Source organism: Lissotriton helveticus, chromosome 4_1 (genome assembly GCF_964261635.1).
Source record: "Lissotriton helveticus chromosome 4_1, aLisHel1.1, whole genome shotgun sequence".
Taxonomy (NCBI): domain Eukaryota; kingdom Metazoa; phylum Chordata; class Amphibia; order Caudata; family Salamandridae; genus Lissotriton; species Lissotriton helveticus.
Genome location: NC_136063.1, coordinates 1,042,188,649 through 1,042,332,827, shown reverse-complemented (window position 1 = coordinate 1,042,332,827; position 144,179 = coordinate 1,042,188,649).

Genomic DNA, 144,179 nt, shown 5'->3' with positions numbered 1-144,179 from the left:
CTATCACAAAATGTACTGCATTTCACCGTATAATTTTGGGGGGGTTCCTGCATAATTTAGTGAACCCTGTCACTTAATTTGACCGTCCTCTGCTGCATAATTACAGTGGCCGTGTGTATAGCCTTTGCACTAAGAAGAAGTGTGTTGCCGTCTTGGCTGTACTCATTTTATGAATTGTTTGTTTCGGGACAAATAATAATTTACCTGTGCCTTATTCACTGGTTTAACATTGTGACAGTACTTTGAAATAACCTTACAGGGCATATGCTCAGGAAAGGTCCTGAGTATAAGTTTCATTAATTTATTCAAGGTTGTTTGCATCCCAGTAGATGAAGGCCTTACTGAAGCTGCTTTGTGCAGCACCCCTCATGTGCTGCAACAAATTCCTGTCTGCCATAACTTTCATCTCTTTCACAGCTCACCAAGGGCTGAAAGAGAGTTGCTTGTCTTTTGAAAGGATTAAAAGTGTGGGGCAGTGGGTGTTCTGCAGTACCTTTATGTGGGCAGCGCTGGACTGGATCCAAATAACAGGCCATAATTAGCGTAGGAGAGGCCCTTGTTTCCCTGAACACTGCACGTTTGTTTTAGAAATGCGTGGCCCAGGGGATGAGGTGCCCCTTCCCTGTACCTCGCGGTCATGGCACAGTGTGGCGAGGTCCAGGGAAGTGAGCCCCCTCACCTATTATTTCCAGAGCTACACACGGGCTTCGCAGTGCCACATCACAGTTGTGAAACCAAAGACAGGGGGCCTTAGAGGTGTGGGCCCCATGTTGATTAGCTGGGAATGGGGCCCTGGCCATCTGCCCCCGCTGCCCATGCCCAGCGCCAGCCCTGCATACTACTACAAAGTGTAAAAGGCCATTTATTAGGACAGGGTTGCATAACAGTTATCATCCAGTAACAAGATAAGCATAACACCAAACATTTTTGATACATTATTCCCTTCCCAACAACTCTCACTTTTCTCACCAAGCTTTCACCTTCGGCACCCCATACTTTTCTTCATTCTTTTGCCTTTCACTCACTGACCTCCTTCCATTCCCCAGTCTCTCTCTCACTACCTCTACCGAACATCTTCCAATGAAGCTTCCTAATCTTGTTCCAAGAATCCCACACACCGTCTTCCTTCACCCGTGCTCCCTTCACGCCACTCTGGGGGTTACACTTGCTTCTGACTCGCCATCCCCCAACTACCGCCATCCACGAAAACTCCGTTGGGCATTTTACTGCCCCCCCTTTACTGCAACACATCAAGAACTAAAGTGCACATCCTTCTGCACCAGATCCTCTCATGCCACAGCTTGCTAAGCACATCCCTCATCTTCGTCTTATAATACGCATTGCTAAATTGTGAAAGGTGTACACCGTCTGCTTTATAGAGATCCTGCTCTTCCTCCTTGATACCTCAGTGAACTGTAACGTTAATGTCACTTGCCGTGCAAAACACCCTTATTGCTCTGTTGAGCTTCCTCCTGACCTTGTCAATGGCCGTAGATTTTATCACACCTCTCCACTGTCCCAGAGGCCCAAATTCAGTCCATAGTAAACAAGAATGCACTAGGTTCTGTTTGTTCAACAGAAAATCCAGCTGCATGTGTTGCAGTAAAGTCAACCCTGACAACTGTACCATATCATTCTCCCATAGGTGCATAAGAAGCAACACCAGGCAACCCCTCTGTGAAAACAGCTGTTAGAAATGGGATTTCTGGTTGGCTAAGGCTTGCGCCAAAGCCAGGCAGAAACCACCACTCTAGTCAGGGCAAGGGAGTTACACGCCAAAGATAACCCCTGCTCACCCCCTTGGTAGCTTGGCACGAGCAGTCAGGCTTAACCCGGAGGCAATGTGTAAAGCATTTGCACACGCACACAGCAACAACATCCTAGGCACACTACAAAAGGAACTCCACACAAGGTTATATACAAATAGCCTTTGTATTCTCATAACACATTAGAATAGTAAACACATAACATACACTGTGCCAACTGGCACGGGCAATATTCACAAGGGATTATTTATACATGACAGGGCCACTTGGGCCACTGTCAGGATCAGCACTTAGCAGAAAATGGTACAAGTAACATAGATCATAAACATACAACCAGTAACCTCTGGTAATCACTGTACTCCACCTCAACCTGTAACATAAACTACATTATGCACAGTCACCTCAGGCGTGAATTACATTCTGCACCAACCTCACCAGCATAAACACATTATGCAATCTCCTCACTAGTCTAAACACATTAGACCCTACCTCCTAAGCATAACTCACATTAGGGGTGTAACTCACACAGTGAAACGAAACCTTACTAGCAAAACCACATGGAATGCAAAATAACCCCATACCCATAAACCACAGTTTAGAGGTATCAAATACAGGGTGCGCAAAACATACTAAATGCATTACATTTCCTAGCACTACATTACTTTAGTGCATAATCACATTAGGGCCTTGCGCCCTATCCATCTACCAGTGCCCCAGTCCAACTGGCCATCTCCAAAGTGGCTCAAATGCCCTGTGTCCAGAATGTCAGGGTGCGATGCCAAGGCAGTGCCAGTCAGGGGTGCGCCATCTGCGCAAACCTAAACATTGCAGCTGCCCACTACTTGCTGGGCAGCTGTGAACAACAACAGGGCCTAAACGCTGTAGCTGGCACTAAGTACTGCGCAGCTGTGGAAGGCCTGGCACCTCTGTGCCACTTCTGTCTCTCCCAGGGACTCTCACCGGAACTGTGCCTAAACGGTGCAGCTGCCCACTACTTGCTGGGCAGCTGTAAATGATAAGAAATGCGGCATGGGCTCTCAGTAGCCCTTTAAACAACTTGCGCCAAACATGGGAGCCCTCTAGGCTCTGGAAAGAAGCATGAGGAGTGTTGGAGCCATCTGGCTCTGAAATCAACTGTGCTCCAGGAGCACCCTGGCTCCTTAAATAATCAAATATGGCCCCAAACGCTGGAGCCTGCAGGCTCAGAAAATCACCGTGTCCCGGGAGCGATCTGGCCCTTAGAAATTACTATGCCTCCTTGTTGCAGTGGCCCGCAACTGTGGCGCCGCTGGAAAGACCAGCCCCACACTGGTGGTACCAACCAAAATGCTCAGGGCCCTATGGCCCCTTTTAATCAACCATGGCCACGTTGGAGCGGCCCACTGACCAGGAAGTCAGGCACATTTGCGAGGGACAGCGGGGCAGCTCATAAGCGAACATCACCCTGTGCCCTGATCAGGCACCATCAACATTCCCCACGGAGCCACTGTAGCCCTTCCTCACTCACCGGGCCGCTCGCTGGGGACTCCTCTTCATGGGGATGGCGGCACCTCTCTTGCGGTCTCCTCTCTGGCCGCAGCACTTGGGACCTGCACTGGAGTGCCCCCGCTCCTCGGTGGTGTAGCGGGCGGGGCTCTCTCTCACGCTGGGGAGCCTCGCTTGCGGCTGCGGCTTGGCTCCCTGGCATCGCCAAGGCTCAGGCTTTCTCCAGTGGCCATTACCGCGGGGCTCCCCCTTCCTCATGGGAGCCTCGTGTCCTCACCGGCGCCGGCATCCTCTCTCTCGCGGGGCTTCCCTACTGTCCTGGAAGCCCCACCCATGTCCCTCGCAAATGTGCCTGACTTCCTGGTCGCGCTGTAGCAGCCAGGAGCAGGCTTCTTCCTCGAGGAAAACCGTGGGGGGCACCCGCCCTAAGAGCAGCAGGAGAGCGGGGTGGGCACCTGTGCCTCCACCAAAAATGCAGACGCAGGGTGGTCACCTGCTGTATTAAATCCCAAAATGGCCATAATGCAGGGTGGGCACCTGCACTCGAAATACATGAGGCAAATCAGTGGGGTGGGCACCCGCTCAATCACGGCCGTGGAGCGGAGCGGACATGCTCCTCTTTTTGGCCCAATTCAAAATAACGTTCTCCCAGGGCACTAGGCCTGCAACAAGCCTTGGCAAAAGTAACAACAAAGGGAACCAGGTCCAGGAAGTCCATCAGGCATCCGGATGCAGGGCAGGGCCCAGGGAGTCAAGCCTTCCCCTGGGCCCCAGCAGCAGCACGCCCCTGGTAGATTCAAGTAGGAAACAAGAACAAAATCATGGGATCACAGCCCCTCTTTTATACACCAAATCCTTTGTCTCCAAAGGTGCAGGCAAGAGGCAAACCAGATGCAACTGGTTCTGGAGCACTTTGTTTTGCTCAGCCCCTCTCCCTATTCACAGGGACAGGCCAGGGACATCAGACGCACCCCAGGGGGTGGAGCCAGCACTGTGGAGGGAAGGCCCAGCCGTATTCAGGTCCCAGGTGCAACTCCTCCCTGCCATCAACATGCAGATCTCCCCATTCACCACCGGGCAGACCCATCCTTACTCCTGGAGCCAGGCACACCAGCCAGCTTCAGCCAATCACAAGCCAGACAGTCAATTCACATTCACTGCACAGACATGCCAACTTCTAAAAGACTAGACACATTAAATCTGCACACATCATCGCGCAGCATTTAATCTCACGTGTTCGCACATACCAAACTCGTTCCTGTACTCCCCATACATCAGGAACTACCATAGACACACATATCCCCATGTATTCCTATGGGAGGGCAGGCCACTCTCACCACACATACACAGAGAGTGTGCGCACTTAACACTGGACCACAGTGAAAAAACAGGTTACAGAAACAGGGTAGGAAAATACAAAAAGTTTCGGGGTGAACCTGCCAAAAGGGCCAAGTCCAGCAACAGCTTTGCTAAAAATGGCAACAAATTGCACCAGCGCATCGCACTCCTACCCCACCATATCACCTCATGTCTACTGATGGCCAATCCCAGGCTGCATCCATAAACCTGCTGGTCCTCATAATTTTCCACCCAATGCATAAATGAGTGCCCAAGTATCCAGGTCGCTAGCTTATTCTTTTCAGGACGGCTCACGCATCCTACAGTGAAAAAGAAGGCATTATATTGAGGGCTCTTACCCATCCCAACCTCAGAACCCCCCCAGCTCACAGCACCTACATCTCCACCTGCTTCCCCTCCTAATCTGGTTCCAATTCCATTCCAGTCAGAACCCTGCAATCGCTGCCTCAATCCTACAGCAGTGCATACCAAAGTTGGCTGGATTCCGCCCTAGTATACTTTAGGCCATATGCAACACTGCCAGTAGTTGAAAAGCAGTAACCCTCACACCCCCTTCATGGCAAAAAATCACCACCTCCCTGCACGCAGGCCATGCCTGAAACCTATGTCACTCATTCACTGGGCATGCCTCAACTCTGCCCCCTTTCTGCAACTATATCCACCTACATCTTCCTGCCTGGTGCGTCTTGTATCTTCACAGCCGTATCCCCTTTTGGCCCTGCTCTAAACTGATTTTGCCATGTACACCCCTGAAACCAGCACAGACCCCAACAACTCAGACACCCTGAATGCAACAAAGAACATCCATATCATGCACAACTTGGAAAATGTCACCTCAAACTCATCATAACAACAATCGGGGACAACAGTGAGAAAACCATGAAGCAAATCAGATGTGATAGCCTCACACACGATAGACCCCTGCACCCTGCACCCTGCCCTCCACCCCACCCTTTCAAAATACTCCCCAAAATCTCATCCCTAGTCGGGTAAAAGCCTCAATACAACTTACCTTATAATGAAACACCAGCTAACATGCCCACGATGGACACGAATAATAACATTTCGTCAATTAACAACAGCACAAAACATATAACTCTCCCTTCCAAGCTTCTGCAGTCATGTCTGATCGTCCTCTGTGGGCATAGCTCAAAATTTCTAACTCATCCATGCCAAACAGTAACGTTTTCTGGTAGAATCCGCCAAAGACCTCATCACCATCCTAATCACTCTCAGACCCCCCAAGCCCAATTGACTGTAGGCAATGGCTTCTTGCGGTCTTCTGTTCCTCATGCAAATCTTCGTAATCGGTGACAATGTGAACTAGAAATTGAATTTGTTATGTCATTGTTCACACCTGGCACATGTTTTGCCTTTAAGATAATTTTAACCGCCAACATCTAAGCATAAATCGTATCAACAATCTTAGAACTCTAAGATCCAGTGACCTCTGTCTGTTTACCAAGTCAACAACTGTTAAGTTTTCCACTTCACAGTCCTGTTTGCCAACTCACTACCCCGCACTGTTAATGCCACCAACAACAGAAAAAAACCTAGAAAGGCTATGCCCCATCCTGGCTGTAACCAGTGTGGCAGCCACTTCTCTGCACACCACCTTTCTTCCCAAAGCAAACAAAAACCATGTGCTCCTGCGCATCTAAGAAGATCTGCTCCTGCCAAAACATGTTTTCTTCCAGAATCATAAATAAAACTCCATTGAATTCCCCCAAAATGGCTTTCCAGATTCACAAGTCAGCTCTCACTGCCAAAGAAATCTTGACTCTGTGGTGGGGTAACATTCTCCCTACGTTACCATGCCCAGTTCCTTCAAAAAATCTGTCTACCCTTCACTATTCTGCATGTGAATTCCAGAAACTCAACAGCTACTGCACTCTCCTCATCTCCAGCCTCTGCTCCCCCTCCACCCCCGATCACTTGTCCAAAAATAGTTGATTATCATGCGCCTTCCCTTTACGGCAACCTCGCTTCCAACCACTCCGTGTCCAGTTCAATACCCAAAAAATCAACACCTAAGTGGGTTTTTTAGTCTTCTCCAGATCTAGCGGAACACCCTGTTTCACAGCTAACATCTTGAAATGTCCCAGATCCCAGTGACAATCATTTGACTCCCTCCTACCAAAAGACAGAAAATCATCCAAGTAATTAGATAACAGTGCCCATTGCTCTTAGTAAACACTCACTACAAAAAGGTACTATGAGCTTCAAACAAAGCGTATACAATGGTAACACTCTGTCCACGTAAATGGCACCATCAAACTGTATGCCTGTTAGAAACGGGGTAGCATGGTGCAGAGCGGGTAGGCCACACTCGGAGGCATTGTGTAAAGCATCTGCGCAGCACACTCACAGGCGACACACTAGGCACACTACAAAAAGTGACCACACCAAGTTAGGGGAAAAAAACAGCATATGTATTATGCAGAACCCGTCATAAGGCAATCACAGTTGCAACACTGTGCCAACTGGCACCAGGTAGCCATATACTGGAGGGGACTATTTACAGGGCAGGGCCAACCGGGCCGCAACCAGAACCATCGCTAAGCACAAAGAATAAATGTAAGTACATTAGCAATAAGGGTGTAACGGTCAGTAGCTACCGGCACAATCATGCACTGAGCAACATCGCATTTGCATAAATCCCTTTAGCGTGGGGCATAAACACATTAGGTCATGAATCAAAGCACATTCGGCATAACCACATGAGATCAGGCGTGAATCTAGAATATCTGAGCACCTCATTAGGCATAAAACATATTATGTGTCCTCATTAGACCTAAACATATGCATGTGGCATCTCAATAGGCATAACAATAGGCATAAACCTCATTAGCAGCCTGGGGCATGGCACATTATGTGGAACACCAACCTGGTAACCGTTAGGGGAAAAGAAACCATTAGCATTATAAACACATGCATTAGGCATAACACACGAGGCATATCAATAGGCGCATGAGCATGAAGAATAAACCATCTTATGCATAATCTCAGCATCATATTGACCGGGAAACACATTATGCATGACAGTGGGCATAAGAACCTCATTAGCATAAGTGCAGTGTCATTAGGTATAAATCATGAGGAATCGTAACATGACATTAAGCTTAGGCCCAAAAGCGGAAACAGGCATGAGTCATGAGCATGGAGCATAATCATTAGGCAGAACACCAAAAGCGTGGCAACACTAGAATGGGGCGTAAAACATCTGAGCATGAAGGCATCACCACATTAACGTTAGGCATAACATCAGTGATGCAGAAATTAAGGGAAAAGCTGCACATATTATCACTGCCATCAACATTGTAGGTCAGTCTTTTGGCGCCAAAGCACCTGGGGCGCCCGATCTGGGACTCTCAGGACAAAACAATGCCCCATGTTGCAACCGCCCACTGTCCAGCGGGGCAGTTGCCTGAGGTACAGTGAATCAGTCCCGGTCCATGGGGAAGCTGGGGTTCTCCCTCCCGGAGCTCTGAAGGAAAGTTATTCCCAAAACAAAAATCGTCCCAGTTGCCCGCAACTGCGGCACCGCTGTGTAGCCCCCGGGGTACTGTGGCCCGGTCCGTGCGGGAGCCGAATGTGGACTCCAAAACCAATGCGGCCGCTCGCTACTGCTGCCCACTGCCAAGCGGGGCACCTGGGAAGACCAGCACCACCACTCTGGCCCTCTTAGAAGGACTACCGGGGGGGGGCAGGCACTGACAATGTGCCCCTTCGCCCTCTCCACCCCAGCTCTTCAATGGGCCCCACTCACTGGCATCTCGGTGGAGCTGCTCCAGTCTCTGCTCCATTCTCTGGCAGCTCTGCTTGCTGGCGGGAGGCGATTGCCGGAATGGAGGTACGCCGCTCTGGCTTCTCAGTGGCTGCGGGGCTCTCTCCAGGTCACGGGAGCCCAGCTCAGGCAGCACCTCATCTGGCTTTACCCAGGCCCCCTCCTGAGACCAGGGGCTTCACCAGGGAGCACGCAAGGCTCCGTTCAACGGCCGCTAGGCCCCACCCACCTCCAGGCTTAAGCTTCTGGGTCACTGCAGGCAGAGCAGCGGCCCTCTCCTTGTTTCCGGCAGTTGTGAAGTGCAGGGTGAGCTCCCGCTGAATGGGTATAAAGACCGCGGGGTGGGCACCCATGGGTGAGCGCGAACACACAGGGTGAGCACCCACTTTTCTTCTTAATAAAACCACAATGCAGAGAACGCAGGGTAGGCTCCTGCTAGGAAGGCCTCAACGTGGGGTAGGATCCCGCGAAATCAGCATAAGAACCGCGGGGTGGGCACCCGCTGGTTCAAATAACCACAAGCGCACATCACTGCGGGGTGGGCTCCCACTATTTTTAAATTAGCAGTTATCCCAGGCTTCACAGCGCAGCAGGCATCACTTGCTCCTTACCTCCTTCTGGCGCAATGAAATATAGCGCTCTCGAGGCGCTAGGGTCCTCACAGGATCATGTAGTACTCTGGCAGCACAGCGCTGCAGGCGTCAGCCCCTCCTCCCCTTCCTCGTCTTCTTGGGGGGTAAGCAGGGCCGGACTGGGAACCAAAGCCGGCCCTGGCAAAGTGCTCGGCCGCCATCCCCCCGGGGTTGGGGGTGCCGCCGAGCTCTTTGGCAGGGCCGGTTTTCGGCCGATTTTGTTACAGTGCCGATTTTACAGCTATGCTGCAAAAACGGCCCTGTAACAAAAACGGGCCCAACCCTAGTGGCCAACCGGGGGATTGCCCGGTGCCTACAACGGCCAGTCCTGCCCTTGGGGTAAGATACAGCACTCACCATGCGCTAGAAAGCCTCAACGGCTGCAGGGAGAACAGATAGCACTCCTCCCTCCTGGCACCACAAATATAGCGCTGACGAGTTGCTAGGGTGCAGGCAGGCGAGTATAGTCACTTGAAATATAGCGCTCACGTGGCGCTAGGGGCCAGGAGACAGATAATGCAGGGCAAGTTCAGCAGGCAGTAGGGCAGCTCACCAGACGTGAAGCAGCAGTTCCTAGGAACAGTCATCCTCCATTACGATGGCAATCCTGCTAGCGCAGCAGTCTCCACTCCAGCAGAGCCTCTCACTAGCCCTGTGAACAGTAGAAGGATACAGATGGGCACAAGGGCCAGTGCACAGGCCCTTGCGGCGGTACCTCCTGGCAGGGTGTCCCTTCTTATGCAAACTCCACGCACAGACTGAGCCCATGGAGGCACAGCCCCCCTATATATACCCCCCTCACCCCACCTACCAGTAAGGGCTATAATATTCTAGAAGGCTTCTGGCAGTTCCAGTCCCAACTGTCACTGTGAGGGAGGTGTAGGGAACCCTGTCACTGCGAACACTAGACCGCCAACCCACAGCAGGCAGGTGGCACAAAGCACACAGTAATGGCGTCCATTTTAAAAGTGAAGTTTCTGCAGTGGTTAAAATAAAGGTACATGCACCATTGCAGCACATTTATTATTTTCCTCTCACACCACACATGGCATATACATTTCCTCCCGTGGGGAGATGTCCCCTAAAGGGGGGGTTCCTAACATAAGCCTATGTAAGGCAAAAAGCCCACACACTTGGCACTGCTAAACAGATCTTAAGTTTCCAACGTCCTATAACCACTCATTCCACAACAGCAAAAAGGCTAGGGGGAAGGCAAAAAAGTTCGGGATGACCCTGCAAGCAGGGCCAGGTCCAACACGACCCCCTCCCAGCCAAAAGCCAGGGTAGACCAATCAATGCGTTGATGGGCTTCCCTGCTTGGGGCGAGAAAACATGGACAAGGGCCAGCAACTGCAGGGCACCCGCAGGTTCTCTGCTATTCTGGAACCCGGAGGTTCTCTCTGTCAACACTCCCCTGTACCAACGAAACAACCCCATTGGCACTTTCTAGTCGGTTGTGGCCAGGACCGGCTCCTAGGCCATCCAGATGTCTCTGGCCCTTGCTGTCTCACAGAGTGACGGCAGTTGCCCTAGGCCCGTAGTACCCGTTGGCCATTCTACTTCTTCTCCGTGAAGTTCCAAACTGCCACTGGTACTCCCACCTGGGGTCCACACCCTCAGGCTGACCAGCAGTCACCAGTGAGGCTCTCCTCCCTCTACCTCTCCTTCTGGGGTTCCGCACTCTCCTCCTATACGGGGCACCCTCAGAACACCACTCTCACTCGTCCAGGGCCATGACCCTGTACCTGATCCACCAACCCAGGGTCTAAACCCTTAGGTTGAACCGGTGCCAGAGGCGAGTCCTTCCTCCCTCGGCACCCCCTCCCAGAGTTCCGCCCCCTCCCAACAGGAGTAGTGCCCCTGGAAAACAACTCCGGGGAGACAGTGCTTACAGATGTCCCTCCCACAAGGTCAGACAGTACCTGTCCCTGGCATCCCAGCCCAGGATCTAAATCCTGCAACTGAGCAGATCCCAAAACCCCTGGAGCTCTGATTACAGATGCCCGAGTTCTCCTGACACAAGGGACTCCCCTTCCATAGACGGCCCATCAGGATAGCCTAGACTCCCAACCTGGGGTTCCCTTATGGTTCACTCCAGGCCCTGAGACTGTGGTTGGGGCACCTCGGCACACCTCCCCATCTCACTCCTTCTTGTAGATAGTACGTGAGCCCCTACAATCCTCTCACTACCCTGGGACCTAGCTGGGCTATTCAGCACCTCTCTCACCTTGCTGGGTTGGAAGACCCATGAGCCACTCTCTTCAGGATCACTCCCCAATGCCCTCTCAGACTCTCTGGCACTCACCCAAATGTCTGCCTCCAGTGCAAGCTCCCTGGGATCGGAGAGCTCATAGTCAAACAGGTGGCGGCACAACCTTGGGAAACAATTTCCGAGCATGTGCTCCCTGATGATCACACGGAACAGCCCTTCCCAATAATTCACCCCGCTAACCACCATCCAATCCTCCAGTGCAGTCCAACACACCTCCATAAACTCCTCCCAGGACTGATGAGCCAGTTTTCCACTGCCCTTGACCTCCAACCTGTCCCCCTCTTCCTGGGAATCAGGCACCATCTTCCGGGCTTTGGGAGTGGGTCTCCCTACACTGGATTCACTCTCGCTGCCACCACTGGATCCCACCCTCACTGGTGAATCCAGACTCCTGAAACCACTCTCAGGGGACAACTTACCCTCCTGAGCTAGTCTATCCCTGGTGAAGGCCCTTTCAGCCTCAGCCATCCTTTCCTGTGCAAGGACCTTTTCGGTTTCCAGCTTTTTCTCCTGCACCCTCAGCTGTGCTATCTCCTTGTCGTGCTCCAATCTGAGCTGCTCCAAAGCCAGCTGATGTTCCCTTTCTTCCCTCCTATCTACCCACTCTTTGGGGGACAGGGAAAAGGATGGGGCAGTGCCCCTGACACTGGACCCAGGACGGGACTTCCTGTTTATGGGGTCCTCACTACTTACTGGCGTCCCTGCCCTGTCATTTTCTCCCTCCTGTTCAGGCTCCTTAGGGTCACCCTCTCGGCATTTAGCCAGGGCCCTCTATGTCTCATAGTGCTCATGGTCCCATTCATCCTATTGCTATTGAATCAGGAATCCCTGAAGGACTGGCTTGGTGTCTGACCCATTTACTACCATGTCTCGTTCCTCACAGAACCCCCTCAACTCCAGCACACTGCACTTAAACAGATTGTCAAAATCAAAGGGAGATTCCATTTTGGCAAGACACCAGTGCAAGACAAAGGACCTAGGTGCAAGAGCTGCCTACAAGAGTGCACAATTCAAAATGACACTTTCAGGGTGCAACAAAATCAGGAACAATAATCCCCCAAACCTGTGATTACTCTACGTGTAAAATTTGTAGTGCCACCAGTTGTCGCCGTGGTGCTGTGCAAACACAAGCCCTATCCCACCGCTGAGCACCAATGTTAGAAACGGGGTAGCGTGGTGCGGAGCGGGTAGGCCAAATTTGGTGGCATTGTGTAAAGCATCTGCGCAGCACATTCACAGGCGACACATTAGGCACACTACAAAAAGTGACCACACCAGGTTAGGTGAAAAAAACAGCATATGTATTATGCAGAACACTTCATAAGGCAATCACAGTTGTAACACTGTGCCAACTGGCACCAGGTAGCCATATACAGGGAGGACTATTTACAGGGCAGAGCCAATCGGCCCGCTGCCAGAACCATCGGTAAGCACAAAGAATAAATGTAAGTACATTAGCAAGAAGGGTGTGACGGTCAGTAGCTACCGGCACAATCATGCACTGAGCAACATCGCATTTGCTTAAATCCCTTTAGCATGGGGCATAAACACATTAGGTCATGAATCACAGCACATTCAGCATAACACATGAGATCAGGCGTGAATCTCCAATACCTGAGCACCTCATTAGGCATAAAACAAATTATGTGTCCTCATTAGACCTAAACAAATGTATGTGGCATCTCAATAGGCATAAAAGCACCTCAGGCACAACAATAGGCATAAACCTCATCAGCAGCCTGGGGCATGGCACATTATGCGGAACACCAACCTGGTAAGCGTTAGGGGAAGAGAAACCATTAGCATTATAAACACATGGCATAACACACAAGGCATGTCAATAGGCGCATAAGCTTGAAGAACAAACCATCTTATGCATAATCTCAGCATCATATTGAACGGGAAACACATTATGCATGACAGTGGGCATAAAAACCTCATTAGCATAAGTGCAGTGTCATTAGGTATAAATCATGAGGCATCAAAACCTGACATTAAGCTTAGGCTCAAAAAACGGAAACAGGCATGAATCATGAGCATGGAGCATAATCATTAGGCAGAACACCAACAGCATGACCACACTAGAATGGGGCATAAAACATCTGAGCATGAAGGCATCATCACATTAACGTTAGGCATAACATCAGCGATGCAGACATTAAGGGAAAATCTGCACATATTATCACTGCCATCAACATTGTAGGTTAGCTTTTTGGCGCCACCGCGCCTGGCGTGCCCCCTCTGGGACTCTCAGGACAAAACAATGCCCCACTTTGCAACTGCCCACTGTCCGGCGGGGAAATTGCGTATGGTACAGTGAATCAGTCCCGGTCCATGGGGAAGCTGGGGTCCTCCCTCCCGGGGGCTCTGAAGGAAAGTTATTCCCAAAAGAAAAATCGTTGTAGCGGCCCGCAACTGCTGCACCGCTGTGTAGCCCCCGGGCACTGTGGCTCGGTCCTTGCGGAAGCCCCACGTGAACTCCAAAACCAAAGCGGCAGCACGCAACACCTGCCCACTGCCAAGCTGGGCAGCTGAGAAGACCAGCAACACCACTCTGGCCCTCTTAGAAGGACTACCGGGGGGGGCAGTTACTGACAATGTGCCCCGTTGCCCTTTCAACCCCAGCTCTTCAATAGGCCCCACTCACTGGCATCTCGGTGGAGCGGGAGAGGGCGAACACGTGGGGTGGGCACCCGCTTTTCTTTTTAATAAACCCACAATGCAGAGAACGCTGGGTAGGCTCCTGCTAGGAAGGCCTCAACGCGGGGTAGGCGTCGCGAGATTAGCAGAAGGACTACGGGGTGGGCTCCCGCTGGTTCACATAACCACAAGCACACATCACTGCGGGGTGGGTTCCCGCAATTTTTAGAAGCATAAATGCGGGGTGGGCTCCCGCTCTTTTTAAATAAGAGGTTCTCCCAGGCTTCACAGCGCAGCAGGCGTCACTTGTTCCTCACCTCCTTCTGGCACAATGAAATATAGCACTCTCGAGGCGCTAGGATCCTCACAGGATCATGTAGCGCTCTGGCAGCACAGTGCTGCAAGCGTCAGCCCCTCCTCCCCTTCCTCGTCTTCTTGGGGGGTAAGATACAGCGTTCACCATGCACTAGAAAGCCTCAACAGCTACAGGGACAACAGATAGCACTCCTCTCTCCTGGCACCTCAAATATAGCACTCACGAGGTGCTAGGGTGCAGGCAGGCGAGTAAAGTCACTTGAAATATAGTGCTCACGTGATGCTAGGGGCCAGGAGACAGTTAATGCCGGGCAAGATCAGCAGGCAGTAGGGCAGCTCACCAGACATGAAGCAGCAGTTCCTAGGAACAGTCATCCTCCACTACAATGGCAATCCTGCTAGCGCAGCAGTCTCCACTCCAGCAGAGCTTCTCACTAGCCCTGTGGACAGTAGAGGGGTACAGGTGGGCACAGGGGCCAGCACACAGGCCCTTGCGGCCGTACCTCCTGGCAGGGTGTCCCCTCTCATGCAAATTCCAAGCACAGACTGAGCACATGGAGGCAAACCCCCCCATATATATACCCCCCTCACCCCACCTACCAGTAAGGGCTAGAACCGTCTAGAAGGCTTCTGGCAGTTCCAGTCCCAACTGTCACTGTGAGGGATGTGTAGAGAACCCTGTCACTTTGAACACTAGACTAACAACCCACAGCAGGCAGGCGGCACAAAGCACACAGCAATGGCGTCCATTTTAAAAGTGAAGTTTCTGCAATGGTTAAAATAAGGGTGCGTACACCATTGTACAACATTTATTATTTTCCTCTCACATCACACATGGCATATACATTTCCTCCCATGGGGAAATGTCCCCTGAAGGGGGGGTTCCTAATATAAGCCTATGTAAGGCGGAAAGCCCATACCCTTGGCACTGCTAACCAGCGCTAAAGTGTCCAACGTCTTACAACCACTCATTCCACAACAGCAAAAAGGCTAGGGGAAAGGCGAAAAAGTTTGGGATGACCCTGCAAGCAGGGCCAGGTCCAACACGACCCCCTCCCAGCCAAAAGCGAGGGTAGACCAATCAATGCGTTGATGGGCTTTCCTGCTTGGGGTGAAAAAACATGGACAAGGGCCCGCAACTGCAGGGGCACCCGCAGGTTCTCCAACATTCTGGAACCCGGTGGCTCCCTCTGTCAACACTCCCTGGACCAACTAAACAACCCCACTGGCACTTTCTAGTCGGTTGCGGCTAGGACCGGATCCTAGGCCATCCAGATGTCTCTGGCCCTTGCTGTCTCACAGAGTGAGGGCAGTTGCCCTAGGCCAGTAGTACCCGCTGGCCACTCTACTTCTCCTCCGTGCAGTTCCGAACTGCCACTGGTACACCCACCCGGGGTCCACACCCTCAGGCTGACCAGCAGTCACAGGTGAGGCTCTCCTCCCTCTACCTCTCCTTCTGGGGTTCTGCACTCTCCTCCTATACGGGGCACCCTCAGAACACCACTCTCACTCGTCCAGGGCCATGACCCTGCACCTGATCCACCAACCCAGGGTCTAAACCTTTAGGTTGTCCCGGTACCATAGGCGAGTCCTCCCTCCCTCTGCACCCCCTCCCAAAGTTACGTGCCCTCCCAACGTTAGTAGTGCCCCTGGAAAACAACTCCGGGGAGATACTGCTTACAGATGTCCCTTCCACAAGGTCAGACAGTACCTCTCCCTGGCATCCCAGCCCAGGATCTAAACCCTGCAACTGAGCAGACCCCAGAACCCCTGGAGCTCTCATTACAGATGCCCGGGTTCTCCTGACACTAGGGGCTCCCCTTCCATGGACAGCCCATCAGGACAGCCTAGACTCCCAACCTGGGGCTCCCTTATGGAACACTCCAGGCCCTGAGACTACGGTTGGGGCACCTCGGTACACCTCCCCATCTCACTCCTTCTTGTAGATAGGACGTGAGGCCCTACAACCCTCTCACTTCCCTGGGACCTAGCTGGGCTATTCAGCACCTCTCTCACCTCGCTGGGTTGGAGGGTCTGGCACTTACCCAAAGGTCTGCCTCCAGTGCAAGCTCCCTGGGATCGGAGAGCTCACAGTCAAGCAGGTGGTGGTGCAACCTTGGGAAACAATTTCCGAGCATGTGCTCCCTGATAATCACACGGACCGCTCTTCCCAATCATTCACCCCGCTAACCACCATCCAATCCTCCAGTGCAGTCCCACACACCTCCACAAACTCCTCCCAGGACTGATGAGCCAGTTTTCCACTGCCCTTGACCTCCAACCTGTCCCCCTCTTCCTGGGAATCAGGCACCGTCTTCCGGGCTTTGGGAGTGGGCCTCCCTACACTGGATTCACTCTCGCTGCCACCACTGGATCCCACCCTCACTGGTGAATCCAGACTCCTGAAACCACTCTCAGGGGACAACCTACCCTCCTGAGCTAGTTTTTCCCTGGCGAAGGCCCTTTCAGCCTCCGACATCCTTTCCTGTGCAAGGACCTTTTCGGTTTCCAGCTTTTTCTCTTGCACCCTCAGCTGTGCTATCTCCTTGGCGTGCTCCAACCTGAGCTTCTCCAAAGCCAGCTGATGTTCCCTTTCTTCCCTCCTATCTACCCACTCTTCGGGGGACAGGGAAAATGCTGGGGCAGTGCCCCTGACACTGGACCCAGCACGGGACTTCCTGTTTACGGGGTCCTCACTCCTTACTGGTGTCCTCTTGCCATTGAATCAGGAATCCCTGAAGGACTGGCTTGGTGTCTGACCCACTTACTACCATGTCTCTTTCCTCACGCTGTCACTTTGAACACTAGAACACCAAACCACCTCAGGCAGGCGGCACAAAGCACACAGCAATGCCGTCCATTTTAAAAGTGAAGTTTCTGAAACGGTGAAGATAAAGGTGTGTACACCATTGCACCACATTTATTATTTTCCTCTCACACCACACATGGCATATACATTTCCTACCATGGGGGAGATGTCCCCTAAAGGGGGGGTTCCTAATATAAGCCTATGTAAGGCAGAAAGCCCACACACTTGGCACTGCTAGCCAGCACTAAAGTGTCCAAAGTCCTACAACCACTCATTCCACAAAAGCAAAAAGGCTAGGGGGAATGCGAAAAAGTTTGGGATGACCATGCAAGCAGGGCCAGGTCCAACATGGCCAAACAACAAAATGTTCTCTGGGTGTATAGGCAACAGTCAAAAAGCTGATTTTATATCGCCCTTTGTCAGCTCCACCCCTTGTCTACATTGTCTCGCCAACCAAATGACATCATGAAGGGACACGTACACCACTTTCCCTCTGGCCATGACAAGTGGTTTATCATCCTGACATCCCCATTTACTTTCTTTGGCACCACCCCAGTGGGGAAATCGTCAAATCTGCTAGGGGTCAGTCATAGAATGCACCTATAATTCTCCCTTCCTCAACTTCGTTCTGTAATTTTGCTGACCGTACCTCTGGAACTGCCTTGGCTGACCTCATGTTGTCAGCCCACCTATGCCCAGTAGGGCCCTGGTAACCAGCTCGAAAGCCTTTTCTGAAAACCCAATTCCAATTTCACGGCTACCTCCCTGCCCGGCTAGGCAGTGAGCCAAGGAAGCAAACTTTCCACCTTAACTGGCTAAGCCCTGTGTCCCAGCAGCACGCTGATGTCCCCTCCCTCTGGATGCCCTCCACTGCTCCGCCCACATTTTGAAAACTCATGCTTGAACTTGCATTGGTGTCTGGGGCAGAAACCTTTGCTGAAATTTCAGCAGACCCATACAGTGGTACCAGTTAGCTTTGGCACATACCCTGCCCCCTGTTGGGCAGGACAGGGGTGAAGTGACAGCTATATGATTGGAAGGTCACTCGCAGAATATGTAGAGGCCATTGACTAAGTTGAGGACATCAATTGCATCCACAATTCGGAGTCTACATCACCAAAGGGCTTGTCTGGGTTAATACTCACTCATGCCCTGGACTCCTCATCATAACAGAGCCACGCATAGCCCCCCAAAGCACATTTGCACTTTCTGAATAATATTCATATACTTGAATAGCACAATGGCCTGTCCACATGTTCCTTGCAATAGATGCTGGCATAAATTAATAAAAAAGGCCGATATGGAGCTTTCCTTATTAATGGGTCGCCTTGCAGGTTCCCAGTCCTCCTCTTTAGACCCTTCCTTAGCTTGAATGTCTCTGAATTGTAACTTAAAAACATCCACATACTCATGCTTCCATATTTGGTTCTTTGTCTTATCGGATATGTGAAACCCCAGGGTCATTGCCAAACCCACGTAAGGAAGCCTCTTCTTATGTGCCTCTCTATCCTTGCTCTCATTTCCCCCGGTGACATCTGTCACACTTGCATACTCTGTCTGAACCCCCATTCCTTCATTGACCTTCTCATCCACTGCCTCCTTAGGCATCACTGGCACCTTCAGTGCTGTTTTTGGTTTTACTCTCACTCCCTCAATGACCCCATACCCAGCACCCACCGACTTTCACTGTTTCACTCACTACCCCTTTCATATCGCATCCCACAATGACCACCATTCTTTATTACCTGAATGAAATCCGCCAACATCCTGTCCGTCCCTGTGACTTCTGCCACTTTCACTGGCCTGTTTTCAAGCGGTGCCTTCCCTGTCTGCTCTTGACCACTGAAAGACACTAACTGAACTGTCTGTTGCTTTTCCTCGCCTTGCTTTCCACGTCTCCGGCACCACCACATCATCTTTATCATGCAGTTCATCTTCCTCCCACTTATCGCTGCTGTCATTATAGTCCAACTCCACGTCATCCTCACCTGCTTCCACCTCACACACATGTTGCAACACTATGGGCCATATGTAGGAACATGTTTTGCGATCGCAAACACTGCAAATTGCAGAATTCAGGGTGTATACGATCGCAAAACAGACCGCTCCAATGTAGGAAATCTTTCCGCAATGCAAAAATGGTAATTGCTAATTTAGCGATTACCATTTATGTGTGACACGAAATCTGCAAATAATATTGCGATTTCGCAATTTGCGGCTCAGTATTTGCGATAATCGCAAATACCGTTCCCGCTAAATGCGAATTTGCTAATTCAGATGTAGCAAAAAATCGCGAATTGCGATTTTATGAAAATCGCAAATTTGCACTTCTCAATTACCACCAACTATGAGCGGTGGTAACCAGGTGCAACCTATTTAAACAGGCCCACAATGCCACTGGAACTTCCCACCATGGCTGGCATGTATGTGATAGCCAGGAGGCTGCATATCAGAGATGCTGCACACAGAAGGAGACGCCAGGAAAGGATCTACAGAGCTCGCATCACACTCTTCCAGTGGACCCAGGAGGACATCCATGTGCACTACAGGCTGCACCCAGACAGCATCCTGGAGTTGAGAGGAGCTGACACCCATACTTGAACACCCCACACACAGGGCACACACCATTCACATCCATATACAGGTCTTGTGCTCACTGCACCTCATGGCATCAGGGAGTTTTCAGGGGTGATAGCCTCAGCAGGAGGGGTCTCTCAGAGTGCACTTTTGTGCTTTTTCCACGCTTTCCTTGCTGCAATGGTTCAGAGGCTGCATCACCACATCCAATTTCCCAGCACACAGCAGGCACTAGATCAGACCAAGCAAGAATTCTACCAAATAGCTCAATTTGCCCACATTATTGGTTGCTTAGATGGGACCCATGTCGCCGTGTCACAGACTGAGTATGTTTTCAGAAACAGAAGGTCATATCATTCCCTGAACATCCAGGTAGTGTGCAAAGCTAAACATATAATCAAAGATATTGTGGCAAAATACCCAGGAAGCACACACGACTCATTCATTTTTTGCCACTGTGGATTAAATCGCAGACTCAAAAGTGGCGAGTTTGGAGAGGGCTACCTCCTAGGTAATTGCATGGCTCACAAACACACAACTAGTGAAGGTTTGAACTGGCTGGACAGTATGTAAACATTAATCTACTTTTGCCGTGCAGGTGACAGTGCTTATGCTGTACGTGACTACATCCTCACACCGTACCTGAATCCAGCAACAGAAGCTGAGCGGAGGCACAACAGTGCCCACAGAGCCACACACTGCGCCATTGAGAGGACCTTTGGAATCCTTAAAAGCCATTTCCGCTGCCTCCATAAGAGTGAAGGTGCACCACAGTACAGCCCTGAGACATGTTGCAAAATCGTGGTTGCCTGTTCAATGCTACACAACATCGCTACCAAGAAGAGCACCCCAGTGAATCTGACAGATTCAGACACATTGGATGAGGAGGAACCAGCTCCACAACGCAGACCGGCAGGTGGTGCCGGGGCGGCTGCCGGGCGCCTGAGACGTGATGAGATCTCACAAAGCTACTTCTAGGTGAGAAATGACGACACAATGCCACATAATGGTGCTTAACTATGATGTTTATTTCCTTAACTGCAGGTACACATCTGTCACACAGTGTGACTTAAATGTTAATGCTTGCACATGCACAGTGCTAGATTTGCCATGAGTCAATGAGTCCATATGGAATGTGTTGCTTCACACATAGCCATGAGTTTGTGCTGCCTCTTCACCTCCTCCGTGCACGCCCTGTTGCCCCTTGCTCAGGCTGCACACTGACCTCACTGGAGTCATCACCTACTCTCCCCTGGCACATACTCTAGCATCTTTGTGCTGGAAGTGGTGGAGTTATGCTGCTCCTGCTAGACTGTGCGTCCGTATCCAATGTGCCAAGTGTCCCTATGCTACCTGTGGGAGCTGCGCGCATCCGGTCCATGGCATGTGTCACCTGCACCAAGCCCCTACCCACATCCTGGCAGCAGTGGGCCATTTCATGCTGCATACTAGCACATCTTCGGGCCAGCAGGGATGTGGCAGTTGACAGCCCTTGTGTACAGGTCCAGCCGGGTGTGTAGACGATTTTTCTCCCTGTATCTGGCTCCCCTGTCTCTCCTTATCTCCTTGCACAGTCCTTCCAATGCACCTGTCATGGCCATTATTCCAAATGCAACTCTGCCATGTTGTGATTGTGTGCTGCTAGTTGGTGCTGGATTGACTTTATGCCTTTCACTTGCAGGGGCTGTGCTTGCAACATGTTGCCCTCAAGGGCAGAAAACACTGTGTCTTCATCGGAAGGAGAATTGCCAGTGGAGGGTCGTGCCCTGCGTCTTGGCCCACTCCCATCTGTAGGTTGTACAGTGGACTGTGGTGTCTGCTGTCTTGTATGTGGCCGCAGGACTGGCTGTGCCTCTTCAGCTGTATCTGTGGACTCTGCTTCCAGCAGTGGTTATGGTGACACTATGTTGCGCCGTCTGCCTGGCACAGGATCTGCCTGTCTTGCTGTGCCCTGCTTCTCCTGCCCTGCCTCGTCCACATTTGTTGGTGTGTCCGCCCCTTCTGCCACGGTTTCCTGTGTTGTCGGTGGTGCTGTGAATTTAAATGCGCACATTACTTGTTTGTCATGTCTAGCTTTTCTTATGCATTAAAGTTTGCAATTTTCAATTCACATTACTACTATCTGTCTGTTTTATACATTTCCTGAATGAGTCATCCCTATTCTCCCTTGCTATGTTTCACTGGTCCAGGTATCAGTGCATGTGACTACATCTCCCATAATGCAATTCTGGGTGTGCTTGTGGACATGTACTGGAGTTGCACTCAGGTTAGGTGTTTGGGGCTGTGAGTGGAATGGTTATGTTTTGGGGGTTTTGGCATGCATCTTACCTTGTCTGGTGTCTGTATGTTCGCAGCTGTCCAGGTCAGCCACGCTTTCAGGCATAAGGGTGCCCTCCACAAGGTCCTCCAGGGGTGTTGGCTCTGGTGCTGTTGACGTCCCACCTCCGGTCTGTTTAGCCTCAGCCAATCTTGTGGCCACCCTCTCCTTTGACCTTTGCCACATATCGTACCACCTTTTTCTAAGATCTTCCACTGTGCAGTGTGTGACACCAATTGCATTTACTTTTTCCTGGATGTCACCCCAAATTTTCCTTTTTCTTGCCTCTGGCACACAAAGTGAATTTTTGCCAAAAAGGAGGTCATGTTGCATTACTATTTCCTCAGTGAGGACCTCCAGCTCCCTCTCACTGATTTTTTGTTTTCTCTTTCTTGGATTATCTTCTTGCTGCTTTTCACTCCCCTGGGACTCCATTTCCCCTGCTTGGAGTTGCGGAGCTAAAAACTCCAACCCTTCTCACAGGCTCTCACTCTGCTTGTGGCTCTGACACAGGTGCTGGCAATCAGGTGCAGCATGGGCAGTCACACTTCCTGGTTGTGATGTCATCCTCCTGCACCTGAATTGCTGGATTTGCGATTCCTTAATAGCGATTACGCAATTAAGGAATCACAATTTGTGTAATCGCTATGAAATTCTGCGAATTTTTGGTACTCGCAATATTTTTGTGATATATTACCTACATTGGGATTTGCGATTCTGAAAATGCGATTCACAGAAAATCGCATTTTCTGAATCGCAAATCCTTTTTTACCTACATATGGTCCTTAATCGCCACTCCCCATCCCAAGCATGTCTCTTTCAAACATAGGGTGTCACTTTGGGTAGGTGCTGCCAAACCATGCCCTTGGTATAGAAAGGACAACCGCAGACCCCCACACTTCTTCAGGTCAATGTCCAGGGGTCTTTGTGCACCCAGGCGGCATCACCAACTGTCTGCCAGAGTTACCTGCTGGCATCTCTGGTCCTGCACCCGTCAGGTTGCATGAACTGGATAAACCCACCGGACCACCTGCCCTTCATCTGGTACCCATAATCATTGCTCTCCCACAACCTGCCCCTCAAACCCAGGCATGTTCTTCACCTTCTTAACTAGGTATACCTGGCCCATCACCACCTTGCTGTCCCTGCAGAAGTGATCTAAGGGCTGGCCCCAGCCCCGCCAGCCTCTGTTTAGCTTCCCCATCTGCACTCAACACCTGCACTGTCCCAGGGCCGCCTACCCTGCTTCACCTGGCAGACCGGCTTGGGGTTCCCCTCTTCTTTCGTTTGGGCTGAGGCCTGCCCCTCGCTCATTTAACATCCCCAGCCCCATTGGGTCTTGCCCCACTGAGGGGATACGGGGTAAATCACCCAAAGATGCCCAGAAACAACAGAGACACATGGTGGCTCCTCACACACCGATGCCGGCCCCTCCTGGTAGGCCCTGCCCCCTCAGAGTGCCTCAGGCCCTGCAAAGCCCTGTTTCTTTGCCCTGGGCCAATGTTGCAGGGAGGTTGCACCACCTCCCGGAGCTTTAATTTTGGCTGGCACAGGTGGCATGCTGTTGCTACGCCCCCTTTCGTTGTCATAGCTTTCCTATGTGGGGAAGAGCAGGCCACAATTGCACCTGCTATGCCACCTGAAGTGGCACATGGCAGATGGCTCAATCTGACCTAGGCCTGGTCCAAGACACCAGGCCTGAGCAAGTGAGCTTACCCTGCTGCACCGAGGGTGCACAGGGTGTCCCTCACTGCATGGTTCTGGTCTGTGCTCCCCCTCATCATGCAGACCAGCCACAGCTCTCTATTCCCCCTTTCCCAGTGGTGTGAAGGAGTCAGGGAGTGGTTGTCCCCACCTCTCTTGATTCCTTATATACTTTCCCTAACACCTGCCCATCCCATCTCATCATTCAGGGGTGATGTCAGAGTGACACCTTTCCACTTCCACAGGAACTCTCTTTGATGGAACAGGTGGTCCAGATGTAGATGTTCAAGCACCCCCCCTCTGCTTCTTTGCACTCTTTAACTGAATAGAATGATATGTCTTGTGACGGTACAAAACACAATATCCTGCTGCACTGCACAGGGGTCAAGTCATGCCTGGGCTGCTAATACCCTTCCTCGAAGGAATTGAGGTCCCCTGTGTTGGCTTGGGGCTTAGCGTGGGACCTTCCTGGTGGCATCTAGTCGCTGCAGTCTACACACTGCTGGCTCGGGGGTCGTATCAGGCCCAGGCTTCTGCTTTAATCACTGAAGCAGGCACCTGTGTGAGCGGTGCTCCTAGTGGGGAATCGCTCATCCTTCTGCCCACCAGACATTCACTGCTGTGCAGTTCCTACAGGGGTCGCAAGATACCTAGACTTGTGTCTCTCTTTGCAGATTTAAAATCCTGTGTCCTCCCCCCAATGCCTCTCTGACCTCCCTCTGGAAAATGCCTCACAATGTGTTCAGCGGAGTCGATGCGGTATAAAGGACCCCTACATTCAGGAGTGAAGTGATTCCCAAGCCTATAAAGCCAGCATATCCCACTGCCCAGCACACAGCAACTGGCCGTGGGTCGTCTTCGCTCGGCTACCGCCCAGGATGGTCCTCTCCAGGGTGCGGAAAGGGGACCATCAAGAGGCACAGAGAATCCCCTCGAGCCTAATCAGATGGACCTCTCAACAAAAGTAGCCGATGGCTGCAGTGGAGAGAATTGGCACGGCGTTGGACCTGACTTGGACCTCTCTCAAGGGCAGAATAGACAATGTCACCTCCGACTTCATGCTCTTGCACACAGACCACCAAAAGCAGTCTGAAAGAGTACAGCGAACAGAAGTTGCACTGGCTGACCTCCAACCTAAAACACACACTCACACTGCAACGCTTCAGGACCTGCTCAACCGGGTCTGCACCCTTGAAGAGAAGCTCGATGATGCGGAAGGATGCTTGCGTCGGTACAATGTGCGGGTAATTGGCCTGCCGGAAGGTGTAGAGAGATGAGATGCAGTCGCAGATGCCGAGAACTAGCTGAAGGTATTTCGCCCTCCTTGGGCACTTTCCCCACAGTATGTTGTTGAACGAGCGCACAGCATCCCTACCTGAAGGCCTCCTCCTGGTGTGTGCCCATGTCAGTTTCTCCTCCGCCTGTTAAACTTCCGAGACCGGGATGCGATTCTAAGAGAAGTTTGGAGACATCTAGGCCCTCAGGTGCAAAACGTCTTGGTCTCCTTCTTCCCAGACTATACAGCGCAGGTGCAGAGGAGGCGGGCCAATTTCAGGGCAGTGAAACACCAGTTGAGAGCCAAGGACATTCGCTACTCTTTGCTATTCTCAGTCCGCCTCCGGGTGGTCCATGGTGGCGCTGTGCAGTTCTTTGACTCCCCCACTGATGCCAGGGACTGGATTGAGGCGAATGGGCTAGCAATGGCACCTAGATCACAGGAAGATGACACGGCCCAAAAAAGGAACAGAAGTAGACATCAGAGAGGCAGGGGTGCGCGTCAGACCTTGCCTGTCATCGCCCCGGACCCAGAGCAGATTCAATCAGAATGCCAGGATGCTCTGCACTTCTCATCTACCCTGAAATCCACGAGAACGGCACCTTATTCAGTGTCACCACCGTCCAGCTCCACAGGAGACACAGATTCCCTGCAGGCCTGTTCTGTGGATCCGGACTCTCCTCGCCCCCCAGACATCAGGCCACAAACTTCGGACAATATTGTTTAATGTTACAGGCCATCTCAAGTGCTGACATAACCTGGATCATCGACTAGTAGGAGTTACGTAATTATTATCCAACTCAGTACTTTGACATCTTACACCTTACGCATGCACCTAATAACGCATCACGTCATATGCCTTAGGGTGCCAATTCTTAGTGATAAGTAGACAGGGAATGATTCATGGAAGCTATTCCTCCCTCTCACACACCCCCTTACTGTCAACATCTGACCACGTGCTAATTGCCATGGTTAGGCATTATCATTTGGGTCAATCCCCGGTTGGGGTTCGCACTTATAAAGTTCTCCAACTTAAGTTGAATTTAATTGTTTTACCCTCCACTTATGTTGCCCTAAATAGTGACCTCAAGCCCACATTGCCCCCACCACACCCATCAACTGCTGCCCAGCCTAGGTACTGCAGATCTACGTCAAGTATATGTGGACATTAACATTATTTCCTGGAACGTTAGGGGTAGCACCACTGCAGCACGCAGTTATGCCATATACACCTACTTAAAGCGTTGCTCCATGGGGATTGCATTCTTACAGGAGACTCACCTGACAAGCCTAGAAGGAGGCAGACTTCATTGTAGCTGGCGCGACCATGTATACTGCACTAACTATTCGTCCCAGCCTAGAGGCAACCTGGTTTGGGTACAGGCAGAGATCCCATGGGAGGAGGATGAGGTTATAGCAGACCCGGTGGGGCGCTGTGTCTGTGTCAAGGGCAAACTCAATGGTCAAACTCTCCTGTTAGGCTCACTATATGCTCCCAACACTGACCAGAGCGCTTTCCTTGACAACCTCTCAGCCACACTTTCCAGGTGGGGAGGTATCCATTGGTTATTGGGTGGTGATTTTAATTAAATTCTCAATATCTCTCTCGACCGCTCCTTCCCGCCCCTCACCTGCACCACTCCCTCATCTAATGCACAAGCCCTGTGTACCTGGCTAGAGCATTGGTTCCTCACAGACGTATGGCATGCGTGTCACCCGGAGTTGAGGGAGTACTCCTTCTACTCATCAGTCCATCATCTCTATGTGTGGTTGGACCGCAAACTAGCGTTGGCAGCCATACTCCCCTTGATTAGTGACATCAGCTACCTAGGTCATACCCACTCAGATCATAACCCGCAGATTTTGACACTCAGCTGGGAGATGAGACCTCCTCCGATCTCTACCTGGTGATTGCAGACGGCAGCGTTAGAGGATCAGTCCTTTCGCAGCTCCTTGGAAACAGCGGTGGCCGGATACCTCGAGTTTAATACTGGCTCCACCAGTTTTCCCCTGTTAGAGTGGGAGGCCTGTAAGGCAACTACAAGGGAACACTGTCTAGGTCTAATCAGGAACATCCGCAAACAGCTAGATACCTCCCTCGCCTCCATTGAACGGAGACTCCTCAACTGGGAAACTCTGTCAATTACACACCCCGAAACACGGGCTCAGCTTGAGTCACTGCAGATGGACCGTCTGGTACTGCTTGAAAAATTACGCTGTCACAATTACTTGGCCCACTCTGCCCACACCCACACATCATCAGACAGGGCAGGCAGATTACTTGCTTTACTCATTAGGCAGGAACACCCCCATCACCCCATACAAGCAATTAGAGATGAGTGCGGACAGATGAAATACACGCAGCTTGGCATACACAAGGCCATGACTAAACATTACACCACACTTTATACATCTAATACGCATGGCGACTCACACCAAATAGAATAATTCCTAGACTCTGTGCAACGGCCCTCCTTATCCGTTGACCAATTCCAAGAGTTGGACTCCCCCGAAGGAAGATGAGATCAGGGAAGCACTGGCTTCCCTGGCAGCGGGGAAGACACCTGTCCCGTATGGGTTCCCTAAAGAGTTCTACAAGACTCATGCTGAGACCCTGGTACCCCGTTTGCATGCGCTCTATACAGCAGCGCTAGACAGTGCAACTCTCCCTCCCTCTCTTTGCACAGCTAACGTTGTCTCTCTGTTGAAACCAGGCAAGGATCACACAGCCCTAGGATCCTACAGACCTCTGGTAATCCTAAATACCGACTATAAGATCATGGCGAAAGTACTAGCCAACAGACTTGTCCCCCACGTACCCTTCTTGGTGCACACTGACCAGAATTGCTTCCTCCATGCCCAGAACACAGCACTCCATCTTCGCCGCTACTTCAGGGTAGCCGAATACCCCCCTGAACTGGCCCTACTCGGGATGCCTTGTGATTGATCTTGAGAGAGCGTTCGACTCCCTGGAGTGGAGCTGCCTTTTTGGAGTGCTGCCAAGGATTGGCATAGGTCCCTATTTCCTCAGCTTGGTTCGGCTATTATATAAGTGCCCAACGATTCACGTGAAAATGGGGTCCTTCATATTGGAATTCCTCCATCCGGGTGGGCCGTGGGACCCGCCAGGGATCTCCACTCTCCCCACTCCTCTTCTCCTTGGCGTTGGAACCCTTAGTGGCATTTATTCGTGCCCGAGTGGACATGGGCATCCTGTTGGGTGATGGCATACATACAATCTAACTGTATGCAGACGACCTCATGCTATATGCAATGAGTCTTCGCGCTATACCCCATGCACTGGACTCAGCACTGTCACAATTCGCCATAATATCAGGGCCTAAGGTTAACGCGGCAAAGTCCACCCTCTTCCCATTCTTTTTTTTTTTTTACTTTTATTGAGCAACAAAATCATGTGTACAGAGATGGGCCTACAACCACACGGGCTGGCCGCTAAGATCGGAGCATAACACGGTATAAGACAGTGGTCGCCACTCTGGCGGTCAGGCACAATCCGGATACAAAATGTCGCCCACAATATGGAACAGGATAAGACATTTTTCTTATTTTAAAACACATCAAAAACAACAAACAACAAAAACAAGGCGAAGGAGTAATACACAGAGAGTCAGCCCTGGAGGGGGGGAAACGTCACTAAGCAGGAATACAAAGTCACAATCAGTAGGCTAAGTCAAGGCGGGGGGACAGCGGGGAGGTCAATCAAACCAAAGGACAGTATACGAAAGTTCAGGAACGCCAATCTAGGGTGACAAGGGAATATCAGGGGCCTCCACCAGGGGAAGAGTACAAATACATCAAACCAAAGGACAGTATACAAAAGTTCAGGGACTCCAACCTAGGGTGACAAGGGAACATCAGGGGCCTCCACCAGGGGAGGAGCACAAATATCCCCGCGATAGGCATTCCACTGACACCAGATCTTCGTCCATGCCCTAGGTCTGCCCCTGGCTGTGTAGACAGTCTTTTCACGGAACATAGACCAGTCCATGTTTTCTTCCCACACGGAGACAGTGGGGGGCCTGTGCGAGCCCCAAAGTTGCGCTATGTCCCGCTTCGCCACCATATACCCCAGGGTCGCCCACCTGGTTTGGGCCACCAAACAATCGGTAGGTTCCCAAACATTCAACAAACATCTCCTTGCCTCCGGCACCAGGGCAATTCCAGTCACAGCAGCCATCACCGCAAGTACCCCCGTCCAATAGGCAGCCACTCTCGGACACTCCCAAAGAATGTGAAGAAACGTGGCACTCATCCCACACCCACGCTTGCAGAGGCCATCCGGGGAAAAACCCATCACAACCAAACGAGGACCAGTAACATACACCCGGTGGAGGATCTTGAGCTGAACAAGACGGAGACGGGCCGGAATGGCGACCTCTTTCGGAGAAGATAGCGCCAATTGCCAATCCTCGTCATCCAATTCCAGCCCGTCGCCGACCCATGCTTCCCGAAGTCGAACGAGCAAGTCCGTGCGGTTGTGAATAAGCTTCTTATAAATCAAGGAGATAGTGCTATCAGGGATATGACCGTCCAGGATACGATCTTCGAGGGGGGAGGACTCGGGGACAGCGGTACCGGAAGGCAGAACAGAAGTGAGGGCATGACGGACCTGTAAATATCTAAAAAATTCCCTATCACTCAGGTCATAATCATTCCGAAGGGCCTCGAAGGACTTCACCGTTCCATTCACACACACCTCACCCACTCTACAGATCCCAATCATGTCCCAGCGATCAAACCCCTTCGTTGTCCACAGACATCCCAAAAGCTCAGACGCGAAAAGCGGAGTCGCCAGCGTCACTTGTTCATCCCACCCTAAGCTCACATTCGCAGCGCGCCACACACGAACCGCGATCCTAGTCGGTCCCGTAAGGTGGAGCCCAGACGACCTAGAGTAAAGCGCTCTATTGACGTCACCACCCGGTAGCTGGAGTCTGTCCATTTCAAAGGCCGGATCCGGACCCGGGGAATACATCGAATGGTTAATGGCAGACAGTTGCGTAGCCCAATAATATCTCCTGATATCAGGAAGTGCTATGCCCCCGTCATACCAAGGGATGGTGAGCTTCGCAAGTGCAATACGCGGGCGCCCGTCCCAAATCAGTTGCCTTTGTAGACTCTCGACCTCTCGGAAATAAGTAGCGGGGATATCGTCATAGCAATTCTGGAGCGCGTAAAGGAATCGGGGCAAGGGCATCATCTTGAAAAGGGCGGCCCTGCCCAGCGGCGACAAGGGTAATTTACGCCAGCGAGCCACGTCCAGCCTCAATCTATGAAGCGGGGGAAGGAGATTACGTTCAAATCTGAGCGACAAATCCAATGTAATAAAAACCCCCAAGTATTTGAAACCGGACTGAACAACCTGGATGGGAAATCTATTCGGCAACGGAGGCAGATCACCTGAAATAGCATAGACGCAGGATTTAGCCCAGTTTATAATCAAACCAGAATTCTTACCAAACGAGGCGAGAACGTCAAACAGGACATTCAAAGATTTACGCGGGGAAGTAAGATAAAGAAGAATGTCGTCCGCATAAAGCGATACACGGTCCTCAAAATCTGGGGACCAACGTATACCCTTGAGAGAAGGTTCCCATCGAATCCACGCAGCTAGCGGCTCTAATGCGAGAGCAAAAAGTAGTGGAGACAAGGGGCACCCCTGTCTGGTCCCCCTACCAAGGGGAAAGGGAGCCGACACTCGACCGTTAACCACGACCTGTGCCAGGGGGTCGGTATACAGCAGCTTCACCCACCCGATGAACCCCGGGCCAAAACCAAACTTCTCAAGAGCCGCCCAAAGGTAGGGCCACTCTATCGTGTCGAAGGCCATCGAGGCATCCAACGAAGCCAAAATGGCCGGCTCCATCAGAAGCCCCGCCCTCGCGATGGCTCCATGAAGGCGACGCAGATTAAGAGCTGTGTTACGGTGCGGGATAAATCCGGATTGGTCCGGATGAATCAAGTCACTAATGACCGTTATGAGGCGAGTAGCCAGGACCTTGGCAAGAACCTTAGGCTCGACATTCAACAGGGAGATGGGTCTATAGGACGAACAAAGATCCCGGGGCTTACCATCTTTAGGAATTACCACAATCGTGGCCAGATGCTGGTCATAAGGGAGAGCACCCCGCTCACGTGACTCCGAAAACATTGTTCGAAGATAGGGCGCAATCCGATCAGGGCGCAGTTTGTATAACGCGATTGGCAAACCGTTCGGGCCCAAAGCCTTGCCCGAACGAAGAGAGCGAATAGCAGTCGCGATTTCGTCCGTAGAGAACGGGGCCTCCATGGAGGACCGCTCCAAGTCGGAGAGGCAGGGCAAAGCTATGTCGCGCAGCAAGAGGCGAGAGTCGTCTTCATCCCTTACCGACACTGGGGAGTAAACCGCACGAAAGTAGTCCGCAAAACATTCCACTATTCCAACCGGGTCCGTCACCCGCACACCATTCAAAGTCTGAATCACAGGCACCACTCGATTCACCCTCTCTTTCTTGTCCAACCAGGCAAGTAATTTACCCGCTTTGTCCCCAACATCATACAGACGACCCTGTTGCTCCCTAAACATCATTTTGGCCGCATCAGTAACCAGAGACTTATAGGCAAATTGCTTCAGACCCAGGGCATGGAGTTTGGCACGAGTGACACCCGATTCCAGGTCAGCCTCCATCTCAAGTATGTCCATCTCAAGATCCACCACCTCCCGATTCCTTGCCTTTTTGGTTTCAGCAATAAGGGACAGGGCCTGCCCACGAATTACTGTCTTAAAAGCCTCCCATAGGGACACAGCAGAAGAGACAGACCCCTCGTTATCCAAAAAGTAATTGTCCAGGGACGTAATCAACTGACCACGGGTCTCAGGGGAGGCCAGGTACCAAGGGTTGATAGGAGCCACCCGGCCCGCCGCCTCCACCCCCGCATCAAAACAGAGCCAGAGCGGAGAATGGTCCGAGATGCCCCGGGGAAGGTGCCTAATCTCCCGGACAGCCGACGACTGTTCAGCTGGCATGAGGAAGTAATCTAATCTAGACAAACTCCCATGGGCCCCAGAGTGGAAAGTATAATGAAGTTGAGTGGGGTGCATAAGTCTCCAGCAGTCCACCAAACCAAAGGTATCCAAAAAACCACCCAGCCATAAATGGGTCGAGGGAATATCCCTAGGGGGGTAACAATCACTCAGACCAGAGAGAACAGAATTAAAGTCACCAGCCATGAAAAGAGCACCATCAGGGAGTCCCAACAAAACTCGGCCCAAATCAGAGAAAGTAGAGGTCTGCAGGCCAGGGGGCACATAGACGGTGAACAGGGAAAGGGTCTTGCCCTCATATCGTCCCACGAGGACGGCATAGCGCCCCGATCATCGAGGATCACATCATCTATCGCAAGGGGAAGAGAAGCCCGGACAAGGATGCCCACCCCCCTAGAACCCGTTGTAAACCCCGAGTGCGCAACAAGACGATAGCCCCACCTATTCATCGCGCGACAAGTATTGCCCACTAGGTGTGTCTCCTGCAGAAAGACAATATCGGGAGACAAACGTCGCAGGCATCGCAACACCACCCCTTGCTTTATACGATCCCCTAGACCATTGACATTCCATGAAATAAACCTCAACCCGCTACCCCCATCCCACGAAGTAATGCAGAAACCACCCCCCAACGAGCATGACACTGAAAGTACAAGTAGCAAAATAGAATCGCCTTGAAAAAACAAAACACAAACTACAAACGCCCCAACAACCCCCCCCCCAACACCCAAGGAAACACCCCCCACCCTGCACCCCTGCAGTAGACAAAAAAGCCGCCCCAACATGCAGTGTGCCTGTCGCCCAGAAACCCCCATTCTACAAAAAGACCCCGGAGGAGGAAAAGGCCCTGTCCCACCCGCCACCCCGACAGAAATAAGGGGAGAAGAGAATACACAGAAAACAAATCACTCAAGTACGGAACCCAGGAAGAAATTACATGATACAGAAACCGGGGCCCAGATAACAAGTTCAACTCTCCACGCCACCCTTGGCACCACCCGGGTGCTCGGTGGGATCAGCGAAATTAGGCCGGTCCGGCAGAGAGTCCAGCCAGTCATTTACCGAATCAGGTCGATCAAAGAAAAGGGTCCGGTCATTGTACTCCACTCGCAGCCTGGTAGGAAAAAGCATGGCGTATCGCAGACCCAGGTCCCGAAGACGCTTCTTGACTTCACGGAAGCCCATTCGCTGCCTCTGCACCAGCTGTGAGAAGTCCGGATAAAAGTTCACCATGGCATTTTCGAAGGCCACCGGGCCCTTATCTCTCGAGGCCTGCAGGATAGCGTCTCGGTCCCTATAGTAAAAAAGTTTTGCAACAATGGGCCTCGGCGGGGCGCCCGGCTTGCCCTGGCCACCGGGAACACGATGGGCACGTTCCACCGCAAAGAATTTGCTCAATCCGGATGGAGAAAGGTAGTTTTGTATCAAGTCCTCAACCAGGAGATCAACAGAATGCGGATCAGGATTTTCCGGGACACCAATAACACGTACATTACAACGCCGTGCCCTGTTTTCGAAATCCTCCAAGCGCTGAGTCATGAAATCGTTCGCCTTTCTGAGGTTGCCGATCTCCGTCTGTATCTCCGAGACGTCGGCCGTGAGGCTAGATGACTTGAGCTCCAATGACTTCACCTTCTCATTGGTTTTAGATAAGTCGGCCCGAATCAGGTTCACATCAATAGCCACAGTATCAATTTTGTGGGCCAGAGCTTCATACTGTTGGCCGATGGTTTCTCTCATACCCGAGATGGCGCCCATGATGTCCTGCAGGGACGGCTCCGCCGAAGCCTCCGAAGGGTGCCCCACTGCACTCTGGCCAGACAAGGCGGCACCGGGGGACACCTTCGACTGTGTGTACCGGTCCATGATATTAGACTGGACCGGGCCCCCGCGAATGGGCGTCTTGGTCTTCCGCCGCTCTTGGTCCCCCCTGCCAGTCATATCGGGGACCGCGTCCCCACGGGACCCACGCGACCTAGTGAAAATGGCCACAGGAAGACAGGGCGCCGGAGCCAGAAGTCAGCAGCGAGGGCAAGACGAGGTGCGAACCGGCCTGGAGGGAAACGAAGCAGACAAACGGCTCAACTGCAATCTCGCGCCGCTGGACTCAGTACCAACCAGACACCTCCGTTGGAAGAGATAGCCAGAGTCAGAATCGAAACCGAAAGTTAAGAGGGGGACCCATGAGTCGAGTCCCCCTGCCGCTGTTGTTCAACTCCGACACGGCAACAGAGCCCCACCAAGACCCGGGCGCGCCACCAATGCGGGCCCAGAAAGTTTGAGTCGATGTAGCTTCGGTGCCCCTTGTCCAATTCAAAATCCGAAAACAATATTAAGATCAGCCCAGGTTCCTCTCCATTAATCCTTGTAAGAAATCAGGATATGTTCAGGATATCATGCCGGGAGCGGCGGGGGTCCGGAGAGCGCTGTGCTCACGCGGCCATCACGGATGCCCGCCAAGCTCCTCCCCTCTTCCCATTCTTAATGTACATTCCAGACTCGGGGCATACACTGGAAGGTACCGGTAACCTGGTTTACGGGTAAATTTTGGTATTTGGGTATCCATATATACCGTATCAAAACTGATCTCTTCAATGGAAACGTTATTAGAGCCACTTCCTCTATTTATTCACAGATGACATTCTGGAAGACGCTCCCGCTGTCCATTTTGGGTAGAGTGGCCCTTGGAAAGATGGTGTTTCTCCACGCCTGCTTTACTATTTCGCTACCCTACCTCTCTACATTTTGCACTCATTCTTTACTAAGCTAGAGGCAAAGGTTAAGGATTTCCTTTGGGGCACGTCTCGGCATAGAGTCTCCATCAGGAAGTTATACCTTCCGGAAGGACATGGTGGGTTGGCAATGCCTAATTTTGAGCACTATTTCTTAGCAGCTCAGCTGCAATGGATAGCCAGATGGCTAGCATCGCAACACCTACCAGATACCGCCTCTCTGCATCATCCCATGGCCCTCCATGACTTGGTTCAAATGTTTCACCCGTGAACTAAGCCCAGGAAAGTGGACTCCTTGTTGCTTTCCATAGCATTCAGATGGTATTGCAGAAGGTTATACATCACTCACACTACTACACCTTATACCCCTGCTATCCCTTTACTAGGATTTCCAAAGGGTGGGTCATCCGTCACGGCGGCAGAGTTACGTGGTTGGGAGGCTGTGGGCATTTATGACACAGGAGACCTTTTTAGAGATGGTGCCCTAATTCCCTAATCCAATACCAGGTAGAAAAAGAGGGTCCAAGGATATTTACAGACCTGCGCGGATAAATCCCCTATCCACATATACTAATAACAAAGAATCTGCGGGTCTAAACCAAAGAAGTGTTTTAAAGTTAAGACCAACCAACAAAAATGCACAAAACAGGAGATAATCTCAAATGGAAAGAATATCATTTAAGAGAATTGTTTCCCATCAGTCACCGAGGTGATATGCTTCATCATTTGGGGATCTTTTCTCGGCTGCATGTTGGTGCAATCAAGGAGCTAGACCTCCTTGCTGTCGTCAAGGAGGAGCTCACAGATGTAAAAATAGATCTGTAATCAATGAAGCATCCCGTTGTATAGTGACTGTGTAGTGCAGTGCAGTGATAAGTGAATTAAAATTGATTACCAAAGAAAAATTATGTTTAATCAGTATCCTGTGGTACCAAGGAATAAAAATGTGCAAAAGGCGCCCTCAATAAATGTGTGAGTGCACTAACAATGTGGTCGACATGTTTCAGTCATTTACAATTACGGCTCTCTTCAGGACCTAGATCTAACTACTGCACATTAATAAAGTGAAAAAGAATAAATACATTTTACAATGGACGATATAGCCATATACCTGTACTCAACATGTGATGGCACCAAGGCATAGGTGTCGCACTCCTGTTAGAAAGAGATGTTGAGAAAATTATAAGGGCAGATTTGAACGTAGATCTAAACAATAAATATACACAAACACTACACGAGATTTAAATGTGTATTAAACAGAGCCCTCACATGGGCGATGGGCTTTACATAAAGAAATCACAAAGATCCTTTCCCGTTTCAAATCGGGAGGGTACTCACCGCTCCTGGCAACCGCTCAGGGCGTGAGGAAACGCTCTGCAGAAAAAAGGGTTTATTAAGATTCTGATACTAATATTAATGGGCAACATGTACTCCATCATAAAGATCAGGTATAAAGGAAAATAGAATCAATAGGAACTTAAAACGTAGGTTGCATATAGGTTGGAAATGCAAAATAGCAACATAATCTAAAGTCAGCCCGTTATTACAGAGCCTACACCAGGTACTGTTAAAATGTACAAAAATAATCCTTTAACACAGTGAGTGACCAAGCAGGCATTGGTGCTGCAAAAGCCACATGCAAATCAAAACAAGTGCGAATTGAAGCACTGTGGGCACTTGCGTCTAGATTGAATTGCATAGTAAGATCCACAGGGTACAGCCTACTCAGCGAGAAACCGCAATGTAATGGTAACCCAGTGGGCAAAACAAAAGACCACAAGAGCATGGTCGTGTCGAGAACCACGTACCAAGTCAAACAATATGGGTCCTCCCTAGCAGGCTATTCCCATTAAAGAAAACAAACCAAGGGAGCAAACCGGAATCGAGTCATTCCCTTACCTGATCCATCGCTACCCCGGGCCAGAACCTAAGAGTCACCGACGGTGACATCCTGTCCGGGGTGGCGGGTTAAATATCCTCGTACGGGTAAGAATTCGGTTGAGAACTTCCCCTCCCATTGTCCCCATTTTATCTGCCAACTATCTGAACCAACTCCTTGCCCTCCTTTAGGCACTACAGTCCACCGTGACTGACTAAATCAAGGGAACATCAGCACTGCTACGGCTGTAGCGTGTTTGAACAGGAGCAACCAGCCCAACAATATTCTTAGCGCACTCCTTGCCTCACATTGAGGTAAGTGGTATTCTTACCTTACTTTAATAGTTGCAGCATATTCCTTGGTACATTAAAGTGACTCTCTCCTTCTTTTTACCCTTACGTGACAGAACCCGGCAGGGTGCTCATGAGAGTCACTTTTAATTATTTCACTTTCCACGGTGGCACACGTTCACCAAGGCTGCGTGATTACCAAGACAGGTATTCCCCCTTCTGATACCTTTTCCAGTCCACTCCAGCATTAGCGCCGGTACATGGGCCTTATGCTATCTCTTTTTCCATTTTAGATGTCCCAGCAATCATAGTCCTGAAGAGACCCCCCCCACCCACATAGGGGTCGAAACGCTGTCAACAAGTATAAGAGAACGAGCCACTACTCAGCGTGTATCATTGTATACTCATGCTGTCAAACATGGATACATAAATGGTCATTCTTTGAACTTCTGGAAACCTTGTATATAGTATGCCACGTTAATATTCACATTTAGGTTCCATTTCACATGGGGACATAATTCACCATAGTTATTTCTTTATTAAATGTTTACAATTTATATAAAACTAAAAATCTTGTTATAATCAACCTTCCTGTGTGAGTGGTTCCTTGTCCTCTGACATTACTGTACCTTACGTATCGCCATTGAGCATTTTAATTGCTATAATCACTTGTACTTGCCACAGGAACCGTTGTTTCTTTCATAAACCTAGTACCCTGGTTCCTTAGTGAGTAGGGTTCCCCCTGTCCTTGTCCTAGATATGAAATGGGAGGCCAAGGTCTTCAGGTGGCATCCTCCACTGGCACCAAAGGATCCGGTGATCAAGGACGCCCGGAGGTCGCCATTTTGCCTCACGGGTACGAGAGCCTTCTTAGGTCGCGCCAGGGACGATCCCGCGTCTAATGGAGCAGGTAGGTGCTCTCCAGCGGTGCTCTACACCTTCCGATGCCGAAAGGTGTTGGATTCAGCCCCCGGGACTCTGTGGGACCGCCAAATTAGGCTCCCACACAGCGCAGGAACCGGGAGCAGAGACGGATTATGACCGCTCGTCTCTCAGCTTTTTACCAGGATGATGGACAGCTTACTAATATGCCCTCCCCAGCACGTTTCCTGCTGATTTTGGAAATGCATTTCTCATGCCTAGGAATACGATTGCATCTCTACCAAACAAAGTATCACTTACTTTTGCAAAGAAGAAATCATCCAACTGTGTTTTTTCTGCAGTTTTTCTTTGTAATGTTATGTGAAGAAGGCGCTCGAGGAACAATGGCATTGGCAAAGTTACAGACACACAAGATATCTGAAAACATTTTCAATACGTCCTTTATGCAGTTGTTGTGTTGGAGATGCACTATACATTTAACCAACCAGGTAGCACTTACTAATTAGTCACTAGAAAGTACTCCAGATTGGTATAGGTGTTGCACAAAACACTGGCCTCTTCTTGCATATATTACGCAAGGCCTGATTCATTGTGGCACAATGCTTATTTCACAGAAAGTAAACTTCAACTGGAAGCCTTCGGAGATATAAACAAAGCAGGTGCCCAAGTTGAAGCTCCACTTTGGTAAACTACTAATCATGCTAACTTTGTGGGCAACACCAAGGCAAAGCAAGTGTGTTTTTTGTGCATTTCCACCAAAAGTTAAATGTAATCCGTGATGGAGGTGTTTGCATCCCTGTTTTTCTCAAGCACAATATCTCAAGTCGTGTCTGTGATGACACAGTTCTTTGTTGTCATTTGCTGGTGACACCACAGATCATGATGTAACCTTTTAAAAACTAGCAGTATACAAACTTTCCTAAAAGCTCTGCTCACTTGTTCACGCTCCAAATGCATTAGCAGTATGCAACGTCTTTGCACCCTTTTCCCAGGGTGATGCTCAGCTTAGTAAAAAGTCCCTGAGTTGCATTTACTGGCGATTTCAGAGATAGAGTCTTGATACCTAAGAATACAATCACATCTCCACCATAGAAAAAATCACTTACTGCTGTCTAATATAAATTGACAAATGTGTTTCCTCTGCAGTTCCACCTTGTACAGTTATGTGTTGAAGACACTCGAACAGCAATCACATTGTCAAAGTTACAGACATACATGGTTACTGGACCCATTTCCTTGAAATCTTCTACACAGCTGTCGTGTAGGACATGCACTATACATTTTCCCAAAGGGGAGGCGCATACTAAATACCCATTAGAAAGTACTGCAGTTCTGTACATGTGTTACAGAAAACAATGGCTTAACCCCTTCAGTGCTGGCCATATTCAGCGGACGTCGCATGCACTACCTCTGTAGTGCTGCGCACGTCCGCTGAACGTTCCGGCCCCGCCTGCGCAATAGAACGTTCCGCACCAGCGCGGAACGTTCGGTGCAGGGGAGGGGTTAAATACGCGGTCATATGGCATGATGTTCATTTCACACAAAAAAAACTCAACAGGCTACAATTACGAAATCAAAATTTTAAAAAGTTGAAATTCACTGAAAAAAGCAAAGGTCACAGGAACATTAAAGTTAAGAAATAGAATTTTAAAAAACCTAGAAATTCACTGGAAGAAAACAAGGATTAGAGGGACATCATAGTTAGGAAATAGAATTAAAAAAACTCTTAGCAATTCATTAACAAAACAAAGGTTACAGGAATATAATAGTTAGGAAATAGAATTAAAAAGGCTCTAGAAATTCACGTATAAAACCAAAGGTTAGAGGGACGTTATAGTTAAGAAATAAAATTTTAAAAAACCTTAGAAATTCATTGAAAAAAAACCACAGGTTACGGAGACATTACAGTAAGGCTCACATTTCACTCGTACAAAACCAGAGAAAGTCAGCAGTTATAGTTACCTGAGCTAACTATGACTTTGGCCCCTGCAACACTCTACTTATGACCTCACATATTACATCACTCATTAGGCGGTCAGTGACATCACTGATGAAATCTCAAAGGACGTCACTGATGACATCCTCCACAGAACCACCGACACACCCACTTATACCCCTATACAAACATTCATGTAGCTACTCACTGATCCATGAAGCCACTCACACAGCAACTCACCCATACAGCCACTAATGCTACCACTAATTTGCTTATACAGGTACTCATGCACCTATTCACTGACCAATAAGCCCACTCACACATCCAGGTACACAGACATACAGATACTTAGATATCCAGTCATACACCCATAGAGACTCTTACACAGTAAATCAGTCACCCATACAGCTACTCACACACCTACCCACTCACCCATACATTTACTCACATAGCCATTCACTTACTCATGCATATACTAACACATGTACTCACTCACCTATGCAGTCACTGAGACAAGCACACACTCTCCCATACAACCTCTGTCGCAGTCACTAATTCACCAATACAGCACTCACACACCTATTCAGTCACCCACAGTGCCACTCACACACCCACTCACTCACCCATATACTCACTTTCACACCTGTTTATGTACCTGTACATCTACTTGTGCACCCTGTCACTCCCCCATACAGACACCTATGTATCTCCTCAGTCTCCCATTGTGACAGTCAAGCAGTCTCTCAATCACCATTTACAACAACAGACACCCCTGCACACTCACCCATAGAGTCACTAATTCACACTCTCATTCACTATTATAGCCGCTTACAAACCCACTCTCACACCCAGACTGATACTCACACAGTCACTCACTTACTCATACATCCACTGACATACCCACTCGCTCACCTGTACAAAAGTCACACACCAGGGGCCAAAAACACAGGTGACTCCCTTGCAAAATCAGGTAGTTTTGTGATCAATAATTTTGAAGTCTCTACAGTACTTTTTTGGGGTGTTTCCTGTCACAGGCACTAGGCCTACCCACAATCAAGTGAGGTACCATTTTTATTGGATAGATTTGGTGTAATGCTGGGTGGGTGGAAGTTTGTAGCTTCCCGCAGATTCCAAAACTTTCCATCACAGAAAACTGAGGAAAATGTGTTTTTTTTCTTCAAAGTTTGAGGTTTGCAAGGGTTTCTAGGTATCAGAACCTAGTGAGAGCCACACAATTCACCTTATCCTGAATTTTCCTGGGTGTCTAGCTTTCAAAAATGTAATGGTTTTCTAGGTTTCTCTAGGTGCCGGCTGAACGAGGGTCCAAAATCCACAGCTAGACACATTGGGAAAAAAGGGTAAATTGTCACTGGAAAAATGTCACCATTACATTTTGGGCCGTTTCCTGTCACGGGCACTAGGCATACCCACACAAGTGAGGTAGCATTTTTATTGGGACACTTGGGAAAATGCTTGGTGTGTGGAGGTTTATGGCTCCCCGCAGATTCCAGAACTTTTCATTACAGAAATGTGAGGGAAATGTGTTTTGTTTTACAAAGTTAGAGGTTTGCAAGCGATTCTGGGTAACAGAACCTGGTGAGAGCCACTCAAGTCACCCCATACTGGATTGCCCTGGATGTATAGTTTTTAAAAGGTACAGTTTTTCTAGGTTTCCCTAGGTGCCGGCTGAACGAGGGTCCAAAATCCACAGCTAGACACATTGGGAAAAAAGGATTCGTTTTCACTGGAAAAATGTAATGTGCCACCATTGCATTTTTGGCCGTTTCCTGTTATGGGCACTAGGTCTACATTTTTTATTGGGACACTTAGGAAAATGCTTGGTGGGTGGAAGTGTTTGGCTCCCCGCAGATTCCAGAACTTTTCATCACAGAAATGTGAGAGAAATGTGTGTTGTTTTACAAAGTTTGAGGTTTGCAAGGGATTCTGGGTAACAGAACCTGGCGAGAGCCACTCAAGTCACCCCATACTGGATTGCCCTGGATGTCTAGTTTTTAAAAGGTACAGTTTTGCTAGGTTTCAGTATGTGCAGGCTGTGCTAGGGTCCAAAATCCACAGCTAGGCACATTGCGAAAAAAGGTCCGTTTTCACTGAATAAATCTGATGACCCCCACATTGCGTTTTAGGCCGTTTCCTGTTGTGGACACTAGGCCTACCCAGTCAAGTGAGGTACCATTTTTATTAGAAGATTTGGAGGAGTGCTGGGTGGGTTGAAGTTTGTGACTCCCAGCAGATTTGAGAGCGTTCCTTTCCAGAAATGTGAGGAAAATGTGTTTATTTGGACAAAGGTTATGGTTTGCAAGGGATGCTGGGTATCAGAAGCTGGTGAGAGAATCACAAATCAACCCATCCGTGATACAGGTTGACTAGGTTTCCCCATGTGCTAGCTGAGCTAGGCTCCAAAATCCACAGCTAGACATATTGCAAAACAAGCATTGGCATAGCCAATAGGTCTCGCTTTTGGGACATTATAAGTGTTAAGCCATGCAACAGTTGTTGTTGCACCAAGGATATTGTGCTGTAGAATTAAATACTTATAAGGTCCCAAAGGCGAGACCTATTGACTATGCAGAGTCTTGGCAATCTTGTTGATGAAGATCTGTTAATGAAACCCCAGATTGCAACAATCACTTCTTCCTGTTTCTTTCAGCTCAGTAAAATAAAAACAAATCGGAATTTTCCTCAACTGAAGTCTTCATCCAGATTGTAGTTGCACTAGTGATGTCCTGCATTGAGTATGTTAATGCCCTTTACCTGGGCCTCCCAAAGGGTCTGAGCCAAAGACTGCAGCTGGTCCATAATCATGCAGCTAGATTGATGTAGAGACAGCCAAGATGCTGCCACACTACGCCCTTAGTAAAGAAACTACACTGGCTTCCAATTGCACAAAGAACATTGTTCAAATCAGACTGCACGATTTTCAAACTCCAGCAGAGTAAAAGCCCCATCTTTGTTTCCTGTAGAATAAAGAACTATGGCCCAGATGTAGGTAATAGCAAGTTACCGAATGGTAAATACCGAATTTCACCGATTCGGTATTTACTAATCGGTAATTGCTATGTAGGTAAAAAATTCGGTAAAAATACTGAATCGGTAAGATTCGGTAATTACCGATTCGGTAATTACCGAATCAGTATTTGCCATTGATTCCCTTGGGCCTTGAAGCCCATAGGATTCAATAGCAAATACCGATTCGGTAATTACCGAATCGGTAAAATTACCGATTTTACAAGGGGGACAGGGTGTCACTTTGACACCCTGTTGCACCCCTGTTTCTGGCTTGTGTGCCATGTGGCACACATACATGCCCTAAGGGCATGTCTGTGTGTCACATGGCACAGGTGTACATGCACAGATGTGCATGTACAAAGGAATTCGTTATTTACCATGGAATAGTATTCCATGGTAAATAACGATTTGGTAAGGGCCTGTGGCACTGATTACAGTGCCACCTACATATTGATTTACAGAATTGGTAAATTTACCGATTCGGTATTTTACCGATTCTGTAAATTTGCCGAATCGGTAAATTTACCGATTCTGTAAATCAAAGGCCCCCTACATTACAAATCCCAAATACCGGTCGGTAACGGCCGAAATCGGCCGTTACCGACCGGTAATTGGCAACCTACATCGGGCCCTATACTTCTAGGTGCAACCTCAGAACAGCCCATCTCTATCTCCAAGAGATTCCCAAATTCTATAGAAAGTGGCAATCGAATTGACCTCAGTATATCAACTTGGAAATGATGGAAAGGTTACTTGGCTTTGCCAGAATTTTAGGTCCTTTTTAACGCAAGTATGTTATTGGCCCTAGCGCAAGGAAACAAATGGCCCTCCTAACTGTTACTGCGAAATACACAAATAATGTGGTGCATTGGGCCCTTCAGTCCTCTGGGCCCCAGTGCCCACTGCATTTGCTCTGCCCTTGCCTTTCAATGACGGCGAACTTTTAACACAGTAAGCTATCTTGCTTACATTGTGTTGAAAGAGTCGGATTGGCGTACAGTTTTGTTTATATCATGGGCTAACCACATCATAATATCACATGGTGGTTAAATAATAAATGTAATCACCCGCTTTAATCGTATTGATTTTAAAGCCTGTGGTAGGACAAAAGGCTGACTCGGCCCCGGCGAGGTCGAATCCGGCCATTTGCTGTCAGTGCATTAACCCACTTGACTATCTCAGCGGCTAGCCTGGGGGGCACAGGCTGGGAACTTGAGGGGGTGAACGGGTGCTCCTGACACTTCTTGCGAAGCCCCATTGTTGGTCCCACTTCAGCAGCAAGAGAAGAAAGACACACCAGCATGGGCGTCCGCAGGGGGGGGGCAAGGAGGGGCGCTTGCCCCCCCCTGGAGCACCCCTCCTTGCCCTCCTGCCAGGGCTGGCGCTAGGGCGTGCGATGCTGGCTTCCTGGGGGCGCCGTGTTTACAAATTAATTATGATTTTAAAATCACCTACTGAGCGTTCCTTTCCTCCTACAATTGCGGGGCCTCACAAAAATGTCAAGATAACTCCTGTGATTAATGTTCTTCCTGGCCAGAGATCAGAGTTTTGTGTAGTTGAGGTTTAATTTCGACTCATGTGAAGGTAGCACAGAGGGTTAATATGCCTACTGCAAAGAACGTGTACCAAGTAGATTAGAGTGCATTTAATGTAAATAGATCAGCAGGTTACTGCTTTTAAAAGAGCCATCCCTTTGTTACTTGCAATTTATAACGAAAAGTCCTAATACAGAATAGTGAGGTATTAACTTTCATCATAGAAGTGCATGCACTCTGCTAAGTACAGAACATTGATTAATGTTGCAAATTTTTTTAATTTGGGTAGAAATTGATTCTTATTATTAATGAAAACTCCCAACTATGCTGCTTCTTTTTCGACTCTGAGTTTGTGCTTCTCCACACCAAGCACTCCTAAACTATACTGCCTACCAGTATGGATGACATATGACTCCTACACATTAACCCCCACATGCATCAAGCATTTTTGTAGTCGCAAACGGTGCGATTCCTTAAAATCGGCCGTTTGCGAATGCAAAAGTGCTTTTTGGGATGCATGAAGCAATTTTAGAAATCGTAACATGTTTGCGAGTTCTAAAATTGCGGGTGCTTTTAAGAAGTCGCAGATGTGCGATTTCTTAAAAGCAATGCATCATTAAATTTAAAACTGTAAATTCGCAATTAGGGTGCCAAATTTACCGAGTGGTTGAACCACTCGGTACATTTGGAAAAAGTGTTTAAAAAGCTGAAAATGTTTTTTTTTCAACATTCATGTTTCACACACACATGTCCTTAGGACATGTGTGTGTGAAACATGATGCGAAAAATACATTTCAGGGGTGCATGGGGGGGTCCTTTGGACCCCCCCCTGCACCCATGAAATTTTCTAAGTGTCACTCGCAATTTGCATTGACTCCTATGGGCCTTTTGGCCCATAGGAATCAATGGGAATTGCGAAAATTAACTTAAGAATTCGGTATTTATTTGGGATTCGGTAAAAATTGCGATTTTTACCGAATCACAAATGAATACCGAAAATAATGATGCATAGCATTTTGCACTTCTTAATTTGCGATTCCTTATTTTTCGCAAATTAAGAAGTGCAAAATGTCACAATGATGCATGTATGTGTAAGTCCTGTGGCTTATGTAACATTTCCTATACACTAATTTACACAAGTATGATTGATTGTCTGTGTAGTGTGTGTGTGATGCAAAGTGCTCTGACATACTTTAATGGTATGAGTAGCGCTATATAACGAATTCAATGCATCTGAGAGTGGTTATGTAGACTTGGTCACTGTTAAAGGGTGCTAGTGAGAGAATCCGTGGTGGAGGTGGTCATTGGAGGCCAACTAACATTGTCACACTGGGTGCCACCAGCGTTAAAGCCGGCCCTGCAGACGCCCATGCCACTATGCATTACACATGGTGCTCCAGCCACTGTTCCTCTCCAGCTCGCACTCTCTGTACTAGTCTGAAGCTCCTCTGCGACTCAGGGCTCAGTAGGACAAGACGCGGGCTTCATTTTCCTGCACCGTCCCTTTGGCACTCTTTTCTAGGTGAACTCCTGTGCATCTCATCGCACGTCACATCTAGACAACACCTGGAGACTCTGCTCTTTACTAGATCCTTCTGAGTATCCTGTGCCCCCCCTCCATCTTATAATTTAGTCAAATGCACCAGGAGACCTCGGACTTTATAGCGCGCTCTGACACAATAACAAGATTGAGGCAAAGTCTTTTCAAATAATTATTGGATTATAGTGATGGACTGCCTAGAACAGTTGCTGTTAAGTAAATTACTAAGCAGAAAGAAAAGTCACATTTGAATAAAAGAGTATATTTTAAGGGAGACACCGCTCTGACATAAAATGGTGGACATCAATGGATGATTTTTGATTTAATAAGTTGCATTTATCAAGAAAGATAACATAAACAGAAAACGAGTGTAAATGAAGTCTTAGACATAAGTCAGTACAGAGGGGGATATCCAGATGGGCTAGGAAGCGTGGATGCTAAGAGTAGAGGGGCTGAGTCCATGTGTCGTCACCACTGTAGTCCAGAGCAGGGAGGAGGCACAACGAGCAGGCATATGCAAGATTTATCCATGAGTAGAAATGATCATACAGCCCTTCCGAGTCTTTCTCATTGAGGGTAAGAGCAACTTCAGAGAAGTGAGACCTGTGTCCTAACTACGCCAGTGAAGACAGCGGGTCCAAAGGAGAAAGAACCAGGCCAGACAGAGTAGGTCCAGGTAGTGTGCACGGAGGCAGGCTCGGTGGGTCCGGAAGAGGGACTGGGCAGGCAGAACAGCTCCAGAGAAGGGCGAGCAGAACCGGACCAGGGCGAGCCGATCCGGACCAGCAGACCCACCCTGAACAGGGAGGCGGCACGATACACAATCAGAATGTAGTGTTCAGCTTTGGGGTTCCAGGGGGTAACTTTAGGGATCAGGGTGGGTGTGGGTTTTAAGGTGCCAGGGAGTAATTTTAAGGTTCACGGTGGGTTAGGGATTGGGGTGCCAGGTGGATAATTTTAGGGTTCAGGGTGGGTATGGGTTTTAGAGTACCAGGGGGTAATTTTAGGGTTCAGTGTGGGTACGGGTTTTGGGGTGCAAGGGGGAAATTTTAGGGTTCAGGGCAGGTATTGGATTTGGGGTGCCAGGGGGGTAATTTTAGGGTTCAGGGTGGGTATGGGTTTTGGGGTGCCAGGGGGACAATTTTAGGGGTCAGGTTGGGTTATGGGTGCCAGGGGGGTAATTTAGGGTTCAGGGGAGGTATGAGTTTTGGGGGCAGGGGTAATTTTAGGGTTCAGGGTGGGTATGGGTTTTGGGGTGCTAGAGGGTAATTTTAGGGTTCAGGTTTGGTATGGGTTTTGGGGTGCCAGGGGCGTAATTTTAGGGTCCAGGGAGGGTATGAGTTTGGGGGGGTGGGGTAATTTTAGGGTTCAGGATGGATATGGGTTTTGGGGTGCTAGTGGGTAATTTTAGGGACCAGGGTAGGTATGGATTTTGGGGTGCCACAAAAGAAAGAGATGGCTGTGGCACAGCAACCCTATGGTGTATGAGATCATATGCGGCCTGCTTCCTGCCCCCCCATGGCTCCTCCTGCGCCCCAGTGTTTCTTGTGCCCCACATGGCACACATCATGTCGGAGGATGGTGATGACATTAACATTTTGCCCCCCCCCTGGAAAAATTTCTGCGGACGCCCATGCACACCAGTCACAACAACAAGACACCCAAGGGGCAGAAACCCGAACAATGTCATGTTGAAAGGAACTGGTGTTCAGCCGCTTCCAACGTAGCGTTATCCTGACAGGCCCGTGCTCCGGAATGAGGACCGGGCCGCGCGGCGCATGTGCGCAGGCGGTGTGACCGTCTTCAAAGCATTAACCCTCTCGGGGGGCCTACGACTGTAAGCAGCGGACCGGGCCCAGTCTGAAGAGAATAGGAGTGCATCACAACGTCAAAAACAAGTACCAATCGTTGTTAGCAGCTGGGGAAGATAGCATGGTTCTTGAACCACTAAAATGCATATAAAAACATAATGAGAATTTTGGCTGTTGGGGAAATTATACATAAGGCAATGCACATTACCTTCACCCATGCTCAGGCATGGGAATCATCACAGGTTGCACTACATTACTTGGACTTTAGGTAGTGGCACACTAAAACCTGCCCCCTTGCCATTATTCCACAAAGATTTCTGGCGGCGGACATAATTTTAGAATAACCCTGCCCAATACTGGAAGGAAAAAAGGGGGATATTTGATATGACAGTCATAGTCACTGAGGGAAAAACATAATTCTTAGTGCTCACATAAAGCGTCTTCGGTCACAAACTACAAAACTGTAAAAAAAATAAAAAGAACACACATGCCGTAATGTGTTTCCGTAGCAGGGCTCATGAATTATGTAAAGCCCACAGTCGCAGCTTCCTTCATGGCGGCTGTAAGTATTTTACTCCTGGCCCCTCCAGTGCAGGCACACGCAGTCAATTCCCTGGCGCAGCTTTCTCTCATGGTGAAGGGGGGTTTGGGGGGTTTGGGGGGCAGCCGAGCACCGTGAGGTCTGCCCCCCAGGCAGATTTGGGAGGGGGAGGGGGGAAAGCAGGGAGCAGCCATTTTGCTGCTTTGGGCTGCCTGGGAAATAGTCCAAAGGCAGCCCAATTCGAAAAATAGCCCAAGGGTTATGTATAGGGGTGTTGCGCTTGCCCAGCCACCATTTTAGGATCTGGTGACCTGGTGGCTGGGAGCGCTGTAGACAGGGTTTTTGTTGTCAGGCCTTTGGCAAGTTTTGTGGTGGACTTTGCGTAGCTGTTTGCGGTAGTCTGTTGTGATGGCCAATGAGGATTTCAGGGTTCTGGAAGCCATCCGCCTGCTTAGCGAAGCAGGGCGGATGGACTTGCTTGTGGGCCCCCAGTGCGGAGCGCGCCCTGTGAGGCGTGCATCCGCTGGGGTGGCGGTGGCCGTTTTGGCATGTTCACCGCCTCGGAAGGGGGCGCGAGTTCAGGTAAGGGCGCAGTGCCACGCTGATGCTGGGGACGCGGGCCTGCGAGTGGAGTCGGGGGTTGGGGAGGTGGGGGAGCCGGCGGCAGGAAAGAGCGACAGGAAAGCGCTGCTGGCGGCTCCCCATCGTCGTCATCGCGTGTGGTGAAGGCGGGAGGGGCCAGGAGCCGCGTTGCGGGTGACACGGGGGAGCGGCAGGGGAGCGCTGCTGGCGGCTCCCCACTGCCCGCGAGACTGACAGGCGACTGCCCTGGTACTTCGGGAGCGGTTGAGCGTGGAGGCGGGGCACGATGCGGAGCTCAGAAGAGTTCAGCTCGGGCCTCCGAGCGATCGGCTGGAGGCTCGGGCATGGGATCACAGCGTGCGGCGGGGAGGAGGGTGTCCCCCTGCAGCGGGAGAAGGTTGTTTCTGTCTGCCCCGCTAGCACGGGGGTGGCAGGGTTGGCGCAGGTAGGGCCTCGGGGGGCTGGGGATGTTGGCAAGTCATGAGGGGGGAGGGAGAAAGGGGGTGAGGCTGGACGAAGGTGCGAAGGCAGGGGGGTGTGGGGGGCGCAGGGAGAGCCCATCCCCCCAGGAAGGGTAAGGGGCAGAATGGGGCCAGAGGGTGACAGGGGGCCAGGGAGGATCTCCCAGGGGGCGCAGGGAATGACTACAGTGGGGCACAGGTGGGTGGGGGGCTGAGCTGTCCATGGGCGACTTGGAGGGGGAGCAGGGGAGGAGTCTGGGGGGAAGGGGTCCGGGGTCTGTGGGGGGGACAGGAGGCGAGTGGGGGGATGTCTCCTTTGTTGTTGGAGTCCGAGGATAGTGAGAGGGAATGGGAGGGGCTAGATGTGTTCATCACCTGGTAGGAGGGGGTGCATGAGGCACGGGGGGCATTGGGGGGAGCAGGGCACCGCAGCAGGGAGGTGGTGGGCCCATTGTGGTGGGCGGATAGTTCGGGGGTTGTGGGGTGGGAGAGGTTTCCTCAGATGATGGGGGTGGGGGTAGGGGGGTTGGTTTGGAGTGATGAGGAGGAGGGCGGGGGTGAAGCGGGGGTCAGGTAGAGGTTGGTGGTTCGGGCAGTAGGTAGGTGGGGGGTGGGGGGGCGTTGTGGAGGTGGCGGTGAGGCTCAGTTTGAGGGACCCAGCACACCGGACCTTGAGGAGGACGCAGGAGGACGCTCGCCATGGGGTTCCTGACTTGGCAGGGCTGAGGACGGCCCCTCGACGCCAAGGTGAAGGGAGGGCTGAGCCTCCCGTGGCATGCCCGGCACCGGCGGGAATCCCGTCGCAGCCGGCACAAGAAGGCCCATAATGGGCTCGCTGACCCCTCCACCCACAGGGCCTCTACGGCTTGGGGGGCACCAACAGAAGAGGAGCACCGCTTTGAATGTTTTTATTGGCATGGAGTTGGCAAGGGATGTGTTTGGTGTTTCTAGCAGGGTACAGTCGGCGCCGCCGGCCAGGTAGGGTTATGTACATGGCGGGGTGCAAGTAATTGACGATGATGACAGTTTAGAGGAAGGAGAGTTGAGGGATGGTGAGGGCAGTGGGGGGTCCACTAATGGTGTTGGTGTTTTGCAGGTGTCACGGGGCCCACGGGAAAGGACAGCCCGGACATCTTATTAGGAGAGGATGGCGTCCCTGGACCGGTGGGTCGATGAGCGGCGCGCGGTGTCGTTGGCAGCAGGTAACCGAGCGGCTCACATGGTGTCTGTTGGGGTGGGGGGAGGTGGGGGAGGGGTGGATCACCTAAGGAGGGGGAAATATGTGGTGGACAAAGGAGTGGGCCCGGATGACGGGGTGGTGGGGCCCAGTGGAAGGTTGAAGAAGGACGTCGGCAAGAAGGCGGGGGTGCCTGAGAGCGCTGGCGGTGCGGTTGCTGCTGGGGCAGCGAGCGGGGATTGCATGGTGGGTGCGGGGGCAGCTGCGGGTAGGGCGCAGAAGCCTGAGAGTAAGGAGCTGAAGGTTAAGCGGCTGCCGTACATGGGGTCACAAAACCGCCGGGCGCGCATCTGATGATCTCGACTAAGGAGCGCATATGGAAGGGGGAGTATGTTGAGTTACTGAAGCTTTTACATCGGGAAGTGCGGGCAAAGGAAGGGTCTAAAGAGGAGGAATACGAACTACAGAGGAGGCCTAAAGTGCCTCTCAGGATCGAAAACTGGACGGCTGCCTTTTTAATTTTTGCCAGCGTGTATTGTGGGAAATTCCCGGAGCGGGCGGTGTCCCTGTTTAAGTACATGGACGTCATAAGGAAGGCCCAGATCACGGGAGCGGGTATGCGTGGGCTCAGTATGACGAGGAGTTCAGAGCCCGGATGGCGAGGGACCCCGAGGTGAGTTGGATTCCGATTTATGGCAGCACACGATGGGGCTGGCTGGGTCGGGGGAAAACTATCTTTACGGCAAGCGGGCTGCCCATTATTTACCAGCCCTTTCAGGGCCGCCCCACACGTGGAGGGTTGGGGGAGGGATCTAAAACTCAGTCGGGGTAAGTGGGGTCCTGTTGGGACTACAATAAAGGGGCGTGCACTAGGGAGGAACATTGCTGGTTTAAGCATGAGTGTTCCGGTTGCAGTAAGTTCGGCCACCCTGTGGTGCGATGTTGGGGAGCAGCGGGGCGGCAACACGGGACGCAACAAGGGCAGGCTGGGGGAGTGCGATCGGGGAGCGCTCCTCAATCTGGAGGTGGTAGAGGAGGTAAGGGGTCTGGGCCAAAGGGCTCGTACTCCAGTTAGGGTGGATCGGGTTTTTGGAAGGCTTTCGGTTAGGCTATGAGGGGCCACGGCTGAGGAGATGGGCTGATAATTTGAGGTCAGCCAGGGAGCACCCGGAGGTGGTGCAAGAGAAATTGGACAAAGAAGGCTGGCCGTTGGAGGAGTTGATTGTGTCCCCCATTGGGGTGATGCCCAAGAAGGAGGTGGGGCAGTTTCGCCTCATTCAACACTTGTCGTGGCCTGAAGCTGGTTCGGTCAACGACTACATTGATGAGCGGGAGGCTACGGTGTCGTACTCGTCAGTTGACGCTGCCACTGCCCTTTTGGTGGCTGCGGGCGCAACTGCGAAAATGGCAAAGGGCGACATCAAATCGGCTTTCCAGCTGCTTCCGGTTCACCCAGATGATTGGGGCCTACAGGGGATCCAGTTTAACGGCCGCTGGTATGTGGACAAGGCCTTGCCGATGGGCTGCTCGATGTCATGCGCACTTTTCGAGTGCTTCAGTACGTTCCTGCAGTGTTTTTTTAAGGAACCTGGATGACTTTTTCTTGGTTGGGGCCCCAGACTCCACGGAATGCCAGGTGGCGCTGGACAGGTTTAAGGAGCTCATGGGGTACCTGGCCGTGCCATTGGCACCGGAGAAGACAGTGGGGCCAGGCACGGCGCTGTCATTCTTGGGCATTGAGCTGGACTCGGGGGCCTTGGAGGCCCGTTTACCAGTGGAAAAGAAGCAGCAGATGTTGGGACTGCTGGAGGTCATGTTGGGAAGGCCAAAAGTCACGGTTTTGGAGATTCAGGGCACCTTAATTTTACTTGCAGAGTGGTGCGGGTAGGGCGGACGTTCTGTAGGAGGTTGGGCAGGGCCTTGGTGGGGAGGAGGCCTCCGCATCACCATGTGAGGCTGTCCGCAGGCATTCGCAAAGATTTGCGGATGTGGCAGTTTTTTTCTGAAACATGTTAACGGAGTCGCTATGCAGAGGGGGGAGGAACTGGTCTGGGATGTCCAGATATTTTCAGACGCGGCAGGGAGCGAAGGTTTTGGCTGTACTGGCAAGGGCGGTGGTGTGTGGAGAAGTGGCCCCCGGAGTGGGCTGGGGGTGGGAGGAGCATTGAGCTCTTGGATCTCTTCCCTCTGGTAGTGGCGGTCTCGCTGTGGGGGGAGGTGTTGGCCCACAGGCGTGTGACTTTTAATGTGGACAACATGGCAGTGGTGCAGGTGGTGAATCACCAGTCCGCCAGGGATGAGCAGGTTCTGAAGTTGTTGAGGGTGTTTGTGTTGAGTTGCCTGCGCCATGACATTGCTTTTCGCACGGGGCACGTTCCTGGGATCAATAATGACATAGCGGATCCTTTGTCTCGTTCGCAGTGGGGGAGATTCTGTGGGTTAGCCAAGGACGCGGATCGGGACACAGGATGTTGCAGCTGGTTTTAGGGTCCTTGGCGGTGTCGACGAGGACGATGTATGTATCTGCATGGGGGGAATTTGTGGCATCCGGGGCGTGTTGGCGGGCTCCGAGGAGGGAGAGTCAGGAAGATGTGGTACAGTTTATACTGTCGCTGATCACCAAGGGCCTCACACGGGTCACTATAGCGGGCAAGTTATCCGTGATTGCCTTTATGGGCAAACTCTTGTGGGGTTACGCACCGTCAGCAGGCAAACTCGGGTCACGGATGTTGGAGAGTTGGGCCTGGGAGTGTGGGAAGTCAGGTCGGGTTTGGCTCCCTTTATCGTGAGTCTTGTTGGGGAGAGTTGTGGGAGCCTTGTCGTTGGTATGCAGAGATGGGGGGAAGTTTGCTTGTTCGCTACCCTGTTGGCATGGATGTTTGCTGGAGCGTTTCGGGTGTCTGAGCTGCTGGGGTCGAGGGCAGGTACTGGGGTACGGTGGTCGGAGGTGATTTTTGGGGAGAGGAGGTACGCCTGTGGCTGCGTAAGTCCAAAACAGACCAGAGGAGTGTTGGTAGATGGGTGCCGTTGGGGAAGGAAGCCGTGGGGGTCGTGTGCCAGGTATGATGGGGGTTGAAATGGCAGGCGGCTGGATCGGCAGAGGAGTTGGTATTTCGCCACACGGACGGGAGAGGGACGACGGAATCGCAGCTGTTGGCAGTGTTACAGAGGATGTTGGATCTGCTGGGGATGGACGGAGTAAATTTGGCACGCACTCTTTTTGCATTGGCACGGCATCGGAGGCGCATAGGCAGGGGTGGGGGCGAGGGGACATTATGCACCTGGGGAGGTGGTCCTCCGACTGTTACAAGCATTACGTGCACAGCAATGATGCTCAATGATAGCGCGGTTGTTTTTGTGGCCTGTGTTTGACTCTTGTTTCTTGTTTCAGGTTCTGTGGCTGGTCCCCTCGCCCGTGACAAGACAGTTTGGATAGTGGGCCACTCATTTGTAAAGCGGGCTCATGTGCAAGCACAGGACAGTTACTTTGGGGAAAATTTTGGATTTAATCCTACTGTTTTTAAGGTTCAGTTGTTTGGGAGAGGGGGTAAGCACTGGAAGGAGTTGGTTGGTACACTTAACAGGCTGTTGGTAGCGCGTAGGTGCCCTGATGTGTTGGTTCTCCATTTGGGGGACAATGATATGGTTCAAGAAATGGGGCTGGTTTTGATGAGGGCCATGAAGAGGGATTTGGAGGAAATCAGGAGGAAGTGGTCAGGGTGTACCGTCGTCTGGACCGAGTTTGTCCCACGGAGGGTTTGGAGAGGGGCATTGAAGCCCCTGGCGGTGGATCAAGCCTGGCGGAAGATTAATGTAGAGATGGTTCGCTTCTGCAGGCACTTGGGGTTTTCGCGGGTCTGGCACCGGGACATTCGGTACGACGTGCCGGAATTGGTCAGGGGTGACGGGGCTCACCTCTCACGCCTGGGCATGGACCTTTATCTTCTAGAATTACGGGAGGTGTTTTCCAGGCTGTTGGGTGTGCGTCGGCAGTGAAGGGCCGAGGGGAGAAGGCATCAGGGCGCCTGTTCTTGGGGGGCGGGAGAGAGAGGGGGCAGGAAAAGGTGGAGGCGGTGTAAGCACCTACTCGTCTGCCTTTTCCTGGGTGGCGGAGTTGTTTTTGAAGTTGGCCATGTTTGGCTGGAGTTTGGTAGTTTATCGTTAAGTTTGGGGAGTTGGTGAACAGGAGCGGGGAAAGGTTAAGTGGTTTAGAAGTTTACATTAGAGGGTCGTTAGTTACAGTTGCAGGAAGGCAAATAGGATTGTAGGTCTTGGGAGGGTAGGAGTTCTAATGTTAGGTGATAAGAATGTGTATTATTTAATGTATTGCAAGTTATGCATTGTATGTTGCAGGATCGTTTTTTTTATCATGTGGGGATCGTAGGGGTGGGGGGAGGAAATGTCAAGGGGTTAGGTAATTGGATGTTTAGAGAGATTTTAGTTTTGTAAGGCAAATTGCCAGTTTTAATAAAGTGTGATGTGCACCTGTTTCAATAAAGCGGCCATTTACACACACAAATGGTTGTCGTTGATGCTTGCCCCCATTCCCTCCCTCCCAAGGGGTTTTGGGGGGCAGCCGAGCACCGCGAGGTCTGCCCCCTGGGCAGATTTGGGAGGGGAGGGGGGCAAGCAGGGAGCAGCCATTTTGCTGCTTTGGGCTGCCTGGGAAATAGCCTAAAAGCAGCCCAATTAGAAAAATAGTCCAAGGGTTATGTATAGGGGTGTTACGCTTGCCCAGCCACGATTTTAGGTTCTGGTGACCTGGTGGCTGGGAGCACTGTAGACAGGGTTTTTGTTGTCCGCACCCACCGTCCCTGGGCTCCGGTTTTTGGGGGAGGTTTTGTTTTTAGTAGGTTTTGGATAGGGGCTCTTGTTAGAACAGGTGCATAGGGGGGTAAGTTTATGTACTGGTGTCGCTTGGAACAGGTGCTGGCGGAGTTGTTTTTGAAGTTGGCCAAGTTTGGCTGGAGTTTGGTAGTTTATCGTTAAGTTTGGGGAGTTGGTGAACAGGAGCGGGGAAAGGTTAAGCGGTTTGGGAGTTTACATTAGAGGGTCGTTAGTTACAGTTGCAGGAAGGCAAATAGGATTGTAGGTCTTGGGAGGGTAGGAGTTCTAATGTTTGATGATAAGATTGTGTATTATTTAATGTATTGCAAGTTATGTATTGTATGTTGCAGGGTGGGGGGTTTCATCATGTGGGGATCGTAGGGGTGGGGGGAGGAAATGCCAAAGGGTTAGGTAATTCGATGTTTAGAGAGGTTTTAGTTTTGAAAGGCAGATTGCCACTTTTAATAAAGTGTGACGTGCACCTGTTTCAATAAAGCGGCCGTTTACACACACAAATGGTTGTCGGTGATGCTTGCCCCCCCTTCCCTCCCTCCCAAAGAGATGAGGCAAGGGGCTAATTACACACGCTTACCATGAAATGTGCGCCATCGTCCCTGCCCCAGCAGAGACATATTGAGCTGAAGTCTGGTAAGTGCAAAGCTCAGGGAGAGGGTGTGCTGGTTTCATGAGAAACGGTTCCTGCTGCGTAACCAATAAACAACTAGGCGAAGTAGCCGACACAATGGAGAGATCATGGCTTGGGCTGTAATACGGCGTTGCTTGTCTGCCCCAGCGTGCAGCTAAGTGTAGTCGACTGCGAAACCTCGGGTATGTTTATGCATCACTCTTCTCACCTTGCCATGGGCTCACGAAACTTAATAGAGAGAAAGAATGAAAATGCGCCTGTATCTGTCTGCTCGGAAGTGCTGCTGTGCCTCGCATGCTTCCTGCTTCCAGTACCCCTACGACTGAGCTTTCAAGAGTGCCCTTACAGTGACCGAAACAACACAAATTGAAGCAAAAATAGCAAGCCTCCCTGGCACAACTTAGTTGAATATGAGAAAAACGGAAACCCAAATTGACGTTCGCTGAACAAAACTGTGTAGCGCCTCCCTCAGTTCCCACCAAGATAATAACAAGCGCGCTGCAGAAGGGGAGGGGGCCTGCGCAATTCCCTTGCGGGAGCGTGCGACAATATGGCGCCACCATATGGCACCTCACGCTCCCGCAAGGAAATCACCAGACGTGCATGCGTTGCTGTGCTTGCAATGGCAACGTGTGCACGTTTTTGCCACCAAAGCTGTGCTGATGACATTAGGTCTCTCTCCTATGCAGCAAGAAAAATGTGATATGTCCATGATGCGTTCAGGGCCGTTTCCTGTCGCACTAGGCCTACCCTCTAATGGCTCTACTTGTTCACTCTATTAGCACATTTTGGTCTCAGCCCCAAATTCATCCATCTGATTGGACTAATTTATAAGAGTCGTGCTGCTCTTTTAAGCATCACCAGTGTTGTGACACTCCCTTTCATGGTGACTAGGAGAACCCGCCAGGGTTGCCCGCTGTTGCGATACTATTTGCCATTGCTATGGAGCCGCTGGTGGCGAGACTGAGACAGCACCACACCTATAGGGAACTGGGATTCATGCAGTACAAGATTATTGTATCAATGTATTAAGAGGATGTGACTTTATATGTCAGGCAGCGGCAGGACAATTTAAACCAACTAATTCACAAGTTTAATAGATTTGGGGGCTGATGACCATCAATATAAATTGGTCTAACTTATTTTTATTTCCCTTAATGGATGGGTCTGCAAAATTTGCTTCAGAGTACCCTCTCACATGGGCCACTGAGTCTGTTAGATATCTGGGGATATGGCTCAGTAGGAACTTAAATGACCTCTCGAAGGATAATTACGGTTGACTCATTACTTGGCTGAAAGAGCGAGTGGACAGCTGATGTAAACTGTCACTAACACTCACAGGTAGGCTTGCAATCATGAAGATAATAATGCTGCCCACATTTCTCCACTTGTTCATAAATGTGCCTCTCCCACTAGCATCAGCCTTATGTAGACTATTTGCTATATCCCACACTTTAAAGCATCCACAGCACTGGAAGGAGACCATGTAGCACCCTGTCTTCTCTACACAACACTCTATCTGATGCCTAGACACCCCAGAGTGTTTGTGAATATGGTTGATTGCACAAAATGGGCCTGGAATGATCTCAGATGCCAAGTTCGACGCAGTAACCTCTCTGCTTCCTCAGTGTCCATCATTGGACACCCCTCCATACAGCTGGCACATGATGCAGGCACCAGGTTTCGGCTGCGGAACCTGCAGTTTATGACCATGGGCTCGCTCTATCCGGAAGGCACTTTAGTTGCTTGCAACAAGCACTTCAAGGACCCAATGTTAGTTCATTAGACACACTCATGTACTTCCAGCTGCACGCTGAGCTTAGAGCACTGCATGACAATGCTTTCATCCCCCAACTCGCACGGATTGGTGACTGCAATCTGTACTGAGATGCAGGTGACTTCTCTGATATGCGTCCCTGTGCTAGACAGGAATAGGCAAAAGTTATGACTCTTACCTTTGCTGATGATCAGTGGAGATACTGCTGTACTCAGTATTGGGTTCTCTCCCAATTACAGACTGTGCCTTGTGCATTTTAAATGCATACATTGCATACACCACACTCCGTGTGAATATTTAAAATGGGCCAACTTGAAGATGCGCACTGCTTGCGATGCTCAGTGTCCACGGTGGACTTCCACCACCTTGCATGGGGACTGCCCAGGCATAAGAAGTTTCTGGTCGGATGTTTTTGTCATGATTGAGAAAATCGTTGAATGTGTGATTGTGCACGCCGCATGTGTTACGATGCTGGCCTGGGTCTGAGAGGTGCATAGAATAACGGTGATGCTACTGCTGCTAGCGAAGAGTCAGATTGCAATGTGCTGGGGTAGACGACCCACCCCCAAATGGGATGATTGGCTGCATGATGCAGATTATTGCCAGAAACAACTGTCAACATATTGGGAATTGATGCCGGTGCAAGCCTGACCCAAGGACATCTGCCCCCCCTTGGAGGTTTACTTAAATGTACAGGCTCACATTGAGAGCGATGGACCTGAAGTGTCAGCTGGCTCTATTTAGAACGGTCAGCTTATCAACCTGACCGATAACGGCTGGCATGGCTTGCGGGCGGAGGGTAGGTGTGGGGGTGGGGGGCGGTTGTGGGTGGATAGGGTGGGAGGGAGGTTCACGTGGGGAGAGGGGGGTCATAATTAGAATATTTAAAAAAACTCCCTTTCCCCCGGGTACCGCGTCTTCTCTCCTCCTGCTCTTCTGCTCTCCTGTCTCAGACAGGAACAGGAAGCAGGCAGCCAGGCTCCCTCCTCCAAGCCAATCACAATTCTGTAATGCAGCATGGTAATTGGTCGGGGCGGCGCCCAGCCAGGGACTAGTGGGGTGGGCATATTCTACATGCAGGCTGCATTGCAGTCTGCATGGAGAAGGGCAGAGTCGGCATTACTGGTTTGGATGGCCCAAACAGTCTTTGTGCACTCAGTAGTGGGCAAACCCCTCCCCTTCTGACCTGGTTGGAGAGAAGAGCAGCCCGAACCCTAAAGCAAACATAAAATGGTAATAACCTGAAATTATTACCATGTTATGTTTTGGCTTCTCGCACTGCGAGAAAGCAGTGGGGCAATGCTCCTCTGCCATAGCGGAGGAGCCATCCCTGGTTGTGTAATAGCACAGACGTGCGCTGCGTATTGTCTCTACACAGTTTCCCCATTTTATTTTATTTGTCCTCTGTTGGACTTTGGCCCTTAGGGCAGGTTCACCCCTAGACTTTTTGCTTGAAATGGTGACCTGGAGATGGTGATTTTTGGATTCTGCGCACTTTCACTGTGTCCCAGTGGAAAGTGCGTGCGCACTCTGAGTGCATGTGCTGAGCTAGGCCTGCCCGCCCATAGGAATGCATGGGGAATGTATGTGTCCCTGGTAGTTCCTGATGCGTGGGGTGTACAGGCTTGAGTCTGGTATGTGTGAACTCGTGAGAGTGAATGCTGCGAGATGGTGTATGCAGCATCTATGTGTCTAGTAGCGAAGCGCCATTTCTAGACATGGCTGTACGTGTGCTGTGAGGGTGCTGGCGTGTGATTGGCTGGAGCTGGCTGGCATGCCAGGCTCCAGGAAGTCTGGGTGGGTCTGCCCGGTGGTGAGTGGGAGATTAGCATGAGTGATGTGTGGGAGGAGTGTACCTGTGTCCTGGATGGGCTGGGTTTTCCCCACACAATGCTGGCTCCGCCCCCCTGTGGTGTGTCTAATGACCCAAGCCCTGCCAGTGAATAGAGAGGGTGGTTGAGGTAAACAGAGTACTCAAGAACCAGCTGCGACTGGTTCCGCCCCCACTCTGCACCCTTGAACAAAGGAATGCACTGTATAAAAATGGGGCTGTGTCCCCACTGAAGTTGTTCTCTTCCAGGATCCTGAGGGGGCTGTTGCTGCTGCTGGGCCAGAGGAGCGCCACTTGGGGTGTCTCCCTGCCTGGAGACCCAGTGTGCTGGCTCTGGGCCCAGCCTTGCCCCCCCTGCCTTGCTGAAGGACTCTGCTGGACCTCTATTTTATTTATAGCGCCTGAGAGCGCTCTAGTTTGGTCCTCTAGCGCTTGGGAGCGCTTGACTTCCCCTGTAGAGCTGGGGGAGCGCTTTGTTGGGCATCTAGCGCAGGAAGCGCCGTATTGGTACCTCCCTAGCGCTTGGAAGCGCTTTATGGTGTGCTAGCGCTTGAGAGCGCGATCTATTTCCTGCGAGCGCCTCGGGGCGCTTTATTGTTCAGCGCCGGTGCCCACCCGGCATTTGCCCCGATCGCTACCTCATTTGCGAGTGCCCACCTCGACTTCGTACCTGGGAGCGTCACCGCCGCAGCCCGGAGTGTTTTCAAAACGTTGCCGGGCCGCTGCCAAGTGCGACCCGGAAGTGGTTGGACGGCCAACCAATCGCTGCGCGGCCCGAGGGAGGGTGACCCGGAAGTCCCGCCCTCGCAGCCGAGCAGCAAGAAGTGACGCAGCCGGCCGGGTCCCCGAGGCTCCCCGAGTGGAGAGAGGAGCCCCGGGAGAAGTGCCAGAGCCTGCCCCGTCTGGTCGCGGCCCCGGAGGAAGGGAGCCCCGCCCGCGGCACCGGAGGAGCAGCCGGAGCACCAGGGACGATCCCCGCCAGAACCTGGTGAGTGCAGGTGCTTGGAAAGAGGAGAGGGGGGCGTCGGGACACATTGCCGGTGTCCGCCCTGCCCCCTCTCATTAGCGTGACCTCCGAGAGCATTTGGTCATGTTCAGCCCACGAAGGGCTCAGGGGGCAAAAGTGGTAACGAGCCCTGAGAGGCTCGTGAGGGCATTTTGTCTCTTGCCCTGAGAGGCTCTTGGTTGCAGCGGTTGTTTTCAGAGCCCGAGGGGCTCGTGTGGGCACTACTTGAGTCTTGAGTCCAGGACGGACTCCCACACGCCCGCATTGGTGCCTCCTGCCCAGAGTGGCTCGAGGCACCCCCAGTGTTTCTAGGTCCCCCGTGAGGGACCCCAACAGCCCAGTGAGGCTGCATCTTTTGTTTTGCGAGCCAGAGAGGCAGGGGCCATTTGTTTCGCGAGCCCAGAGAGGCTCAGGAGACAGTCAGTTGAGCAGAGCCTAGAGAGGCTCCCACGTTGGCCCCATCCTCATCTCCAGCTGCCCAGCACTTCGTGGGCAGCTGCCACGTTTAGGCCCTGACATTGGGACACATGGACAGTCACAGGTGGTGACTTGTGAGATTGGCGCAATTGATATTGTTTTTACACCTCTGAATGAATGTCATGCATTGCATCATGTGTTTTCCTCTTACACCCCTACAGGTATTGTAATACATAGGTGGTTGTTTTCTCCCTAGTACAGGTGGTGCTAGTGAGATCCTGGTTACCAGTGATTACTGGTTGTGTGCTATTTTGTGCTAAAGTAATTTTACATTCTAAGTGCTATTTCTGAAAGTGCTACTTCTGATTCCTGACAGTGGTCCAGGTGGCCCTGTCTTGTATATATCCCCTGTAAATTCTGCCCGTGCCTCTGGCACATTGTAAAGTGTGTGTTTTATCTAATGTGTTTTGGTGTAATACAAAGGCTATTTTTATATAACCTTGTGTGGAGTGTCCTTTGTGGTGGGCCTTTGGTTGTTGTTGCTGGGGTGCGTGCGCAAATACTTAACTTACATCGCCTCCAAGTTTAGCCTTGCTGCTCGCGCCACGTTACCTAGAGGGTGAGTAGGGGTTATCTTGGCGTGTAACTCCCTTGCCCTGACTTGGGTGTGGTGGTCTCTGACTGACTTTGGCGAAAGCCCTGGCCATCCGGGGATCCCATTTCCAACATCCTCTCTCTGCTGAGAGGCCCTCCTACTTCCTTTTCCTTTCTTCTTCCCTAATTCCTAATGGTATATCCCCCTCCAGTTTGACAGGAGTAATATGGACCTCCATGACATATCCTCTGTGCATTCTACAAAATGTGACACATATGTAAATATACGTTCTTCTCATGCATATATTTGTACCAAGATTTCTTTAAGCGGTGCAGTGTTTTCGCGCTCTTTAGTAAAAAAACAAGATGGGGCTGATGAGGGAGAATGCTCAGGGTCCCGTACAAGATGTCACAATGATCTGAAACACGGGCAGATTGTAGCGTCTTCCTCGCTTTGGCTCTTGATAAGCAACCAATGTAAAGCGCTGCAGTGTCCTCAATCATATTTCTCACAATTTAGACAAAAAATAGGATCGGGCGGCTGGGGGAATAAAAACAGGATGGGACAAGTGGGGGGGAGAAGTAAACAAGGGTGAGCTTTTGTCGTATTTAAAGAAAATATGATGAAGTCTCTTTAAAATTTTAAAAAGTGTATTTCTTTAACAAGGAATCTTTGACACTAATAGACACATTATAGCACTGGATTGAGAAGTCGTTATTTAAAGTGCTTTTTGTACAACTGGCCGTCTTAACTTATATATGTGAGTGAACAGATGCATGATGTAAGGATGAAATAATAGATGTGTAAAAGTATATATGCATATATGGTATTACTATCAATTCTGCTGTAACTGTTTGGGAGCACGTCATCCTCCAACAGTGGCAGTAACCTCAGTGACGCGTCTTGCCATCGTGAGCTGTGTTTGGTGGCGATCAGTCATGTGCAAGCTCAGTGACGCAACTTGCTGTAGTGTCTCGCTGCCTTTAGAAACAAGGGCTTTGGTGGCAAAGCGAGCACTAGTTTCTGAAGAAATCAGATGCTTGGTGTATGCGGCCACGTCAATTCAAGCAGAAGCCCTGTTTCATCTAGTTTCTACTGTTTTCCATCCTGTTATGAGAAAACCTAATGCTCGGTGACGGGCACACCCGAGGGATATATCTTCTTGGCATACTGGTTCTCAGTGATGGGCACACCCTTGCCTTGGGAGGTTACTACATTTCCCAATGATGCTTTCTTGACATGGCCTCCTGATGCGGGTCCATGTTCAAAATTGAAACGTGCATCTGTAAAGTGGTGCAGCTAGGGTGACCAACTGGCATTGGTGCAAATTCAGGACAGTGAGTGTAAAAATTCAGGACAAAGGGTCAAAATTCAGGACACAAATTCAGGACAGGAGGTCAAAATTCAGGACAAAACTTCAGGACAATAGGTAAGTTTTACAGACATGGCTAAATAGAACAATCATTTACAATTCAACGGTTTTGCCTTTGCAAAAGTTAGAGCTATTGGCATTGTAAATGACAAAATTGTCATTTATGTGTTAGTTTTGAAAACGGATAAATAAATGGCATTGTCATTTACAATGCCAATAGCTTAATCTCTCGCAAATGCCACACACAGACCGACACCTACACACACACAGACCGACACCTACACACACACAGAGCCCCCCCACACACACACACACAGAGCCCGCCCCCACACACACAGAGCCACACACAGAGCCACACTTATGTCAAATAAAAATGTGATACCAGATCTTACGTAATCTTGTAAAGAAGCAGATAATATTTACAAGCGCTTTCTGCGAGATGAAAAGCCCAGGACGCGGAGCAAGTCAGCAGCATTTTTACAATGACATCATTTTGTTCTATTTCAGGGAAACCTGTCAAAACTTCAGGTCTAGAGCATGGATGCCTTCTGCCGTGAATAGAGCCCTCAATCAGTCTCGACAACAGATGTTGCATTCGGTAGCTTCGATTTAAATGTGTACGTGCGGCCTAAACAATTCCCACTATGCAACGTGCTATTGGCTTCCCAGCCCTGACTGAGGATGTCATATACGACATGGGGGCCACTTGGCAGCCGCGGAGACCGCCAGGCGACCAGGAAGACCCCCTCCCCAAGGCGGGGCCCTTCTGGTCTCGTAATGTACGCTGAACACATTGCAAGGTCTCCAGCGTTACTGTTCGCTGCACGGCACCACTGCAGCCATGTCACTTCACCCAGGGTATGTAGAATATCAGGCGTCACAAATGTCACTCAAAAAGCGTGAGTCGGCGATCGTGGTACCCTGTCTCGCTCCTTTCCCTAAAGGGTGGCGCACCCCCATCTCCAACCACCACCACCTCCATTACTTTTTGAAGCCCATCATCAAAGGGGTGGCACGCCGGTTCTCTTTCCACCCACACACGTCCGCTCCAATGCCACATAGATGGGTCTGAGTGCCTCGCCTGTGCGAACTCTTATATCGCGCCTGTGTGTGAGCTCTTAGTCTGTACACTTCTCTAGCTGCTGTAAGTATGCAGGCTAGGTCTGCAGCTCTCTCGTCTCTCCCACGCCAGGGAACCACCAGTTCCACTCTGTGGCTGCCTTAAAGTTGCCACGGGATGTGGAATTCATGCCCCGTCCTGCCTGCATCTCTATCACCAGAATGTTGCCGGCTTTGCTGACATCTTTTCTGGTTTGGAGATGAATTGTGACATTATTCGCCGGGCTGCCCCTTTAAATCCTATTTTCCCATAGCGCTTTCAGACCTAATCGTAGCGATCCACGTTACTACCACCCAAGTCAAGGGAAAACGTTTTACCGACACCGGAGGTAAAACTGAGCTGACAGAGCGTTTCTGCAGGTGATGAATTACGTTTCTTCCTCGGCTATATCACCAGCTGCAGGACATGTAAGTATTAAGAAAGATGACACCTTCACGCGAGTACATGTCCAAAGGGAGAAAAACGGGAGGGGGGGCAGTCTGCCGGCCGCCTTTATCTCAATCTGATAACATGGTTTTCTGAACAAGCGCCTCGAAAGACCCCACGGGCTTCCACGCTAGCCTGTTACCCAACTTGTCTGCAGGATACCATGTATTGCATTATTATACCTCTACTTGTACTTTGTACGCTTTTGTAATCCACACATTTGTCACTTTTTCCTCCTGTAATGCACCGTTTGCTACCTCTTGTATTTTGTTTGCTCACGATTGTCACTCTTGCCTCATGTAATGTAATGTTTGCTTTTGTAATTTGTTCACTTGTTATGTTCTCAGGTATCAGTTCTGTTCCTATTATGAAGCGCTCCGACACCTTCGGGTAAAGTCCGCACTATATAAAAACGCATAAATAAATTCCAGTCCGGGACTTGCATTTAACAGATAAGTATATTCTCTGATGGATCCAATTATATTGATTGCCTTATCAAGCACCTGAGAACAATGACTACATGACATGGAAGCCTGTCTGAGCATCTTATAGAGCTTTGCATTCTGGTACTTGTAGTTTTGCTGCCCCCCCCTCCCTTTCGTAAACGTAGGAACTGTAACAGTGCCCTTGCAAAGCCCATCCCCCTCCTCACCTGCCCAGCTCCCGGCCCACCAGGGTGTAGTTGTTGGAGAAGGGGTCCGTCCGTATCCTGGTCTGAGTACTGGACACCATGGTGCTCCTGTTCATCATGGCAGCCAACAGCGGTGGAGACTTCTCCGGTTGGTAAGTAAATAAACAAAAACACAAAAGTTCAAAAACTCTTCCAGAAAGAGAAAAAGAAAGTGAGGTCCAGATCAGGTCTCTTTAACCCGGGCCCAACAAGGTACTCCCAGGCACTTTATGGAAAAACTGCCAGCAGCGCCCCCCTGGCTGCCCAGCAGGACACGCTCTGTCCAGGGCAAAAGTGAACTGGCCAGTGTGCAAAGCTCTGCTCCGGCTGCGGTCCGCCGTGCACGGGGCTTGCTTCTGCAGCCCGGGGAAGACCGCGCAACTCGTGCTGCAGAAAAATGCACGGCAGTGGAATGTTTTGGTTGCTTCAGACGGGAGCAAGGGCTGGGACGGGATTCTGCTGGGGACGAAGCAGGTTTTGTCCCCTCGTCCAGGTCAAAGAAAGTCTCTTTTCGTTTGTTGGCTACTCGCTCTCTGCCTCTCTCTCCAGGATCTGGCAATAAGGGGGCTGCACCGTCTGCCTGCCCTGCTAAGCGTGTGACATCAGATGCCGACGGAGACTCGCTGGGCGACCGGAGACACCATAATATGCATAATTTTAGTCAGAACTTGTTCTTAGTTTGCAATATTTTTACATTCATCTCAGGGACTTTACGCCAGCAAAAAAAAAAAAAAAAGGCCACGGACAGTGGGCTAGGTTGGACAGCATCGAACACGGACAGTGGGCGGGCGGGAGGGAGGAGGCACGGACAGTGGGCGGGAGGGAGAACTTTTAGAACTCACGGACAACGGGACGGCGAGAGGGAGGGTTTGGGGGCGGCACTTAAAAAAAGAGTCCGAAACGCCTACGATTCGCGTTCTGACCAAGAAAAAGTTATTGACACTGATGTCTTCCAATGGCTAGCCTCCATTTATGGAGCTAGCCAATGGAAGAAGGGGCGGTTTCAAGTCCCCACTACTGAGATAACATTAGATTTCGCCCTGGGCGTAGCAACTGCTACGCAGTTGCTACGGCCAGGGCGAAACCTAAAAAGGAAAAACCCTGCCAGGATTGATTTCAAGGTCCCTCAGGGGGATCCTAACATTCAAACAAGGGGTGACATGGGTAACATATCAGAGCCAACACTTCATCACATAGAGTCCGTACAACTTTTTTATGAAAATATATATGATTTATTCATCATTTGTGGGTTAAAGTTTATATAAAAAGTCCATATAGGTACTTAGACACAATATATATCGACAAGTGATTTAAAGTCTAATATAGTGCATATCATGATAGATCCTAAGCAACAAGCATTAGTCTAGGTCCCACACACTCCCGCAATCAACCACTAAATACACTCTCATTCTAAACCTCATTCACCACAATAATTATACATTCACACATGGAAAATAACAAAGGTACATGGCAGCCTGCAGGGAAAAATGTCTAATGGCTGCTAGTGCTAAGATTATAAAATGGAGGCAAAACACTATAGACAGGATGTTAGAACAAGGACTACACTGGGGCCATGTGGGTCACATGGATGGCCCCAGTGTAGTCCTTGTTCTAACATCCTGTCTATAGTGTTTTGCCTCCATGTTATAATCTTAGCACTAGCAGCCATTAGACATTTTTCCCTGCAGGCTGCCATGTACCTTTGTTATTTTCCATGTGTGAATGTATAATTATTGTGGTGAATGAGGTTTAGAATGAGAGTGTATTTAGTGGTTGATTGCGGGAGTGTGTGGGACCTAGACTAATGCTTGTTGCTTAGGATCTATCATGATATGCACTATATTAGACTTTAAATCACTTGTCGATATATATTGTGTCTAAGTACCTATATGGACTTTTTATATAAACTTTAACCCACAAATGATGAATAAATCATATATTTTCGTAAAAAAGGTGTACGGATTCTATGTGATGAAGTGTTGGCTCTGATATGTTACCCATGTCACCCCTTGTTTGAATGTTAGGATCCCCCTGAGGGACCTTGAAATCAATCCTGGCAGGGTTTTTCCTTTTTCTATTTAGCTGTTCTTTCCCCTATTTCCTGCCAGTATCCTAAAGTCCCATTGGGAACCCCCCTTCTATTTTGTAAGTTTTACAGACACATCAGAGGTCGCGCAATAGTATATAAGGAAGCCCAGCCATATTCAAACATATTCAACCATTTGCAAACATATCCATCATGTATCCTTCCATCTATCATTTCACTCATCCATCCCTTCATCCATCCTTTCACTCATCCTCCATTATCCATCCATCCACCCTTTTACCCTATCCATCTGTACACTTATCCATCCACTCTTCATCCCATCCATCCATTCACTCATCCATCCAGCCATTTACCCTTTCACCCATCCATCCAGCCATCCTTTCACTTACTAATCCTTCCACCCATCCACTCTTTTAGTCATTCATCCATCCTCCCTTTCGCTCTCCATCAACCCTTTCACTTAGCCATCCTTCCTTCCATCCATCCAGCCATCCACCCACCCATGCATCCATCTACTCATCCACTCATGAATCCATCCATTGACCCTATCACTCAACCATCTATCATTTCACTCCTTCACACATCTATTCATCCTTTTGTCCATCTACCCTACCTTTCACTCACTCATCCACCCTTATATCCACCCTTTCACTCATACGTCCATTCATTCACCCTTGCACTTATCAATCCATCCATCATTTCACTCATCCACCCACCCATCCATCATCCACCCATCCACCCACCCACCCACTCATCCATCCTTTCACCCACCCACCATCCACCCACCCACTCATCCATCCATCCTTTCACCCACCCACTCATCATCCTTCCATCCTTTCACCCACCCACCCACTCATCATCATCCATCCATCCACCCACCCACCCACTCATCATCCATCCATCCACCCACCCACCCACCCATCATCCATCCATCCATTCTTCCCCTCATCATCCATCCATCCTTCCCCTCATCATTCATCCATCCTTCCCCTCATCATCCATCCATCCTTCCCCTCATCATCCATCCATCCGTCCCCTCATCATCCATCCATCCGTCCCCTCATCATCCATCCATCCGTCCCCTCATCATCCATCCATCCATTCCCTCATCATCCATCCATCCATTCCCTCATCATCCATCCATCCATCCTTCCCCTCATCGTCCATCCATCCTTTCACCCAACCCCTCATTCATCTATCCACCCTTCCCCTGATCATCCATCCTTTCCCCCTCATCATCCATCCTTTCCCCCCTCATCATCCATCCATCCATCCATCCTTCCCCTCATCATCCATCCATCCTTCCCCTCATCATCCATCCATCCATCCTTCCCCTCATCATCCATCCATCCATTCTTCCCCTCATCATCCATCCATCCACCCTTTCATCCATTCTTTCACCCAGCCATCCCCGCATCCATCCATCCTTCCCCGCATCCATCCATCCTTCCCCTCATCCATCCATCCATCCTTCCCCTCATCCATCCCCTCATCCATCCTTCCCCTCATCCATTCATCCTTCCATCCATCCTTCCCCTCATCATCCATTCATCCTTCCATCCAGCCATCCTTCCCCTCATCATCCATCCATCCGTCCCCTCATCATCCATCCATCCGTCCCCTCATCATCCATCCATCCTTCCCCTCATCATCCATCCATCCTTCCCCTCATCCATCCATCCTTCCCCTCATCCATCCATCCTTCCCCTCATCATCCATCCATCCTTCCATCCTTCCCCGCATCCATCCATCCTTCCCCTCATCCATCCATCCTTCCCTTCATCCATCCATCTTTCCCCTCATCCATCCTTCCCCTCATCCATCCCCTCATCCATCCTTCCCCTCATCCATTCATCCTTCCATCCATCCTTCCCTTCATCATCCATTCATCCTTCCATCCATCCATCCATCCATCCTTCCCCTCATCATCCATCCATCCGTCCCCTCATCATCCATCCATCCATCCTTCCCCTCATCACCCATCCATCCTTCCCCTCATCATCCATCCATCCATCCTTCCCCTCATACATCCATCCTTCCCCTCATCCATCCATCCTTGCCCTCATCCATCCATCCTTCCCCTCATCCATCCTTCCTTCCCCTCATCCATCCATCCTTCCCCTCATCCATCCTTCCCCTCATCCATTCATCCTTCCATCCATCCTTCCCTCATCATCCATCATCCATCCATCCTTTCCCTCATCATTCATCCATCCTTCCCCTCATCCATCCATCCTTCCATCCATCCATCTATCCATCCTTCCTTCCCCTCATCCATTCATCCTTCCATCCATCCTTCCCCTCATCATCCATTCATCCTTCCCCTCATCATCCATCCATCCTTCCCCTCATCATCCATCCATCCTTCCCCTCATCCATCCATCCTTCCCCTCATCATCCATCCATCCATCCTTCCCCTCATCCATCCATCCTTCCCCTCATCCAGCCGTCCTTCCTTCCTTCCCCTCATCCATCCATCCTCATCCATCCTTCCCCTCATCCATTCATCCTTCCATCCATCCATCCTTCCCCTCATCATCCATCCATCCTTTCCCTCATCATCCATCCATCCTTCCCCTCATCCATCCATCCATCCATCCATCCTTCCTTCCCCTCATCCATTCATCCTTCCATCCATCCCCTCATCATCCTTCCATCCATCCCCTCATCATCCATCCATCCATCCTTCCCCTCATCATCCATCCATCCATCCTTCCCCTCATCATCCATCCATCCTTCCCCTCATCATCCATCCATCCTTCCCCTCATCATCCATCCATCCTTCCCCTCATCATCCATCCATCCTTCTCCTCATCCATCCATCCATCCATCCATCCATCCTTCCTTCCCCTCATCCATTCATCCTTCCATCCATCCCCTCATCATCCTTCCATCCATCCCCTCATCATCCATCCATCCATCCTTCCCCTCATCATCCATCCATCCATCCTTCCCCTCATCATCCATCCATCCTTCCCCTCATCATCCATCCATCCTTTTCCCTCATCATCCATCCATCCTTCTACCCACCCACTCATCATCCATCCATCCTTTCACCCATCCATTCATCCATCCATCCTTTCACTCATCCATCCATTCTTTCACCCACCCATCCATCCATCCTTTCACCCACCCATCCATCCCCTCATCCATCCATCCTTCCCCTCATCCATCCTTCCTTTCATCCATCCATCCTTCCCCTCATCCATCTTTCCCCTCATCCATCATCCAGGTACCCTTCCACCCATACATCCAGCTATTTACATTTTCTCTCATCCATCCTTCCCCTCACTCATCAATCCATCCATCCTCTCTCATTATCCATTTATTCACTCTTTCATTCATCCATTCACCCTTTCACTAATTCATCCCGCCATTCACCCATCCCTTCACTTACTCACTCGCCCACCTTTTCATATTAATTTTGAGCTGAGCCCTTTTGAGAAGAGGCCCATCAAGAACGTCACCCTCGCTGCAGGAGCCATTCAAGGACTGGGACAGAAGCCACCCAGGGCGGAGACAGGATCCACCACAGAGGGGGGTGGGGGGGGAACAAGAGTCATCACAGGCGGGGGTGGATTGGAGCCACAACATGGGGGGACAGGAGCCATCACTGAGGGGAGGGCAGGAGCCTTCACAGGAGAGACCACAGGATCCACCAGGGTGGGCACAGGGGTGGGTATGCAGTATTATAGTATCATCTTGGGCTCCTCGCCCCCTCCTGCACAACGAGAAGACAGGCTCTCTGTCCAAAATGCCATCCCCCACTGTGAGGTACAGTACTTACAGGAGATACTCCAAGAGAACTGATTTAACTGATTGTCCTCCACACTTTGTTAATCAGTGTGGGTGCGATTGTGCCATTTCTTTATTTTATTACATTATAGACTGCATGTTTGAAGAAGCAAGGTTTGCTTACAATTTAGTGACAGTAATTAAGCTCTGTGACCGGTGTAATCAGGGCCGGTTCTAGGATGTTTGGGGCCCTCGGTAGAAATGGAATGTGTGAGCCCTCCTCTAAATAGCAGAGACATGATGCATTCAGGGCTGTTTGCATCTGAATAGATGCCCCTGCTACTGAAGCTGCAGCACCTCCCTCTCCGTCACCTTGGAGCACCTCTTAACAGCTCATCAAGGGCTGGAGGTGTGAGGGTTGCCATCCCGCTGTGCCTCTCCAATGCTGCGGGGTGTCTGAGCTTTGGAACAGCATCGGAATCAAGAAGGGAGGTGGGTGCAAGCTGTGCCGGCGTTAGGGTGGTAGGACCTGTGCCCGGTTAAAATGATGGACAAATGGCGTCCGTTAAAGAATCCTTCACGGACAACGGACAGATGGCCGAAATTACGGACTGTCCGTGAAATTTACGGACGGTTGGTCACTCTAGTGCAGCGCTAATCAAGTGAAACACAAAGGAATACTTGTGCAAAGAGTGAAAATGAAGGAGATGGGAGGGATGAATGTTGCCTTAAAATGCAAACAGCTCCTGTGCACCGAAGCTGAACACAGGCAAATGGTATGACTATAAACAATAGTTGAACAAAAGCGTAAGGACACCGTACTAGGTCAATACTCCAAATTGGAGGAAACAAAAGATAAAAACGAGGGACAAGAGGAAGGATTGACCACTAGCAAGCAAGGATTTTTATTGGACACTGAAACAGGCAAATGAACGCAGTGGGCAGGCTGGAAGCCCACAAAGAGGTACAGATATAAATATAAGTATGTACTAAAGTATATACAAGAGGTCTCGAATGCTCAACCTAAAAACTAATCTGCCATTTTCATTTGGCAGACAAGAGTCAGAGTAGGAATAGAAAGACACAGGGGTTAACTTTGGGAAAGAAAGACTGTGACTGGGCATCGTAAATGTGGTGCATGGAACCTGACAGTAAAATGAAAGGTGTTTTCCCATAAAGGGCAAAGTACTTACACAGAGTCTTTACCATTTATAGGATACCTAGGGGCCCATTAGGATGACGGGTGGACTTTGTCTGCCCACCATCCCATCATAGAAAGGGACCGCCCGCCATAAGGGCGGGGGTCCCGTGGGGGAAATTAGGATGCACCCGCCACAGTGGCGGGTGCATCCTGTATTTTTAACATTGTGGCGGGTGGTGATAAAAGCACCGCCGGCCGCATTGCTAAGAATACCTATTGTGCATTGTAAAGCACAACATGACAGGCACCGCTCGGTGCCTGCCACGTTGTTCTTTGAAATGCAGGGGGGTGCACCCCCCACCCCCCTTAAGTCCCTGGGGGTCCGCAATGGGCCCCCGCAGGTAGACTCTGCATGCCTTTCAGTGGCGGCAATGTCGCCACGGAAAGGCATTCACCAGCGCACATTGTAATATGGCTGGCGGTGTCAAACAGACACCGCCACCATATTGCAGCCTTTTCCACCCCGGTCGCCTTGCGACCGGGCCGGAAATGCAGCAGACGGTCTTTCCGTGCACCGCGGACCCCCCCAGCCATAGTAATATGGCGGGGGGTCCTTCCTGCAAGGATGGCGGGGGCGATCCGCCCGCCATCCTAATGGACCCCCTAATGTCATCTACATTATCATCTGTCTCTGCATTTTGTTATATATGGGGCAAACAATGAGAGATTTAAATCTGAGATCTGCACCAAATTGAAAAGGCATATTATGTTTGAATACTGGATAGATACCATAGAAAGTGTCAAAGATGGCATGAACAAGGAACAACATTGCTTCATACAACTAAAGTCAGGTCCTGTTGTCCATAAACTTGAGTATGCGCACCTTTGGCATTGCTCTATTATTTCGGCATGGCTTGTAAAGTATCTTCTATAGGGAAGTACATCACTGGTATGTCCTGTCTTATCTATTTTCAGTGCTCAGCCCTTTTCGCAGTTGATTATGGGTGTCTGCTTTACCAGTAAGATGGTACTAAATCTGTTCTTTTGGAAGATGGTGTTTTTTTTTGTAGTTTTATATAGCACAAACTTGACCCGATGGTATTGGAGTGCTTTACATGAGCACCAGTTAAATTACACGAGGACACGTTCATTTTTGGTAGGCAGGCGGAGAGTAAGTGATTTGCCCAGAATCACAGATGTAGAGCTGACGCCGAGACTCAAACCTGGTCCCCTCGTCCAAAGTTGGCAGCTCTGGTTGTTGCGCCACATCCTCTGTTAGAAATTCGGGTTCTGGTTGGCAGAGGTATGCAATAATTTTTCTTTAGCTCACTTCGCCACCCCAGTTCAGACACAGCTATATGCAAATCAGTCTTGACCCTGTGCCTCATGGGAACAGTTCAGCCCAAACTGCAAAGCCATGTCTTCCCTGGACCAGAAACAAGCATCCTGGGACCTGTTTTGGGCCAAAAGCTAGCATCCTGTAACTGGTTTCGGGCTAACAGCATGCACTCTGTCCAAGCAGGAACCACAATCCTTGTCAGGTCAAAGTCACAACATATCCTAAATTATCCTGTGCTCACCCTTTGGTAGCTTGACACAGAGCAGTCAGGCTTAACTTAAGAAGCAATGTGTAAAACATTTGTGCGACACTTCAAACAGTAACACAGTGAAAACACCACAGAAAGGCTCCACACCAAGTTAGAAAATTAGAGAATAATTTACAAAATAAAACAAAACCAAAACAACAAAAATCCAACAAGTAAAAGTCAAGATATGAATTTTTAAAGAATAAATGTAAAATAGTGCCTAAAAGCAGTACGTGCAAGAATTGAATATCTGGTCATACTCGACCAGGGCAAAGTTAAAAGCTCATGCCAACTGCGATGGAGTGTGGGCTGTATACAGGACCCATTTGGGCCCGCTGAATGGAAGTACCTTGATCAGGGATGCATCATCTTTGACAAGGATGCAAGGTGCAGCCAAATGATGCGCCAGTGTTGAGCCACTCAAAGGACGAGATGCAGTAATTTCCTCCACGCAACTGCAGAAATGCATTGGTTTGGAGTGCGAGGTACAGGTTCCAAATGTGATGCATGGCTGCTGCTCTCGCAGTAGACGATGCGTCAATGTGAAGACGATGTGCTGGTTCCGATGGAGATGCACTGCTTCCACTCCAAGCAATGACGAGTATATGCTCCTTCTGACTCACTTAAAGGCGAAGATGTGCCAGTACTGATGAGTATATGTGGGTTCTGGTTGAAGGAGCACTTCATACCCAAGTCTAAGGGCTCAGGACTGGGTTGGCACCACTTGACAGGGCAAGACTTGCAGCAATCAAAGTCCAGGTGCAGTAGCAGCATGAGTTGAAGTCTTTGATGACCCTGAGGCTTAGAACAGGAGGCAAGCCAGCATGCCCTTGGAGTCACTTTGGGTCCAAGTGATGCACGTCCAGTCCTTCTCACTGAGGCAGGAAAACAGCAGGCAACAGGGCAGCTCAGTAATGCAAGAACAAAGAATGACAAGAGTCCAGCAAAGCAGCGGTCCAGTAGAGTGGCAGTTCTTTCAGAAGCACTGCAGTTCTTCTTCCTGGCGACAAAGTGGTCACAGGTCCAAAAGTGTAATAAATTCATGGTGTCAGAGGTCTAGTAATTGTACCCAGTTGTTCCTTTGAAGTGTGTGAGACTTCAAAGAAAGCTTTGAAGTGCACAGAGGTCCTCCCTCCCTTCCTTGGCTCCAGACTCCTTACAGGGGAGTATGCAGCCCTTTGTGTGTGGACAGTACCCAGCCTCTTCAGGTGTGAGTGTGAGGTCGTGCCCAGTTCTTCCCTCCAGTCTCCCAGGAAGGCCCATCAAGACCACCTAAGCTCCCTTTGTGTGTGGCTGTCTAGAACGATTACACAAAGCCTAGCTATCAACCAACCCACGCAGAACAGAGACAGGCAGCAGGCATCAAATGGTTAAAGTAAGTAAAGGCAAATTTCCTAAAAGTGGCATTTGCCAAACCGTCATTTAAAATCCACTTCACCAAAAGTTGTGATTTTAAATTCTGAGTCTTGTGACACCAAACTTGAAAAGTCCATTCCTTCACAATTGGAAACACTTAAAAGATGTAATGAGGTTATCCTAATGCTATCCTAAGGGATAGGCCTTGAATTTGTGAAATACGAAATGGTGTGTTTTTCACCCAGAACTTAAAAGTACATGTCCTACCTTTTAAATACATTGCACCCTGTCCTGTAGGTCATACAGGGTCTACCTCAGCAGTGACTTAAATGTATAAAAAGGGAAGGTTTAGGCCTGGCAAGAAATTTATCTTACCATGCGATTTAGCAGTGTAAAACTACACACACAGGCTCTGAACTGGCAGGCCTGGACCATGGTTTGTTGGAGGGAAAATTAATTGAGGGCAGGAGGTGTCAGGGGGCTTGGCGCAGCAGCTCAGAAGCCGCGCTGGGGAGACCGTGAGAGAGAACTAAGGGAAATGGCACACCTTAATTTGTAACCTGTGCTCCGGGAACGCCTGCTCTAAAAACAGGAAAAATAGATATATGAGCCTTGGAGACTGTTTCTGAAAGTTTGTACAAGTTTTATTAGAAGACACAGCTTCTAGAAATATTCACTGATAGCAGTTTGATACACACACACAGTGCTGTTTACAGCTGCTATGAGAGAGAGAATATGCTTTAAGTACACTTGTGAGCTTTGAAGAGAAAAAGGTTAAGCACATAGTATTGGGAACACTCACCACTGTGTATAAAGTCATATCCTGCAAGTACAAGTTAAACACCTCTAATGCAGTGAAGATAAAACAAGGTCAGAGAACACATAGCATAGCATAACATTTCAAATGGTGAAGTATAACTTTGAATGCAATAAGGAAAAAGCACTTCATACATCAGAATATGCAATAGAGCAGCAGAGTCTAGAGTCTAAGTACAGGTAACAAGGGCTATCTCGAGTAACCCCTGGGAAAAACTCCTGTCCGACACTCAAGTGCAGACGCGGAGTAGTTCAACGATATTCTCGCGGACCACCCTTTTATAGTGACCAAACAATGAGACTGTAACTACGTCATATCACGCCACCTCGTATCTTTCCATCGTCTCTCACGCCCCTGCTTGGTACCCTCCCATCATAAGTGTAGATGTAGCCCCTTTCTCGTAATTGTGTGTGGCACGTACGCCAGTCTAGGCTGAGTTCCTGGCATCTTGACTGGAGGTTTGTCATTAATTTATCATGCACAACACAAATGTGTTATTATTACTTTGAAGGGTTCTATTCATGCGTTTATGTGCCAGTCTGTGATACCGATTTGCCACTTTATCCTCATTTATCGGACTAGCCTTAGCTGTGGTGGGAACTTCCTCTTTCTCTGTTTTCTGTTCACAGCTTTCAGGTGGGGGCCTGGGGTGTGTTGCAAGATTAATAAGGAACTTGACCTTTATCGTTCATGAACCTAGCATACAGTTGGGTGGGGGCCCAATGAGGGGTGCGAAGCCACGTAGACAAGTGGAGCTGGCTGAAGCATGGGTCAGACCTGCTTTCTGCTTCTGCTCTAAGCTGAAAGAAAATGGCAGTGCTCAGGCCAACGTAACTGAGGCCTATAACACTCAAGCAGCAGGGCCTACACAGGGGTTAATGCTGGCTAAGTGATAAGGGTGTGCTTGGATGACTATGTAGTAGAATAGATAAATAGAGAAATTATCTCCCTCTGTCATTCCCCCCTCTGGTTCAAATTTGAACCAATCAAAACATGTTTAAACATCATACGAACTGTATACTTAGCTGGAAATGGGGGAAGTGGCCAGGGCTATTTATAAAGAAGTAGTTCCTAAATCCTCACCTGGTCCTCCTAATCTCTTACACATTGTCTCATAGGGACGTACCAAGTCTCTCCCTGAGAGAAGTGGTGGGCCACCATGTACTGGGGACTGGTACTGACTTTCAGAAGGAACCTGCTCTAAGTGAGGGTCGGGGACAGTACGCTCTATGTTCAACACTGCTATCTCTACATCTTCCCCTTGTCCCCTGTGCATACCTGTGTTCACATCTGTGTAGTTCATCTCAACTTTCTTAGACCTTAATCTTCTAACATAATGCAACATAATCTGTGTTCCGCAATACAAAATTACAAGCACACATAATATAGGCATTATAAATTTTAGTACTGCAGATAGCCATAAAGGCATCCAGTCCAAATTGGACCAATTACTTAAAACATCTGCTTTTGCACGTCCATCCTCAGGCATCTGTTGTCCCAAATTGTCCAAGTCCTCAATGGCCTTTGTAAGTGTTCTGTTATCCGCATCATCGACCAATATCAAGGCACAGCAGAAAGACTTTCCCATCCTGGCGCATCCACCACTATTCATCGCAATTAACTGGTCCAAAACATAGTGTTGTTTCAGAACCATGAGTCTCAAAGGTCGTAGTTCTTCTTTCATGGCGTTGAACCCATCACGGGTGTTGTTAACAAGCTGCATCAGTTCATATCTCCTTACTTGGAGCCATCGAGCATTGGCTTTGGTCTGGAACACGGGGATAACTCCCCCAAAGTAAAGTTCAGCATCGTTGAAATCTTCCGGAATCTCCTGGAATGTGTCATCTGAGGAGTACTTATTGACTTCTCCTTTTCGGTGGTGGAGCAGGGTGATATCACCTGCCATTGGGTGTGCATAGATGTGGGAAATGTTCGCTGCTGGGACGACGAGATGCAATTCATGCATCGTCACGATGGAACAAAGTCCTTGCCATTGAGGGGGCAACTGCAGATAGAGATTTTTTCCGCAGATCCAATAGATGTCCATGAGGATGGACGTGCCATACTGTAAGTCCAAATTAAAACTAGTGCTGTTGCAATTAGCATTCCGACCCACAGGAACCGTTCCATTACCTAGGAAGCAAAGGAGAGGAGACTTTAGCTTGTATGCTCTTTTCGTATTGTATGGTGTACCCTCATTAAAAGTGTATCTTCTAGTTTCCCTACCCCATATCTCAGCACACTCCCTCTCTATATCCTCATTTAAGTTATGTTTATGCTCTTGTCCTACAGGTGTGCTACCTAAGGAGGCTGCCTTACATATTAAGTCATGTGGACCATTCCACTTGTTATTGAAATAAATGTTGGCCTTCAGGTGTAGAATTGGTCTCCACTGACAAGGGCATGTGTCATGGGTATTGTTACATTGGTGATGTTCAGGTGAGTGGCATTTCGATGGGGGTGTTGGGAAGGTGAAGTACCCTAGTTTCTTATAGTGACGTTCCCAAACCTGCATTATGTCGGCTGGTACTTTCATATCACGATAAACGTCCATTCTCCTTTCAATTTCCAATATATTTGTGATGACCCTAAATGTTACATACTTGTCATCCCACTCTGTGGTATTTACAAATGCATCATCCACTTTGGCTGAGTGGAGCTGTATCTGACCATGTATGCGGCAAAGAAACAGGTGTAGAAGACATTTGGCTGTGGGTGGTGGGACTTCTTTAGGAAAGAGCAATCTATCTGCTCCTACAGCGTGAGGAATGTGTGAACATACAAAGCAGGACTCATTTGTGACCTTTCTTCCAACCTCCCTTATGTCTCTATACCACATGTTATCTAATAGAACGTTGTGAATCTCATTATCCTCTGCTCTATCACTAGGGCGCTGGGAGTGGGAATCAGGCATAGAGTGCTGGTCGAATGTGTAAACAACTGTCTTTTGGAGATTACTTATCCAGCCTGGAATTTGCAAAGCCTGTTCTTCCTTACATTGGCTACGCGATGTATATCTAACTGGCACTATCTCGCGACTCATTCTATATCTAACACGTCTTTTGTTTTGGCGGGCACGTTCAGGTGTACCTGTCATAGGGGGATTCAGGATGAGTTCAGGTACCAAGTCCCTATCTGTGGGGTCTGCTTGGGGTGAGGAAGGTGTCGAAGTGGGTGGTGCATAGGTGTCATAGCTACTACTGGTGCTTATCCCAGTTTGCTTGTTACCAGGAAGTGTTTGGAACACGGGAAGCTCTGTGGTCATGACAAACTTAATATTGCTAATAGCCTCTCTCTCTCTCTCTCTGATCGCACTGCTAACCAGCGGAATGTTGCTACTGAAACTACAAACATAACAAATAATATTATTACAATTGTACATATCTTTTTCATTGAAAGCTTGACATGGAGGGTGGTTCTGTTGCTGCGTCTCAGTCCATAGGCCATCATACGATCTCCACTTCCTTGATCTTGGATCGTTAGCTGGCACATGATGTCTTCTTTGCTGTCAATGTTCAGATCTTGGACGGTGACGGGTGGAACCTCAAAAAAGTCCAAGTACAAGTGTTCATTGGATTGAAGTTTCTCCACTTCCGGACTGCTTCTTTTTTTTAAAAAATGTGTGTCCCAAAGCAAATAGGCGGAAGTTCATCTGAGATAGGACCCTTGTTCTTTGTCTTTGATATCTGAATGAAAAAGAACTTTGGAGCACGCATTAGTGCACATAAATGAACAATAATTAATTGCTTACAATATCAGAAGAGGGCCCAGTGACTTATTTTAAGTCTGGTGGAGAGAACAACCACATACATTGATCTGTCAGTGATAAGCCGGTGAGATGTGATGTGATGAACAGAGCTGGGAGTGTTCCTTAGTGTAAACAGAGCAACGGAAAGGCAATGTAGCCATCACCTTCCAATTGGGCACTATGACCGCCACTTCACTGCGAGTCACTGCGAATGACATCCAGTAATCCTCAGTGACATATGACCTCACAAAGCAGGAATGTAGCTGCGGCCTTTGTGTCACAATGGACACATGGTCCGGCTACCACTACCATGACGTGTCTGTATTTCTGGCATTTGTCAAGCATGTCAACATAGTCAATGGAACCTTGGGCCCTGGTATTGTTGATGCTACTGTTTCTATAGCTGAATTAGGGAAATCCTGTTGATACCATGAGGCATTAATGAACCAAGAGTTGTATATGCTCATGCGCATTGGGGATGGACCACTCTGTCTGCAAAGTGGTGGACATGATATCACTAGGAACATGTGTAGGAAGGTGTAACTGAGTGTGTGCTGTTTGCAAAAGCCTTCCTGTCCTTGTGTGTCTGAAAATTAAATAAACAAATAAAATCTGATTCCTGTGTACTCCCCTCTTCTTCCACAGCTCTTTTCCTTCAGGTGGGGCACTTCCCTGTATCTCTCTAAGGTGCAGCTGTGCAATGAAATCATAGTGCTGTGTATTATCAATGGTGTACAGGCATGATGGATCATCTTGCACTGTTGAGGGTGCATTCTGGGCAAGCAGAATGGGGGGGGGGCTCAATCATTTTGTGCTGGGGGTAGAGATGGTGCATGTCTGGACCTTCTAGCTGCTGCTTGTGTTGAGTAATGTGGTGGCAATGCTATCTGCTGTACAATGTCTAGAGAGTCTCAGTAGTCATTCCGTATCGCTCTTACTACTGCAGCTCCTGTTCATCTCTTTTTTACGTCATTAATGGTAGAAAAACCATCAATGAAGTACAAGTCAGATATACAACCACCTCTAAAGTCCGCACATTCTAGTCTGACAATGTTGTAACACTGAGCATTGCTTATTCCCTGCATTCGTCCTTTTAACATTGAAATCTACTGTGTTTCTGCATTCATTTGCTTTTCCCTAGCACTGGGCATGTATGACGTAATAGCTGTACACAGCGGTGCATATCTGGAAACGTATTCCTTATCTCTTCTTATCCATCTGCACATACATATTCCTTACTAATTGTTTTACCAAACTGTGTGGTCTTTAGGCCACTCGTTTCTCTTGCTCATTTTCATAGACCAACGTATCTTCCCACAAGACCTTTTTCCTTCTTATCAATCTTATTATTCGCTGTCAACTACAGGAAGCCTGTTTGCTCTACGCCCAGAATATACTGTTGGCCAGGAATGCTACTTTATGAACATGGCCCGAAAATAAAAAAGAAACTCTATAAATTTCTCTGCATTTTATAATATCTGAAAACATGTGTTGTCTCTATTTGGAACATGCAAAATATACGTGTTGTATTATAAAATAAAGATGGCTTATTTGTAATGCACATGTTCACTCAAAATGGTATATTGATGATAAACAGCAGATCTTTATTGTATTCCAACTCAAGGTATTCTTTGAATCCACCTTAGAAGGATGAAATGCTCAATAGACGACCTAGCAGCACATGATCTCGTGACTCGTGATATTTATTTATCTGAAAAGAAATGTGATGCAACTAGTGTGCTTCCATTCCATCATTTTATCTCTGGCTGCTGCCTGTGTCAGCTGCTGCTGAATTTTGAACACGGGAATTTTGAAAATGCAAATAAAATACTCGTTGTCAGCGTGCAATGGGACACTGAAGAGTGCAGTCTTCAGGCCAATGATCAAACAATACGACATAACTTGAGGAATTTTCGTTTGACAGACATCATTCTGGTCGATGGTGTATCAGGAATGGAGAACGTTATTGTGCCGTTCTCATAGAAATATATTCTCATATTTATTTTGGCAATCAGATCACGTCCCAAGAGGTTTACTGAGGACTGTGGTGTGTAAAGTAGACGCTGTTGAATACGTTTACCTCCTATTTCTATTTGTACTGGCTCTGTGAAAGGGACCCTTAATATCGCCCCAGAGAAATCTTGTGTGTTTGCGCTCTGGTTGGAGATGGGCAGTGCCCCCTCCTTGATACAGGAGAATGTGGCACCTGTGTCAATCAAAAAACTACACGCGTTGTTGTTAATCATGACATTCACAACTGGGTCCTCTCTAATGTTTGTGAGACATGACAACACTGGACACACTAGAGTTATCTGTGGGCTTTCCTAACTTGCCTGGTACTGCTGGATGGTGCCTTGTGAAACCGAATTGATGGGGGGCAGTACTGTAGCTCCCTGTGATACAGGAGCTTGAGTCTGAGGCACCATTTGGTACTTAGGCATGTGTTGCTGAGGTAGCTGTTGTTGTATGTGATCTTTTGTTACCTGTGCGTTACCTCCTAGTACTTTTAAGGCACCTTGTGAAGAATTAGTGACAGTAGTCACTTGACTCACTGGTGTAGCTAGCCTAACTGCATCAAGAGCCTTTGTTTTCTTTAACTTTTGCTGTTCTAGTTTAGCAGCTGTGTTCTTAATAGCTAATTGCCTTGTTTGTGACATTAGAGATCCAATGTCTGAGACATCGGGAAACTTCCAGCGCAGTTCGTTCCATAGCGCTGATCTTATCTTATTGAAAGGATCACCATCTAAATTTGAATTAGTGGTGGAAAGCCTTGTGTCGATGCGTGAAAACATATCCTCTGCATCCTTTCCAATCAGGGATGTGAGTAGGCTTCTCATGTCCCAAATGGCCAATGACACACCTGTAGTGTCATTTTCAAAGGCTTGTATCCATTTTCCCGCACCCTCTGTGAGGGGTGGGAGTTCTTTCTTCATTTTTTCTTTGTCCGTTAGGGACCAAGTGACCGCCATAGGGGGGTCATTGACCTCTTCGGACGGCAGGGGCAGCTGGTGTGTTACCCCTGTGGGTCTTGTGTTATCATACCTGCGTGCGTATTTCTTCCAGACCCTTAGGCCTTGGCGCATGTAGATGTAGTTCCAATCATCATCTCCTGCTTCCTGCAAGATACATTCTTCAGCAGTGGCCATTTGCTCTGGCTCAAAAGATCCTTCTCGGGGCCAGACACTCTTTTGAAGTGCATTAGCCTTTGTCCAGTCTGCCAAGTTATCTGAGAATGGATTGTCATAAAGGTCGCTCCCTTCTCCAAGTATTACTATCTCATTTGGCGTCAGCAGACCACTGGTCAATGGCTGTCTTGGCCTGTAAAGGGCAATGTTGTTCAGTTCTCTAGATTTTGCTGTGCGCAGGCGTGTTGTACCTGATACATCATATTCCTGTGGGATGATCTCAGGTCGCCCTTCGTTACCTAACATAGCAATACTTTCTATCTCTCTTCTTCTCTGCCTTCTCCTCTTTTCTGCCTGTTCGAACAATTTTGGCAGATCCAAATAGTCTTGCTCTAGCTGTGGTGTCATTGGTCTACGTGGTGTAACTACTGGAGGTGATGTCTGAGGTATAGGTGTCAGGAGGCTAAGGTCACAAGTGGCGGTAATCACACAACAGAAGTACAGTGGCCCAATCCTAGATCAATGCGAGGGTACCTGGAACAAGAGCGTGCGAACATGGAGATCAAAAAGGGCCGTTAGGCAGAGCCCAGGTTCGCAGACTAGTGTTGTTGAGTGACGTCATCAGCCAAGCTCTGGTGGAGAGCGCGCTGATAGAATTCCGCGCACTTCACCAGAGAACGTACGACGAGGAAGAGCATTATCTGTCACCCGAGGGAAAGTTCCCTAAAAAGAACCTTAGTCAGAGTCATAGTACCCGAAGTCTTATTAGACCGTTATAAGGGGTCTGCAGTTTTTCTTGAAAAGTCCGCGAGTGAAATATCGCTCGCTATTTCAGTGAGTCAGCCTTTCCTAAGAAACGACCGCGAGTGACAAACGGCTCGCATTCAGTCAGAATACTCGCTAGTCAGAGAAATAGTTAGCGGGTTGCCCTGTGCCGTTTTCCTGAGCCAGTCAGTCTTTCCTAAGAAACGACCGCGAGTGACAAACGGCTCGCTTTCAGTCAGAATACTCGCTAGTCAGAGAAGAAACGTTAGCGAGTTGCCCTGTGCCTGTTCCCGAGTGAGTAGAGGGTGTGAAGAGAGCCAACTCATACCGGAATACCAGTATACAGAGGCAAGTCCGTCGACCTCGTCAAGAGTCTGAGAAGGTGGCCAAGTCCCTTCTAATTCACAGTGAAGACGCCTGCAGAAAGAAGAGAAAACGATAAGTGAAAATGAATACATGTTATGACTTTAAAAGATTTATTGATTGAAGTTGAAAAATACTTACTATGATGATAGATGGATTCTAAGTGCATGATTAAACCGAATAACCTTCCAAGAGTATCATCTGAATAGAAATAGAAAGAACAAGAATAGTTAAGAGTGAATAATCGTAAAACAGAGAGCCAGCACATTATTAAGTAAGTTAAGCTACAGTGACAAATAATTAGGCTAATAATAGGAAGAAAGCACATATAATGATAACAGTGTAATTGAACTTTCAGATAAGCTAGGCGATACAACCATCAAGAAAAAACCAGAGATAGGAAAGAAGAGGAGGACAGAAATAAGTGAGTAGGAAAGCAGAGTAATAAGAGTTGAGTGCAGATTCAATAAAACATACGCTAATATTATACTACCCGTTTTTATATATTGCAGGACAAATAATAAGAGTTCTGTCATCCCAGCCTAGTTAAGAAGCTAGAAGAGAAGGCCAAATCTTGGAGAACAAATGGTAGGTGAGGATATAGGTGGGAGGTCATAGGAAAAGAGTAGAAATAGAGTTAGCGCTAATTGTGCTTCTCTTTACAGGGTTCTAATCTAAGACGGTCTGCCGGTCGGACTGACGAGAGGAATCCAGCCAAGAAGATCTCTTCTCTTGTTGTTTATTATTTTATCCACTCCCCCTTCCCTGTTGGGCAACGGTCTTGGAGACTAGTTTAAGACTGGCTCTGGATTGTTGCTCGGAGGGGATTCGGGAATCAGCATCTCTGTTCCTGTGCAGCTTCAAGAAGTATCCTTTTAACGAATCTGACAGAGTGAAGTGCCCAAGTTGCACCTTGCACCCGAACAGAGATGTCAGAAGGAATTAATTTGCAGGGTCTAGGAACCATCTTAGATACAATACAGAAAGAGTTAAGTGCGTTGAGGGAGGAAAATCAAAACCTTAAGTTAGAGATAGTCAATTCAAGAAAGGAAACCGCAGATTTAGCGCAGAAGATTAGACAACCTTTTGGGGTAGGTCAAGATGTTCAAAATCCCATAGGAGAAAGTTCCAATAGGGTAACTACTCAAGTCATCCATTCATTGTCCCCAGTAATTCCCTTAGCAGCCCCAGAGAGATTTGGTGGGGATCCCCAAAAGGCGCAAATATTTTTAACCCAATGTTCATTACATTACATGTGTCGCCCTTCAATATTCCCTGATGCGCAATCCAAAGTCGCTTTCGCCCTGTCCTACCTAAGTGGTGACGCAGCAGCTTGGTCACAACCGTTGATAACCAGAAACGATCCAATCTTGAGGAATTATGAAGATTTTAAACAAGAATTTTTGCGAATCTTCGATAGGAGAGGTGAGAAGAGAAGGGAGTTTCGGTCAACGATTCCAAGGTTTGATCGTGTCAGAGCGGAAAATAGTCGAGTAAGTGAAGGATCCTCTGGAATCGAACCCATGCAAATTGCGACAATACGAGGCCCGCTATCAAAGAAGGAGAAGGAAAAAAGGCGGAGTAATAACCTGTGTATGTATTGTGGAGCTGGAGGTCATTTTGTCAGGAATTGCCCCAAAAAACCCAAGACAAGTTACAAGCCGAAGGAAAACTAGTTGCACCACCTGTTGCTGGAGTTGAACAGGTGGGTGCGACTTTAGAAAAGACTCCCGATCAACACCGAGTGGCAAATACTCTGCAGTCGGCAGCTCCTCATTTGAGTTTGTCCATGGAAGTCAGGTACAGAAATTCTACCCTGGCTGGAGTTTCCGTAATGATTGATTCCGGAGCCACGGGAAACTTTTGCGACCTAAAATTTGCACAAAGAGTTGGAATCCAGGCAATTATGAAGAGCAAGAGTGAACCTGTACGAGCAGTAGACGGAACAAATCTATCTTCCGGTCCAATAGTGAGTCATACAGAAGTTGTACATCTAATCTCCAACGATGGGCACGGGGAAGAGATCCAATTTAACTTGATTGATGCTCCTCAATTTGAACTAATTCTAGGTTTACCTTGGCTCACCGAGCATAATCCAACCATCAATTGGAGTGACAGAACAATACGAATGGACTCGGAATATTGTGTCGGAAACTGTTTTGGAAATAATGAAACAACGCCGAAGACCAATCTGGCTCAATCCTTGTGCCACAATGGAGGATCGTTGTGTGTCATAAACACCCCGAAAATTCCAGAAGAATATCTAGACTTTCAAGATGTGTTCAACGAGACAGAAGCAGAACGATTACCTCCACATAGAGTCTACGACTGCAAGATTGATTTAGAACCTGGCGCCAGTTTGCCCTGTAGCCGAGTGTATGCGTTAACAGAAAAAGAACACAATCATTTGAGAGAGTACCTGGATAAATACCTTGCTAATGGTTTCATCAGGCCTTCACAATCCCCAGTCTCGTCGCCGTTATTCTTTGTGCCGAAGAAGGAGGAGGGCGATCTGAGGACGTGCATAGACTACAGAGCAATTAATCGAATTACCAAGAAGAACCGGTATCCGTTACCCCTAATATCAGTATTACTGGATCAAGTAAAAGGAGCACAGATCTATACAAAACTTGACTTGAGAGGGGCCTATCATCTGGTCAGAATGAGAGAAGGCGACGAATGGAAGACGGCTTTCAGAACCCGATTCGGACTGTTCGAATACCAAGTCATGCCCTATGGTCTTTGTAATGCTCCTGCAGCCTTCCAGCACTTCATCAATGATGTGCTTAAGGATTACATCGACCAGTGTGCTATAGTGTATATAGACGATATACTGATCTATTCTCCAGATCAGGAGAGGCATCAAGATCAAGTTCGAGGAGTCTTACAGAAGTTACGAGAGAACAAGTTATTTGTCAAATTGGAAAAATGTGCCTTCAATGTGACACAAGTGGAGTTTTTAGGCTTCATCATCTCTCCAACTGGCATTCTAATGGATGAGCGGAAGATCGAGGCTGTGATAACCTGGAAGTCTCCAGAGAGTGTCAAGGAAGTACAAAGCTTCATTGGGTTCGCGAACTTTTATCGTAGGTTTATCAAAGAATTCTCTCACAAGATCCTACCATTGACTAAACTACTAAAGAAAGGAATCCGATTTGACTGGACAGAAGAAGCAGAGAAGGCTTTCCGTTTGTTGAAACAAGACTTCACGTCAGCTCCAATTCTTCAACATGCAGATCTAGCCGAACCATTTTACGTGGAAACAGATGCCTCGGACCAGGCGGTAGGAGGGGTCCTCTCCCAGCGAAACAAGATTACTGGACAATTACATCCTGTAGCCTACAGGTCAAGAAAGCTGTCCCCGGCCGAGTGTAATTACACGATCACAGAAAAAGAGTTGTTAGCAATCAAAGACGCCTTTAAGGACTGGAGACATCACCTCATGGGAGCCAAGCATCAAGTGACTGTATTTACGGATCACCGAAATTTAAAGTTTCTAAAGACAGCAAGAACATTAACCCCCAGACAGTTGCGGTGGTCCCTGTACTTTGCAGATTATGATTTTGTGATTACCTATCGACCGGGAACACAGAATGGAAAAGCGGATGCTTTATCAAGAATCGATACCGAAAACCAAAAGACGCCCTTAGAAAATCAGCCCATCATTCCAGAAGAAAAGATAATTGGTGCAATGTCTTCAGTGACCTTGGAATCAAGTATTTCCGAAGTGATGAGTTCCGAAGATATGCAAGCATGGGTGGAGGAAAAGGAAGGTAGAAGAGTCGTTAATCAACTTCCTTACTTCCAAGATCAGTTGTATATTCCTACAAGAGAATTGCAACAACAAGTGATGCAAGAATGTCATGACGCAAAATTGGCAGGGCATAAAGGAGAGGCCAAGACCAAGGAACTAATAACTCGTCACTATTGGTGGCCGGTTATGGCTAAGGACATCGAGGAATATGTCAAGACTTGTGAGATTTGCGCACAGGGAAAATCTGAACGGCAAGCCCCAAGAGGATTGTTGCAACCCTTACCCACACCACCTTATCCCTGGCACACCGTCACCTTAGACCTCATAGTGGACTTACCCCTTAGTCAGGGCAATAATACCATATTAGTAGTAGTGGATTCATTCTCCAAAATGGCACACTTTACAGCATTGCGAGGGCTCCCTTCTGCTAAACAGTTAGCTACGCACTTCAGCACTGAAATTGTTAAGGCACACGGAATTCCAAAAATTGTGATTTCAGACCGAGGATCGCAGTTTATTTCACATTTTTGGAAATCCTTTATGGAAAGTTTAGGAACAGAAGTGAGATATTCTACCAGTTACCACCCGGAGACCGATGGTCAGACTGAGAGGGTAAACCAAGAGTTGGAACAATATTTAAGATTGTTCCTTTTGAAACAGGATGGAAACTGGTCAGAGTATTTATGGGCAGCAGAGTTCGCTTATAATAATGCCAAAAATGTGTCCACAGGTTTCTCTCCCTTTTACATCAACTATGGAAGACATCCTAATTCTACGCTTAGACAAACTGAAGTCACAGTTCCCGCTGTTAAAGATGTAGTTTCTCACCTAGAACAGATTCACCAAAAGGCAGCAGAAAGTCTGAGGGTGTCTAAAGAGAAGTATAAAAGTTATGCAGATAGAAGGAGACGAGAAGGGCCAGAGTTGACAAAGGGGGATCAAGTTTGGTTGAACACCAAGAATCTCAGACTAAAGGGTAATCGGAAGTTCCAGCCCCGATTCATTGGGCCCTACCCAGTAGAGAAAAAGATAAATCCAGTAACGTATAGACTTAACTTGCCATCCAAATTGAAAATCCATCCAGTCTTTCACGTTTCTTTGTTGAAAAAGGCTCCAAAAGATTTGCGAAAGATACTGCCTCCGAAACCTCTTAGTCTAGAAACTGGGACTGAGTATGAGGTAAAAGAGATTTTGGACTCAAAATATTTAAAAGGACAATTGTTCTACTTGGTGGACTGGAAGGGTTATGGTCCTGATGAAAGGTCTTGGGAAAAAGAGAAGGACATTCATGCTCCGAGATTAATAAAGACTTTCCACCAACAATTTCCTTCAAAGCCAAGACGGAGAGGATCTACCTTGTTGGGGGGTACTGTCAGGAGGCTAAGGTCACAAGTGGCGGTAATCACACAACAGAAGTACAGTGGCCCAATCCTAGATCAATGCGAGGGTACCTGGAACAAGAGCGTGCGAACATGGAGATCAAAAAGGGCCGTTAGGCAGAGCCCAGGTTCGCAGACTAGTGTTGTTGAGTGACGTCATCAGCCAAGCTCTGGTGGAGAGCGCGCTGATAGAATTCCGCGCACTTCACCAGAGAACGTACGACGAGGAAGAGCATTATCTGTCACCCGAGGGAAAGTTCCCTAAAAAGAACCTTAGTCAGAGTCATAGTACCCGAAGTCTTATTAGACCGTTATAAGGGGTCTGCAGTTTTTCTTGAAAAGTCCGCGAGTGAAATATCGCTCGCTATTTCAGTGAGTCAGCCTTTCCTAAGAAACGACCGCGAGTGACAAACGGCTCGCATTCAGTCAGAATACTCGCTAGTCAGAGAAATAGTTAGCGGGTTGCCCTGTGCCGTTTTCCTGAGCCAGTCAGTCTTTCCTAAGAAACGACCGCGAGTGACAAACGGCTCGCTTTCAGTCAGAATACTCGCTAGTCAGAGAAGAAACGTTAGCGAGTTGCCCTGTGCCTGTTCCCGAGTGAGTAGAGGGTGTGAAGAGAGCCAACTCATACCGGAATACCAGTATACAGAGGCAAGTCCGTCGACCTCGTCAAGAGTCTGAGAAGGTGGCCAAGTCCCTTCTAATTCACAGTGAAGACGCCTGCAGAAAGAAGAGAAAACGATAAGTGAAAATGAATACATGTTATGACTTTAAAAGATTTATTGATTGAAGTTGAAAAATACTTACTATGATGATAGATGGATTCTAAGTGCATGATTAAACCGAATAACCTTCCAAGAGTATCATCTGAATAGAAAAAGAAAGAACAAGAATAGTTAAGAGTGAATAATCGTAAAACAGAGAGCCAGCACATTATTAAGTAAGTTAAGCTACAGTGACAAATAATTAGGCTAATAATAGGAAGAAAGCACATATAATGATAACAGTGTAATTGAACTTTCAGATAAGCTAGGCGATACAACCATCAAGAAAAAACCAGAGATAGGAAAGAAGAGGAGGACAGAAATAAGTGAGTAGGAAAGCAGAGTAATAAGAGTTGAGTGCAGATTCAATAAAACATACGCTAATATTATACTACCCGTTTTTATATATTGCAGGACAAATAATAAGAGTTCTGTCATCCCAGCCTAGTTAAGAAGCTAGAAGAGAAGGCCAAATCTTGGAGAACAAATGGTAGGTGAGGATATAGGAGGGAGGTCATAGGAAAAGAGTAGAAATAGAGTTAGCGCTAATTGTGCTTCTCTTTACAGGGTTCTAATCTAAGACGGTCTGCCGGTCGGACTGACGAGAGGAATCCAGCCAAGAAGATCTCTTCTCTTGTTGTTTATTATTTTATCCACTCCCCCTTCCCTGTTGGGCAACGGTCTTGGAGACTAGTTTAAGACTGGCTCTGGATTGTTGCTCGGAGGGGATTCGGGAATCAGCATCTCTGTTCCTGTGCAGCTTCAAGAAGTATCCTTTTAACGAATCTGACAATAGGCGTAGGTGGTCGTGTCACCTGAGTGTTATAATTAATGATTGTAGACGGAGCTTGGGGCACACTTAAGTTGGCTGTGAGAGAAGCTGCTGTGTTGATCTGTGGTGGGGCTGCACTTTGTGCTTCCTGATGCAAGTCTGCCCTTGCTGTGGCATGATAGTTGGGACCCCACCACTGTGTATCCCTACCTCCTTCGCACCACTAGCTAATTCATTTGGTGCTTGTTGTTTCTTCTTACTAGATTGGCCCAAGTCACCCATCAGCTCAGTCATGCTATCCCCTATACTGGCTAGGTATAATGACAGTTGCTGGAGTGTTGCTGTATTTCCTGTAGGGCTTCTTGAGTACTGTTTGTGTGACATGTCCCCTGCTTCTCTATCCATTCTTTGGCATAGGTCACTTTCTGTCCTATTCCTGCTAATGTCTCCCTCAGTTGCTTCCGCAGAGGGATACTGTTCACTGTCTCTTTTTACTTCATTTAACTGTAGCTGGTGTTCTTTCTCTCTGTTAGAACCTGTGTTAAGGGGCTGCCACTCATTCCAATATGTCTGTGTATCATAATGCTGATGACTAGGGGATCGGAATGGGCCATAATGTCTTGTTCTTGTTGGATTATGGTCCTCAGTGAGGGATGTGGGTGCTGGGCGGTCAAGTCTGGGGAGTGGCATGTGGGAGCTGTGCTGTGAACCACCAGAGGCCTCATTGCTCTCTTTATTTTCTTCCTGCTGGGGGCTGCAGAGTTGGACACATCTCATCTGTACTGTCAATATCATTCCTGATGCTGCTCCTTGCAGTACTGGGCTTTGGGAGCTTAGGGATAGCTGGCCTAATGTATCCTCTGGTCTACTGTCTTGTGAATTATCTGAGATGTCTGGGGCTGAGGCATCGTCACGGCCTATGGCTGTCTGGACATTTGATAAGAGTTCTATGTCAGTCTTGATACCCTGTCCTGGATCAATGTCATCTGCGTCATAGGCTGGCGGATGTGCTGTGGGTGTGGACATTATTATTCTGTGTTGTGTGTAAGCAGGGGTAAGAGTGTAACGCCACCGGGTGTTATTGTCAGCCTTACCTGCTGCAAGGATGTTATGTCAATTCCTAGGGCTGAGATTAGTGTCAAAATGACTGTACATGTCAGGTGTGAGACAGACTCAGGGGATGTTGTTGTACCTTCAGAAAGGGCAACAATACAGCCGTTCACTATGTGTACCGTGATCTGTAGTCTTGGGTTTTGTCTGGGCTGTCTGCTCATATCCTAGGGTTGTCTTTGGGCGGCGGGCAATCTGTGGCAGTGAAAGCAACAACACTAATCTCATTTTAACATGCGGTTTTGTAAATATGCCCACATTTCTGGATAATGCGTCGTGGAAGGGTGTCTTTGTAGTAGTTCTGTGAGACTTGGTGATGGCTGCTGCTGCAGCTGGTCATGCAACTCGTGGGTGTGATGCTCACAGACCAGTGGAGTGAGGGTATCCTGTGAATCTCCCTGCCCCTCCAGGCAGCTGGTGCTTGGAGGAGGCGGTGTGAGTGAACACTGGTTGGCGATATCAGGGCTTTCGCTATTAATTACACTACCTACTGACTGAAATGTGAGTTGAGTGTTATCAGTGAGGGATGTATACGTTGGCACTGGGAGGCACAGTCTCACTAGATGCAATGTAGATGCCCTTATCTCCGTACCCTGTGTGAGTGGGATTCCCAACAAGTCCCACGCTCTAGATATTAAGGAAATTTGGCTTCTGTTAAATTTCCTATATGTTTGTGCACTAACGTTCTGCACTGATATAATTTTATTGTCTAATATGTGCAGAACTACCTCAACTGGTTGTTGTCCGCTATAGCTCATCTGTACTTTTTTGGTTGTGTGTACATATATGTACCGGACATCTGGCTGATCTCCTGTCAGTTGTTTTCGGGAGTGGGGCAGTTTACCACATGCTCATCACCTAATGCTTCTGTAATGATGGAATAAAATGCCTCTCTAATTTCTTCCCTTTCTGGGCCGTTGTAAATGCCTTCTGGGGAATTGTCAGGGAATTCCAGGGCAGTAGGATGGTTACCAAAACAAGCCTCAAGGACCTTGCTATACAAAGGTTTGCGAGGCCACAATGATGTCACAATAGCAGGTACCTCTAGTCCTGGTAATGTCATAAAAATCTGCACGTGTATGGCGTGTGTAGTTTTGTATGTCCTACAGTTATGTATCCTGTTCATTTGTGTGGTATGTAGCAAAAAAATAAAAAGGAACATTCCATGCTAATCTAAATGACACTCAGTCATCCAGAGAGCGCAGAGTACTTCTCTGTGTCCTCCCTCGTGAAGCCTACAGTGCTCGTGGAGGGAGGGGGCTATCCTGAATGCCACGTGTGCATACAGGAGAGGAGCAGCACTAAAAAGCAATATATCTATGACAATTGTGGTGCTCAATATGCTGTATCTTTGCGGAAACTCTTAGTTTATCAGTGGCAGATCAACACATGGGGATACATAAAAATACATTTACAATCTCCCTAGTTATTGAATCTTCACTAACAACCCAGTCTTTAATTGATGTTCACAAAATATTTGCAGCAGTATTTCGCAGGCCCTTACCCAAAAATAATAGAATTTGTATAGGGCCAGTCAACATAAGAAAATGGCCATGAGGGAAAAAACCAATAATAAAAAAACGAATTACTCCTTTGAACCTGATACAAGACTCTTATTTAGACACTAAGCAACAACATACAATCTTAAAAGAGTACCTAATAATTAGCAGCCTTAGTACCTGTGTTTCAGAAAGAAAAAGCAATGTACAACAGCGCACGCAAAAGAAGAGAAAAACACAGAAGGTACTATTAACTGGCGAAAATACACTGGCTAAAATGATAAATGTTCCTGATCACACAGCAGGAATTTCCCTGGTCACACAGCAGGGACAAGCGGTATCTGAAAATACCGTTAGCTACGCGGATCTTCAGATTAGCTTCTTCTCCATAACCTTATAAGTACAGAGGAACTCTCATTTGATAAATACCGAAAAGATGACTTACTCCACTCTTTTCCTTCTCCGTAACCTTATAAGTACAGAGGAACTCTCACTTGATAAATACCGAAAAGATGACTTACTCCACTCTTTTCCTTCTCCGTAACCTTATAAGTACAGAGGAACTCTTAAAAAGACAGACATATGCTTTTGGAAGACGCCAGACGCACCTTCCCTTCCCCGATAATCTATTAGACTTAGTCAGAGGTTCTCCCTTCAGAGATACAAACAAATGTCGAAAGAACTGCCACATGCATTCTCTCCTTCCCTGTATCCTATATACAACAGGGGCTTCTCTTAAAATAAATGCTAGGAAGGCGAATATCCCCAACCTCCCTCTTCCCTGCGGGGCTATATACACAGGGGAACCTCTTAAAATAGATGCTAAATAATAAGCTAAATGTAAAAATAAGCGTTAAAAGACGACGGAAATGTCCTTCTTTGTACTTTGCAGCTACACGAGGCGCAATGATAACATTCAGCTATTTACAGAAAGAGAAACACGTAAATCATAGTAATGACCTAACTGTCAGGCTCAGTCTCCATTTAGCACACAATCCCTCCTCTGCGCAAGATCAAATGGCGAGGCCAACAAACAGGGAGCATCGAAAACCAGGCAAGAGTACTGCTTGCGTCACGACACAACACACCTCTCCTCCGCACCCAAGAGAGAACAATGGCAGCGACGGGCAGTCAAACAATATGATGCTTACCCATGCGCCGTGTTCATCCCAATGGCCCGGGCGGAGAGTGGTGCAGAATCGCTTAACAGCTTCGTACTTCCTCTCCTTAATCCAGATGCATCCTGTTCAGTTAGTTTCTAGCCATCACTGTCGAGGTCACCATGATGTCGGAGGGAAAATTAATTGAGGGCAGGAGGTGTCAGGGGGCTTGGCGCAGCAGCTCAGAAGCCGCGCTGGGGAGACCGTGAGAGAGAACTAAGGGAAATGGCACACCTTAATTTGTAACCGGTGCTCCTGGAACGCCTGCTCTAAAAACAGGAAAAATAGATATATGAGCCTTGGAGACTGTTTCTGAAAGTTTGTACAAGTTTTATTAGAAGACACAGCTTCTAGAAATATTCACTGATAGCAGTTTGATACACACACACAGTGCTGTTTACAGATGCTATGAGAGAGAGAATATGCTTTAAGTACACTTGTGAGCTTTGAAGAGAAAAAGGTTAAGCACATAGTATTGGGAACACTCACCACTGTGTATAAAGTCATATCCTGCAAGTACAAGTTAAACACCTCTAATGCAGTGAAGATAAAACAAGGTCAGAGAAAACATAGCATAGCATAACATTTCAAATGGTGAAGTATAACTTTGAATGCAATAAGGAAAAAGCACTTCATACAGCAGAATATACAATAGAGCAGCAGAGTCTAGAGTCTAAGTACAGGTAACAAGGGCTATCTCGAGTAACCCCTGGGAAAAACTCCTGTCCGACACTCAAGTGCAGACGCGGAGTAGTTCAACGATATTCTCGCGGACCACCCTTTTATAGTGACCAAACAATGAGACTGTAACTACGTCATATCACGCCACCTCGTATCTTTCCATCGTCTCTCACGCCCCTGCTTGGTACCCTCCCATCATAAGTGTAGATGTAGCCCCTTTCTCGTAATTGTGTGTGGCACGTACGCCAGTCTAGGCTGAGTTCCTGGCATCTTGACTGGAGGTTTGTCATTAATTTATCATGCACAACACAAATGTGTTATTATTACTTTGAAGGGTTCTATTCATGCGTTTATGTGCCAGTCTGTGATACCGATTTGCCACTTTGTCCTCATTTATCGGACTAGCCTTAGCTGTGGTGGGAACTTCCTCTTTCTCTGTTTTCTGTTCACAGCTTTCAGGTGGGGGCCTGGGGTGTGTTGCAAGATTAATAAGGAACTTGACCTTTATCGTTCATGAACCTAGCATACAGTTGGGTGGGGGCCCAATGAGGGGTGCGAAGCCACGCAGACAAGTGGAGCTGGCTGAAGCATGGGTCAGACCTGCTTTCTGCTTCTGCTCTAAGTTGAAAGAAAATGGCAGTGCTCAGGCCAACATAACTGAGGCCTATAACACTCAAGCAGCAGGGCCTACACAGGGGTTAATGCTGGCTAAGTGATAAGGGTGTGCTTGGATGACTATGTAGTAGAATAGATAAATAGAGAAATTATCTCCCTCTGTCAGGTTAGAAGTCTGCTTAAGTGGGTGGCACAATGAGTTCTAGAGGCTGTAGGAAGCTGGCTCTGTATATACTATACCAAACTGAGGTATAGTGTGCACAGAGTCCAGTGGAACCCCAGCGGTAGGCAGAGGTAAAAGTAGATAGCACCTTACTGTCTATTTGTGGTATTGTGGTCGAGCAGTAAGGCTGTATCAGAGGGTAGTGTTAAGAATTTGTTGTACACACGCAATCAGCAAATGATATCACACACTCAAAGACTGAACTTCAGACCAATTGGTTTTGTATAAAAAATATTCTTTTCGTTATTTTATTTTCTAGAACCAAGCAAGCCTGGCACAGGTAAGAAATAAATACTTTACAGTAGTAATGCAGTTTGTAAACAGTTTGAATTGCAATTGTTTATGCACTTTGATTTGATTACAGTAGAGATACTATCGGTATATGGTCAAAATATCGAGTCCAAAATATTGAGTAACACAAATATCGACTCCAAAATATAGAATGGACAGAATATAGACATCAAAAATATCGTTTTTAAGGTAAGTAATGTAATATCGACTTTAAAAATATAGAAAGTCAAAATATCGAAGTACATAATATAGGTTATTAAAAATATCGAATTTTTAATAATATCAATTTTTTTATGTGTTTTGTATATTAGTATATGTGTGAAAAGTGTATATTTTTTTGTAATTTATTTTAAGTAATTAATTTTATGTTATTTAATTTTTGCGTAATTTAATTCTGTAGCGGGTTGTTGGTTTATAGGGGAATAGGGTGGGAAGTAATTTAATTATAATTAATTAAATATGTTAATTAATTTATTGGTATTTATTTTGAATAAATTGTTAATTAATTTTTAATTGGTAATTAATTAAGTTTTAATTGATAATTAATTTTTATTAATTGATAATTATGTGAATAATATTAATTTATTTTCTCTAACGGGTTGTGGGTTTATAGGGGAATAGGGTGGGAAGTAATTTAATTATAATTAATTAAATAAGTACATTTATTTATTGGTATTTATTTTGAATAAATTGTTAATTAATTTTTAATTGGTAATCAATTCGTAATTGATAATTAATTGTTATTAATTTATTTTCTGTAGCTGGTTGTGGGTTTATATGGGAATAGGGTGGAAGTAAATTAATTATAATTAATTAAATATTTTAATTTATTTATTGGTATTTATTTTGAATAAATTGTTAATTAATTTTTTATTGGTAATTTATTAATTCTTAATTGGTAATTAATTTGTATTAATTGATTAAATGATAATTATGTGAATTATATTAATTTATTTTCACTAGAGTGGGAATAGTCAAATTTACCCCTATGCTATCCAACGCTTTCCCTACTGTTGCACTCACTGGAGTGGGAATAGTAATTTTTACCCCTATGCTATCCAACGCTTTCCCTACTGTTGCACTCTCTGGAGTGGGAATAGTAATTTTTACCCTACGCTATCCAACGCTTTCCATACTGTTGCACTCTCTGGAGTGGGAATAGTAATTTTTACCCCTACGCTATCCAACGCCTTCCCTACTGTTGCACTCTCTGGAGTGGGAATAGTAAGTTTTACCCCTATGCTACCCAACGCCTTCCCTACTGTTGCACTCTCTGGAGTGGGAATAGTAATTTTTACCCCTACGCTATCCAACGCTTTCCCTACTGTTGCACTCTCTGGAGTGGGAATAGTCATTTTTACCCCTACGCTATCCAACGTTTTCCCTACTGTTGCACTCTCTGGAGTGGAAATAGTAATTTTCACACCTACGCTATCCAATGCTTTCCCTACTGTTGCACTCTCTGGAGTGGGAATAGTAAGTTTTACCCCTACGCTATCCAACGCTTTCCCTACTGTTGCACTCTCTGGAGTGGGAATAGTAATTTTCACCCCTACGCTATCCAATGCTTTCCCTACTGTTGCACTCTCTGGAGTGGGAATAGTAATTTTTACCCCTACGCTATCCAACGCTTTCCCTACTGTTGAACTCTCTGGAGTGGGAATAGTAATTTTTACTCCTACACTAGCCAACACTTTCTCTACTGTTGCACTCTCTGGAGTGGGAATAGTAATTTTTACCCCTACGCTATCCAACGCTTTCCCTACTATTGCACTCTTTGGAGTGGGAATAGTAATTTTTACCCCTACGCTATCCAACGCTTTCCCTACTGTTGCACTTCCAGGATTGGGAATAGTAATTTTTACACTCCCGCTATCCTACGGTAATAATATTGTGTATTTTTTTTAAATATTATGTTAATATATATATATGTTTTAACATATATGATTGTAAGTTTTTTTATAATTTAAAGTAATTATTTGATAATTTTAAGGTAATTTAAGTATTTTTAATTATATGTTAGCTATTTATTTTAAATATTTTTTTAATTTTACATTATTTTTAAGAAATTAGATATTTTTACAAAGTAGATATTTTTAAACGATATTTTGGATTTGACATTTTGGTACTTACCTGTTTGTAGATAGGAATTAGATATTTTGTCTGTCGATATTTTGGCATCGATATTTTGGGTAGTCTATATTTTGTCCCTCGATATTTAGTCAGTGATCCAATACTATCAATGCAATGTTTTTTATATACTGTACATATACTTTGTATTGGGTTTTTAGTAGAATGTCAAGTAGATTACTTTACAGATTCCTTTTTTATACAGTGCAGTATACCTGCATACTGCACTGGGACATTTCCTGTAAACTGGTAAGTAAACACGTTTTTGTTATTTAGTTACAGTTTTAAAGGGTTTCTTTGATTTTCCATCTCCACACTTAGAAACTTTTCACAGAAAAAGAGTCAATGTTATCCTATGGAGGAAAAGAGGGTTATCGTTTCAGAGGTAAGTATTCAGTTGTGTGAGTTGGTCTTCTTGGAGTAGACTCAAGGGGTCCCTCAGGGTCGATGATGCATTCTTGTTACACCCTCAGTGACACTAGGGCGACCGGGTACAGAGTGCTGAGGCCCAATGTTATCCAAAGGGGGATAGGGGGCCTCCGGTTGGTGGCTGCTCCGAGCAGGCCACTAGGTTGTGGGAGCAAAGCTCCGGGTCTTAAGATCAGGGGAAAAGGGGGTACAAGCCAGCACAAGAGGTGAACCCTCAGCGGCACCTGTAGCTTTCAATGGGGTTTCTAGGGTTTGCAAACACACTGCAGGCTTGGGGAGTGACCAGCACTTGGAGAGGTAAGTTGGGATGCTGAGGGTTGATTAGGCACCATCGGTTGGCCCACCCAAGGCAGAGGGGCGTCGGGTGCAGGGGTGCATTTTAGGGTTGGATCTTCTTAACAGCTCCTGGTCGCGGTGGGGGGGACCTTCCGGTTTGAGGCTGCAGGCATCAGCTGGAGGCTTGAGAAAGGTCAGGGGTCACTGGATCTTGGGTCAGGATAGCCAGGGAGACCTCTTCTTGCTGTTGGGCCACTCAAACGTGGGCCGTGGGCATGGGGTGCAGAGTGGTGCAGACTCACAGACTTAGCCTGATCTGGGGTCTGTTGGTGAACAAATCCGGTTTTCACAAGAGATAGAGTCTTTTCTTTTGAAGACAGGGCAGGTTCTTGGGGTTCTTGAAGCTGCTGGCTGCAGGACAAACTGGAGGTTTGCTTCTGCAGGTTCGAGGTGGGGACAGGCCGGTAGGGCTGGGGCCAAGTCACTGGGTGTCCTCCTATTGTTAGCTTTGGCATGGCTGTTCGGTCCTTCTTCTTCTTTTCTTCTTCTGGTTTCTTGTCTGACTTCATGGTTCAGGGCTGGCCCCCTAAATATTGTATTTAGGGGGCATTTTAGGGGTCTCACGGTCAGTAGCCAATGGCCTACTGACCTTAGGATAACTACACCCTTGGTGTGCTCACCCCACATGGGAGAGTGAGCACAATCCCTAATCCTGATTGGGGAGTGCCTGCCATCTTTAAAATGGCGGGCACTGAAGAGTGGGCTTCACCTCGCCTCTCCCACCTAAGGGGTGGGGTTGGCAGAGGAGGGCACACCTTCTGGGCTGGCTAATTTTTCCCACCCGTCTTCCCGTCAAAAAGCAGGGAGACAGGAAGAGGGCCTGCTCCTGATAGCAGGAGGGTGGGGGTCGCATTATGAAGACTGCACAACCTTTGAAGCTCCCCTGCCACAGATGGCTCTTCCTGGCCTGGGGGAGGTGTGAACACCTCTGCCAAGGAAAGGCTTTGTTTCTGGGGCCAGGGAGCGAAGGCTCCCTCCCTAGGGGTCCAGAATCATGTCTCATGGTGACAGGCTGGTGTGTACCAGTCAGGCAATCCACCAGAGGCAGGTTGTTTTTCAGGGGGCATGTCTAAGATGCCCTCTGAGTGCATTTTTCATTAAATCCCACACTGGCTTCAGTGTGGGTTTAATGTGCTGAGAAATTTGATATCAAACTTCCCAGTTTTCAGTAAAGCCATTATGGTGCTGTGGAGTTTGTAATTACAAACTCCCAGCTCCATATACTCTTAATGGCATTTACTTACAATGTTTAAGGGTTGGCTTAGGCGCTGTAAGGGTACAGGGCTCATGCACCTGTACCCCCTCCACTGGTGTAGTGCACCAAGGTAGATGGGTGGCTGACCTATGCCAGGGCAGGGAGTTGTCGGCATGGCACACAGGAATGTGTGAAATGTCGACTCTTCACTTTGTATTGCACCAAAACATGCAGCCTGCAATGGCAGTGTATTTGTGTAAAGGTACAGGGTCTTTAAGGGTGGTTCAATAATTGCTGCAGCCCTTTGGGGCCATCCCTGGCCACAGTGCCCTTGGTACCCATGGTACCTTTTACAAGAGACTGACAAGTCACCAGAGCGGTCCTAATTGGGGGTGCAAGGTACAGTTTTGGGGAAAGAACAAAGACCCTGGGAACCTGATCGACTTGGACCCAGGGCACATCAAATCAAAGTGCATCAGTCGGCAGGCAAAAAGTGGGGGGGGTTACTGCAACAGAAACCCAGCTTCCTGCAGAGGCCCACAACTATCATTTAATTTACAGGCCCTGTGCACATATAGTGCACTTTACTAGGGACTAATAATATGCCAATTGTAGCTAAGCCAATGTTACCATGTTTAGGGGAGAGAGAACAACCACTTTACTACTGGTCATCAGTGGTAAAGTGCGCATAGTCCTAAAACTAGCAAACAAGAGGTCAGAGAATGGGGGGAGGAGGGCAAAAAGATGGGGTAAAACCACCCTAAGGCTGTCAGGTCTTACACCCTCCATATAAGTTTGCCAGCAGTTGCATTGAGTTTGATGAAGATGAAAAGACATCCCTCTTCTAGGTTTTCAGTTTTGTGGATGAGGTCCACTACTTTGGTGTTCTGTAAGGGCTTCCGCTATACATGTAAGATGGCACTGAGTCTTGGATGCCTCAAGCTGCTTGTAAGGCTTGCTTCTTTTAAATTTTTGACATCACACGGTAGACCTTGCATGGTGCCAGCATGAAAACCAGATGTTGATAAGTGTGGCATTACTGCTAACCGCCATGCTGATTTGACAAGAATGTTGAGTAAGTGATATGTACAATTTGCTGACTTGGAAAATCATGCACCAACTGTTTCTGAGCTATTTATAAGTTTCAGTTGTTTTTGTTATATATTGGGAAGATGTTCAAGGAAACAGTGGGTTCAATGATTACATCTATATCTTAGACTAGACCAACACTATGATCTCTTTGTGTGGAATAAGTATGTCCGGGCATGAAAGCTTAATGACGATAGGTTGAGTAATATGGTGCAGAAATATGCGTGTACCCAGGCATAGTTATGATGATTGAACTATACATTAGGACTCTAAAATCTAAACTAATAATACTTTTACATCTTTATATTTGAACGTGTTCATTGTGTGAAAGTAAATACTTAATTGTAAAACTTTCTTTGACTTTGCATACTCTGTGAGTTATTAAAAACTGTTGTTCTCTAACCTGGTCTATAAATTAGAAATACGTCTTTCACAGAATAGTGATACACATAATATAATTATTTATTTATTTATGTTTTTGGGATTTGTAGAGAGTATTGTTAGTCCGAACTTAGGGGTCCATTAGGATGTGGGCGGTGGCACCAACGCGGTGCTGGCGGGGCGGAAAATCGCCTTTTTCCGCCCGCGAGCATCGGGAAAAGCGTCCGCCATATTAGTATAGTAAAACATAGGTCAAATCCCGTCCGCCGAGGAGCGACGCGCACCGGCATCAAAGTGCGCCCGCCACCGCGGCGGAGGGAGCCAATGGAGACTCTCCGCCGTGCGGAATGACGTCCGCTCCGCTCCACAAATTAGGATGGCCCAAACAGGCAGACGCACTGCAGGGGAGACACCGTCCAACCAGAGACGGCAGAAATTCGACAGCGGAGCGCGATAGCAGACACCCGGTCCACACCACCCGGTCACGACTGCCATGGACCCAGCTCTACATGTGTTTCCGGTGCTGTACCTGCTACACCACTATCATCTAATGGGCCGCCGCAGACGACGACGCAGGTACACAACTACACAAAAACAACACACAGGCTGACACAGGGTCCAATACCACTACATACACCCTGCTGGGGGTCACAACACATCCACAAGGGCACCCACACATGACCCACCTGCCGCCAAGTCACCCCACTGTAGCCGGGACACACATCGACCACAAACTTTCAGGAACCTCCCGGTCCCGGTCACGTCACCGCAGCGTTCAACACATGCGCACAATGCACAAGGCAGGGCCACTCCAAGGCAAGGGCAGTGTGGTAAATAAATAAATAATACCTCTATTTTTGACTAGATATACAATAACAGATAGCTCAATAAATAAGAGTCAAGATTCGAGGTAGCTGGAGTTTTGCAGGTTTAATACAGCATAAAGGACAGGAACAGGACAACCTGCACAGGAATAGGATGGCAGCGCTGCCGGGGGCAGGATCGGGACAACAGCAGCTAACTTTTAATAACATTGCACAAGTATATATAGTTAAACAAAATACATGATGTTCAATACAATAGGCGTAGCAGTGGGCAGGGCCTGTAGCAGTCGCGAAAGATAAGGCAGAAAGTAGGTGTAACAAGAGGCGTGAACAGGGCGTATACATAGACATGTGATGTAAACGTAACGGAATATGTCATAAATGGGGCGGAAACATGGAGGGGGCTACCTAAGGAGCCGGGACCTCTAACCTAGTGGTGCGTGCAAGCTGGCAATGACGTGTTACTAGGAGGAACTGGGGGCTATGACTTCTGCACTAGAAGGAGAGACTGAAGTCTGGAGAGTCAGAGCGACATGTACCTAAACACTATCTAGTATCTGATGTTTAGAGAACATGTTGATAGAATCCAAAAGTTATCAGGGTAAAGGCTAACAGACTCTAAGACTGGTGCATGCATTATTCTACATGTAGTGCGTGTTGAGGAATATTAAATGACCATTAATACAGTATTTCTCTTACATGGAGACGTAAAGGCTAGACGATGACTGAAACTATTGATGCGATTCAGTAGTTTAGGAATGCAGAGAAGGAGAGCTGGACTGATAACTAGAATCATAACATACTCTTGGCAGACTGGCAGGCAGAGCCAGGCCGAGCCGGGCACTGTGAGGCAGGAAGTAAGTGAAGGGTCAGGGATACAGGTGGGGGCTGTATCGCTCCTCAGCGAGGGTTCAGGAGACAGGAGCTGAATCTGATGTCCGGGCCCTTTTGAGGCCTAGAAACGGGGACTTTTCAATGAATTAACGTGCACACTGTGAAACGTGGCAACATAGGTTTACATAGGCCTAATACTCGTAGCTTTCACGAGAACTGGAAATTGGCATACTAGAGTTGGACACAACTAGAATTGCGTCTTTAATCGATCATAAGGGAATACATATGCATATTAATCATGCACATATAACATAAGATGGGGAACACGTAGGGACACAGAACATGGCAAAATTTACTTTTCCACATTCCCTCCTTGTCACTACGTTTCCATCAGGAAACATCAATATTCATGATACCATCTATCATTTCATACAGTATCATTTGCTCGTCTCGAATTGTCTTGGAACGGGACTTAGGACTAGGACTAAGACTAGGAATACAGGATGTAGCACAAATGCCGCAAATCGCAGGGCCACATTGTAAACAGAGGCAGCAACTGAAAATGATCATTACTGCAATACCTAGAAATGACAATACTTTCCATCCCCAGGCAGAAATTATACTCCAGAGCCAACCGGACCATGTCCAGGTGCCTGGATTCTGGTGTAACTGATGGGCAATTTTATGAAGTCTGGTTATAGCTGAATAAACAGACGGCGCGTTATTAGGAATGAAAATGCAGCAACTAGATCCGATGACTCTACATGCTCCTCCTCTATCGGCCAGTATGACGTCAAGAACGAGACGATTTTGGAGCACGACAAATCTCATAGCAGATTGTTCTTCGGTTAAGTTACCTAGAGCAGAAGTAGTCTCATTCACTACTGCTTCAAGGGTTCTGGTTAACCTACGGATTAGCTTACTATTCTGGACAGGACCTATAAAGAAGAAGAATCCTTTATTAAAATCTTGATACTGTTCTAGAGTAGTTTCAGTTTGATCGACAATCGGGGACTCGATCTCCCTTCTATGTCTAATGTGTACTAGATGTGTGTTTCTATGATAATCGGATGGGGCTAGGAAGACTGGTGGCAGTAGGAAGGCAATGTAACATGTTCCATCCCAATCGAGGGGCAGACGAACATATGCGGTCTGACCACAAACAAAATAAGAATGACGTGAAGCTTTGAAAATAGATTTCCCACTGTCACTATACTTAACAATAGTAGTACAATCACTATGTCCTACATGTGCGGAACCATTATTTCGGACACATAATTCGCCTTTGACTGGTAGTACTGAAATAGCAGGTAAGTCTGGAGTAGGATCAGACTGAACATTCAGAACCATGAAATTCGAAGAATAATTACCCAAATTATAAACTTCATTTTCTAGATCTAACCCTGTTCTGTGGGGCAGACCTTGCTTGTCTGGAAAACATGTACTGTTCAGAAAGGACATATCTGTTGAGGATGACGTTAACATGGACCAGGCTCCACACGAACCATTATGTGAAAACGGATAAGGAAACAGTGGCAGAACTCCCTTCGGTGTCTGGAAAGGGGGGAGTCGACCACACACCCAACAATTAGTGGCATTGCTGGTCTGGTGTGAATAATGTAACATACGGATAAATGTATTGTTGCGCATAGCAAGACGATAGGATAGTTCGTGAGGAGGCAGATCACTAAACGTATGCTCTACTGTAGCATTAGAAAACTTATTTACATGAGAAATTGGAAAACATAAATGAAATGCATAACTCGTGCAGGTAATCATTAAAGTCAAAAACAAAATAAAACTTAGAAAAGCGATACATCGGATTGAGTTTTGACTAACTCTCTCACTATGGGGGTCTATTTCATACATGTCAGATACCTGTCTAACCGTTTCACCCAGGGGGACTTAGACAATTAAACTGGCTGACTTATTTTACTAGACCGTAGCTTACTTTTATACTCCTGCTGCGGAGTTTTCTCTAACAGGGAGGGCTTTGAATCAAAGTCATTAGCGGGACAGTCCTTAAGAATAGTATCTTGGCAGTCTTTAAAATCTTGACAATCCTTGGAAATGTCCTTGGAAACAGTTTTTAGTCGGAGTCCGTGAAATTTCTTGACATGCGACAGGTGCACCCACCCCTTCCTGCCTTCCAACTTGACGGCAGTACGGGTGGTCAGAAGGACTAACTTCGGCTCCTTCCAACGAGGCTCCAGCGGACTTGAACGATCAAAATTCCGGACAAGGACCAGACTTCCTGGAACGATTTCATGCGGTTTCACCTCGGTATTGTCTGGAAATGCGGCGGCAACCTGTGAACGACAAGAGTGTAGGGCAGACATCAAGGAAGCTAGGTAATCTGTCAGCATATTACTGGAAACATCTGTAATACTTCGGGGTCTAGGTGTACCCCACATATTCGGGGGGCGGCCGAATACGACCTCGTAAGGGGACAGACCTGATCTGGAATGTGCGACCATGTGCATATAAAACAGGGCAACTGGCAGAGCTACTAGCCAGTCTACACCTTTCTCTTTACAGACTTTGGCGATGCGGATTTTCAGGGTCTGATTATGTCTCTCTACGAGACCTGCTGCTTCAGGATGGCGTACACAATGAAACTTCCACTGGTACCCTAACAGAAGGGAAACATGCTTCATTATCTCTGATAAGAATGGCTGGCCGTTGTCTGAATACACGACCCTAGGGAGTCCATAACGAGGGAAAAATTCACGAACCAGCTGCTTGGCAGTGGTCGCGGCTGTGTAATCTGGAACTGGATATGCCTCTGTCCATCTGGACAAAGCGCATACAACTACAAGGACATACTTGAAACCTCGACATCGCTCCATCTGAATATAATCCATTTGGAGGACTTCAAAAGGGTGGTCAGGAGGCTGGAATCCCCCTTGTTCCACCGGGACACTTTTACCTGGATTGAACTGACAACATATCATACAGGTACGGACTTTCTGCTTGGCTGCAGCTCGTAAGTGCTTGTTGAACCAAATGTTCTGGATACTGTCTAACATGGCTTTTTCTCCTAAATGTGCAGGACTATGTGCGGTATTAATAATGACTTGAACCATTGAGTCGGGGAGAAACCATGTGGCTTTTCCCTTCGTCAACCATCCTTGATCTGTCTGGACCCCTCCTTGTTCGGACCATTTCTTCATTTCATCGGGAGTAGCATGTAACTGGATATCTATGACATCTTGAGTGGGGTCCTTAACTGTCATACATGTAGTCGGATCTGGAGTGTGTGTCTGTGTCGGGTTAACTGGAATGTCTGGAGTCTGAGCTGTAAGCTTGGCTGTTTGATCTGCTAGATCGTTACCTTGGGAAATAGTGTCAGTGACTTTCGTATGTGCTTTGCACTTCATAATAGCGATAGCTGTTGGTAAATGTATTGCTTCTAACAGAGCTTGAATGAGGAGACCATGCTGAATCTTGGTTCCATGAGAAGTCATGAAACCTCTCTCCTGCCAGAGCACTCCAAAGTCGTGTACGACTCCGAATGCATAACGTGAATCTGTGTAAATATTAACTTTCAGGTTCTTGGCACGTATGCAGGCTTGGGTCAGAGCGACTAGCTCTGCTGCTTGGGCAGACAGAGTGTCAATACGGTGTGTCTCTATAACTTCAGTGTCAGTAGTCACTGCATACGCGGCTACTAGATCTCCTGTACTTGTTCTCATACATGAACCATCCACATAAAGTGTCAGGTCGGGATCTGGTAGTGGAATATCTGTCAGGTCTTGTCTTGGCTTTGTCATGGTGTTAACAATTTCCACACAGTCATGTGTGGCAGGATTTAAAGTAACTGACGGTAACAGTGTAGCAGGATTTAGAACGTTGCAGCGTCTGATTTCTATGTGTGGCTGGAACAGTGTCAATTCATAACCTGTTAAACGTGCAATTGTCAAATGCTGAGTCTGTGTTCGGTTTAAAAGAACTTCCACGGAGTGTGGAACTTGTACTGTCAGTGAATGCCCTAATACTATGGAATCACTTTGTCTGATAGCTAGTGCTGTGGCTGCAACTGACTTGAGGCACGCAGGCAGAGCCTGGGCTACTGGATCTAGTGTGCTTGAAAAATAAGCACAGGGCTTGTATTGTCCTGCTTGATCTTGTGTGAGAACAGATAATGCTGTACCATCACGTTCTGTGACAAAAAGTGTAAAAGGCTTACTGTAGTTCGGTGTTGCTAGAACAGGAGCTTGGCATAAAGCTTTCTTTAATTCATTAAAACTAAGTGTATGTTCAGATGTCCAAGGGAGGACAGTCGATACGGCTGCCTCCTGTGTCGTTAACTGTATCAGTGGCTTGGCTAAAAATGCATACTGAGGAATCCATTGTCTGCAATAAGAAGTGAGGCCGATAAAAGCACGTACCTCCTGCTGGGTCTTGGGCTGAGGAAGACTCGCTATTAACTGGATACGGTCGGGTGTCAACTGCCTACCCCACTTGGACAGTAAGTGGCCTAAGTAGATCACTTGCTGGACACAGAATTGAAGCTTAGAAGGGGACACCTTGTGCCCCATCTCGGCTAGGAAGTACAGAACTGTAAGTGACGCACGCTCGCAGTCACGTTCAGAACGGGCTGTGATCAGTAGATCATCGACATATTGGAGCAGGGCAGTGTCAGTTGGCATGTGAATGTTGTCTAGTTGTCTCTTAAGTGCTTGACTGTAAATACTAGGACTTTCTCTGAAACCTTGAGGAGCTCGTGTGAATTTATAGCTCCTTCCATTTAAACAAAAACCGAAAAGGTACTGGCTGTCTGGATGAATTGGAACACTGAAAAATGCATTCTTGAGGTCGATTACGGTAAAGAATATTGCCTCAGGATCAATAGCTGTCAACAGAGATGAGATATCTGGAACAACTGGGTACTGGGGAATGATACATTTATTGAGTTCTCGAAGGTCAATCACTAATCGATATACTGGGGGTGCATTTGGATCAGTACGTTTCATGACTGGAATGATAGGAGAATTACATACATTGGAGTCAGTTTCTACAACTACTCCTTGAGCAATGAGCTCGTCAATAATTTTGGATAAGGCTGCTACAGCCTCAGGTGGCAATCTGTACTGTCTGATTCGTGGTAACACTACACCTTGCTTGAGAGTCACACGATGGGGTGTGATTTGCATAAAACCAACATCAGTTGGACCTTGCGCCCATAGATGCTGCGGAACATTAGACAATCTCGGATCAAAATCTCGTAAAACATAGTGACCCTTGAAGTCACGTAAAAACAAACGTATTCCCTCTGGGGAACAACAAATAACTGCACCTAATTCTTTCAATGTCTTAATGCCTAACAAATTTTCTGGACATGACTTCGTAAGTAACAGATCAGTAGTTCGGGACAATGGACCAACTTCTAAAGTTACTGGCTTTGATATCTCATTTACAATAGGCTTTCCTGAAAATCCAAGGGAAACATTTCTAGAGCCTGAGAGCGGAGCCCCTGGAACCTCGTCGTGACTAATAGTAGTCCTACTTGCCCCTGTATCAATCAAAAACTTTCTGTCTTTCCCTAATACTTGACTGTGAACATAGGGACCCTCTTGATCTACAGGAATCTCGATGAGAGGCAAGCCTACCTCCCTCTCTAGGCTGTTTCATGAATACGCTTGATACTCTGGATACTCGGACTGTGCATACTGGTACATCTGCTGTGTAACATGCTGTGTTGCAGCGATAGGCTGCGGTGCTGTAACTGTCTGTTGTGCATTCTGTGGCTGAGAAGTCTGTGAAACTTGTTCTTGTCTAGGCGGACGTGGTCTTTCTTTAGTTTTACCAGTGGCTATATTGTGTTTCAGAACTGCACACTCATTTATAAAATGACCTGGCTGTTTGCAATAATTGCAGGTCCCTTTAACAGGAACTGCAGGATGACTGGCTTGATTCGTACCCCTCTTCTGACTGTCTTGAGGAACAGATTGTGCAACTAATACTTTCATTTTCGTGTCTTTCATACGTTTCCTTTCATGGTCTTGCTCTTCTCTGATTCTATTCTGGTGATATTGAAGCATCTGAAGCATTTGGGACGGAGTATTAGCTTGCCAGGTACTTTCGACTTTCAAAACTCGATTTTTCACTTGTGGGCTTGAATTCTCGACTAGTTTAGTAACAAAAAGATGAGGGTATGACTCACTACTCGTCTTGAGACCACTGTTAATGCTAAAGCATTTCTCGAATCTAGAATAAAAATCACTAGTATCTTCGTCTGGTTTCTGTTTACAGGCTGAGATTGCATCCCAGTCTTCCTTTTTCGTGGCTAATAATCTTGGTAAAACTTGTATTAACAGTTCGGGTAATTCTTTACATTTACCTCCAAGACCGGTACCTGGTACACGTGTATTTTCTTCAGCTTCTAGAGCTGCCCAATCTATCTTTTTCTCTCCCACCTCCCATTCTTTTTCCTTGAGTTTTTCATATGTGCCCGCAGGCAACAGAACCTTTAACATTTTAATAATATCTGGATACGTGTATTCTCCCATACAGAGCATGTCTTTTAATTCACGGTGGAACCCTGCTGGATCTTTATCGTGACAGGGAATTAACTTTTTCATCTCTAAGAGTTCCATCTTTGTAATCGGGGTGTAAACAAATACTCGTTGCATTTCACCAGCCTGTGTCCTAACTGGGTGTACTTCTCGTAGCGGATGCTGTCTGTCTATGTAAAACGGTTTACTTTCTGGGGGTGAGACGTGAACAAAATGCGGATTCAGGAACGTTCTATATTTGTGGCGTTGTTCTAGAATGACACTAATTAAATCAGTACCTAGACCTTTCCATCTATACTGGAGTAACTCGTTCAGAACATCATGTAACGGACCTGGATCAGAATGCTGACCCTCATACAGAGTAATGAGGTGCTGGATCATATACATACCCACCAGTCGCTGCTCGGCTGGGGGCAGTTTCAGAAACATTTGTGCCACTATTCCGTCTGGAAAAGTGGTAGAATCAGTAGCCCATCGGACTGCTGATCGGGCTAGTTCTTGTTCATGCATGGTACTTAACTCACTATAACCGATTCGTGATTTCAGAATGTGATCAGTAGCTTGAAATACTTGTTCTAGAGAACCTTGTTCTGGTGCTGGAAGATGAAAGACTTTCTTGTGTTCTAGGCGTAAATGTCGGTCTGGAAATCTAGATTTACCTACATACGCTATTCTGGCGGTATTCTCGTCGTCTACCTCTTCAGTAGGAGAGTCATTTTCTTTCTCGCTTCCTAAACTCGCTGAGGAGCTTCTTTGCGTTGTTCGTGTAACCTTATTATTTCTTTACGTATTTTCTTGTACATACTCTCTATACTATTGAGTGTCTTGTGCTTACCCTCGGCTATATTATCACTCCACTTTGTCAGAACTTTCATTTCGGTCGGATCTTTAGTCGGGGAATCTTGTTCCCTAATTAAACAATTGATCAGAAACTTTAATAACATGAACTGGATCTCAGATTTTCTGTGAGACATGACTTCACCAATACTTTCTGGATCTTGTCCTGTACGAATGAAACGATACATTCTGTCTAGATCTTCTTTCATATTCGGTAGGGTGACCAAATACTCGGACACCTGCCTTATACGTACGGAATATATAACCATACTATCCTCGCCTGGGACTGGATCATAACAGCATTCAGTAAGAGCTCGCCTGATTTCTGCAATGGACTGATATTTAGGCGTACGCTGTAACGCACGTTCATGTAACTCGACTGGCCCTAGACGTCTACTTGGCGGCGGGGTACCAGGAGGACCTCCTCCCGCGGCCCCTAAGCTGGAATTGTCGACTGATACTCTTCGTGCTGGCAGAGTGACTGATGTGGCGGGAATTTGTACTACGGGCTGGACCGGGGGTACCGTAACAGGTACTGCAACAGGTGCCCCGGTGACTGGAGGACCATGAATTACATTATTTACAGGAGCTGGTGGAACAGGATTTGCATATTCTGGGACTGTGTCGTCCAAATAGGACGAGAGAAAAATATCAGCTGCGGTCGGTTTGTGACGTAGCTTGGTCGGAACTAAAGGTGGCGGGAAATTACTGGATGCCTCCGGGGTTGCTTTTGGCAAGCCCTCGGCAAGAAGAGGATACATACCCTTAATAAGGGCATTCCTCTGTCTGTCTGACTGTTCGGTTTTGACTCGTTCACCTATTTCGATTAGTTCCCTTTCTTGGGCTCTTTCTGAGGATTCTCTACTTAATTCTGACTTTCTGATTTCTTTTTCGGTTCTTTTATGAGATTCTTTGCGCCATAACTCGATGGCATCTTTCTGTGACTGTCTGGCTTTCTTTTTCCATAATGCTTCTTCTACTCGCATGATGCACTCGGCATCCCATGTACCCGATACGGGCCATCTATATTTCTCTTCTAATTCCTTGGTGTACTCGACCCATAAATCTAAATACAATATGGCACTTATGCCATGCTTTTGATACATAAAATGACCTGGACTGTCCCTAGGCGGGACAGGAACTGCTTCTTCTAACAGACCTTTTCTAGTTCTTAACTGACGTAATTTTGAGAACAGAGGCATGACTGGGCTGGAGTCTAGACACAATACAATACACAATGAACACGATAACTACTGAAGAAACACCACTTTCATACCACGACATTGAAATACATGAATGACATTTAGGATAACAGTTCGGACAAAATATTACCTGGAATACTGAAAACAGAATACATGAATTTCTCGAGAACAGAACGGACTAGAACAGAAACTAGATGCACTGCTGAAACAGTACGAAACTTACCGGTCTCATAAAGAGACACGTCAGGACCCGCATCCACCTAAGTGGACACTTCGTGTTGGATCTGCGTACCCAAACCCACGGACCAGAGACAATGCAATTGACCCTGTCTAGATACTACCCCAGCAACGGTACTCACCGGGCAGCAAGAACGGAAGGCCTCGGACTGGACTGGACTGCTACGACGCCGGACGGACGAACTTCGGACTTCAGTTACGGGTGGGCCTCCGGATACCTCGGACCTTGGACTCTCGGCTTGGGCTCTGGTCGGGACTCGCCGCGTTCCTCCACCGCCTCGTCTGGATGCTGGACCGCAACCTCCGTCTCCTCCGTGGGCCTGAGGGATACTTGAAGCAGAAATATCTGCACGTGCACGGTATGGTTCCGTCACGGCTGCAGAGGATCAGGGGGCTTGCGTGGCTTCACCGGCGCGTGGGGAAAGGGCAAGTCCCTGTTCGGGCGCCATTATGTGGTAAATAAATAAATAATACCTCTATTTTTGACTAGATATACAATAACAGATAGCTCAATAAATAAGAGTCAAGATTCGAGGTAGCTGGAGTTTTGCAGGTTTAATACAGCATAAAGGACAGGAACAGGACAACCTGCACAGGAATAGGATGGCAGCGCTGCCGGGGGCAGGATCGGGACAACAGCAGCTAACTTTTAATAACATTGCACAAGTATATATAGTTAAACAAAATACATGATGTTCAATACAATAGGCGTAGCAGTGGGCAGGGCCTGTAGCAGTCGCGAAAGATAAGGCAGAAAGTAGGTGTAACAAGAGGCGTGAACAGGGCGTATACATAGACATGTGATGTAAACGTAACGGAATATGTCATAAATGGGGCGGAAACATGGAGGGGGATACCTAAGGAGCCGGGACCTCTAACCTAGTGGTGCGTGCAAGCTGGCAATGACGTGTTACTAGGAGGAACTGGGGGCTATGACTTCTGCACTAGAAGGAGAGACTGAAGTCTGGAGAGTCAGAGCGACATGTACCTAAACACTATCTAGTATCTGATGTTTAGAGAACATGTTGATAGAATCCAAAAGTTATCAGGGTAAAGGCTAACAGACTCTAAGACTGGTGCATGCATTATTCTACATGTAGTGCGTGTTGAGGAATATTAAATGACCATTAATACAGTATTTCTCTTACATGGAGACGTAAAGGCTAGACGATGACTGAAACTATTGATGCGATTCAGTAGTTTAGGAATGCAGAGAAGGAGAGCTGGACTGATAACTAGAATCATAACATACTCTTGGCAGACTGGCAGGCAGAGCCAGGCCGAGCCGGGCACTGTGAGGCAGGAAGTAAGTGAAGGGTCAGGGATACAGGTGGGGGCTGTATCGCTCCTCAGCGAGGGTTCAGGAGACAGGAGCTGAATCTGATGTCCGGGCCCTTTTGAGGCCTAGAAACGGGGACTTTTCAATGAATTAACGTGCACACTGTGCAACGTGGCAACATAGGTTTACATAGGCCTAATACTCGTAGCTTTCACGAGAACTGGAAATTGGCATACTAGAGTTGGACACAACTAGAATTGCGTCTTTAATTGATCATAAGGGAATACATATGCATATTAATCATGCACATATAACATAAGATGGGGAACACGTAGGGACACAGAACATGGCAAAATTTACTTTTCCACAGCAGGGCACAAAGACCACACCACTCCCACCCACACATCAACACACCTCATCATGTCACAGGTCAGGTGCCCATCCTGTGCACCCCCATGCACAGCAACAAGCAACAAGCACACCAACAAGCATGCACAATCCACACCCTGCACCACACAACAAACAACCAGGGAGACAGCCACTGCAGGAGTGGCTGACACACTGAAGGCTGCCAATACTTGCCATCATATACACACACAAACAAACAAACACACACCCTGGGTGTAGCCGCAAACAGAACACACACACAGGGATGCCTGAACAGATGCCTGCACAAAAACAACACTCAAACACCACAGGAACACACACAGAACCCCATCAGAAACAAACATACCCTGTCAGCCAAACTGGGGAAAGGCAATGGGAGCACACACACAACAGGAGTGCACAGCCTCATCACTCAGGAACAAAACACACACAACATACCACAAATCACACAAGACGTGCACCAGCACAGAACTACATTGCCACAACAAACCAACCACAGATGCACATTAAACTAACATAAACAAACACCACAGGACATCAGGGGATGCACATCAGGCAGTGCCAAGGCCACATACACACAGCACTGTATGCACAACAAGTAGTGTGTGCACAACAGTCACACAAAGACATTACTGACACAACCTCAACACACACAACACCAATCAGCACATCACAAACACAACAGCACACTCAGGAAGTGAAGCTATACCACAGCCAACACACATACATCCAACACAACAACAGATGCACCACTAAGGGAAACAAGAGCACTGGGCAGCACACACAGCTGAAGTGCACATGAGCAATCCTCACTGACTAATAGTACAAGAACATTACACATAAACCATTGGGGCAATGCCCAGAGTGTAACATCACTCTTGGCCCAAGAACTGCACCACAAAGCACAGTCTCAGAAATGAAGTGATGTGGAGGCACACACACATGTAATCCAAGGGGACAGCTGACATCAAAGTGAACTGACCTGCATGTCAGTAGTAGACATGTAAGGGGTGTACCATACACAAAATGAGTGATTGTAGACCCACAATGCATAGGCATAAGTGGCACACATAGGGGATGGCATTATACCACACACCCCATGCCATACAGGAGGATAAATGGCACCATGTGCCTGCAATCCATGAGAAACACAAACACAATGGAAGTGTGGAGCAGCAGGGCTACACAGTCTACACAAACACACTCAAGACACATAGATGATCAAACAAACACAACGCTGATGTGCAAGTCACACACTTTGCACACTCATTAGTGAGCAAAACAACAAGGAGGGGTCAGACAGAACAGCATGGACACACCAACACACTGCACTGTGCACAACAGACAACTCATGCATGTGCATACAACCATATCCATCGGGCAGGACAATCCAAACAACAGGCACACGACTCCTGGGTGACACATGTGTGTCTATCACAATCCAGGTATATTAAATTATTACAAGGAACCCAAACTATGGCTGCGGACCATGGGAAGTATTTTCTGAAAAACAGGGGTCCTTAGCTTAACAGAATAAACAAAAAGACAATGATATAGGCCATAATAGGAGACTATATTTGCCTCTGCCCAGCCGGGCAGGGTATTTATTTCAAAGGATAAGAAAGTGATAGCTAGTTAGAAGGCACAATCCTGTACCGTACTCTTTAGACAAATAAAACATACAAAGGAAAGAAGGGTTACACAGGCAAATTTGAGCAATATTTGGCCACTTTTTAACTTAATAATAGATTCTTAAGTATTGCCAACAAACGCTAGACACAGCAAGTTAAGACACAATGGTTAGGCTGTGAAAGCATTTACAACAGTCGACGTTTCGATCCCTTTGTGCTCTAATCTATTGGGATCATCTTCAGGACTAGGGTTTAGACAGCATTTGCCTGCCTGTATTACTTTAGAATCCGCCTTTTGTGCTACATTAGGTGCACCATTTCCGGGCAGTCCTGAACTGCTGCTGGGTCCGGATTTCTAGGGTGTACTCGGCTCAATTTTGTAGGTGAGGACGAGGTACAAGAGGATCCTCGAGTGTTTTCTCGGGGAGTGAGGGGGCTCCGTAGATTTGGGAGTCTAGAATTCCACGGGGTTCATGTTGCATTTCGTACAATCAATGGTACAATAGAGTTCAACGGAGTTCAATTGCATTTTCTACAGTCAATGGTGCAATAGGGGCTTCGTCGATTTTAACGGGCTTTTGCTCGAGGGACCGAGGAATCAGGAAAGTCTGGCGTCTTGAGGCTAAATTGCGCTAAACTGCGAGTTTCGGGCAGTCATAATCCGCTGTAGGTTCCGGGTATCTAGGGGAGTCCTATGACTAGAATTAGACGGGAGGAACGAGGTCCATGGAGCTCGTCGGGCGTTTTCTCGAGAATCCGAGGGCTCCGTGGAATCGGGGAGTCTGGGGGCTTGGAGACAATGTCCAATCCTTTCGCTGCTGTCAATGGCAGCAGCGAAAGGATTGGACATTGTCTCCAAGCCCCCAGACTCCCCGATTCCACAGAGCCCTCGGATTCTCGGTACAGGATTGTGCCTTCTAACTAGCTATCACTTTCTTATCCTTTGAAATAAATACCCTGCCCGGCTGGGCAGAGGCAAATATAGTCTCCTATTATGGCCTATATCATTGTCTTTTTGTTTATTCTGTTAAGTTAAGGACCCCTGTTTTTCAGAAAATATCACAATCCAGGGGCACACACACATCCACACCCACTACAAAGTTACACCCTTCACACTGAACACCTCTTGACTACCCAAGAGCACACATCTCATGTAGGCCATGGGACCAGGACTAAGGGCCAACACAGGATGACCATACACATTCACAGCTGGGCACACATAAAGGAATAACACACATACATGATGACATTGCCCAGCCTGCATGCAAACCTGTGCACAGCATCACACCCTGTGCTGGCAGTGTCCCCCAACCTGACATGGTAGCAATGTAGCCAACAATAGCAAACCACTAAAAAGAGAACTGCATGACAGGCAAAAGAGCCATCACAGATAACACCAGTATCAGTGTCCGAATGTACTGAAGACACTGTCACATAGAGCATGGTGCACAGGCAACCAAGTGCACACACCAAAAGAACTTTAACACTGACAAAACATACCACAGGAGTAACTGTCTTTATTCACATGTTGCACAGATGTGACAGTAGAACAACAGTAGACAAGAGCAAGGCACAAAATGCTGATCATATGCAAGGCAAACTACAAACAGGAAGGCCAGTGTCCATGGCATAGGTGAGAGCCCAACACAGCAGAGCAACAGGGCCAGTGTCCATGGCACAGGGGAGAGCCCAACACAGCAGAGCAACAGGGCCAGTGTCCATGGCACAGGGGAGAGCCCAACACAGCAGAGCAACAGGGCCAGTGTCCATGGCACAGGGAAGAGCCCAACACAGCAGAGCAACAGGGCCTGTGTCCAGGGCAGGTGGCACAGCAAGTAAATGAGAGGCTGCACAGGTGAAAGCCCAACACAGCAAAGCAACAGGGCTAGTGTCCAGGGCACAGGGGAGAGCAAAGAAAAACCAAAGGTGGTGATGGACGGAGCGTTGACAATACAAACACTCACCCCCAGTCAACCAATCTGGGTTTAATCCATCACCGTTCTTTAGCTCACTCCGCCACCCCAGTTCAGACATGGCCATATGCAAATCAGTCTGACCCTGTGCCTCATGGGAACAGTCCAGCCCGAACTGCCAAGCCATGTCTTCCCTGGACCAGAATCAAGCTTCCCAGGACCGGTTTCTGGCATTACAGCCGTCTTCAGCCGGGCTTGCTTGACTCCAATGGCAAAGTGAGCAAGGGACTCACGTCTGAGCATACCCTGCCAACTTAGGGCGAACAAAGAAAAACCAAAGGTGGTGATGGACGGAGCGTTGACAATACAAACACTCACCCCCAGTCAACTGATCTGGGTTTAATCCATCACCGTTTTTTAGCTCACTCCGCCACCCCAGTTCAGACCTGGCCATATGCAAATCAGTCTGACCCTGTGCCTCATGGGAACAGTCCAGCCCGAACTGCCAAGCCATGTCTTCCCTGGACCAGAATCAAGCTTCCCAGGACCGGTTTCTGGCATTACAGCCGTCTTCAGCCGGGCTTGCTTGACTCCAGTGGCAAAGTGAGCAAGGGACTCACGTCTGAGCATACCCTGCCAACTTAGGGCGAACAAAGAAAAACCAAAGGTGGTGATGGACGGAGCGTTGACAATACAAACACTCACCCCCAGTCAACTGATCTGGGTTTAATCCATCACCGTTCTTTAGCTCACTCCGCCACCCCAGTTCAGACATGGCCATATGCAAATCAGTCTGACCCTGTGCCTCATGGGAACAGTCCAGCCCGAACTGCCAAGCCATGTCTTCCCTGGACCAGAATCAAGCAGGGGAGAGCCCAACACAGCAGAGCAACAGGGCCAGTGTCCAGGGCAGGTGGCACAGCAAGTACATGAGAGGCTGCACAGGGGAGAGCCCAACACAGGAGAGCAACAGGGCCAGTGTCCATGGCACAGGGGAGAGCCCAACACAGCAGAGCAACAAGGCAAGTGTCCAGTTCAGGGTGCACAGCAAGTACATGGGAGGCTGTACAGGTGAGAGCCCAACACAGCAGAGCAACAGGGCAGTGTCCATGGCACAGGGGAGAGCCCAACACAGCAGAGCAACAGGGCCAGTGTCCAGGGCACAGGGGAGAGCCCAACACAGCAGAGCAACAGGGCCAGTGCCCAGGGCAGGTGGCACAGCAAGTACATGAGAGGCTGCACAGGTGAGAGCCCAACACAGCAGAGCAACAGGGCCAGTATCCAGTTCTGGGTGCACAGCAAGTACATGAGAGGCTGCACAGGTGAGGGCCCAACACAGCAGAGCAACAGGGCCAGTGTCCATGGCACAGGGGAGAGCCCAACACAGCAGAGCAACAGGCCAGTGTCCAGATCAGGGTGCACAGCAAGAATATGAGAGGCTGCACAGGCAAGAGGAGAGCAGCAGTGAATGACAAGGCCAGTGGCCAGGGAGAAGTGCAGAGGCAGGACATAAGAAGCTGCACAGACAAGGCCAGAACAGCAGTGAACGAAAAGGCCAGTGGCCAGGGAGAAGTGCAGAGTCAGGACCTGAGAAGCTGCATAGGCAAAGCCAGAACAGCAGTGAACGACAAGGCCAGTGGCCAGGGAGAAGTGCAGAGTCAGGACATGAGAAGCTGCACAGGCAAGGCCAGAACAGAAGTGAACAACAAGGCCAGTGGCCAGGGAGAAGTGCAGAGTCAGGACATGAGAAGCTGCACAGGCAAGGCCAGAACAGCAGTGAACAACAAGGCCAGTGGTCAGGGAGAAGTGCAGAGTCAGGACATGTGAAGCTGCACAGGCAAGGCAAGAACAGCAGTGAACGACAAGGCCAGTGGCCAGGGAGAAGTGCAGAGTCAGGACATGAGAAGCTGCACAGTGAGTGTGATTGACTATACCCTTACAGGGCCAGCAACACACCCAGGTGGCAATCAATGGTCAGGACTAGCACACCTGTATGAGATACAGGTGTAAGAGGCGGACTTGGAGCTGTCTGTGTGTCAGAGACAGCAATCCCACTTGACTGGGGAGACAGAGGCCCAGGTGATGTAGGGCTATCAGTGGCTTGGCAAGCTGGAGGGCTGTTTGGACCAGGTGGTGTAGTGGCACGTGGAGGTGGAGTCATGCAGACCTGTGACACAGTGTGTGTGGGAGAGGTTTGAGGGGTGCCCTTCCACTTTTTGGGAATTTGAAATGGCTTCCCTGTACTAGGGTTAATGGGAACTGGTGATGACACCACAGGCACACACACCAACTGTCCAGCATCAGGTGCAGACACTGGCACTCCCTCAGGTTATGTGCTGGATCCTGCGGAATGCTTTGTCTGGCTAGGCCTCTGGACCACCTTTCTCTGTTTGGCAGGTGTCCCCCCTACAGTACCCTCCTTTTCCTCTTTGACAGGGGTGGCCCTACAGTGCCCTCCTCCACCTGCTTCTCTGGGCTTGGAATTGGAGTTGATGTGGTGGGGGAATATGGCCCTGTGCACTTCCTAGGTGTACCCTTGCCATACAACACCTCCTCAGGGGGAATAGACACTGCACGCCTAGCTCTGCGTGAAGTTTTAGGGACAGTAGAGTCCTTCGCTGGGGATGCCTCTGAGGCATGGGAGCCTGATGTCTGCCTCATTGCTTTTTCGGCCTTGCTCTTCCCTGATGGGCTCTTGTCTTTGTATTCTGGGGTGGCTCTGCTCTTCTGTGAGGATGGTGTCTGTGGGCGGGACCCTTTGGGTTCTGTCTGCTGGGTGCTTCTTGTGCCATACCGTGACTGTGACGCATGGGAACCTTGGTCACTATCATCCGATATGGCCACTGACTGAGGGGTGGATAAAGGCATCTGAGCAGGAATGGGAGTATGTGCTTGTTGAAGGGCAGACATCACTGCGGATGACAATGTCTGGACTGTACGATGTAGCCCACCCACGTCAGAGTGTATACCCTCCATGTAGGCAACCACCTGGCCTAGTTTTTTATCATGGTCACTGAAGGCATTGAGCAGGGCTGTCTGGCCCACATAAAGCTGGCGCAGGAGCTCTACAGACTCAGCACTGAGGGCAGCAGGGGGGACAGGTGCAAGCTCAGCGGTGCCAGGTGTGAATGTAACACGTCCCCTCTTACTGACATGGACAAGGGCAGCACCAGAGGAAGTGGTTGGTAGGGTGGCCACTGGTCGCTGTGTGGTAGACGATGATGCAGAGTCCCCATTCCCTGTGCCTGCCAACATGGATGCATCACCGCTGGCATCAGATGATGTTGTACTCTGTGTCTCAGGCATGGATTCCTCCTGCATACTTCGGTCCCCCTCAGATGCGCTGGTGAGCTCTGTGTCACTGGTCTCCGGTGCAGCTGTAGTGCTACTCTTACCACAACTGGTTTCCGGCTCCTGTTCCTCCGTGTCCACTGGCGATTCTGCATGAGAGAGATGCAGGTTTGTGTTAGTGTCCTCAGCAGGACAAAGCAATCCATTCAATGCAGTACAGGAGATGCCCAAATCAACATGGTGACCCCCACGCCCTACAATCACATTGCGGCAACACACTACATAGACCACAACAGTGCCTGAGAACCTGAATCTCTGCAATTACAGAGCCATGTTGAGCCCACACAGCACAACACCCTGCCCGTACATGAAGTGTTACTGACACACAACTTGCCATGCCCACACCTAGGGACATGATGTGGGGACAATACTTATGACCACTGACAGACCCTGAGGGAACAGGAGGGGACAGCACACGCCCATTAGGACATGACAGTCCAGAATGGCAAGTAGGCCATACCAAGCACCATGTGGTACTCTGGGACACCTTGTTGTCAGATGTGAGGGCCTCACCGATCATGGTGCATGCAAAGTAGGCAAACATGAAGTCACACTCAGATAGTGGATACTGCTGTTCACCCCCTAAAAGATTCACCACACTATCCCAATGCTGAATGACCATGTAGATCCTAATACATCTGGCCTAGGGAAAGCACAGCACAGAGGATCACCTTTGTAAGGCCACTTAGGAACAATGCAGGCACTGACACCCATTCCAGCAGCCACTCACATGACACAGCACAGCACCACCCCACGAACATCACATGGCCCACCGCTGCCACTGGCCCTGTACACAAGCATCCGCTCCCAGCCAAGTCACCCTTCCTAAATACTCACCCCTGCCTTGCTGCCGATGCTCCTTCAGACATGCATCCAGCTCAGGATGAGTCACTGCCAATATGTGGGTCATCAGTGGTGTCATGTTGCGCCGTGCTAAATGCCCAGAGCGTGGTAGCAGCCCCAATGTCATCTCTGCCACGTTCTTTGCCAGCCTGCTTATGTCGTCCCACCTCTTGTGATAGTGGGTGCGTCTTCGGTTGGATACCCCCAGGGCTCGCACCTTTGCTGCAATGGCCCTCCACACGGCCTTACGCTGGTGTACCTTGAGCTGCAGTTATGGGAGAAAAGAAGGGGAAATGATCAGTGACACAGTGTCATGTACCAACATATATCAGTACAGTAGCAAGACACAGACTCATGACCAATTGTAATCTCCATCCATCCCTAACTGGGGGACACCTCACAAGGGCACCCTGCATGGGCCAAACAGATGTGATTGCATGCATTCATGAGTGCATACACGGTCCCTGATAATCTAACACACATGCAAGATGACTCCACTGAACCCCCTCAGGGCTTACACACATCTCCTAACCTGTGCATGTCTGGCCACTACATACATCACATATCTACTTGTGTCTGTGTGTAGAATCAATGTGTGCATGACCTGGATAGAACAACGCATGTCGCGTCATGCAAATGCCGCAACCACACAAAACAGTCAAACGGCAAGACGGTCGGGACGGCAGCCCCGAAAAATCACCCTGACGCAGCTCGGTGCGTGGTTCAGCCCGACTGGGACAGGCTCCCCGGACATAACACAAATCATAGCTGAATGCCGGAAGGCATTGCGGGCGGTGGCCGCCTTGGACCCCACAAGTAGGGGATCGGACATGGAAGAGGGCCCTCACCTGTTCAGTTCCGAAGACGAGGGCAGCGACGCACCCACGTCCCGAGAAGGCTCCATCACGCCTCCAATAGTGACTCCCCAGATGGCCGACACCTTGATATAATAGATTGTTGAGAGTTCGGGACACACAGCTAGAACAATGTGGTCCAGGGCTGAGCTGTGGGCCGGCACGGGGCCTTTCCGCTAATCGAGATGTAGATTGGGGGCCGCCGGGACTCACTGCAGGGATCACAATGATCTGAGGCACCCCAACCCCGTAAAAGCAACTAAGAACAGAGGCGATACAAGAGGGCACATCCGTGAAGTTTCTTATGACCATGCGGCCGCGCCGGCAGAGGCCGGGGAGATGATCGACCGCAACCCCACGACAACGTACTAAAGTCTACAAATGCAAACCAGTTTGGATGTATTGCTTCGAGCAGTAGGTCCCCTATGTTGGGAATGTTCCTCAGAGTTGCGGTTTGTCCCCCTTTATATCCTACATTTTCCAGATATCCTAGGGCGGGCGGGGAGAGAAAAGAATTAACAATATGGACTTCCTGAAGAAGGTGGGTGGTGGGGGGGTTGATGGGATGGATCGGGTACAGGGGAGAACATACAAGAACAGACCGTATAGGTGACACATGACACATAAAGCGCCAAACACAGATTTCAAATTCGTCACACTGAACGTCACACTGAACGTCACACACGGCTAATAGGCGGTATTCGGTCTACGCCTATATCAAAAGTCAACAGGCCCAGGTGGCCCTTCTACAGGAGACACATCTGATGGCACAGGAAGTAGACCTCCTTCATAAGAAGTGGCGGGGCATAGTATGTGCCACAGGGTACTCTGCCTTCGCCAGAGGTACACTTATATGGATCAGACCGGGCATGCCATTTAAGGAACACACTTGACTAATAGATAGAGAAGGGCGATATGTAATCGTAACAGGCCTATTGGAGGGTCAGACGATACTTATGGGATGCGTGTATGCCCCCAATGTGGAGCAAGACCAATACTGGAATAAACTTACCAGTGTATTGGCCCGCCACGCAGAGATACCATGGCTCTTGGGGGGAGACTACAATTGTGTTTGGATTTGGACCTGGACAGGTCCCATCCCCCGCCAATACATTCACCAGCACACAAACAAACTGAACGTTTCCGCAGATGGATAGATCACTGGTCACTAGTGGACGCATGAAGGGCGCAAAATTCAGATGCTAGGCTATACTCCTTTCACTCCATCCCACACGACTTGCGAGTTAGGCTTGATAGATTCCACAGACTTACTACCCAAAGTGCAATACGCTGACTGTATGGGAAGAATGGTATCGGATCATGACGCGCACATAGTGGTCCTTAGATGGAGACCGCCTCACTCCCCAGTTCCGACATGAAAACTACTCCAGGAATGCCTTACCGATCAAGCCTTCCGCTAAATTCATAGGGAATATATCCGGGAATACTTTCTACGGAATGCTGGCTCAGCCTCCTCTAGAGCAGAGTGGGACACATGTAAAGTTAGCGCCAGGGGACACTGCATCCAACAGGTGGTGGGGGTGCGACGAACACTAGAACAGACACTAAACGGAGCGGAGAAAGCGCTGTCAGATCTATCCCGGAGCATGGATCAGGAGAGAGCCACACTTGCACAACTCTCAGCGGCAAAGCTTTCACACGCGGAGGCAATGAGAGACCTGCGCTAATACAACTTCCGTGCCTATGCTACTGAAGTACACAGGGAGGGCAATAGAACCGGCGCATTACTAGCCTGGGTAGTTAAACAAAACACGATGTCACATCCCATCACGGAGCTCGCAGGCACACATGGGCATCTCAAACACTCCCAACTCGACATATTGCACATTTTCCATGACTATTACGCAGAAGTGTACCGTGACCTGGCACCGGTGACACCATGCAAGCTGACTCAATTCCTGGGTCTGTCACCCATGCCCACAATCTCTCCTACAGATAGGAAAGACCTGGACGGGAAAATCACATCCTCCGACATAAAGCATGCCATAGGATTGCTAGCGAGGAAAAAAGCGCCAGGTATGGACGGATTCCCACTAGAGTACTACAGCATGTTTGCGGCCCAGATAGCGACCCACCTGGTGTCCACATACGAAGATGCCCTGACCAGGGTATACTGCCAGAATCATTCCGTGAATCGTTGGTGGTGACATTCACGAAACCGCATAGAGACCCCACACTCCCGGTGTTAGAATTGGGGCTCTCTGGTTGGCACAGGTATGGACTTGTGACAAGCAGAGACCCTCTCCTCTAGTCAGGGCAAAGGACTACTCCTAGAAATAACCCCTGCTCACCCTCTAGGCAGCGTGGTGCGAGCAGACAAGGCTAATCCCCAGAGCATATATGGTTAAGCATTTGTAATTTTTTCTCACACATGGGAGGGGAGATGGTCTACACGCAACTCTACCACTCCGAACCCTCTAAAGTAAATGTAATATATACAAAGAGGGGTGGAGAGGATAGAAAAACATATAAAGAGGCGTACAAGCAGTGACACATTTGTGTATTGTGAAAAACTGCCCTCACTCACACACAATGTGTGTGACATGCTTCACCATCGGGTATGCTGCGACGCCCAGGCGTAGCCACGCACAGGGCGGAGCATAGGGAGGGGGAACATAAAATACAAGAACAAAGTACAACACAAAACTGAGAGTGATGACAATGTTCACCACAAGAAATGACAATCCAGGACTGGGTACAGTGATAGAACAAACAATTGCAGTAGGGAATAGTGAGGTTAAAACTGGCTCCTGGATACCTGATATAACTTTGTTAATAGGTTCCAAGGTCAGGATTAAAACTACGTTATGGATGGTGGTGATAAGGTAGGATATTAGGACACCCTGACACCCCTCCTTTACTGCTAAAGTCAACATGTTTCGACCTAAGCGTGCCCTCAAATGCTGGGTCACATTGGTCTTCAGGATGTCTGACTGTCCCAGTCTCCTATAGTACCCTCCTTAACTTAGTCTGGTGCTACAGAGGTACTAGTCACTTTATCAACCAATTTGGTCCATGTGGAGGGAATTCCGTCAACACGGGTGACATATACGAGTTTATTGAGAAATTAAACTCGACCTGACGCCTGGGGTGTGGAGTTCCAAAGAACACAACTGCTCCGGTAGATGGCTCCGACACTACTCGTGCCCCTCACATCGACACCGCGAAGATCCCCATTAAGCATTTGTAATAACACACACAGTAATTCGTCAACCCACCACACAGAGACACAAGGCTGTTCTTATGTAAAAATATACTCTTTATATTTAAACTTTCAAGCAGGCTTTAGATTACAGGCTTAATGACTTAAAAGGGTTCCAGTAACTTTTAAAATGATGCCACAATACTTAGATGCCAAGTTCAGTTCTTTCGTAATACTTAAAAACAGATTGTGTGCTTCGTTGGGCTCCTGTGCGCTTTGTAGGGCTCCTGTGCGCTGAGTTCGGTGTGAACAACAAGACCGTGCCGAACCTCACGTGCCTCGCGGTACGCGGAGTACGGTGCGGCCAATAGACGCAGGGAGGGTACGAGTCGTAGCACTCTTGTACGGCGTGTACCACGCTTAACAAAACCAAGGCTTCTCACGATGTGCGCTTCGCGGACGTCTCAGTCCAGGGCGCAGCGTACAGGGCGACACTGGCACAGTACCTTTGGGGCTTGAAGTGTTAGATGCAGGCGATGTCGGGCCAGACGTCCTACGTCACGGTGCCTTCCTGATGTGGGTGGAGCTACGGCTCGAGGCTTAGCAGTCACGGTGCGTTCAGGGCAGCTATGCGTTGTAGGGGAGGCTTGAAAGGTGATCGTACGCTTCGATCCTGAAGGAGGGACGCGGCGGACGGTGAAGCAGGGTGCAGTGCGATCCCAAGTACGGGACGGCCACGAACCGCACTATGCGCCGCAGATGCTCAATCACAGCAGCTGGGCGCGATCTGCAGGACGCCACACGGAGAAGTGAACACAGGCAGGCGTCAGTCTTTACGATGCAAGCTACGGCTCGGAGGCCACAGGGTCGCGGTGCTCAGACCGGACGGGTCCTTTGCTTTGCGTTGCGAACTACGGCTCGGAGGGGCACAGACACGGCACTCGGGTCAGGCGGGGCTGACCTTTACTTTGCGAGCTACGGCTCGGAGGGGCACAGACACGGCACTCGGGTCAGGTGGGGCTGACCTTTACTTTGCGAGCTGCAGCTCGGCGGGCAGAAGTCACAGTGCTTGACAGGACAGGGGGTTGCAGAGGCTCTTCAGAGTGCGCGATGGCAGGGCACAGCACACTCAACTTTCCGTGGGCAGCACTGCAGGGACAGGCAACACCAGCAGCAGTTTCTCCTTCAGGGGATAGCGCCCAATGTTCCTGGGGCGCAGTTCAGGGGGCAGGCTCACACGCCAGCCCTTGGAGATTGTTCACAAAAAGGCACAAGTTGAAATAAATTCTTTCTCAGTCTTTGTCTTCTCTCCGTCTTGCAGCAAGACACCCACCACAGGCCAGTCTCTCAGGCTTGAAACAGTAGTCCTCCATGCAGCTTTCCCAGGTCCTTCTCTTCGGGCAGAGTTTCTTCTTGGCGTAAACAGGATCTGATGTTTAGGAGCAGGGCTCCTACTTTTATACACAGTTTATTTTGTCTTTGCAGGCCAGGGGGCCTGAGCCTGGTTCACCCCAGTTTAGGACCACTTTGTTGTTGAGACTCTTGCTGTTTCTTTCAGGGTGCAGGGACATCTGCCGCTCCGCAGGAGGTGGAGCCAGCATTGTGGTGGCAGAGCACAGCCCTGTTCAGAGTCAAGGGGCACTTCTCCCACCTATCCTGGGGGTAATCCCTCTATTCATCCCCTGGCAGCCCAGACTGTCCCCTGGAATCCCCCAGCCCTGTCACTCACAGAAACCAGACAGCAGCTACACATCCTAGCAGAGGCTGGCTGACATGGTCAGGCAAGCAAATGCTAACTTTCTCAAAGTAGCATTTGCAAACACAGTATATTAAAATAAACTTTACTAAAAGAAGTATTTTATTATTCTGAGTTCAGGCATACTAAACGTGACTTTCTACCATGTTCCCTGCGCCTGCTGGGATTATAGAGGGTAATAATTCCAGCAGCCCATTCTGGCCTATGAGAACAGGTAGCCTTACAATAGTGAAAAACGAAAATGGCTGTAATTCACTATTAGGACATGCCACACACAGCAGGACTTGTCCTACCTTATGCTTACAATGCACCCTGCCCTTGGGCCTACCATAGGGGTGACTAATATGAAGTTAAGGGAAGGTGTACTTGCGCAGTCAGCATGACAGTACCAGACTGCACGCATATTCTGCAATGGCAGACCTAGACACATTTCACTGGGCCGCTTCTGTGGGTGGCACAACCAGTGCTGCAGGCACACCAGCAACATTTGTATTTGCCAGTCCTGGCACTCCTGGTGTACTTTACTGGGGACTGACAGTAAACCAAATAATCCAATTATGGAAGCCAATCAATGTATACACTTTTCATAGGGAGCATTTACACTGTGGCACTGATTGGCAGTGGCACAGTGCTCTGAGCAGCTAACACCAGCAAAACACATGAGGCACATCAGCAAAAAGTGGAAGGGAGACTCACGCCAAGGTGCCAGGTCTAACACCCGGCCTCTTATAGGCCGATTACACTTCTGAACGCAGACTGCAAGATTTTGGGGAAGTTTCTGGCCAACCGCTGCAGCCAAATTCTTTCGGCCTTGGTTCATCCAGACCAATGCGGCTTCATGCCTCGACGCAACACCTCACATAATCTGCGTAGACTGTTTCATATACAAGACGGAGTAAAAGACAGATTCCCGCGAGCGGCTTGCCTGATCCTTGATCTTGAAAAGGCGTACAATTCTCTGACCTGGCCTCATCTCTTTGCAGTCCTTCAGACAATAAAGATTGGCCCCATACTAATGGCATATACCAAGCTCTTATACAGGGGCCTCTTTTCAAGGGTGAGAGTCTGGAAACTTATTTCAGCCTCATTCCCGGTGGAGAGGGGAACCAGACAGGGGTGCCCCTCTCCCCCCTCCTCTTTGCCCTGGCGGTAGAGCCCTTGGCCATACGGTTAAGACAGGAGGAGGAGAAATGGGGTATCCCGATTGCAGACATGCTGCATTGTATTTCATTATAAGCAGATGATCTGCTTGTTTATGTTCGGGACGTAATGGGAGATCTCACCTCGATTTGGCAAACCTTACAGGAGGAGGAGACGTGTCTTGGTCTCAAGGTCAATTGGTGGAAATCAACAATTTACCCACTCAGTCCTCACCTGGTGCCGCATGACAAACAGATAGGCACGCAGTCATTAAAATGGAGCGAGGCACCCCCCAGATACCTAGGAGTGTGACTCTATCATTCCCCGGAGGACCTTTACGAAGGTAACCATCGCGGAGCGCTAGCGAGCCTTCGCTCCGCGATGGGCTTCTGGAAGACACTCCCCCTGGCACCCATCGGACGGGTGGCCATAGCTAAAATGATAATGGTTCCCAGAATGCTGTATAATTTCATGAATCTTCCAGTGATCCCATCTCGGTCCTTCTTCCGAGAACTGGACACGCTCCTCACAACACTGATATGGGGGGATGGGAGGCACAGAATAGCCCTGCGCACACTACAGCTGCCTACCACATGTGGAGGTCTAGGTGCCCGTCCTTTGAATCGTACTTTCTCACCGTGCACCTTCAGTGGCTGTCCCACTGGATGACCGAGAGGCACATAGGTGAAACAATTACTGAGACTGGTAGACTGCCCCTTCCCGCCATCAGAAGAATGCTCTTACCAGGCACCAAGCCAGCCCGCACACACCCGATGCAGGTCACCATAGCCCGCAAATGCATGATGCGAATACACAGAATGTCAAAAGGGCAACCGTTATACTCTCCACTGCTTCCTTTGGTGGGTTTTCCCCGGAAGGAAGAATATTACACTGCGGGAGCCCTGCAGGTGTGGACGGACCACGGTGTGACAGAAGTGGAACCCTATTCCACGAGGGGCAGCTGAAAACATATGAGCAGCTAGTCGAATGGTACGATCTTCCCCAGGGACAATTTTTAACACACAGGCAACTGTTAGATAGCGGTCATACATATTGGGATTTGCGGAGTGGGGAACCCCCAATACACCCAGTGCTGCATACGATACTACGGATGGGGGCAGGCAGACACCTAGTGACATGGCACTACAAGGCAATCCGGGAATTAACTAATGTTTCCCTGGACAGACTGCGACAGTCATGGGAGGATGACGTGGGCCAAGTTTTCCATGACAAAGAGTGGACCCAGGCGTTAGAATACCCTAAAAAAGTTTCCAGAAACGCACGCTTCAAAAACATACAGTTTAATGTCCTGCACCATGCTTATCTTACACCAGATAAGCTGCACCGGTACTACCCAGACACAGAATTCAATTGCCCCCGGTGCCAGACACTAGACGCGACCTTCAAGCACATGTTCTGGGACTGCCCATCCTTGCAACCATACTGGAACAAAATACACCACACTCTACAAACAATAGTACACCTGCAACACTTCACCACATGGGAGACGTGCGCCCTAGGAATCCACGGGAAAAAAAAGTCTGAAAAATTGCAGTGGCGGTTCGCATCCCTAACTATTCTCCTGGCCAAAAGAAACATAGCGATGCACTGGAGGGCCCCTACAGGTCCACCGGAAGCAGCTTGGATAGGAGCAGTGAACAAGTGGGGGGCAGCGGAGGAGGAGACCCTGAGGGAGGAAGAAGTAAAAGGTACACGCAAATACTCAATCTCTATGGAATAGGCCAAACTATTAATACAATTTAAACGAGAGACAACCGCAAAGGAAGCCCCTGAGCCGACACAACCCCTGCCCTGCGGCCCCACTCGGAACCCCAGCCCCCAAGCCCTGCCATTGGGTGAATGACACCCCCGGTGAGAGGCTAGAATAGGACAAATAATCAGCGCTGCTGAGTCTATCATCTACCAGCGCTGCGGCTTTCTCTTCCTCCCCGAGACACACACAGCCAAACCCATCAGGTCAATAGCCCCCCACATGCCAACCGCATCAACCACTTTCCCCCGCCCGCCCATCGCGCTCCCCCTCCCCTCCCTTTTTCCTTTAAGGAGGTGTTTCCTCCTACGGTTACCAGTTCAGTTCAAGTCGGTAGTTCGGAATCCGACTTATCTACAAAAAAGTTAATGATTGCACACATCATAAAGGGTAACATAAACTGACTGAGGGGAAGCACTTACGCCTGACTCCATCATCATACCACCCAAGGGACCAGGCACAACCAGACACGGCAACATACAGCAAGATAGCCTAGTGCCACAATGTATGACCGCCATACTTGGAAGAATGGAACCAAACTGTTGATATTGAATCATAATTGTAATTGATGTGTAACAATTACATATGTGTTAATTGATCTGTGATTTGTCTAATGTCCCACATGGGAATTTCAAAAACGTAAAACCCTGATAAAAAGATTTAAACAAAACAAAACAGCAAATCTGGTGGGAAAATAAATCAATTTGACAGCAAAATGAAGGTTACCTGTATGATCCCAGTCTCTTTGTGAGGTGCCAGTTACCAAAAAACAAACAACTATTTTGTTACATTGATGGACATACAGACAGCAACGGGCTGTCCAGGTGTGTTTGTAATATATCAAAGAGATTGACTGTTTCCCTAGTGAATTCGCATTTTCAATACATTCTTGACACATGGGTATTCCATCACAGCCTAGGAGTGGTAAACGCATTTAAGCCATTCTAAAGCCACAGAAGAGAGAAGACTATGCCCAAAAGTGTTCTTCTCCTGTTTGTGCTGAAATGTTAAGAACATCAGACAAACAGAAATCAGAAACATTGCCATGTTACTCTCCATTTCCACCTCTGGTTTGTGCCATACTGCTGGGATATGACAAACCACATTAAAATGTGCCATTTCTAGAATCCATGTATTGTTGTTTCTGTGTTGAGAGAGTGCTGTTCAGGAGCTGCAGCTGTACCCACCATTGAGTTAAGTGTAACTTGCTGACCAAGATGGAGTCATCTGACGCATTCAGATCAGGGAAGACCGCCATATTGACTGAGAGCAATTTACTAACATTTCCTGCTTGTGTGGTGCACAGCATTGCATCGATGTAATATTAAAAACGTTCCAAGGCACAGCACAAAACTGTGCAATGTTGCATGAAGGCCCACTCAACCCATAGTAAATCTAGAGGCCTATTTTCAGATTTTGGAAGATTTGCCATCATATCACTGTGGGCAGAGAATAAAGGGTCCATAAATCCTTGCAAAGCATCAAAGGACAAAATATTGCAAACACCATCTCAACCTAGCCATCACATCACGCTAGGTCGAGTTTAGTAGAGCTAATAATACTTAATACATACTTGCTCTGCAATGTAATAGTAGGCAACATAGTGAATGCAATATGTTTGCACTTTGATCTTGTAAACTTCGATATAGTGACAGAAGAATAGTCTGAGGAAAGAGAAGGAAGGAAAAAGAGAGCAGATTAACAAAGAATGTGGCGGAAAGAAAGTACGGGTGTAGCAGAGGATATCGTTCAGTCACTAGATCGGACAGTGAAACAGGAAGCATTGTTAGGCGAGGACGAAAGAGGGCTAAACAAAGAAAGTGTGCAACATGTGTGAGTTGAATCACGCCAAATCAGATCTGTGATATCTAGACATATCTTCCAATGTCTGTCTTGACAGAACAACTGTGTGCTTGACCTGTTGTTACCAATGCTTAAAACTATATAAAGAGAGGGCTTTGGCTCCACTAAGAGGAGTGTCTCGCTCTCACCTCATGCTGTTGACTGCTTGGAATATAATTCAAACTTCTAGTAAGTGCATTCATTGGAATGCTTGAGGGACTATTTTACATCTGAGAAGTATACTCAATGATCCCACAGTTTGTAACATTCAATTCTTTTTCTCCCACATTCTTTTTCCTCAGCACTGGTGAAGCAATAAACCCTGTTACAAGCATTAGCACACTGAAGCCAAACCTACTAGCCTTGCCAGTGCTTATTTACTTATCTCCCAAAGCAGATTAGGCCCTTGACTAACACATAGGCTTCCACATTTCTCAAGATCCTTCCCCATTGTACTATGAAGCCTGCCCGCTAGACGTTAAGGTTACAACAGTGGTTGCACATATCCTTCCTCATGTGCACTTCTTTGCTGCACATTCCACAGAGAGACTGCTTGATCACATAGCCAACGGGTTCAAACAAGCAGTATTTTAGGTGGATCTAAGAAATTTCTACACAAATCATTTAATGAAAGTTATTTGAAGCAAACACAAGGAGATGATGGACGGAGCGCTGAAACGTTTCATACACTCACCCCCAGTCACAGATCTGTGTTGAATCCATCATCGTTCTTTAGCTCACTTCGTCACCTTAGTTCAGACCCAGCTGTAAACAAATCAGTCTTGACCATGTGCCTCATGGGAACAGTCCAGCCCAAACTGCCAAGCCAGGTCTTCCCTAAACCGGAACCAAGCAACCTGGGACCGGTTTTGGGGTAACACCCCTCATCAGCCAGGCTAGCTTGAATCCAGTGGCAAAGTGAGCAAGGGGCCCACTTCTGGGCCTGCCCTGCCAACTTTGGGCGAACAAAGCAAACACAAGGAAATGATGGACGGAGCGCTGAAACTTTTGAGACACTCACTCCCAGTCACAGATCTAGGTTGAATCCTTCATCATTCTTTAGCTCACTTCTCCACCTCAGTCCAGACCCAGCTGTATGCAAATCAGTCTTGACCCTGTGCCTCATGGGAACAGCCCAGCCCAAACTGCCAAGCCAGGTCTTCCCTGAACCGGAAACAAGCATCCTGGGACCGGTTTCGGGGTAACACCACATATCAGCCAGGCTAGCTTGAATCCAGTGGCAAAGGGAGCAAGGGACCCACATCTGGGCAAACCCTGCCAACTTAGGGCGAACAAAGCAAATACAAGGGAATGATGGACGGAACGCTGCAACTCTTCAAACACTCACCCCCATGTGAGGACCTGTTCATCTGTTCCATTTGCAGGAAAAAAAATATTTTTTCATCATCATCAAATAATCTTTATTCAGTCAAAAAGACCATAAAAGCAAAGAGTAAAAACAGATTACAAACAGAGCACACACAATAAAGTCAAGATAAAATACTAAGATGCACTTCATCATTGCCTTTTCATAAAGTCATAACTGAGTCACACTGCATACTTTTACCTTAAACTTCTTGCATGAGTTCTAAAATGCAATACTGCATAACAAATTGTTGGGGACACATAGCGTTGTAAAAACAGTAAACCTTGTTGGTGAGTTTTAAAACATGTCCCATCTAAAACTGGACATAAAAACTGGATTCTAAAGGATGAGTATAAGGTGCAAAATAACACAAAGCGCTTAGTGGACTGTATGGACACTATATCATATGGGCAGGGGGGAAAGACGCGAATCATGTCCCAGTAAAGTCATAAGCCAGCATGAAATTAATCATATTTATTCGAAGGCAGGTTAAATAAAATCTATTTTATGGTGCCTTTATCCATAATAGATAAGCCTCCATACCTTCGCAATTTTGCAAAGGGATATACGAGTGGATGGTTGCCATGCCCAGGGATTTCTTGAGTCTTATTTTGTCTCTACGGGCATTGTACGTGTCCTTTATCAGAGTCTTTATGTGTGACCCAATTTCACTAGAATTCTCAAAAACACTAGTTATGAAGGGTATTTTTTTACATATTTAATCCATGGGATGTCCAGCACATTAGTCCGTTTCAGACAACCCTCTACTATCACCTGAGTAAAGCTTTGCTCCGGAGTGGACCAAATTTTAACCCACAACAAGATAGGTGCTAATCCCACCTTGTTGTCTACGAAATCAAGGCCCTTTTCATTATGAGTGATAAAACTTGATGTGGATCTGGGAATTCCTAAGAGCTTTGCTAAAAACTTGTTTTCTGCTACCTTGAGGGTCTTTACAAGTGTATGTCTCCAGGCTCCCGCACCATATGTACCCACCAACAGACATTTACCTCTGTATAGCATTATCAGTTCTTTGGGGGATTCATGTCCTAAATTTTTTGTGAATCACTGACAGAATATCGACTATAGAAATATCGACGACAAAAATATCGGAGCCGAAATATCGACGTCCACAATATCGAAGTCCTATCTACATCATGGTAAGTACAAAAATATTGGAAAACAAATATTATTGTCAAAAATATAATCGTTAAAAAATACTGTTTTTATATGTTTAAAAAAATAATGTTAAATAAAGTAAATAATACATATAATTAAAAGATACATAGTTAAAATTATTTTAAAATGTTTAAAATTATAACTAATACATATAATGTAAAAATACATTAAACATATATACATATAAAATATAATACTTAATATTTATAAATAATATTTTAATAACTTATACATTGTTAAAAACATTTTAAACATTATAAATACATACATAATAAAACAATAATATAAATAAAAATATAAAATATATATAACAAATTTAAAAATTACAATATTTGTAATCTTTTTAAAAACAATTATACACTATATTAACTAAAACAGTAGAGAAACTGTTGGATAGCGTAGGGGTAAAAATTACTATTCCAACTCCAGGGAGCTCAACAGTAGGGAAAGTGATGGATAGCATAGGGGTAAAAATTACTATTCCAACTCCAGAGAGTGCAACAGTAGGGAAAGTGTTGGATAGCGTTGGGGTAAAAACTTACTATTCCCACTCCAATAAGTGCAACAGTAGGGAAAGTGTTGGATAGCATAGGGGTAAAAATTACTATTCCCACTCCAGATAGTGCAACAGTAGGGAAATGTTGGATAGCGAAGGGGTTAAAATACTATTCCCACTTCAGAGAGTGCAACAGTAGGGAAAGTGTTGGATAGCATAGGGGTAAAAATTACTATTCCCACTCCAGAGAGTGTAACTGTAGGGAAAGTGTTAGATGGCAGAGGGTAAAAATTAACATGCTTATCCGTTAAATATTTTTTTTATTAAATAACCAATTGCTAATTAATTAACAATAAATTAATTATGAATATCTATAAATTAGTTTAAATTACTTCCTACCCTATTCCCTATAAACCCACAACCCGCTTCAAAAATAAATTAACACAATTAATATAATAATCATTAATCAATTAATAAAAATTGATTGCCAATTATTAATTAATTAACATTAAATTAATTTTCAATACCAATAAATGAAAAATAATAATTACTTTATTATAATGTATTTACTTCCCACCCTATTCCCCTATAAACCCACAACCTGATCCAAAATAAAATAACACAATTAATATAATTATCAATTTATCAATTAATAAAAATTAATTGCCAATTAGTAATTAATTAACAAAAAATGTATTATCAATACCACAAAATAAAAATTAATAATTACTTTAATATAATTAAAATACTTCATACCCTATTCCCCTATAAACCCACAACCCGCTATGGAACTAAAATGAAAAATGTAATTAAAAATAATTGATAATTTCAAAAAATTATTATTGAATGTACTATAATTAAATTACTTGCCACCCTATTCCCCTATAAAGCCACAACCCGCTATGGTATCAAAACAAAAAATGTACTTTAAAAAAAATTACTAACTTCTAAAAATGTAATACGTATATTTTTTTCAAAATGCAATACTTAAAAAATATAGAACACATACATATACAATACATACTAAAATACATAACACTAATATAAACATCGATATTATTAACAACAATATTTTTGCAAACGATATTACTGACTTCAATATTAACAAAAACGATATTTCTTACCTTCAGGTCGATATTTTAGTCACCGATATTCTTAAGGTCGATATTCTGTCCCTTGGATATTTCCAACTCAACATTTCTGTAGTTCGAAATAAAAAACTCAATATCATGTCTGTGCACCATTATTTGCTAATCTAAATAGAGATTCAAAGGCTACCTCCATCGACTGGGATTTTTGAAGAATCAGATGGTCCCATTTCAGGTTTGCGCTAAGTAGGATACACAGGTAACTAAAATCTGCTGTTCTCTTTACTGGTATATGGCCACTAAAATACAACTTTGATCGATGGTCTTTGGCCCGCATGTTAGAATACAGGCTTTATCAATATTTGCCTTGAGGTTTAAACCCTGCATAAAACCGAAAAACTAATCTAGAAGAGCTTGCAGACCATTTGCAGTACAGGCCAGAAGGACGGCATTGTCCGCGTATAATAAACCCAAGACTAGGCGCAAACCATTTTTTGGGACATCAGGGGTACAAACTGTTAAAAAGGAGTCAAAGGTATTAATGTAAAAAGGAATGAAAAAGGCGCCAAGATACAGCCTTTCCTTACCCCATGGGTAACTTGGATAGGGGGAGTCTGGTCACCTAACTGGAAGTAGCGTACTCTTGTATTTGTATCTTGGTGTAGACCTTTTAACCCATGCACTATGCCTGCAAGCCCCATGAGGTCCCACAATTTATTTCTGTCCACTAAGTCAAAGACACAGGTCAAGTGTATGCCCCCCACCCTCTCCTGGCCTTGACATATTTACCCAGGATTAGGGAAAGATTTAGAGCTTGCTCTGTGGTGCCCATTCTTGGGTGAAAACCAAATTGCACTTTTATAAAGAAAGCTTCCAACGTACCTAAAATGACCCTACCAAAGCTTTTGCCAGAAGAGTCAAGCAGTGCAATTGGGCGGTAGTTAGGTGGAATGTTCTTTCCACCCTTTTTATTTCAATAGGTACTATAACTGACTGCCTCTATGACTCAATTGACCCCCCATCTACTATAGACCTAAAAACATTTGTATGGAGAGGTGCCCAGAGATCTAAATTGTGCTTAAAAAACTCCACTGGTACCCTGTTTATACCAGATGCCTTTCCTGATGCTGAGTGAATTTTGGCTGTGCGTACTTCCCCGACAGAGATGGATTTGCTAAAATCAACTAATGTTGTGCTGGTTGCAACAGGCTCAGCATGGAGCACTGGATTATTTTCAGGAATTTCTGGGTTAAATATTTTTACAAAATGAGCAATCCATTCATGCTCCATAATATGGCGGGCAATACCTGACTCTGGCGTTTTGGTGAAAGAGGGCCTATTCACTATTTCCCATAAGGCTTGATGATCTTTGAGGACTGCTGTTTGTTCTAGATCGTCCCTGGCCTTGGTTCTTATATCATCCTTTCTTTTTGATTCATTCTGGCCTCCCTCACCTTCACTGCATCCCGAGGGATTTTGCGAGTTTCATATTTTTAACTTTTTGTAGGTGTTTGTGATAGAGCGCGCGAGGCCACCCGACCAACAGTTTTCGCCGTTTCCGGCTTCAGGGCCCATATACTTTTCAAACCACCATATACATCGATCAGGTGACTTCACGAGCTCTATCAGGTTGGTGTGTGTGTGTTCCCTGCTACCAAATTTCGGTGCACCCGACTTACCATCCACCGATGCGGGTGCCTAATGACCACAATGAATCAGGGAGCTAGCTGTAAAGGAAAGGCAGCAAAATACAAACCCAACCAATAACATTCAAATACTGTTTAAATGACCACGGACAACTGGAAGTTTTAAAATGTTTATCTAAAGTTCAATATTTTCTTGCATGAGGTACAGTAAAATAAGGCAATCAATAACCAAGATAACGTAAATCACATAGGCAGAAAGAAATAATGACAGAGTAATCATCAAGGTACTAAATAAAATGTAACGAGAAAATACTATGTAAGTCAGTATTATCTAGACAGGGATAGACTAAGTGTGTGTGACTATAGAAGAGCTTATAATGAATAACACGCTTCACTTAAGGTGAAGGGGCCTTTGAACCACCTAGGCAACGAAGTTCTAGACCATATCAGAAAATGACACACTGCTATGCAAAATATGATTTCTAACAAATGAGAAGACATAGGAATAACTTTGCAAAATTATAAATGACTGTTCAATAGTTGCGGAAAGGCATGGAAATATAACATATGCAATGTTGAACTTTATTTAAGCAAAAGTTAGAAAATTCAGAAGGTGCAAGAATTTCAAGAGGTTCAGAGTAATATTTACCTAGAAAAGGTGTGGAAACCAAACCCTGGCCACGGGTCAGTTAAGGACAGGAAACCCTCAAGGAAGGATACCCCTCAAAGGACAGCAGGTGCAGAATGGACACCCAGGACAGGACAGGATACCCTCGAAAAAAGAATCAGGACAGGACCCTCAGGACAGGACAGCAAACCCTCAGGACAGGACCCTCTTCAGGACAGGACCGGAACCCACAGTTCGGAAGCAACGCCTGCGCTCCACCCGCTCTGCAGCTATCGATCAAGACCCCGATTGGGTCAGCGAACTCCCAGCTAAGTGCCTTGCCAGCACTTTAAGATTCAGTAGAACCTTAGTCTATGGTCAAATTCGGACAGAGTGCTCCGCAGCGCTCTGTATCTTCAGTCACCTATTGAGTGCGTTGGGTCAGTGACAGGTCAGCTAAACCAGACAAGTCGGACGGTTCACTAGGTGAACCCAGGGTAGATATACAGTTTGGGGACAGTGTACCACCCCCCAATGTTGCAAAGTGTCAGAATCCCTCAATTTCAATTGGTCCTAAGGTAGGGTTTGGGTAACACACCAATCACAATACGCGAATTGAAGCCTTCATTAACATATTTGGGTACCGCCTAGCAGATTTGGGGTTCCCATGAGCTAACAGTAGCGCAATATAACAATGTATCATATAAGAAGCCACATTCGCTGTTCTCGCAGGGCAGAGGTGACTTTCTCAGGAGCATCTCGCCCATCACTGCCAGCTGGCTATGTTCCATCAGCCAAGGTCCCTCGTGCTGCCGAATGTCGCACAGGCGCAGAAGGGACCTCCAATATGGCTCTCCTCTCACTCAGACCCCCATTTCCCGCGGTACATGAAAAGTAAGCGAAAACAAATTAATACATAATAATGTCATTATGAAAACACATCACAGGGTTTGTACTTTTAACTCATCATCAAGAAATAAACTTAATTGCATTAAATGTTAGCTACATTGACACGGACACAAGAGCAGTGGCACGAGCAGTACCACATGATAAGCACAGCTATGAATTACGCATGCGCATAACTTTCCCTCCACTTCTGCAGACGCGTCAGGACACGTGAGTGTGGCTGACGCATGCGCAGTAACTAAAATACAAGCGGCGGCCATTTTAGAGGACACAGATTAAATTCATTAGAAATACACATAGGCAAGCGTCTTAAACCTTTACTCAAACTTAATATAAATGTTAGTAAGACGTACATTTATTACCTTGTTATACATAAACGAGGTTCTTGATTTCGGCAAGCCGCAAAATATGCGAAGCTTTGCTTCATCAATCCCCTCTTTGATGATATTTACTATCATCACAAATTATAATGGAACCAGATGCCAACTTTCTTTCACACTTTATAAAGTTCTATTTCTTCCAGCAACCGCTCTAACTTTTCTCTTTCAGTTTTAGCAGGGTGAGAAGTTTTCACCTTTTTGTATATCTGATCATTCACTTCCTCTAATTCAATCTCATCCACACTTCGTTTCACTCCCCTTGCATTTACCTCGTGCTTTTTGGTGCGCTTGCGGTATTTACAGCATAAGAAAATGGAAAGTATAATAAGACCTATAATACCAATTGGCATCAGAATTTTGAATAATAAGCTTTTACCTATGCTAGCAAGCCAATGACCTACATTTGAGAGACCATCTACCAGTCTCTTCCAGGCACTATCAACCTCGAGTGGTTTGAGTTCCTTTGCCAAATTAGTAATGTTTTTCACATATCTTTTGATCTGTACACTTTTATCCGGAATATAAGTGCAACAATGTTGCGCCTTCAACATCCGGCAGACTCCGCCCTCTTTCGCTAATAAGGTGTCAAGAGCAAGTCGATTTTGTAAAACCATTGATCTGATCGCAACCATTTCGGTATTGACCAGCAGAAATCCATGAGCTGTTTCAGTAGACAGCACATCTACTATAGTAGACAATTTGCAAATTCGGTGAGTGTTCAGAACCACTCCCACTCCAGGTATCAGTGCACTGAAAATACTACCCATAATTTCACCTATACTTTCTCTTTTACTACGCACTAAGCCATTAGTATCTTCATTGCTTCCAGCTTTTCCATTCACATGGTATATTTTTGGGAAAACAATGCCAAAGTAGCAGCTTCCATACCAGTGATCCGGCAATTTGAAATAAGCCTTGTCCCCACAAATGTAATAAATTCCAGGAAACACAGGCTCTGACCCATTTTTGAAACCCCAACCTCCAATTACCTTGTAATTATGTTCGCATTCACTGGAACCAATGAAAACATTATTATAATAGCTAGTCTTCTCGCGGTGAAGACATAGCTTGCCTTTCTTTTCAAAATCCAGCAACAGAGCAGGACCCGCTCCACCAGATGAGGTGCCTTCCATGTTTTCTGCCCACTCTGGCTTTTTCTGACTTTCGTCATTAGCCTTCTTCTGAATTTTAATTCTCCTTTTCTCTGCCATGTTCAGGAACATCTTTTCCTGCTCACGCAAAGAACAAGTCAAGTTATCTCTGTGTGCGTCTGCTATGTCAATATTCCCTATAGTCAGAAAGTAGTCTCCCATATATCTTATGGTGTCAGTTTTGGTATGTACAGGATTCAAGTTCCCACGTATAGGAAGTTCAGAAAAGATCACGTCATTGTTAGAGTAATAATACTGTAACGGTCCCCTTTTGTAAAATAAACTAGCTAAAATGCTACAGGAAATTCCATATGTTAATGGCAGATGATGGTATGTCACGCCTTCAGCCACCGAAGTAGGTAGCTTCATGCAGACATAGCAATCTTCAATTTCCATAGTCTCTACATAATGTATTAACAAGTTTGCGAAAACATTCAAATGTGTCCTGTTTTTCATTCCATGATAATGTAGTCCTTTCTCATCTGATGCTTCTAAGTCTCGTTTAGTTTGTCTCAATGCTCTCTCATGTCTTTCTACACTCTGTGTTGTCAGCTCCTCATTGTCAGTATTTACAACTTCAGTAGGGACAATGTTAGTATCTTTACTTACAGCAAAGGGAATGAAAATTGTTAATCCTATCCAGATAACTATCAGCACTACTACACTACATATACACACCTTGCAACACGTCTTAAAACGGCTGCAACTAGGTCTACCATTCACTGTTGAATCAGACATTTTAGCTCAGTAGGAGTGTTCTCACCCCTCTTTTTACTTTTACACAACTAGCTTACTTTGTGCAAATTCACGGTGGCTCGTCTTCCTCTTCAGCTGAGTACTCTGGGACAGGTTCTCCGTCGCTCACGTCAGTTATATCAAGATCTTCAAGTTCTTCCAAAACCAGTGTCCATTCAGGAGATTTGTACTTTTTGTTTTGTCTTTTTATTCGCTCACTTCTTCTTTTGGAAGAGTCTTCTTCTTGCTCTGCTATTCGAGCACTTCTTCTTGCTTCTGCACGTTTTTCTTCCACTGTCTTTATCCTTAGTCTCAGTCTTTTTACAAACCTAGGCTCAAGGTTGTTTCTTTTCTTTAGTCTCTTAGTCGGTACTTGGACTTCACTTTCTTCTCTTATTCTCTTGTTCTCTTTATCTTGTGGTAATTCTTCTCCACTTTCTTCTCCTACTTCCCTTATCTGACTAGTTCCAGGGCTAGCATCAAACTCTTCTGCCTGGTTGCTAATCTGGCCTTGTTCAGGAATATTTTGTTTTTGGCTTTCGATTGTCTCTGTTTCTGTTTCTGTTTCCTGAACCCGTTCTTTTAACCCTATCTGATCCTGTTCAAGCACTTCGATCTCTTGATTTTCTTCTGCTCGAACTATTACTCTATGTCTAGTCTGTCCCTTATCCACATCAGGAGTTAGCGGAGGAGTATCAAACACTTGCTCTGTATCCTGCACTTGTTCAGTATCGGGTACTTGTTCAGTCTTGTTCACTTGATCTGTATCAATCACATGCTCTGTCCCTGTCTGACCTTCTCCTTCCTCAGTTTTGATTTTAATCTCAAGTGGCTGAGGTTCTTCGCCTGTGCCTTGCTTTTCCTGACTAGTCCACTCTCTACCTTCACTAAGTCGTTCTCTTGTTCTGATAGGATCTTCGGTCAGATCAATCATCGGTATCCATTCTTCTGGCCATATGCTTGGCAGCTCGTCTTCAGCTACTCCTGGCTCAGTTTCCTGGACCTCTTCAGCAGGCTGGTTTCTTGGCAGTTCACAGTCAACTACTCCTGGGCCAACGTCTGCTGTTCCTGCAACCTGACTGGTGCTGGGCTGCTCGTTGTCAGTTGCTACTGGTCTGGCTTCTTCAGGGTCCTCTGCTGGTTGCCCTGGTTCTTCAAATCCTTTGTCTGGCAATACCTTCTGGGTGTGTCCGGCGTGGATCCACTGGGGAACACCTGCGACTTTTACTGCAGTGGTTGTCACCAGGATTACTTGGCGTTTCTTTCCCCACCTTGGTGCCAGACAGCTTGATCGAGTGTGCTTCTTTATTTTGACCCAGTCTCCTGGAACCAAGTTGTGGAGAGGAGTCGTTGGATTAAGGATGCCGTCGTCTCCAATCTGGCGAGAGATAGAACGCACTTGGTCACCCAATCTTCTGCAGTATTCAAGCACCAAATCATCAGTAATGCTCAACAATTTGCTTCCTGGCACCCATGCTTGTCTCATCACTCTTCCCATAATGATTTCATGGGGACTTAGGCCTGTCTTGCGGTCTGGAACACTTCTCAGTCCCATCAGGACCAGGGGCAGGGCCTTCACCCAGTTCATGCCAGTAGCATCTGTCAGCTTTGCTAGTCTGTTTTTGATAGTTCCATTTACTTGTTCCACTATTCCAGAAGCCTCTGGGTGGTATGCACAATGGAGTTTCTGCCTTATTCCAAAGGCCTTACAGAGTTCAGCCAGTATGTCATTCTGGAAATGTCCACCCTTATCTGATTCAATAATGCATGGTATTCCGAACCTAGGTATCAGTTCTTTTAGTAAACACTTCGCTACTGTCAGTGCGTCACTTTTGGGAGTAGGGTAAGCTTCTACCCATTTCGAAAATACGCACACAATGACAAGGACATATCGCTTTCTTTCACAAAGGGGCATGGTGATGAAATCAATCTGTATTTTTATAAAGGGACCCCCTGACCTCCCAATCTTGCTCAGTTCAACCATTGTCCTTTTGCCTGGGTTCATCTGTTGACATGACAGGCACCTCTGGCAGAGGGACTCTGCTACCTTCCTGAACTTTTTATTGTACCAAGTCTGTTGAAATACCAGAATCATGGCATCCCTACCAATGTGTGATCCTTCATGTATTAATCTTGCCATTGTGCCAAGCAAGTGTCGGGGTAACACAGGCATACCAGTTGGACCTATGATGACACCATCCACACGTCTCGGTCTACATCCATCCTCCTTCCATTTCTCTCTTTCTTGCCAAGGAGCCGACTCCTGCCACTCTCTCACCTCATCCCATGTAGGCACTTCCTCAAACACCTGAAGCTGGCAGCTGGTTCCTGGCCCCCCTCGTTTTGGATTTACAATATACCGATCTTTGGCACACCATTGAGCCACTCGATCAGCATAATCGTTTCCCAGAGATACTCTGTCCATGCTCCTTTGATGAGCAGTACATTTTACCACTGCCAGTTCTTTGGGTAACTGGATGGCCTCTAAAAGGTCATGAACAACTTTTGCATTCCGAATGGGAGTACCTGAGGAAGTCATGAATTCCCTTTGTAGCCATAATTGGCCAAAGTCATGCACAACGCCATAACAGTACTGACTGTCAGTATACACTGTTATGCGTAAGTCCTTCCCAATTTTGCAAGCCATTATCATGGCTATCAATTCGGCTACTTGTGCAGACTTGATGT